Source organism: Haliotis asinina, chromosome 2, assembly GCF_037392515.1.
Source record: "Haliotis asinina isolate JCU_RB_2024 chromosome 2, JCU_Hal_asi_v2, whole genome shotgun sequence".
NCBI lineage: Eukaryota > Metazoa > Mollusca > Gastropoda > Lepetellida > Haliotidae > Haliotis > Haliotis asinina.
This window is the reverse complement of record NC_090281.1, coordinates 65,096,713-65,236,239: the sequence shown is the minus strand read 5'-3', so window position 1 is coordinate 65,236,239 and position 139,527 is coordinate 65,096,713. Positions and strand designations below refer to the sequence as shown.

General features: G+C 40.2%; 6 protein-coding genes and 1 long non-coding RNA gene across 15 annotated transcripts; 3 read left to right on the top strand and 4 right to left on the bottom strand.

Moving 5' to 3' along the window:
* Positions 1-6,896: 6,896 nt before the first annotated feature.
* On the bottom strand, positions 6,897-8,989 carry LOC137274146 (scavenger receptor class F member 1-like). 4 transcript variants are annotated; one of them, XM_067807167.1, is made up of 3 exons: positions 8,911-8,989; positions 8,464-8,549; positions 6,897-8,363 (listed from the first exon to the last, which is right to left on the bottom strand). In XM_067807167.1, exons 2-3 carry the CDS (start codon positions 8,528-8,530, stop codon positions 7,225-7,227), a joined length of 1,206 nt encoding a protein of 401 aa, XP_067663268.1. In that variant the 5' UTR covers positions 8,531-8,549; positions 8,911-8,989; the 3' UTR covers positions 6,897-7,224. The 4 variants fall into 4 exon arrangements, with proteins under 4 accessions (XP_067663268.1, XP_067663269.1, XP_067663265.1 ...); XM_067807168.1 differs by having other exon boundaries at positions 8,476-8,549; XM_067807164.1 differs by having other exon boundaries at positions 8,464-8,973.
* A 13,745-nt stretch (positions 8,990-22,734) lies between these two features.
* On the bottom strand, positions 22,735-25,933 carry LOC137274143 (multiple epidermal growth factor-like domains protein 11). Its single transcript, XM_067807160.1, has 3 exons — positions 25,652-25,933; positions 23,420-24,811; positions 22,735-23,192 (listed from the first exon to the last, which is right to left on the bottom strand). Exons 1-3 carry the CDS (start codon positions 25,719-25,721, stop codon positions 23,125-23,127), a joined length of 1,530 nt encoding a protein of 509 aa, XP_067663261.1. The 5' UTR covers positions 25,722-25,933; the 3' UTR covers positions 22,735-23,124.
* A 5,444-nt stretch (positions 25,934-31,377) lies between these two features.
* On the bottom strand, positions 31,378-33,968 carry LOC137274144 (scavenger receptor class F member 2-like). The gene is made up of 3 exons (XM_067807161.1): positions 33,785-33,968; positions 32,252-33,445; positions 31,378-32,033 (listed from the first exon to the last, which is right to left on the bottom strand). Exons 1-3 carry the CDS (start codon positions 33,834-33,836, stop codon positions 31,969-31,971), a joined length of 1,311 nt encoding a protein of 436 aa, XP_067663262.1. The 5' UTR covers positions 33,837-33,968; the 3' UTR covers positions 31,378-31,968.
* An 8,087-nt stretch (positions 33,969-42,055) lies between these two features.
* LOC137272801 (cell death abnormality protein 1-like) lies at positions 42,056-49,084 on the top strand. Of its 4 annotated transcripts, none has more exons than XM_067805203.1 (8): positions 42,056-42,079; positions 43,195-43,256; positions 44,647-45,549; positions 46,139-46,219; positions 46,612-46,686; positions 47,085-47,159; positions 47,571-47,721; positions 47,937-49,084. In XM_067805203.1, exons 2-8 carry the CDS (start codon positions 43,199-43,201, stop codon positions 48,259-48,261), a joined length of 1,668 nt encoding a protein of 555 aa, XP_067661304.1. In that variant the 5' UTR covers positions 42,056-42,079; positions 43,195-43,198; the 3' UTR covers positions 48,262-49,084. The 4 variants fall into 4 exon arrangements, with proteins under 4 accessions (XP_067661304.1, XP_067661303.1, XP_067661302.1 ...); XM_067805202.1 differs by having other exon boundaries at positions 47,085-47,165; XM_067805201.1 differs by having other exon boundaries at positions 46,612-46,692.
* Positions 49,085-52,910: 3,826 nt separating this feature from the next.
* On the top strand, positions 52,911-59,185 carry LOC137274142 (multiple epidermal growth factor-like domains protein 6). The gene is made up of 5 exons (XM_067807159.1): positions 52,911-52,948; positions 54,979-55,053; positions 55,956-56,846; positions 57,077-57,305; positions 57,573-59,185. Exons 2-5 carry the CDS (start codon positions 55,002-55,004, stop codon positions 57,904-57,906), a joined length of 1,506 nt encoding a protein of 501 aa, XP_067663260.1. The 5' UTR covers positions 52,911-52,948; positions 54,979-55,001; the 3' UTR covers positions 57,907-59,185.
* A 5,549-nt stretch (positions 59,186-64,734) lies between these two features.
* On the top strand, positions 64,735-85,396 carry LOC137274178 (uncharacterized). The gene is made up of 3 exons (XR_010956172.1): positions 64,735-64,831; positions 80,804-80,855; positions 82,864-85,396. It is a non-coding gene; the product is annotated as an uncharacterized lncRNA (long non-coding RNA).
* Positions 85,397-97,723: 12,327 nt separating this feature from the next.
* LOC137274141 (glycine receptor subunit alpha-2-like) lies at positions 97,724-139,269 on the bottom strand. 3 transcript variants are annotated; one of them, XM_067807155.1, is made up of 9 exons: positions 139,103-139,269; positions 108,911-109,017; positions 108,574-108,644; positions 107,519-107,586; positions 106,336-106,562; positions 103,825-103,907; positions 101,506-101,637; positions 99,221-99,606; positions 97,724-98,225 (listed from the first exon to the last, which is right to left on the bottom strand). In XM_067807155.1, exons 2-9 carry the CDS (start codon positions 109,006-109,008, stop codon positions 98,082-98,084), a joined length of 1,209 nt encoding a protein of 402 aa, XP_067663256.1. In that variant the 5' UTR covers positions 109,009-109,017; positions 139,103-139,269; the 3' UTR covers positions 97,724-98,081. The 3 variants fall into 3 exon arrangements, with proteins under 3 accessions (XP_067663256.1, XP_067663258.1, XP_067663257.1); XM_067807157.1 differs by having other exon boundaries at positions 99,221-99,486; XM_067807156.1 differs by lacking the exon at positions 139,103-139,269 and adding an exon at positions 116,361-116,446.
* Between the last annotated feature and the right edge of the window lie 258 nt (positions 139,270-139,527).

Genomic DNA, 139,527 nt, shown 5'->3' with positions numbered 1-139,527 from the left:
ACTCTGTTACAGTAAACACAATGCACAGGATATGAGTCATAAGTGACCACACTGTCTGAATGGTTTTCCAGGTATGGGTAGCTGAACGCACAATCTCGGGAAATTTCAGTACCTATGAAAATATAACATTTCAGAATGACATGGTGGTGTCCTTTTTTTGCCCTGTAAATATCCAGTTGCAATCATGACTTAATACCATCTTGATTACCGCGTGTTGTGATGAAGTACTGTGATATGTGTAGCATTTTAATGGAGGGTGAGTAAGTAAACCCGTTCTATTTTTGGATCTCCCAGCCCACGTAACAGAAAAGCCCACTCTGGAGATCTTTCACCATGCACACCCTAGTTTTAGCTTTGTCATTAAAGTAAAACTATGTTTATGTATAACATAACATATATGCAGCTAACTGATAAATATCACCAAGAATATCATTAGGTAACGGTAATCTGGCCGTGTTTTCGGATGTTGTACCTTGTACCCGACATTACACGTTACTTACATAACTGTACGTATTGACGCCTATTTATCTAACAGAAGATATTTCACGTGTCTCGTGAAATAAACATGTGTCATTGAGTGAACTGAATCATGTGGTATGTTCATGATACATGATACATGATACATGATAACAGATGCATCGTATTTCGATAGACACACGAAATATTCTATTTATGATGTACTTCCATTTTTTGTTTCATAAAAGTTAAACATTATAATTCCGAAAATAAATTTTCACAACTGTGAGCCGGAGACTGTTAACTTCAGGCATACGGAAAACACTTAGCTCGATGTTCGTTTCTAAGCGTTTCCTGTCCAATATCTTGAACAACACAAGAAATAGCAACGCAAACATATATATTTTACCAACTGCTTTGTTCAGTAAAGGTCGATTCATTGAGTACATCAGCAGTGAGCGAGTGAGTGTTGTTTCGAGTCTACGAAAACAGAACATTTTCTCAATCTTCTTACTTATTTTTAGACTTATAATAACCAAACTCTTACTCTTACCTCACTCACTCACTCACTCACTCACTCTTGAGTCGCCATGGCTTACACATGATATGACCGTCATATTGCTGTCAAATTACACGCTGTTGTTTGATACTGATTAGTCTACGATATCACCTAAAATGATACAAATGCAACAGTTGTTATGCTATATTTTACGTATTACATATTATCTGTCAGCCGCAAGCATATTGCTTTTGCCATGTTCCAGCCTCACGATCAACATTTTGTGTGACTTTGTATCTTTGCGTGATGCTCCCAGAAAAAACCCGTAAAATCTGGAATAAAATGCATCATAAACTTCAGGAAACAAAATATGCAAGAATCAGCTGTGTACGCTGGAGATTGGTAGTCCTCTAGAATCAAAGTTGGATATTAAACTGCACAAAAAAGCAACATGAAACTGTATTAGTTAATACAATCTCTTGTCCAAGTGATTCCCCCTTCGTGTTCACTTGTTTTGGAGACACTACCCACCTCCTTTCAGTTGACGTCATCATAAGGCCATAACTTATTCTAATGTTTTCACTTATTCATACATGTTACCAAGGCTTCAAACTAAATACTGAATGGTGACACAAGTGTCACGTGTCACCTCTCGATATATTGGATATCTGGACACAATGTTTCTGAAAAAAATCAAATGAGGGTATCCTTATAAGCAATCTCCGTCGAAATATAAATCAAGCAATCCAAATCTTTGAATGTTGGTGATGACGGGACGTCATCTTATACTTTGCTGAACATATTTAACGTGATATTGCCTGAGTCCATACCATTATCCAAGAGGTAGCCCAATAGTGCACTGGTAAGGCGCCTGCCTATCACGATGAAGGCCCCGGTTCCAGGAGGCACTAGGCTCGGGTCCAGAGCTGAGGACATTTGCGTAGTATCTTTTGACAAGATTCTTAGATCTGAACATTGTCTCAGTTCACCCAGCTGTAAAACTGGTACCTGTGAGGATGTGCTGGCAATGTGAGTGTTTAGTTCATTGCGCCTAGGCAGCATGACTGTATGTTCTAATGGGAGATGGAACGGTATCAGAAAGTGCGAATATATTCTATGAACGGGGATAGTAATGTAGGTAGAGCCATGAGCAGACAATTTGCCTGAGTGCCATATTGGCAGACTATTACTATTACTAGGTATCACTTCTGCACATTTGTAAGAAACATTATGTCCCAATGTTGTGATGACTAATATTTCGTTAACCACATTACCCATATGAAATTTTGGATATGATTTTGTGAATCACTCCGTCAAAATAAGATGGAATCTTTTCTAACATTTGACATCGATAATATTGTATAGGCTGACTACTTTTTCAACGCCCCTCGTAACATACTTGCAAGAACAGCGGACGTCTGAAGAAACATGCATTTTGATCTCTTAATACTTCTGAGCTATTTAAATGTAAAAATGCAAAGGAATAAAGTAAATAGTCTGAAATGAATAGCCAAGGAAAAGGTTTAATCTAATTTAAATGACCATTTGTCCCCTCAGTCTGCTCAATCAGCTGGTTACTACTTCATCGGCACTCATTCCCCTTCTTGTCACTAATGATTCTGGGATTTACAGATTTGTTTAAAGCTTAAACATTCAATGCATATTTTGTATCTGTACAAATGATGGAGGCAAGACTTTGCCACCTGTTAGCCATATATATCTGTGTATATAACAAATGGCATTGTAACCGAAAAGGAATTGATATGATTTAGACGTCGACTTGCCAGCAAATAAATCTAGTGGACTTGACCACGAGATTGTTACAACGATTTTGTATATCTATAGGTGAACTTCTTATTTTTTGTGCAACAAATCACTTAGAGACTGGATTTCCTAGCATGTGGAAACGGGGCACAACTGTTGCCATTTGAAGCAATTCCAGTCGGGTTTCAAAGTTGGTCATTCTATTGTATCACAACACAGACGTTTATCATACTGGATGCTCAGTTCTAGATAATAACAACCCTTACTGTATCCTATTTTGTGTTATTTCAAAAGCTTTTTACAGGATTCGGCACCAAGGTTTATTGCACAATTGAGAAAATTATGGTGTTCGTGGAAACGTACTTTGTTGTTTAATTAACCATTTATCTGATCGACGACAGTGTATCTCTGTTAATGGAACATTATCGGAACTACAGGGAGTTCCTTAAGAGTCCCTATTTGGGGAATTCGTGTTCCTTGTCAGTGATTTACCATACAAACTATCACAATAATGCTGGCAGATGACATATCAATCGGCATTGCTGGAAAATCTGTAGAATCCATAGAAGCAACTCTCAAATATGAATTAGAACATTTGAATAAATGGGCGGGAAAATGGTTAGTTAAGTTTAATCCTAATGATACCAAAATGTATGCTTTTCAACCATGGACATTGGCCATAAGTTACAGACTTGATCTCCAGTAATAAACATTTGGAGTGTGTACACCTACAGAAACACTTCAGTGTTAACGTATCGGACAATACAAAGTGGTCTCATCCTGTTACTGCTGAACTGGAAAAGGCCACTATAATAGCTTCCTCATTACGGGCGCTAAAGTACGTGCTACCTAGAAATATTCTCTCAAACATATATGAAATGTGCGCTGGACCTGTCTTAGAATATGCCTCTAATGTGTGAGATAATAAATTATTATCCCTCAGATATTTGTGATATACTTCAAATTGTTCAGCTTGAAGCAGCAAACATTCTACCCGGTCTGCCATTATTTGCCTCAAGAGTTAGTCTGTACAGTAAAACTGTTTGGTTACCTTTATAGATTAGACTTTTGACAAAAATGTTACCACGCAAACTTCTGATTATCTTATTTCCTGTTTGGAGAAATGAAGATGAATACTCTATACACCAGGTTAAGACAGTCATGTAGTTCCTTAACTGCTGGTCAGTTGGTCGAGTCAGTTGATCTGAAAGAAAAGCTTACCATAGTGGTGCTCCGCTGGAAGATGTCAATCATTCCTTTGTTAAATGTCCAAGGTATGTCAGCTGCCAGTTTGGTTTGATACAAGGCTTTAGAATCCTAAAAGTTAGCTGAGATATAAACACCATTCTGTACAGCAGCCTTAATCTTCCCCAAACTCCATTGTACGTAGTAAGCGTTTCAATTTATGTGTAACATGTCTTCACATATTCTCCATGTTATGGACGGAAGTTAGGGTTTTGTATGGTTTCTTTCAAATTACATACTTATGATGCTGTCGAACTTCTTACTGCAGAGGTTTGTGATCCAAATGAAAACGTTTAGAACTTTACCCCTTGCAGAAAAATGCACTCTCCCCTAAAATGAAAAGAAATAACAAAACCAAAACAAAGGCATGTCGAAACATTATTTTATAATACTACTTTCCTAAACAACATTATCTGATAATACTCAGGTCCTAAACTAAAATAGAAAACTACATTTGCCCTAATTTACGCTCCTAGAGCGATACATGTCCTAAATTAAACTTATAAGCCGAAAGATACACATGCCCTAAAATGCAGGCACAAAACAACACATGACCTACACTACACGTCCCTAACTATACGTGCCCTTAACTATAGGTCCTAAACTACACATGCCCCAAACTAAAGGCACAATACTACACATGACCTGCAATACAGGCACAAAACTACACATGACCTACACTATAAGCACAAAACTACACATGACCTACACTATAAGCACAAAAGTACACATGACCTACACTATAGGTACAAAACTACACATGACCTACACTACAGGCACAAAACTACACATGACCTACACTATAAGCACAAAACTACACATGACCTACACTACAGGCACAAAACTACACATGACCTACACTATAAGCACAAAACTACACATGACCTACACTATAAGCACAAAACTACACATGACCTACACTGTAGGCACAAAACTACACATGACCTACACTGTAGGCACAAAACTACACATGACCTACACTGTAGGCACAAAACTACACATGACCTACACTACAGGCACAAAACTACACATGACCTACACTATAAGCACAAAACTACACATGACCTACACTATAAGCACAAAACTACACATGACCTACACTGTAGGCACAAAACTACACATGACCTACACTGTAGGCACAAAACTACACATGACCTACACTATAAGCACATGACCTACACTGTAGGCACAAAACTACACATGACCTACACTATAAGCACAAAAGTACACATGACCTACACTATAAGCACAAAACTACACATGACCTACACTGTAGGCACAAAACTACACATGACCTACACTACAGGCACAAAACTACACATGACCTACACTATAAGCACAAAACTACACATGACCTACACTATAAGCACAAAACTACACATGACCTACACTGTAGGCACAAAACTACACATGACCTACACTGTAGGCACAAAACTACACATGACCTACACTATAAGCACATGACCTACACTGTAGGCACAAAACTACACATGACCTACACTATAAGCACAAAACTACACATGACCTACACTATAAGCACAAAACTACACATGACCTACACTGTAGGCACAAAACTACATATGACCTACACTACAGGCACAAAATTACAGATGACCTACACTATAGGCACAAAACTACACATGACCTACACTGTAGGCACAAAACTACATATGACCTACACTACAGGCACAAAACTACACATGACCTACACTACAGGCACAAAACTACACATGACCTACACTATAAGCACAAAACTACACATGACCTACACTATAAGCACAAAACTACACATGACCTACACTGTAGGCACAAAACTACACATGACCTACACTGTAGGCACAAAACTACACATGACCTACACTATAAGCACATGACCTACACTGTAGGCACAAAACTACACATGACCTACACTATAAGCACAAAAGTACACATGACCTACACTATAAGCACAAAACTACACATGACCTACACTGTAGGCACAAAACTACACATGACCTACACTACAGGCACAAAACTACACATGACCTACACTATAAGCACAAAACTACACATGACCTACACTATAAGCACAAAACTACACATGACCTACACTGTAGGCACAAAACTACACATGACCTACACTGTAGGCACAAAACTACACATGACCTACACTATAAGCACATGACCTACACTGTAGGCACAAAACTACACATGACCTACACTATAAGCACAAAACTACACATGACCTACACTATAAGCACAAAACTACACATGACCTACACTGTAGGCACAAAACTACATATGACCTACACTACAGGCACAAAACTACAGATGACCTACACTATAAGCACAAAACTACACATGACCTACACTGTAGGCACAAAACTACATATATACCACAGACTACACGTCCAAAACTATACTTGTCCTAAACTACTCAACAAGCTAACACTCAAGTCATGGAGCCACTATCATATATTCTTGCATGTATTCTATTTTACTTCAGTCGTTTTCATTTCATTGAAACATCAAACAAGTGTAGTGTGTGTAAAATTCTAATGCATTTCGTGTTTCTGTACGTTCGGTCCTTTTTGTATGCGTGCGTGCGTTTGTAGTAGGGACAAATGCCCACCCAGTGAGGCATCAAGTCGCAGTTAAACGTGGACTCCGCATTCAGACACGCAGAGCTCTGAGCATGCACCTCTAAAGCCGAGGGTCATGCACGGAATGCGCACCAAGGAAAGCCATTCGTAATATTTAGAATGAGTATTTCGGACCTGTTCCTTTCGCAGAGCACACTCCAGTTACTAGACCATGGAACTAGTCTTCACTGTAAAGTGAAGTGGGTTCAGTTTTACGCCGCACTCAAAACTATTCAAGCCATATGGCGTGTATCTGTAAATATTCGAGCCTAGACCGGGCAATCCGGTGATCAACAACAAGAGCATCAATGTAAAGAAGACATGAAAGGAGAAGGTTATCTCCTGCCATTTTATTCCAAATTTACCATAAAAATATAGTCATATCACAACTATATAAATGAATAGCTGTAAATAATGACAATGTTCAGTTCAGATACAACACAATATCATCAGCCCTCAGATAAACGAGTTTCAATCATGAATGTATTTAATTTAGGTACAACAGAATATCAACAGACATGAGATGGAACATTGTACAACTGAGACCCTACCAGCTTGAAATCTAGAGACACCCTTTGAAAGTGCCTCACAAACAAGAGGTAGGGTCGCGGCCATAGAATGCTTCATCATTAGTCGGTCCTAAACCTGTGTGACAATTATGTATAGAACAACACCAAGGGCAAGTACTGTCTCAGAATAAAGGGAGGCAGCAGAACTACCAGGTCCTGCATCCAATGCAGATACACAGTTTCCATCAAGATCACATGTGTCACACCCCTTAGGACAAGGCTGATCACATCTGTGTCTATAAAAGCCATCTTGGCACTTACCACAGCGACCAAGTCTATCACATGTGTCACAGCCTAACGGACATGGCTGGTCACAGTTGTCTCCATAGAGGCCAACTGGACACTGCCTACAGCGGCCATGGTCGTCGCAGTCATTGTCTTTACACATTAAACATTTATTGTGGCAACGTTTGCCGTAATGTCCCTTTACACAGCCGCCGACACAGGAACCGTCGATACTCAGACACTGAGACCTGCAATGGGGACTACACTTTGTCTTACAGTGAGACCCGTGCCATCCGGTCTTACAGCCTTGGGAACATCTGCCAGTGTCTCTGTCACAGTTTTTGTCACCGCTCTGACCTACATAACAATTGTCGGGGCACCTCTTTGTACAGTGATGCCCGTGGTACCCAGGCTGACACTGTTCACAGATGCCAGTCTGTCTGTCACAGCCAGAAGTCCAGCAATTAGGGCAAGTTCGTTCACACATCTGGCCATAGAAACCTGATAAGCAGCCATCTAGACAGTAGCCGTTGGTGCTGCATCTTCCCCTCAGACAATTTGTGCAGGAGATGTTACAGAAATCTCCTTTCCAACCCCAGTGGCACCCCGCCAGACATTTTGCTGTAACCTTATCGCATGTTTTATCCTTGCAATTGGGAGGACAACGCCCATCACAGGTCTTGTCCGTGGAGTCTCCCTTACAGGTTTTACGGCACACACCAGTGTCTTGATCGCAGTATGACAAAGAGTTCAGATGACTGACAGAGCAACCCTGCGAACAAGGAATATCACAATGTGTACCATAAAACCCTGGTTTACACAGGAAACATTGTCCAGTGTTTCTGTCACATCCGTCTTTGTGACAGTTGTCCCAGCATTGAGCACTGCAGTTTCGTCCCCAACAACCAATCTCACAAGATTGGCACTTTAAATGGCCGTTACCATGGACACACCCGTTTGTTGCACATAAACGCCCGGATTCGACTGCAACACAAATGTGATGACAATCAGCGATGAACAGGAAGAGCTATACAAAATGTAAGAATCTGTCATCAAAAAGAATTTACTAAATACGAATCCTGACCTGCATACTTACCAAAGTACGTCGATACAAGCAGCGAAACAGTCACAGTCAGCAGTCGGAACCACATGTCGTTCTTGATGCTTGTCCTACAGTAAAATAATGCTTTTGTGAAAGAAAACATCAATGGATAAAGAAAAAAATGTTCATATTCATTGCAGGTCTGTATGAGTTTGGGTTTACGCCACTCTTAGCAATATTCAAGCAACACCGAAAATGTGCTTCACACACTGTGGCCATGTAGGAATTAGAACCCAGGTCTTCGACGTGGCGAGCCAACGCTTCTACCACTAGGCTAACCCATCGAACCTTATTGGAGATCGCTGTTCTTTGTATAATTTAAGTTCATTTATCACTTGGGCTTGTATCCTTAAGACATTGGTCTTGTCTAACTGACAAAATATCACTAGACACAGTTATGATATCGTGTACATGTAGAAACAGACTTACCTTTACCTATAGAAGACACAACATAACTACGCGTCACGTCGTGAGCCCTGTGCAGTGGCTGTTAACGTCAGTTCTGGGGGTACATCTGAACACAGTGCGCTTGTAGGTTTGATTTATTACGAGATAGGGCGCCACCCAGTGCAATCTGCGCATGTTCAGAAACGTGAACATGTCGTGTTACCTATGAACTGATAAAGAACACAATAACATTACTGTTTACGTCACTTCAACATGAGTGAACTTTGTGGACCGTCACAATGGTCCAATAGCACACCATTTGAATAGATTTTTGAAAATTCACATGTGAGATCTGATCTGCAGCCGCACATTCGCTACCAGAGGCAAGTTTTGTTAGATTATTCTCTGTAACAATGAACACAATGAACAGGATATGACTCATAACGACACTGTCTGAAAGGCTTTCCTGGTATAGGTAGATTAAAACACAATCTCAGGAAAAGCCAGTACCTGTGAAAATGGAACTCTTCAGAATGCCGTTTTGGGGCTGACACGGGTTGGATCCGGGTACCCGTCTCAATACCCGGACTCGTTATGACCATTTGACTAATAGATTAATCAATGACATGTAATACATTATTCTTTCATGATTAAAAGGTTGCAACGGCTTTGAAGACTTAGACATAATTTGCAGTCACTTCCGTTATATATTATAGGGGTAAGATACTGAAAAGCGCGAGATTTTAACCTCCGAGATGAAGAATATATCACATATTTCTTACAAATTTGATGTCAGGAATTAACATAACGGGTATCAGGGTAAGGTAGGGTAATAATTGGTTGGGTACCCTGGTAGAAAATTTAGACCCGTCCCAGTCCTAGTCGTTGTGCTATCCTTTCTTTATCCATTAAATCTCACAAATGCATTTACTCTCACAACTTAATACCGTCATAACTACTGAGTATCGTAGATTACGTATTATAGCATTTAATAGTAAGAGGTTGATTGAGTTTACCCGTTCTATTTTGGGAGCTGCCAACTCACGTAATGGAAAAGCCCACGCTGGAGGTCATTCAGGGTACATCTCCCTACTTTCGTTTCGCTGTGAAGTGAGCATTGTCCATTTGTGTTTGTTTGTAATAAAGAATAATATGTATTCAACTAACTGACTAATTTAAACAAATATCACCAAATATATCATGTGATAATGGTAATCTGGTTCTGGTTATAGGGTTTTACTCGCCATTACACGTTGCCTGACTCATGTACAGTAGTGGTATGGTTAATTCAATTAATGAAAACCAATTCTCTCAGGTGTGAACCAAGGACTTGAAGTCCGATAAGTGCTTTGTAAACGGTACTCACTCACTTACTCAACCACCCGCCCACCTACTTACTCACCCACCCACTCACTCACTCACTCACTCACTCACTAACGCCGTGACCCATGATAATCATGGAAGTCAGCGTCAACTCGCTGTTGCCTTCAAGAACCCGTCCATTTACAATCAAGGGAGACAACTTCTGCTCAACTACCCGTTGTCGGTATAGCGAATGTTTTGTAACACGCTTGAAACAGCCTTATCTGAATTCTGTGTAGTTATAACGCATTACGGCTCACAATGGCAGTGATTTACCCACAACAGTGCACGGAAAGAGCGATGGGTTTTCCCTCCATGCTCACCTGCTTCATCAGGAGTCTGGCCGCGTTCAGGGACTGGCAAAATCGAAACGGGTTAATGTGACAAAGAGCAACTTTGGTTGGAGATATATAGAGAATCTCACACAAGTGTCTACTGGGTGAGTGAGTGAGTGAGTTTAGTTTTACGCCGCTCTCAGCAATATTCCAGCTATATGGCGGTCTGTAAATAATCGAATCTGGACTAGACAATCCCGTGATCAACAACGTGAGCATCGATCTGCGCAATTGGGAACCGATGACACGTTTTAACCAAGTCAGCGAACCTGACCACCCGATCCCGTTAGTCGCCTCTTAAGACAAGCATAGAGGCCTTTTATGGCAAGCATGGATTGCTGAAGGCCCATTCTACCCCGCGAAAAAACACGGGTCAGTGTATATTGATATCAAATATATCAACACGATTTGATCAAGTAACAAATATCCGAAGCTTGCCGAAGATATGTTTACCTTTATCTACGAGTTTAACTATATATTTGATATCAGTTAACACGATGGTGAGATTCCATTTATTGTCCAGAATTATTCTTCATTAGTTTTCAATGAAAAATGTACATCTCTGAACACAGAACTGCCATTATATTTTCAGTGCAGCAATGTCATAGCATTGTGACGTCATCAAGTTCATGACGTCATAGCATTGTCAGGAGATCTAGGAGATATATAGAGGATACTAAACGGCCTTCCGTGTAATAACATTTTTATTAAACGAGTTAATGATATTGTATCAAACGAGCGAAAGCGAGTTTGATACTAAATCTTTAGCGAGTTTAATCAAAATGATACTTCACGGAAGCGAGTTTAGTATTCTGTTTATTACTTGCCAACATGAATTGACAGAAACTGCAGCGAAACTCCCTACAGTGTGAGGACTCTCAGCTTTCCACGAGTCAATCAAGGTCTAGTAAAATTGCGACATAGGCATCAGCATTGTGACGTCACAACTGTGAACCATTTTGACGTCATACGTCAAGCGGTATTACACTTGTGCAATATTGCCGTAAAAATATTACACTGCAATATCTTCAACGGGCGAGTAATAACGTTTTATCTCACACAAGCGATCTCTACTGTGGAACACAGTTTTGGGTGATAAATCGATAGTCTGATATCGATAAATGATGGTCAAGCCAATAACATTCCATTGATCTATAAATGAAAGAGACCAGTGACAATGTGATTTAGATCTGTACATTAACGGTTCAGAGAGTCAAACACAATCTACAAACACGATGACAAGGGAAACACTATCATGTAGCAAGATGTCATCTGCTCCGTATGTTAACAATTTGGATGTACACTCACACATGGTATGTGGTCGTTGTTTGATACTGGTCAGAGTTCAATACATTAATAAAGATTTCAAAATGTATTACACGAGATTTAGACACATGATCGACATTAATAAAATTTGCGCCCCATTGCCCCTAATGGTGTCAGACTGAAATCCCTTTCCCCCCGACTCAACAAAACGCGCATTTTAAGTAACTGACACAGGCCCTCGGATCTTTGAGAAAAGTAAAGATTTAAAGATTTCTACTCAAAGAATGAGTAACTCGAAATGCTTCACAGCGCAATAAATAATGATTTACTGCACTGCGAGGAATTTCAAGTCGGGGTTATCTCAAAGTTTCAAATTAATAACCCTCGCAAAAACACGAGTGCCCATGATTTATTGCACTGTGAAGTATGTCTAGTCCGGAATCATTGTTTGTTTTGTTTGTTTGTCTCGTTGTTGTTTAGCACTATACCCAGCATTGTTAGAGCCCTGTAGTGGCGACAAAAGGAACAAAAGATCCACAAGTCACCACGTACACCGGGTACTGGATAGGGAGCTTGGCTAACACCGAAAACAAGTTAAAACGTTCACTACTCTACCTCTGACAGAAAGATACACCCTGCCCTAATTGTAACGGTATAAAAATAAATTAAAAAACAAATAAACAACAATGGCATGTCAAAGCATTATTTCCTCATAACCTACTGGTCTACTTAAATAATTTCCGCTTATATCTGATTCCATGTGTATTGGAGACGCAGTGACAACATGTCAGGTACAGTATGTGATGTGACTTATTATACTCTCGTCTGTGTATCGAAGATTTTCCTAATCTGCAGCACGTATATTCTTTGAAATGTTCATTTAAATACAAATTAAGAAACAGTATGAGCAAACGTTTTCCTTTTGCATATATGCGCATAACGTCACTGTGGTGCGTTTACGTTACCATTTAATTTAATGACATGATATAACCTAAGGCTTTCTATATGTAGATGTGTGTATGCGTACATGTGTGTGTGTATGAGAGAGAGAGAGAGAGAGAGAGAGAGAGAGAGGGTGAAAGAGAGAGAAGGGAGAGAGGATAGTGGGAGTGAGTGAGAGAGAGCGAGTGGGTAGGAGAGAGAAGGGCAGGAGAGAGAGTGAGAGTGAGACACAGGTGAGTGAGAGGGTGAGAGGAAGCGATAGGGTGGGAGAAAGGAGGGAGTGGGGGGGAGAGAGGGGGGAGAGAGTCAGAGGGAAGGGGTGGGTGGGAGAGAGAGGGGAGGGAGAGAGGGGAGGGAGAGATATTGTAGGGAAAGAGAGGAGAGCTAGTGAGAGTCAGAGGGAGGAAGTGGGTGGGAGAGAGAGGGAGGGAGAGAGGGAGTGAGAGATATTGTAGGGAAAGAGAGGAGAGAAAGTGAGAGCTTCAGAGGGAGTGAGGTGGGAGAGAGAGGGGGAGAGGGAGTGAGTGAGTAGGTGGGTTGGAGAGAGAGAGAGAGAGAGAGACAGAGAGAGAGAGAGAGAGAGAGAGAGGAGGGAGGGCTGGAGGAAGAGGGTGAGGGCGTGTGTAGAGGTGTTGACAGATAGTAGTTTGGAACAATGGGAATTACGGAATAACGACGTTAATATGCAGTAATACACTCAGGCCAAACGTCCGTGAGACGTGTTGTTACGCAGCAACTGTGGATCGGACGAAAGTACAGATAGTTACAGATATTGTAAATATTTCCTGATGTTGAAATATTTCCTCATCTTTAAAACTCAGAGCCCATCCATCCCTGAAGATTACTGCGCTGTAACTGTTGCAAATAATACCACGTATATACAGATGTACACGCCGACATATCCTCAGATTCAGTGTGAAGACTCGTTGTCCACTGTGTACAATCAGTGGGTTCAAGTAACCCACAGATACACACTTTGTGAAAAGCGAATCACAACAATATGCACACATTTTTTCTGTAATAATGTAATAACTGTATCCTGGCGTTTCCTATTTTCGCGGTGAATACGAATATCAGCTGAAAAAATATTACAAACAGTTGTTATCATGTGATTGTTTGCTGTTTTTAAATGAAGAGACTCCCCCGCTAACATCTGTAACTATCAACTGCTTGATCCATCAGCTGTATTACCACTCTGGAGGTCAGTGAAAAACAAGGTCACCCGCCATTGACTAATCGAGGCGTCTCCCATTCTCGCGGCATATCGAGGTAGTAACGTTATGAAGTGTAAGGAAGAGGAATCCTGTCGGAAAGGGCGGGAAAAGGTTCTGATTTGTTCAAGTTGGTAACAACTCACCAGTATCCGTTACATTGCAAAATTTTGGTAATTTACAATTCACTTGGGCCACTTCCTAGTTACCGGTCAGTGATGTAAATAACCGGTAAGTATAACACATCGGTGATCTCGGCAGAAAATGTGTTTACCGCGAGAGTAGGAAACCCGCGAGAATATGAGACTTTTTATGAGACTTTTAATTTTCCATTCACATTTAGTCGACAGTGAAGGACAAAAACCATCAAACTTACAATGTTAAATCGTTTATTTTCAGCCAATTTACCAACCTGCCAATTTAGCGTTACGGGTGACTGTCCACAATCGTTGACCACGATGTACAGGGCTCTGCTTGTGTACATAGGACTGTGTGTTGTAGCTACAATTGTCCTGGGGGTGTGGGTCATCAGGTAAAGTATATATTGTATCTATTAAACATTGATGAAACCGGGTATACATTGTGTCAGACTGTATCGTGAAATGACCTCAAAATACACAGATATACGACACACACCAACGTAGCAATTCTGGTTGGAATTGATCCTCAGTAACACAGCTCGTCGTAAGATGCGACTGACGGGATCGGGTGGTGAGACTCGTTGACTTGGTTCACACGTGTCATTATATCCCTATTGCGTAGATCGAGGCTCATGATGTTGATCACTGGAGTTTCTGGTCCAGACTCGATTATTTACAGACCGCTGATATATTGCTGACTTCGGCGTAAAATTAAAATCACTCACTCACTCAAACGCCCATGCATGTCATTGTGTTGTAGAGCTGTGTTCCAGTATTGATGTGTCTTTCTTATCGAGTATGGCGTTGCCTCATGTGTCTCAGTATAGTGTAAACATGCAACACCGGAGACAGTAGAAACTGAATGATATAGGAGATAGATAACAGCTGCAACCATTTTGTTTCGCCAGGTTAAAATTGGAGAGCCCACGCATAATTACCCGTTTGTGAACATCCCATGATACGTTAGAACTGCATTTTCAGAGACACCAGTTTAGCCAAGAGAATTCCATTCCTCTATCGGAAAACCGTTTGTGGAGACACTGGGTTGGAATTAAAGGACGGAGGTCGCTGTATCATTGAGAACAATGCGCCAGAGACGAGGTTGGTTGTCTCGAATGTTGCAGTAATCGAAGGTGGAAGTTCGAGCGATACAAAGTACTGATAATCATAGTTGAAAAATTGATTAGACCCCTGGGTATGCTATTCAGTTCTAGTGCCAGATTTTTCAACAACGAAAATATCTGGTTTTAGGCAGAACCTTTAGTGTTAAAAGATATGGTATTTTTAACTGTCTGAGATGTAGACGTCCTTTAATCCAATTAAACCAGTGTGTAATACGACTTGAAGGAAATAAAACGCTTCAAAGAAAGTTAAAGTTGTGTTGTTATGAAGTTGCCCCTTAAGTTTTGTCAATGTTGATTGTTGTGTTGGGTTTTCCTCATTAATTACACGAGGATGTGCTGTGTGAGATGTGTATTATGGTGCAAAAGAACCAGGCACACGATACTGTATTCGAAGACATTTATAGAGGGTAAACAGTCATGCACATCGGGGAAGTATTTTTTGTGTATGGAAAACGAAACTTCAAATAGCTGCGTCATGTTCGATGAAAAGTGTTAACATAAAGCTGTTACAGGTAAAGCAGAAAATTAATAGTTATACTCTTGCTAACTCAAGGTTCATTCGTTTTCCAGACATATAGCGTGACCTCTTCTCCTTGTGTCGACTAGAATCAGGGCCTGTCGCAATTAGCATGTATTCAGTTCAATTTTTACGTATCAAAATTCAACATTCAACGCACAGGGAAACTATTCAAATGAGAAAACACGTGTATTCACTCTAGAGCATCACGTGCATTCACCATACCGCAACACGTACATTCAGTGTACCGCATCGAGACATTCACCACACCGCAACAAGTACGTTCAGTGCACCGCATCGAGACATTCACCATACCGCAACAAGTACGTTCAATGCACCGCATCGAGACATTCACCATACTGCAACAAGTACATTCAATGCCCCGCATCGAGACATTCACCACACCGCAAAACGTGCATTCACTGCACCGCATCGAGACATTCACCATACAGCAACAAGTCCGTTCAATGCCCCGCATCGAGACATTCACCATACTGCAACAAGTACGTTCAATGCACCACATCGAGACATTCACCACACCGCAAAACGTGCATTCACTGCACCGTATCGAGCCATTCACCATACCGCAACAAGTACGTTCAATGCACTGCATCGAGACATTCACCATAGTGCAACGAGTACATTCAATGCACAGCATCGAGACATTCACCATACTGCAACACGTGCATTCAATGCACCACATCGAGACATTCACCATACCGTAACACGTGCATTTAATGCACCTTCAATGCACCGCATCGAGACATTCACCATAGTGCAACGAGTACATTCAATGCACTGCATCGAGACATTCACCATACCGCAACAACTCCGTTCAATGCACCACATCGAGACATTCACCACACCGTAACACGTGCATTTAATGCACCTTCAATGCACCGCATCGAGACATTCACCACACCGCAACAAGTCCGTTCAATGCACTGCATCGAGACATTCACCACACCGCAACAAATACATTCAATGCACAGCATCGAGACATTCACCACACCGTAATACGTGCATTTAATGCACCTTCAATGCACCGCATCGAGACATTCACCACACCGCAACAAGTACGTTCAATGCACCGCATCGAGACATTCACCATAGTGCAACGAGTACATTCAATGCACAGCATCGAGACATTCACCATACCGCAACAACTCCGTTCAATGCACCACATCGAGACATTCACCACACCGTAACACGTGCATTTAATGCACCTTCAATGCACCGCATCGAGACATTCACCACACCGCAACAAGTCCGTTCAATGCACTGCATCGAGACATTCACCACACCGCAACAAATACATTCAATGCACAGCATCGAGACATTCACCACACCGTAATACGTGCATTTAATGCACCTTCAATGCACCGCATCGAGACATTCACCACACCGCAACAAGTACGTTCAATGCACCGCATCGAGACATTCACCATAGTGCAACGAGTACATTCAATGCACAGCATCGAGACATTCACCATACCGCAACAAGTCCGTTCAATGCACCACATCGAGACATTCACCACACCGTAACACGTGCATTTAATGCACCTTCAATGCACCGCATCGAGACATTCACCACACCGCAACAAGTCCGTTCAATGCACTGCATCGAGACATTCACCACACCGCAACAAGTACGTTCAATGCACCGAATCGAGTCATTCACAACACCGCAACAAATACGTTCAATGCACAGCATCGAGACATTCACCACACCGTAATACGTGCATTTAATGCACCTTCAATGCACCGCATCGAGACATTCACCACACCGCAACAAGTCTGTTCAATGCACCGCATCGAGACATTCACCATACTGCAACAAGTACATTCAATGCACCGCATCGAGACATTCGCCATACTGCAACAAGTCCGTTCAATGCACAGCATCGAGACATTCACCATACTGCAACAAGTACGTTCAATGCACTGCATCGAGACATTCACCATACTGCAACAAGTACATTCAATGCACCGCATCGAGACATTCACCACACCGCAACAAGTCCGTTCAATGCACCGCATCGAGACATTCACCATACTGCAACAAGTACATTCAATGCACCGCATCGAGACATTCGCCATACTGCAACAAGTCCGTTCAATGCACAGCATCGAGACATTCACCATACTGCAACAAGTACGTTCAATGCACTGCATCGAGACATTCACCATACTGCAACAAGTACATTCAATGCACCGCATCGAGACATTCGCCATACTGCAACAAGTCCGTTCAATGCACAGCATCGAGACATTCACCATACTGCAACAAGTACGTTCAATGCACTGCATCGAGACATTCACCATACTGCAACAAGTACGTTCAATGCACTGCATCGAGACATTCACCATACTGCAACAAGTGCATTCAATGCACCGCATCGAGACATTCACCATACTGCAACAAGTCCGTTCAATGCACCGCATCGAGACATTCACCATACCGCAACAAGTACATTGAATGCCTCGCATCGAGACATTCACCATAGTGCAACGAGTACATTCAATGCACCGCATCGAGACATTCACCATACTGCAACATGTCCGTTCAATGCACCGCATCGAGACATTCACCATACCGCAACAAGTACATTCAATGCACCGCATCGAGACATTCACCACACCGCAACACATTCGCTGTATTGTGTATCCAATATATAGTAACACGACCGTTCGTATAAAAACGTGTGTTTACCCTATAGAGTTAGTTACGTGTATTCACTCAAGAGCATAAAGTGGATTTAGCATACAGCATCACGTGCATTCATTATACAGCTAGCACGTGCATTCCGTATATACAGTGGAAGCTGTCTAATTCGGACTCAACTGGGACCGACTTTTGTGTCCGAATTACGAAGAGTCCGAATTGGACCAGTGAGAGTGAAGCGTTAGCTCCCTAGACCAGGAGATAAGCATGCGCGGTACTTTTACCATGGTGTAACGTGTTTTCAGGGGTAATAGCCCAAAAGATTATCATGGACATTATTGCATATCAGTAGATTATCAAAACTGTAATTCTGTCAATAAATACCACCTCATCTTTTATGAATAATTTATTGTTAGAATGATCTGTCGTCCGGTGGTTTCCAATGCAACACACATTTCATGTCTTGTCCGTAAGCACGAGAGCTAGAAGTGACGTACCATGTTTTCGTGTTACTCGCTATTTCGTGTAGCAACACGTGTCTTCGGTGTACACCAACATGAACATTCACTCTATTGCATCACATTAACTCTACAATATCACGTGCATTCACGTGCATTTAATATTGTGCATTTACTCTTCAGCATAATGTGCGTTTAGTGTTGCACAACATATGCCTTCTATGTGTTTCAGTAATATTCAGCAAAACGAATGGTCCGTCAACACATGCATTTACTTTGTTGCATCACGATCATTCCATTGCAGCATCACGTGTACCACAACATGTGCATCCACTATACAACCACACGAGCATTCAGTCTAAAGTATCGCACGCAGTCATCATATAAAAACACATGCATTCACACTACAGTAACTCATGCTTGCACTCCACAACATCTCTCGCATTTAGTGTGCCTCTGTGCGTGCATTCGGTATATTCAACATGTAGCGACACCTGCATTCACTCAACAGCCACACGTGCAACAGCACGTGCATTCAGCAACATTTGCTTTCTCGCTCTTGCCTCATGTGCGGTCACAATACAAAAACACGCACATTTTGTAAATAGTATTACGTGCATTCAGTTTACAGCAAGTACAAACATTCAGTATACAAGAACACAAGCATTTAGAATATAATTTAATTCAACCCCTAAGTTTAGAAGAAACAAAATTCCTCAATATATACTAATTGTGTCCGCAAATAAAGCCTTTATAACGGAGTTACAGCATTACCTACTGGTTACATAAATCGCTCGACACCGGATTGGATTCCCATGTACCAATTACATAAGGCAAGCTTTTCTTCTGGTGCCCCTAGCCCTACTGCGGGAATGTTGTTAGATGCGCCGTAAAACATACTCGTTCACCTAGTACGAGCTGTCTATTGAGGAATGAAGAATAAATAAGTTATTGTACAAAGTTACTGTACAAAGTTATTGTTAGAGATCCTCGGAATAAACTGCAATACTTTGCAATACAATTTAGTTGTGTACTAACTGAGGTATCAGCATTGCATGCACGCAAGTGTTTATCTTACAGATGTGATGCGTGTCTTTCATCATTACTGAAGCGGCATGCATATGATGAAACATGTCGCCAGCAAAGTTCTGCCGGATTGTGTCCGGTGAACTCTATTAGTTACTATTCAAGGACAAAAAGTGAACACTTTTATGGTCGGTTAACATTCAAACAGTATATGAAACTTAATTTTTTGTACTGCGATGGTATAGGATGTACTTTGCAGATATACTTGCATCTGTCTCTACAGGAAATGTTTATAGGTCAAATACTGCCCCTTTTCTCTTGCACGATATGCCTCACAGGACTTCATGCAGACGTTGATATGTTATTTTCTTTAGAAAACTATGGATTTATATGTCTCTTATAGCTCCCTGCAATGTTCAAGTGATTACTGCTGCATCTGCACGGCTGCGTTTATGATTTTGTTTATTAAAAACATACTGCTTTCACGCTTTTCTTGTCTGACATGTTTCATGGATACACAGACTTTACTCTCAAACTATGGGTGTCCATGCACTAGTGATGCACGTTATTCAGACACGCTGACCTGGGTATCTAGTAACACGAAGACAAACCCTTGAGTATCACAAGGAACATGAAACCGAGTGAAGGCCATGTCCCAGTTCGTGTTTATAATAGATTTATTTCTGCAACTTTGTTTGGTAGTGTATAACATGTTTATACTCTCATTGCAGCACCCGTGTATGTAGTTTTTCACATCTGTCCTTTTGCACGTAGAGGTTGCATGCTATCATTTGCACTCGATAATATCACTGGTGTCCGTCAACTCGGTGGCCTACTTGTACTTACTCTCTGTGCACACAAATATTTCCTTATGGTATGGAAAGGGGGTACGTCTAGCTATTTGTGTTAAATTTGAAGTTGTCCCTCACCATGCTCTGGTTCACACTACAGATGACCGTCAGTTTCAACTAAATGACAACTTTAGATTCTTGTTACTGGTTATGTAACTGCTCTGTACAATGAACAACATATTGTATTTCCAGCCAAACTATTACACTACATACCAACTTTAAACATGATGTTCTTGCATAATATGAATCTTGAATCAACACACGCACACACACACACACACACACACACACACACACACACACACACACACACATTATTTCTTTCAAAATAATTTATCAGTAGGAAGGTAAAGTAAGTGTAATATATATATATATATTATGCATTGCATAAATGTGTGTACTCTTCTGAGATGGTAGCGTGTATAGCGTGCAAGTAGTGGTTCCTTTGAACAGACAGCGATCACAGACCTATATATATATGCCACAGTTGACATGAAAGGCTCAATGTAGTCTCGAGAAACATTGTAAATCCTTCTGCTCGTAAAACTTTGTTCTTTGGTTTGCTAAATATAAGCGTGTTTGAAGACTTGGGTGCGTGCCATCTATTCCTTACTGCAACCTTTGACCATTACATAATACATTACTGATAACTGCACTCTGTCAATATGAAATCATGAGTGAGCGTAGATAATACCCCACTTAAACTACATTTGACAAGCACTGACGTCATGTCTGTACTAGGTGTCTCAACTCCGATAACTCAATTTCAAATATCTTGGTTATGGTCCGGTACGTCATGCATATTCTGTATGGTGGATATTTTGGCTTTACAGGCAGAAGTGTATGTATACAGATATCACTTCCGACGCACACGCGTGCGGACACTCACATGCAGACGCAGACAATGACTCATAGTTCTCTAAGCAAAAAAGCTTAGTGTATTGATAATGGAGTTCAACTGTGGACGTGCCTAAACCGAATGCCTGCTTCTCAGTACTTTCTAATCTCTGTATGTGGTGGTCCTTACCGGTTGGTATATACCCATAGTGCAATGTGTACATATAAGGTAGCTAAAAATTACGTTATCAAAGTTAACATTTGTGGGAAATATATGGTACATTCAATTTGTTATGTCTTCATGAATGCATCATGACTTCATTATGACTGCATAATGAGTGAGTGAGTGAGTGAGTGAAGTAGTTCTATGACGAAGTATAGTTCAAGAATACAATAAGTCGATATCCTAAAAACACATATACTAAAACTCAAAAAGCTCAGTGGTATGATTGAGTGATTCAAGTGTTGGATACATTGGGAAGGTGATTCAGAGTCTCCTTATTGTGCTCCTTTATTCAGTGGTCGAGGTTCGAATCTCTGATTTCGGTCTACAAGAGGCATGTTTGCACCGTAACTGTGCTCATGGAATTCCTGCATGAAGTCAATACGTCGTGATGACATTCTAGATCTGGTCCACACCGACTTAACGGTTGTTACCAAACTATGGTGCAAATCTCAGCGAGCACCTCGTTTCGGGACTGGAATACTTCCTTCACTCTTGAAAATGATAATATCAGTGTATAACATATCACACAATCGCCAGATTCTGTCACTGAATTGATCATCATACTAGCAATTACAGAATGTGAAATACATCGTGGTAACTCTTCATCTGACCTATGAGAATAATGGTAACAAGTATTCCAGTGGCGATGTTACATGTTGTGATACTGGTCCGTTGATACTGTGGTACCGTTCTGCCCTGCCATGCCTTATTTGTCCACTCTGACTTGTTCGCGTTGAAGTAAGGACCAAACAAGTCAATGGAAGATAGCATGAGCAGTGATATTGCTGAGAGGATGACAAAACTTCGCCATTATCCCATGGTCTTACAAACAAGTCCCTAAGTATTCTCATTACCTTGCATACACTCTGGACCCGATTCCCAGATGAAAATATACCGAAAAACGGGTTTTAATAAACGAAATTTATTGTTCTCTTTTTAAATTCAGGAAGGTACAATGGCACTTTGGGCGTCACTTTATGAAATTATACTTTCCTACATTGTTATTTACATTGATTATGTATATGAAACTATACTAATACAAATGTACTAAATTTGAGGAGATATACATTTTTCTGACATTTACATTAACACACCTGTACACAGTCGAAGAAAATAAACAAAAAATATACACGTTACACATTCATTGTATGCATAGTTTTGATGAGTTCTTTGCCGTGTGCGGATGGCGTCTTCAGAGCGGATAGCAGTAACGTCTGTACATGTACGTTGGGTCAGCACATCAGCTGTCAGTGGTCTGTCCAGGACTCTTCTAACTACCCCCGACGTGATTGCAGTTCAGATGTCCTGGCAGACCAATAGATGGCTGTGATATACCCAAACCATGACGACAGTCATCCAAAGACCTGGAACGTGAATGTTCATTTGAAATGGTGGAACGTTCACTAGTTGTCAATAAATATCATAACTTAAATAATTAGTGGAATGATATGATGAAAAACATATCTTTAATTTATTATATACTGTTCATACCTGTATATCAGAAGTCACACTGAACAGTGTACTTCACAGATTCATATTTTGGTTTTTAGTTACCAGTATAAATATATGTATGTTTATTTGAAACTCTTACCTGACATGGGCGATAGATGAGGGGACTCACTACTTGTTAAAGGCTCAAATACAGGAATCCTGTAAATTTTACAAGTGGGACATTTTTCCTCACAGCATCTTCCCTTGAACCCATCCTTGCATCCCTGCTTACACCTTCCATCCTGGAGGCAGTCGTCACGGAAACAGTTGGCAGGACACGTGACATTGCAGTGGGTTCCACTCCATCCTTGGATACAGCCATTAATACAGGCACCATCTGTACTACAGATCCGGGGACTACAATTCTTGCTGCATTGCTGGCTGCATGTTGGTCCATACCAGCCGTCCTTACATCCCTCTAGGCATTTTCCGGTTTCCCGGTGACAGATACCCTTATTGTATCGTCCTGCGTAACAGTTGTTGCACTTCTGATTGCAACCGTTGCCATATCTGCCCGGGAAGCATTCCTCACACCTTCCCGATGTTCTGTCACATCCCGCACTATCACAGTGTGGACATTGACGATCACAGTGTAGACCATAGAAACCTGGTTCACATCCATATGTGCATCTTCCATCTGTGTAACAGGCACCATTTCGACAAAGTTTCGAGCACTTTTGGTCACAGAAAGACCCTTTCAGTCCGTGCCTACAGCCATGAACACAAGACCCGTCTTTTGAATAGCATGCGGTGTTCTTGCAGTTGATGCTGCACTCTTTTCCACAGTGAGATCCGTGTCTTCCGGTTATACATCCCTGTAAACACCTTCCGTCTTCTCGCGCACAGTGCCTGTACCCATCCCGTTCTGTGTAACAGTAGTTACTGCATGTCATGTTACAGTTGTTGCCATGGAAACCTGGTAAGCATTGATCACATCTGCCGGAAAACCTGTCACATCCTGTAGTGTAACAGTTAGAACACTTCTGGTCACAGTACTGCCCATAGTAACCAGCTTCGCATCCCTCTTTGCACTTGCCGTCGGTGTGGCATACGCCTCTCAGACATTTGCCAGGGCACTTCGCGTGACAGAAGGGTTCCGTCCACCCATGCTCACAGCCAGCAAGACAATACCCATTGGTTTTGGCACAAGCTGAATGTTTGCAGTGTTGTGGACAACGGTCCTGGCATGTGTCCCCGTAATGTCCCTTGGGACAGGTCTCCATGCAGCTCCCCGTGGTTCTGTTACAGTAGACATGATCATTGCTATCTGCAGGACAGTCAACTGGACATAGAGTGCTGCAGTCCTTACCATAGTAGCCTGGTTTACATCTGTAACACCTGCCTGTGTTTCTGTCACACCCACCATTGTCACAGTGGCTGCAATGGCTGGTACACCTGTCTCCATAGCAACCGTGTTTGCAGGCTTGACAAGTTAATCCCCCATACGGAGCTGTGCAACCATCTTTACATTTGCCATGGACACCGGAGATTCCTATGAAATAACATCAATAGTGCAAGACAGGTCATAGTGGAATGCTTCATTTTTCAAAATATAATAGTAACTAAATGCCTAAGCTTCAAAACTGGTGTCTTTGTATTATACTGAAGTGAGTGAGTTAAATTGTATGCCACACTTAAGATACTGGAAGGGGAAGACGAGTGGGTTGACTGGGGTTTGACGCAGTAACGCATGATGCTAACAAGTCCAGAAAGACATCGGAGAATACCTGCATTCATACACACGATCATTGGATTTCGACTTGGCCAAGGAGTTTTGTTGAGTGGTTTGTTGTTTAACGCCGCTGTCTGCGATATTTCAGCTATATGGCGGCGGTCTGTAAATAACAGTGTCTGGACTTGGCATTAAAGTGGTCAACAGCATGAGCATCGATCTTTGCAGTTGGGATAACCAAATTAGCGAGCCTGACCATCCGACCCCGTTAGTCGCCCTTTTACAAGCATGGGTTGCTGAAGAACAATGCTAACCTGGACCTTCACGGGTACTGAAAGAAGAAGTGATACTATGCTGGTGAATGGTGATATTTCACATGATTCATATTCATCAGCATATGTCGAGTTCTTCGTGCTGACGAGGGCGGTGGTTAAACCGTTTTCTCGCCATGTGAATACCCGGATTCGATTCTTCACGCGGGTGCAGTGTGTGAAGCCTGTCTCTCTTGCCTCACACCGTAATAATGCTTGAATATTGCAAAAAGCTGTGTAATGCTCAACCCACTCCACACTGCCGCAATATATAGCTTGAATATTGTTACTTTCTGCATTAAACAATATATAAACAACCAAACAAACACTTCAAACTGAAGCGCCTTACCGTGAACACCGTGAACACATGAGCATGTGAAAGCGATGATAATCACAATGCGACTGAGAAATCTTTCCATTTTTCAAAGCTGAAACGTCAACACGCTTGTTGTGTTTTAAATGTAAAGTATCGGAGAAAACACATCACCATATCCCAGTGTTTATGTGGGGCGTCCGCGGGACGGGAACATTATCGCCCGGTAGATGTGCAGCTTACGTGTGTCCCAGACCCTAGACACCTAGACAAGTGTACCCTTTGATACAATAGATACGCTATATATAACTCTGACTTGTCATTTTTAACAAAGATTTTAAAGACCTGACTCTAAGTCTGGCGGGTTGCCAAAAGCACGAAGCATGACTACACCTGTCTTTCTGCTGTGTTATCTCCTTAGCAATTTAATACAGTGCCTCTTATGTGCAAAGCTTTAATACTTGTATTTCTTTGGTGTTCTTGATAACACGTCACAATTTAATTCTGGACTCACAAAAGTCCAGAAACTCCCCGCATTGTGGCCACTATCTCACAAGGGGTTTGGCAAAAAATAATCATGCAGCTGTTATGTATATGTGCTAAGGATGAAAAATTGAAAAAGAAAAATTTCGAAAACTCAAAAGTTAAATCAGATCATTGTTTTAAAAAATCTTAAACAGTTTGTATGGGGTTAATAACGATGGACGTTTTAGAAGATGGATGGTATGATCTCTCCCTGAATAAATGGAAGTCCGATTTCCTTCCATTTACGGACAAACTATGTGAACAATAAGTACTTTAATATTTTATCCCCATTCTACTACACCAGGGTAGCGCCAATATAAAGCTCAGCTGCTCAAAGGCGCTTTGTTTTTTTCCTCGTTCATTGATCTCATGCTCAACGGCACATCGTGTTTTCGGTCGCAACTCCCGTGAAGGTCCGCGTAAAAAAGGCCTTCAGCAACCCTTGCTTGCCATAACAGGCAACTATGCTCGTCGTAAGAGGTGACTAACGGGATCGGGTGGTCAGGTTCGCTGGCTTGGTTGACACATGTCAGCAGTTCCAAATCGATTCATGCTGTTGATCACTGTCCGGTTGTCCGGTCAAGACTCAATTATTTACAGACCGCCGCGATATAGCTGGATTGTTGTTGAGTGCGGCGTAAAACTACACTCACCCTTTTCGGATCATACGACTTTTATGTTGTCAGCTAACTTAGTGTAAACAACCAAACATGGTGTTCTGTTGTCAAATACGTCATTTTGTCCCCCTGATAGGTGGATGCGTTTGTGTTATTGATAGGAGTGAACCGGGGTCGATACGTGTTATCGTTGCACAGCAATATTTGAATGCCTAAATGGTGCACATTGTACTATGATCTACTTAAGTGTACAGGGTTATCATGCTGTGTGCTGCGCACGTCTGTCTAGCCGACACGCCACTCTATCATACCTGTATTTTGTATTTTAACTAGTCCTATAGCATGTACTTGACCCACTTAACCCGAATGATGACGTACTAGAGTTCAATAGGAAAGTGTAAACTTCTCAATAGGGTAACACGAAATACCTTACTGTCTTGTTGTCATTGTAGATCGTCCTTGTTCATCACATCAATCACCGGTTCTTTCCAGATTTTTATTTTCAGGTCCTAGAAATTGAACACATGCAATGTGAATACTGCTGTGAAACATAGCACCACCTCCCGAAATAACGAAACATGTAGGCATAGTAGAACCCGATTACGAAAGCCTGATGCTGCCACTTTTGTAGCACAAAATATTTTTTTCAAAGACAGTTTTCGTTACTTCAATTATTTACTCGTTGCTTCGAGTATTTTTTCGTTATTTCAATAATTTTCTCGTAACTTCGAGTATTTTCTCGTTATTTCAATATTTTTTCATTGCTTCGATTAATTTTTCGTTACTTCGAGAATTTTCAGTCAAAAACTTGAAATTTCGAGTATTTTCTCGTTGCTTCAAGTTTCAGCCAAAAACGTGAAATTTCGAATATTTTCTCGTTGCTTCAAGTTTCTTTCAAAAACTTGAAATTTCGAATATTTTCTCGTTGCTTCAAGTTTCAGTCAAAAACGTGAAATTTCGAATATTTTCTCGTTGCTTCGATTTTATTTTTCTTAATTTCTAAGTTTGATGAAGCAAGCACGTATATTTTAGGAGATCTGCTCCGATCAAGATGACATCCTCATAGTCACACAAACCCTACAAGCTACACCCTACACCACCCGAGTTTCAGTGGTCATAAAACAAACTTTCAGTTCAATAGGGGGGATGCGCACCCTTGCAACCGCGGTATCTTCCCATAAAGCAGACCTCACAAAAGACAGACGGCTTAAAACAACACACTTTAGGGTTGTTTGCATAAGGCTTAATTAAGCTGATAATAATAACATGTGCCCAGATATGGAAACTATATTTTGTTTTAATTCATGTAACGAATTATGATTTTTATATTAAGACTTTTTATATTAAAAGTGCTTGAGAACATTCTCAACTTCTCAAGCAACTCAGTTCTCGACTACTTTTCACTCTAATTACAAGTAAACTAAGAAAGATGGAAATGTGTTGTTACTATACTCTGTAGTGACTGGTAGAAGGACAAACAGAATTTTCATTCTTTTCTCAAAAACACAAAAGGTGAAACATAGAACATACCTGTACATGTGAATATAATTAATATATTTACATGATATATTTGAAAAGACACAGTGTGTCATATATTTGGATAATTTGAAAGTGAGTGGTTGATAGTCACATTTCATGAGAAAAATACATGTACAGGTAGAGGGATTCACACAGGAATATTTTGTTGAAAATGACATTCGTTGTTGTTCGACAAGTGGTGGGCATATTAGTAAAACATGGAATTCGTCACATATGGCTTGTTTACAAAGATTACAAAGTCGGCTTTCTTTCAAACCATTCAGACAGCGCCCTGTTTCCATTGGTAACCTATGATTTGTTGTCCTAAATTTTCTCAGTGAAATTCTACTTTGTAAGGTTAATTTAAGATAAGGTTCTGGAATAAGTTCAATATCATACATTGTGAAATGAAATCCTTTTGATGATTGAGTATTGCTTGAATTCCAAGATTGAACAGACTGTATACTATGTACTGACTCCAAGTGAACTCATTAATGGAATAGGGGTGGAGAGCATGGCTGAGCTAACTAGTGTAGTCACTGAATTTATCTTACAGGAGGTCTGTCATTTTGGAGTGAACCGCAAATAAGACTTAACTGTGAAATGAAAGCATATATTCGATAACTTTGAGGATTTGACTGAAGTCAATTTGCTCAAAAAGCATACCATTTTGGTATGAATATCAGTACGAATTGGTTTGCTTCCAGTCTCCACATACAACATGTGGCGAAGCAGTTTTCTTGAAAATATTAAATGAACAATTTCAATAACACTGAAAGTTTCATATGGCCAGAGGTCGTATAACCATTTCTAAACCTAATGTTGTCTTTTTTATCAGGACACATACCACAATTTTCAACGACACAGCTTAATTAAGCCTTCTGCAACCAACCATAAAATGTGTTGTTTTAAGTGGTTTGTCTTTTGGGGGGTCGATACCGTCCCAAGCATATTTCCTAAACTATTCATGATAAATTCATCAGACTAGGAACACGTATCAAGCATGATAGATAGGTTTGCCATTTGGGGTTTAAACCCAGATATGAACCTTTTGCGGTTTCCTCCCAAATGTGACTTAGGCTGTGGATATGAGGGTGTCATGTTGTTTGGAGAAGATTTCCTTAAACTATACACGCTAGCTTCATGAAATTTGCCACACGTACCAAGCATGATCCATAGATGTGCCATTTGATGGTTATACTCAGATATGAATTTTATTTTTTTGCTGTATCCATGGACATGTGACTTAGGCTGTGACTATGAGGATGTCATCTTGCTCGGAGCAGATCTCCTAAAATATACATGCTACCTCCATTAAACTTAGAAATTAAGAAAAAGGAATCGAAGCAACGAGAAAATATTCGAAATTTCAAGTTTTTGACTGAAACTTGAAGCAACGAGAAAATATTCGAAATTTCAAGTTTTTGAAAGAAACTTGAAGTAACGAGAAAATATTCGAAATTTCATGTTTTTGAAAGAAACTTGAAGCAACGAGAAAATACTCGAAATTTCAAGTTTGTGACTGAAACTTGAAGTAACGAGAAAATTCTCGAAGTAACGAGAAATTAATCGAAGCAACGAAAAAATATTTGAAATAACGAGAAAATACTCGAAGCAACTAGTAAATAATTGAAGTAACGAGAATTGTCTTTGAAAAAAATATCTTATGCTACAAAAGTGGCAGCATTAGGCTTTCGTACCCGATCACAAATACTTCTAAACATTTACACTGCGTGCAATATGCTATGGACAAAAATGCTTACAACAACGCCATCGAACCATTATGATATGACCTCGATATTAACCCCCATTGAACTGGGACTACCTTGGACGCCAATTGCAAGTAGCTAGAGATAGAGATCCTACTAGAGATCCTACTATCCCAGGTCTGCAGGAACGGAGGAATACTCCATGAGGAATGGTAGAAGATGCATATTATGCGACACTTCATTGCCAGGCGCGTAGCAAGTAAACCCGATAGGTTGCAAAGTTGTATGAAGTTATAAAGTTATAAATAGACAGTATAGTGTGTTTTCAATACCTTTTCAGAAACAATCATGTGCAATCCCGGTTTTTTTCTAATGGTAGCTACTCCCTTGATTGCTAGTGAAAAAAGGAGACTGACCGATGCTAACAGTCCCAGGGGTTCTACACCACGTACTGATGTTCGTCTATTTGACTAAATGCGTCAGAATTTGTTGGCATGGTCATACTTTTCGTTATTTTATTCCTCTTAGATTGCAAGTAAATTGTTACCGAATTTTAAATTAGGATTTCTTTTTGAGAACAGTTGCTATTTTGAAACTCGGTTTTCAAAACACTTCGTACGGCGTGTTGTGTTTTCGTACTTATTTACAGTAGCGATTAATGGGGACATGCTATATGTTTGTAAATCCAGTATACTGAGAGGAATTACGTTGCAGTGGACTGTTTCAAAACAATTACGTACTGAATTGTAATTTGAAAAAAATATCATGATATTTGTATATGCAGCAGAGATGCACAAATAGGCGTTTATCTCCTCCACCACTGGATGTCAATCTCAAACGGCTCAACATATTATCAAACTCAACTCCCTTGGGAACATAATCTTGCAGCCATTAGGAGCACCAAGTTAGTGTGGTTTTCCCATCCTTACCAGGAATCTCTTCACAGCTGGGTTTACTTTACGTGGTTTTACAGGCAACTAGGTGTTTGTGCGTATTCATGTGGCTACCATCTGGTCAAAATGCCAAGTATTCGTGGGTTCTTTAAGTGCACATGGTTGTGCACTGTACGTTAGGGATGGTGGCAACACGGACAGTCTGAAGACAAAGTTGATTCCAAGGTTCACTTAAGTGATACATATTGTTTTGATTTTACATCTGATTGCAGGGTGTTTTCTTAACTCCAACGTACTACCTACACACCCCTCCTTACATATCAGTATTAATTTACTGTATCATTAGTGTCAGGTGTAAACCGTCGTAAGAAACTATCATTAAAAAGAGACACTCCCCAAAAAAAACCACAAAAAACCCCGCAACAACTGGTAATAGGAGTGAAACGCATATCGAGTCAAAACGCAACGACTAGCACCCAAAACACTGAGGAAGAGACTGAGATATTTCACATGAGTTTATTGTTTGCCGTCCATGTGAATAATCCGGTGTAAAGTACAATTATAACATTTACAAGTATTAACATCACAGTTCTATATACACAAACATAAATTTCACGAATTTGTGAACGGACATCAAAATACATAAACCATATTTGGAACGATAGACCAACGTAGACCAAGGCTCTGGCGACTACTGATGACAAAGATGATACAACTAAACTGAGGTACAAAAGAAAGTACACAGCTGGCATCTGGTCCTATTTACAGTTGCTTTCTACATACACACTGCCAAGCAGTGGGTGTGTATATCTTATCAGGATGTACCAGTAATTACTGCATCAAAGCATCAGAATGTGATGCTAGGACCGAATCTTGTCATGGTGATCACTGATAATAAGGGTGAAATGGAAAAAACTGAGTATTAATTCGACGTAATGGATAATGATGGGTTGTGACTGTCAAACAGTATTCTCAAGAACATCGTCTAACCACACCCTTCCAAGTGCAGTTTAGATGTCTCGATACAACCGTGTGACTACTAGGGTACCCTCCAGCAAGATGACGCGGTGAGGATGTCGGGCACCATGCCGCTAGGTTAGTAGATTCCACAACATCACAGGTAACAGTGCCATAGTCGCTTTCTTCTGATGAGCCGCTGCAATATAAAGCACAATCAACAATCAGTCATTTCACTAGTACCATAAATGTTTAATGTAGATGCCAAGATGAGAATCAACATCTCGTTACATCGTGAAGGTTAATTACGTTTGGAAAAAAAAATCACCAAATTTATGAAACAGAAAGCAAATTCTTTAAAGCTTTCTTTTGTTGGTTCCACAAAAAAGAGAATTCAAAGTCAATGTGGCAGCCAACCTGACTGATGCAGTTGTTCTGAGCAATGTATTTCGCCCTTGTCCACCTCCAAACTTCTTTGTCTTTTGCAGCTTGTGTTACAGTGGTCCCCGTGCCATCCAGTCAGACATCCGTGCGTACAGCTACCAGTGACTTTGTGGCAACGTTTCAGATTATCCGGCCCTGCTTTGCAGTTGGTGCTGCATGGCAATTCACACGTTTCGCCGTAGAAACCATTATCACACTCATCCTGGTTGATCTTGTAACACTCTGAAGAGGAACACCTTTCCTTATCACAGGTGTCACCATGGAAACCGAGTTTGCAGCCACGTGTACATCTTCCATCCCTATTGCAGGTACCGTTCAGACAGTTTACAGAACACATTCTCTCGTCACAGGATGACCCTTTCCAACCATTTTTGCAGCCTTCGAAACAGGTGCCGTCACGAAAGCACAATTCAGTTTTACATTCTGGGTTGCATTTGCGATTACAATGTGTTCCATACCAACCATCCTTACATCCACTTAAACATTTTCCTGTATCGCGGTGACAGTTGGTGGAGCCATCCCGTTCAGTGTAACACCCACTGTTGCAGGTTTGGTCACACATGTCCCCCCATGTCCCTGGACGACACTGGTCACATCTTCCCGACAATCTGTCGCACCCAGAAGAGTAACAGTTTGAACATGTCTCGTTACACGTCAGTCCATAGAAACCAGGCCTACAGCCATCCTTGCAGGTGCCATCACTGTTACACTTCTTTCTCAGACACGTCTTTGGGCATAAATCATTACACCGGGAGCCTGTCCAGTCACGTTGACAACCTCGGAGACAATGTCCAGTTTGCTTGTCACAGATAGAATGTAGACAGTAGCTGGGGCATCGCTGTTCACACGACTCGCCGTAGTATCCCTCTGTGCACGTTTGTAAACATTTACCTGTATGTCGGTCACAGAAAGCATGATGTTTCGATGTAGATTCCCAGCAATGTCTAGGGCAGCTGGTATCACACGCTTCACCGTAGTAGCCCGGCTTACATCTATAGCATCTACCGGTATGTCTGTGACACTCATCCCTGTCGCAGTTACTGCAGTGTTGAGTACACCTTTCTCCATAACACCCGCCAATACACGCTTGACAGGTCAGCCAGCCGTATCGTTCCTGACATCCATCGGAACAGCGAGTGATGACTGAATCACCTGTTGAAGCGGCACCTGTGGAGATGATGTATGTATTGTGATAGGACCATAATAGGATTGAGTTCTTCTGAATGACTCTAGATGTTGTAACTATGTACATTTAGCTGTCCTAAACACATGGCTATACATGGAATGTGTGGTGTGACTCATAAAACGTATGATGAACGGTTTATACGAACATGGATATGTCAAATGTGAACAGTTGCTTTAAGATTGTCGGATCACTGAAAAAATATTTCCAAACGCATGGTATCTACAGGACAAATGTGATATAGTCACCCCGGACACAGACTCATACAAATGTCGTCCTATTATTTCAATACTTATTTAAGACTAAAGGTGATGATTCCTTACCGTACAAAGCCAGGTGAATGATGGTGAGCCAGTGGAACATGTCGAATATCATATCCTATTTCTTTTAGGATACAGCCATGGAAGAATCATTGCATGTTAAAATACCCTCTACTCGGCAACATGCACCACCGCGCACATGTACCTGCGGATAGCTGTGTAGCTTGAGTCTGTGCAAAGTCTGAGTATATTTATAGTTATGACCTGTCACGTATACATGTAAGAGGACATATCGGTATATGATTACATGTTTGGCTTTCTGTCAATGCTTCTGCGTATATTGCGACAATAGCTACTGCACCTCGTCTCTATCGGTCAATCTCTGAGCTAATTGTCTTGTATGTAACTTTTTAAAAGTAAGCTTGTGCTTTGTTCATTATATATCTGGAATCAATTAAAATGCAAACGTATGTTTCCATCTTTTAAACAGGACAAGACGAGATAAGGATACTCAGTGATGAAGATGAAAGAAACTACGTACGTTTATGTGCAACGGCGTGTGTTTATGACATTGGTCACTGGTCTGATGATCTTCCAGTTCTTTTAACGCAGATTGTCAGGGTACATTTTACCATCCAACCCCGATCAAGAGGTCCCTGTCAGAGATTGGGAAACATAATTTTGTACAGACTGACTGTTTGTGGAGCATTGAGTGAGTGAGTTTAGGGTTACGCTACACTCACGTTATTCCAGGTATTTGGTGGCAGTCTGCAAATAATCAAGTGTAGACCAGACAATCCAGTGATCAAAGCATAAGCATTGATCTAGGCAAATAGGATGAGATGACATGAGTCAATGTAGTCAGCGAACCTTACCACCCGATTCCGTCAGTCGCCACTTACGACAAGCATGGGCTACTGAAGATCAATATTCGAAGTCTGATATTCATCGGTTCAGAAGACTAACGTTAAGGTGACGTACAGTGATCAACATTGAGTTAAAAACGTTCCCTCCCCACGTGGAAGACCTGTGTTTTATTCCTAAGATGGGTAAAATGTGTGATCCATGTCTGTGTCTCAGTCGACATATTTTTAGAATATTGCTTAAAACCATACTCAATCACTGCCAGCTTCATGTTGAAATCACACCACAATCCATATCAGCATACATGACGACAGAGGTAGCAATAGGTCAGTCCCGCATAAACACCTGCTGTATTCTTGACACACAGACCATACCAATCCGGCACAGATATACAAAGTTGCTCCACTCCAAAGTTTGAAGGTTTTACTGGCATCACCTCCTCCAGCGTCTGTCTTCACGGCTGACATCAACCTCGGTCCATGAGAGAATCTTTCTGGGTACATTTAGATTTAAGCTGCTAAAGATAGGGAATGACATTGAGGTGGACAACATCTGATCAATGTCTGCCTCACCCTAGCAGAAGGGAAAAGACTTGACAGAACTCATGATATAATCACATAAATCATATATAAAACAATTGATTTGTGCAACCTGTACATGTTGACAGTATGTTGGCCATAAGAAAACCAACATGGGAGAACATTATTGTCAAAATGGTAATATTTTTGTCAAGTATTGCATGAATGGGCTGAGAAAAGGGATCAATTAATTTGGTGAGATCAATTACCGATGAGTCAGTAGTGTCAGCTTGAATTGTCACTGTCAGCATTAAATAGCTAGCCACACTGTAGATCATTACCGATGCTAAATGGAAACTCCGTCACCAAAAAGACAAGAAGAGATCTGACACTTGAAAAGAAGATTCAGCTCATGGAAGTTTCTAAAGCCTGTCCTCCACCTACCAAGAAGCAGCTTGTCGAGAAATACGACATTGTCCGAACAACTGTACGTCATATCGTCAGGAGAGAAAATGAATATGTCAAGCTGTACGAGTCAAACATTAGCTGTGATAAGAAACGTTCTCACATAGGACATACGTGTGAGAAATTAAACATAAATCTTCACGACTGGTTCAAAATGGCTAGGTCTAAAAACCTCCAGGTATCAGGACCCATTTTTTTTTTAAAAAAAAAGAGCTATCAGATTTGCCGAGAGGTTTGTAATCACTGATCTGATGGTTGGTTAGCATGATAGAAACTTAGGTTTAATGTTGATCAGCTTAAAGTTAGTGGTGAGAGTGCTGCTGTAGACATTGAATGTGTTGTTGAGTTTACTTCACGGCAACCACTGATGACAGAAGATTCATCATTTTGATGAAACTGGCTTGTATTTCAGTGCTTATCCTGATAAGACAGTAAGTCACAATAGTGAATCTGCGAAGTGTGATAGGATTAGTAAAGAGTGGCTGACAGTTCTCTTGTGTTGTAGTGCTACTGGTGAGAAAATGAATCCCCTGACATACAAACATATACATACAGAATTTGTTTCATTTACCTTTGCGTGTCGGATTGTACAGTGTCCACTGTACTATATGCACAACACTGCATGTGTAGGATTACATACACAGTATTACTTTCACAGTACTACACGCTGTAGCAAGGCCCCACAAGGGACTTCTAACATATTGGGTTACTTTACCAATCGATTTTTTACTGATCTAGTAACTAACCTTCTCACAATTACAAATTATGGGAAACACGGAGACTGGATTTGAAGAACACTAGTGTATATTAAGTAGGGCTGTCACGATACATCGAACTGCCGATGGATTGCTGTTGTTGAGTCTTAGATGGCAATTAACCGATGGTTGAAGTGAAACATTATCGATAGTATGTTTTAAAGTACTGGTTTTAAAGGGCCGCTATGGTGACGCTGTGTAATGAGCACGTTGCATATTAACTAGTATGTTGTGTGGAACCCATAGCACTCATGTGTGGAATCGAACCCGGGTCTTCGGCGTGACGAGCAAATGCTTTAACCACTAGGCTACCCACTGCCCCGATATAGTTGCACGTGTTGTGACTAAGTATGGCCATAGTATTACTAAAACACTTATGTGTCGCTGTGTTCTGAGGTAGACGTCTGAGGTTCCCCCAAGCATGAAGCTGACACGATAGGGCATAGCCTGAACCACAGCTCAATGCAGAGTCGCCCGTGCGCATTTATTATACAGAAAATGTTCTTATCTGAATAGATCACCAGCCAGTTAAGGAAGGTGCACATCGAGTCATGCAGTACTCTTCAGAAACTCAAATCATTTCCCGAGAACTGACACACAAGACCCTGCGGGGTGAACAAATGACCCAATAACGTCACGTGATCTACACTGAGTGTTACTCTACTGGTTGCGCGGTGTGTATGCATGATAAAGACAATCAACAGTCAACAATTATTTACACTTTGCATTAAATGCATGTGCAGTAATAGATTACATGATTGCATTGTGATATATAATTCATGCATCATTAGAGAAGATTGTAAAATGTGTTTTGTTAGTGAAATGCATACATACTGAGATTCGAATTCAACAGACTATTTGTACCGTATTGAAACAAAGGGGAAGCGGCGGGGCTGACTTTCGCTTCTAGGAGTGTCGTGTACGTATGAAGATAAGTCCCGGGGATGACACACTGCTCACAGTCATTTCACCGTTGCTTCAACCTCCATGGAGAAAATCTGTCATGGGCAATTCTGTGTGTCACAAGTGAGTGAGTGAGTTTAGCTTTACGTCGCACTCAGCAACATCTCAGCTTTAGGGCGGCGCTTTGTAAAAATATGCAAAAAATATCCAGTGATAAACATTAGGAACACTGATCTACGCAAATGAGATGCAGTGATATGTGTCAGGCTGATCCCGTTAGTCGCCTCTTACGACAAACATGGGTTACTAAATATGAATACTAACCCGAATCACGGGTCCAGCGTGTCAGACAACTGGTAGACTTGTACATGTGCAAGACAACAACAACAACAACAAATAAACCAAAAAAAAACCCAAAAAAAACCCCAACAACAAACAAAAAAAACAAACAAAACAACCCCCCCCAAAAAAAAAACAACAAACCCCCCAAACCCCCCAAACCCCCCAAAAACATCAGCTTATAATTGATCTGAGTGAGCTGATGTTTAAAACCAAAAGAAGCGACCACTTGCTCAATGTCTCCAAGTAGCTATGCCTGGTCGCAGCCCAGTAGTCAAAGTTTAACGATTAGCATGCAGTCAACAAAATGTATGTTGGGTCCGTTCAAAGAGTCCTATAATATAATTATTGAAAGGGGTTCTTCTTTCACGTTTAAGAAAATTTACACGTCCGAAATGTGTACTCACAGTTCCCGAACCAAAAATTCCTTTTAAACAGTGTACATATACATGAGTGATTGAGTTTAGTTTTACACCGCATTTAGCAATATTTCAGCAATGTCACTGCGGGGGACACTTGACATGGGCTGCACACGTTATACCCACGTGTGAAATCAAACACGGGTCTTCGGCGTGACGAGCTAACGCTGTAACCACTGGGCTACCACACCAGTCCCTGGATATATACTTAGGGAAACAAATAACCGAACACGCGACAGTAAAGGCGTCCTTTAATTTTTTTCAGGGTTCCTCATAAGCTTTGTATCGCACTGTGTGTCATGAAATCTCGGAAAAATAAAGGGACATTTGTGCCTTTATGTATCCCCCTGTTTGTATCCCTAAGTATACACAGGGTGACTCATGTACATATATATATGTGACGGGGATCCCTTAACAGGGGTCCATCATAATAGTAACATCTTAAAGCGTATAAATAAAGAAATACTGTCGTGACACCATGATTACTATACCTAACCTCAATAACATCGCTATTTCCATTAACCTTTGATGGATGAGTGTGTTAGTCGGTATTTAGAGCTTGTGTCAAGTCACAGTGGCAACGTTCCATCTGTTGTGAGGATTTCGATGGATCAAGTCATGAAGTGAGGACAGAGGATACTTCTTGTTTTAGCTGAGCGAGGAACTAAACATCCACTGTGGTTGCAACTTTACAGTATGTAATCTATAGCGTCACATTAATTGTATGATCATAAACAGCTATGAAGACCCTCATAATGGCGACAAACGAGTTTCCTCATCCCGGAAGTCACCGAGCCGCACTGTTTACCGTGTATAGGTACATATAGTATATAAGTGTTTAAGCGATCAAGCAAGCAAACACATTTAAACTGTCGCTCATGCAAAGTGGTGCATGCGCAAGGAGGCAAAGGGTAAAGGTAGAGTTAATGCTTGAAAATAGTAATATATGGGTACATTCAAACGACTATTCAGGTGTCGATATCTCGATTTTCAAGTGTTAAAATAACTGCTTTGACAGGTCTACCCAAGCTTTCAAAACAATAACGTGCTCTATACCTAATCAGTAAAGCAATCTTTTGTAAAGAATATAAAGGTTATTCGTTTTTGCAGATAGATTAAGTATCATATTTCAAGCCGAAGCTGATTTGAAGAGTTGAGTGCCTTCACCGATACTAGTATAGTGTGTTCCCATCGCGAAATTTAAACTGTAAGTGAACTCTGGTCCCTCTATAAGTGCTTTGAAATAAGTGATAAATGTCTGCGACCTACTGAACGTCTAATTAAACATAACATAATTAATAAAATGTGTTGCAACAAACTGTGTGCGAATAGTTTATTTTGACACGACTTAGAAATCTTAGAATGTTAGATTCGGTAAAGCTTCCTGACAGATCACATGAAGTACACTTGGTGTGTCATTTAGACATGCTTGACACACCAAGTGTACTTCGTGTAATCTATATGGAAGCTTTAGCGAGTGTAACATTTTATTATTTCTAAGCTATCCTGCGTTATTAAATGGTGACGGCACAGTATTTATTGCAGACTCTAAGTATTGAAATATACGGAGGAAAACGATAAGGGATCATACGAAAGCAGATATACCCCAGAGCTTGTAAAGAAACACGGAAATAAATAAAGGAACACTTGTCCTTTCATGTGACCCCTTATTTTTGTCCCTCAGTATATTATCCAAAATATGTTCAGGTGATCTTCGTGCACAACATTGCTCATGCAGCTAGTGTTGTGTCAACACTGGAAACATTTTCCACCATATCAAAATATCTGAAAAGATGATAATTTTCATATGATATTTTGCTTCTCGTTCCACACCGCAGTACGCGTTATTCTAAATAAGTCCCTTCAACCTGTAAGTGCACGAACATTGACCAGTCACGCCTGTGGTTGATATAATGAGCACCGCCCAACTCCGCACTGAGCAATGATGACAGGATACATGCACCAAGTCATCGAACGACTCCTCCATCCCCTTAGTCGCTTCATACGACATGTATAGCGGAGGGGTAGGCCAGCATTTAAAGCGTTCGTTCGTCAGTTCGAAAATCCGGGTTCAAATCCCCAGATGGGTAGAATGTGTGATGGTGGTCCCTGCCATGATATTGTAGTGTATTGCTAAATGAGGCGTAAAATCCAACACGCTAACTCAAACGACATGCTCTTGTGGATTCCAAGCATACCGTGATTACACACCAGGTCACCGACATCTCACAAAACACTCATGTAAATTATTTCCAATTAACTGAAATGTTTAATAACGTTCTGTATCTTACACCACATCATCTTGCCTAAATTGCCCTGCATCTCGCTCACAAATATTTTAACTAAGACAAACCGAGACATATAATCTTGAGATTAACTGCATGAATGATATCACTGTCTTGGACATGTATTGGGAACAGCCTGGCGTGGTAATAGCATTGTAGAAAATTTGAAAGTGATAACCATGGTTTTTTATTATGGAGACTCATGATCTGATATCGCTCAATAATGATCAAGTAAATACCCTTCCACTGATCTAGAAATAAAAGAAAGCAGTGACACTGTCCGATCTATTGCATGTTTGGTAATAGGCTTACTGACTTAGTGGTTAAAGCGTTCGCTCGTCACGCCGAAGATACGGGATCAAATCTCCACGTGGGTGCATTTTGTAGAGCCCATTTATGGTGTACCCTGTCGTGATATTGCGTAAAACCCAACCCCACTAGTATGATCCTACAATTTCCTTTTCCAAATGTATTAAATTATGGGACATTGTCAAAATGTATTTCGCAATTATCGTTCCATTTATTCCAGATGGCATCATATGAAATGGGATGTAACGTCTCTGGCGTGCATGCACTTGTGTGAGTGTTGGTGGATCCTAGCGTGGTGTCTGCTTGAACCAGGATGCATGGCAATCTTACAGCGTTACCCCAAAGGTCCTGTGATACCATCCTGCTACTAACGTGGATCACTCGCCAAGACTTCCAATCGAACACATCTTAAGCTTGCTGCATACCCTTGGTGACGTCAGCCAGGCAGGGGAACGACAAGTACCATCCTATACTACGTAACCAGGGCATCGAACCCCCGGACAGACGCCCCGGTCATTAAATGAGGAGGTGGTCACATCTACAACAGATTTGCTCATGGAAACGAATAAGGGAACACATGAAAGTACAAGTATTCATTGTTTTGTTTCCAGAATTTCACTCACAGAGCATACCTGGACATGAATAAAGGAGCACTTGTACTTTCATGTGTTCCCTTATTCGTTTTCATGAGCCTATTTCATTAATGTGAAAGGTTTGTATTTTATGGTCAACGTGTGGTAACTGAATTAACGATGTGCAGTACAGTCTTCACTGGAGTGAGTGGGTGAATATAGTCTTACGCTGCTCTCAGCAATATTCCAGCTTTAAGGCGGCAGTCTGTAAATAATCGAGTCTGGATCAGACAGTCCCGTGATCAACAGCAGGAGCATCGATCTGCGCATTTGGGAACCGATGACATGTGTCAACCAAGTCAGCGAGCCTGAACACCCGATCCCGTTAGTCGCCTCTGACGACAAGCATAGTCGTCCTTTACTGGTCCTGACTGGAATATAGCAGACACTGGACTATCTGCCTGGAAAATAGCAGAGCATCCGACTATAAAGGTACCGTAAGTCTAGGTGCAATAATGCAAAACTTATGATTACGAATTGTGTGCGTATGGGAAAAACGAGTCTCTCTCTCTCTCTCTCTCTCTCGCCCTTTCTCTCTCTCTGCGCACTATATAGCAACATGGATATACAATTGCTAACTATACGCTGATCAAAACCTTGCATGCATATTATTAAGATGTGCAATAAATATTTATATTTGTATTATGTTGATTTTAAAGCTTAAAGTTATTTTTTGTCAAAGAAGAATATATATGCATAATACATATGATTACAGAGGCCTGGGAATTTAAGAGATTTACTGTTCGCTGCACTGATCATGTGATTTGTTCATCTTAACACGTATAGGCTTCCTTTCGAAGGTTAATCTCCTTTCTATTTCCTCAGATCCAGGGGCAAATCTTACCAGTGTCTTGGGGGCTTTGATAGAGGTAAGACGTGATTTTCGTTTTTCTTACTTATCTCATCATCGGAGTTGAGTCTCACATATATCCAAAATGAGGCAACAGATACTGGTAGAGTTCTATCATGGATAGATCAGTTGAAGTAACCATTGAATAACAACAACGCGTCCGTCTCATTTATACACGATGTAAATTTTTCGGCATTTGCTTCAAATAATAGTCACGCTAAGGCTATTTACTGCTGCCTTTTTTCGAACAGTTCGTGCACACGTTCTTAAAGTAGAAGACTCGTAGTATTTTCTCGTGCACACATGGAATCTGATACTTCCTCCAAAGCGTGAATTTTAACTCCAGATTGAAACGTAGTTTATGCAATATCACAACTTTTTCTGATAAGATATTTAACGGGAAATCATTTACTTGTGCTCTCCGAATGTAGGAGCAAATATTCTTGATGTATGCCACTTATTAGTCCTGGAGCAAATGCTAGAAAAGTCCCTATCTTTCAGGACCTCTCTGCAGCAGTAAACGTGTTAATTATCAGTATGACACCTCCCACCCTCCAAAAAATCTATCTGGTTCCTAAAAACAAACGGGCTTCGGTTCACTGTTGACCAAGTGTCCTTATGTTCATGGACCACCTGCATGAGGATTGACACATGCAGAGGTGTTCAACATGGTCAATTGCAAGATATGCAATATGGGTGATAAGGCCGGGTGTATCATGCTACCTGATTTTGATGCTGTCTCTACATTTGGCCGCGGAGTATTATGGCGTTTGTTGTATTATTACAAGAGATGTATATTATAAGTATACATCTTACCTTCGTTTCATGTATCGACCAATTACTTCAGCACAGAGTTTATAGGTTTCTGTGTAAACCTCGAGGGTTCAAGGTTTTACTAACATAATTTTTAATTTTAATGATATATTAGTAATGCATAGAATGTTGCAAAAAGCAGCGTACGACCTTGAAACATGACCCCATGTATGGAACAATGAAATATGTCCACATTCAAATAGCATTGATCACCCGCGTCCATAGAAAATGTTATCCCATATATATCAGAAACATCAATCGATTCAGCAATTGAACACAATCTAAATGTTAGTTTTTTTCAAGTTTTCCATTTGGTTTCAGCGCCATGATGTTTGTTTACTTGGCATGTGTATTCTGCGCCCTCACTGCAACTGTGCAAGCAGGTAATTACACCGTTCAGTTTCCATTTCCATGTAGCTGAAAAAGATCACACACTCCTTGAGCATTCATTTTGCGTGTACTTCTCGGCAGTGCGTGATTACAAAGGAACAAGATAAAAACCATAGTGTGTTTTAGATGTTTCCGTGAGTGAGTTTGTCTTGCGATTGCTTTGTCCTCGTCCCCTAAATCTCAGACACCAATGTCAAAACCATCGATTTCCTTTTTTTAAAAACTTGGGAATATATAGAATGCGTGTTGCGTTGTTAGTTAAACGTAAAATACTTATGACTTGAGATCGGAAACACAGAACCGGGAATTTGACTTTCAGAACACGATGTTCAATGGCATATGTATATATCATATCAGATGTCTTCATACCAACCACTTTATCTAGGGCGACATATCGTTTCCAGTTGGCCTGTATGTTTAAACATTGCACACAGATACCAAACAATTACTGAGGGAGTTTTATATCAGTTTGTATATTTTGGGAAATATCACGGGTCAGAATGTATAGTCGTTCAACTGCCATTGACATGTAATGAAGTAACAGAAATACACTGGAAAGCAAACTATTTACTCAATCTTCTTTAGTCGTTTAGCTGTAAATTGAAATTCTTCACAAGGGTTTCTCGTAGATTGTAATATACTACCGACAGAAAATAAGGGAACCAAGAAATTGAATGTAGATGACTTTGACTGTGACAGGGTCCGTTATCGTGGCGTGGTAGACCAAAATCAACGACACCACGACAGGATCGTCTCAGTACGTTAATTGCTCTACGCGATAGGTTTAAATCGGCCTCTGCCATCAATAGAGAATTCCGCACACTCACTGGAGGACGCATTTCAACTTCAACCGTTAAAAACCGACTCTATCAAGCTCGTCTGAAAGCAAGACGGCCTTTTAAGGGAGCCACCCTTTCAGCTCACCATAAGCGCCAAAGATTGGCATGGGCTAGGCAGCATCAGGGACGGGCTATGCGCCACTGGCGTTACACCATGTTCTCTGATGAGTCAAGGTTTTGCCTACGATTCACAGATGGCAGAAAACGTTGTTGGCGTCGGAGCGGGGAGCAATATGCCAGAGCAGCAATTCTTGACAGCATGCCATCAAGGCGTCGTGAATGTGCTGCCCAACATGGTGGACACACCAGATATTGAACTTGACGCCTAAAATTGATTTAGTGGATATTTAAAGCATTTTCATATTCGCTATTATTTCATTAGTTCCCTTATTTCTTGTCGGTAGTATATATAATGTCTTTCGATATGGGACATTGTGTATGGATATTGTTTATGAGGAGTTTACTAAGAGGTGAATTATGTTACTAAATATATTTAGATATATTCGAGTTATGTGAAAACAATCAATTCCGTTTTATGTTTCAGAATGTAAAATTGGGTACACGGGGCCTTGGTGTGAAACTAAATGCAGTGACGGGTGTGTAGGTGGTGTGTGTTCACTACACAAACACGGCGGTATAGTGTGCTCTCGTGGATGTAAGGATGGTTGGGCAGGGGAATCCTGTCGCACCCCTTGCGCAGAACATTGCAAACGCTGCAACAGAACTCAGAGCAAAGACTGTGAAGAATGCAAGCATTTCTATTTCGGTCAAACATGCAGTCAAAAATGCATGACATGCGGACCAGCGGGTTGCGACAAAGATGGGATGTGTAGAAACAGGCCTGCTAATTGTGACGGCGGAGTAATATGTGGCAAAACCTGTATCAAGAAATGCCGTTTTTGCAATACAGACGCAACTGCCGCTGCTACCTGTAGTGTATGTCAAAGGAACTATGCAGGGGACAATTGCAAGATACCTTGCGACAACTGCCGTGGGACGTGTACACAGAGCGGCTGTAGCGATGGCTGCCTGTGTGGGTACTACGGACTGTTCTGTCGGGACAGATGTAGCAGCACCTGCTTGGAGTCCTGTAACAGCAACTCATGGTCAAGCAATGACATGTGCGCCAGGAGTAACGGGAGTTGTCTGAACGGTTGCAAAGATGGACATTTCGGACAACGTTGCCAGCATAGGTGTAATGCCAACTGCAAGACCTGCGAACAGACAAGTGGACACTGCACCGGTGCATGCAAAGACGGCCACTACGGCGAGAGCTGTGAACACGACTGTTTCCACTGTAAACACGGCAAATGTAAAAAGGATGGCCTTTGCTACAAATGCCGAGATGGTTATCATGGCGCGAACTGCAAGACACCATGTGACCCAATATGCACCTCCTGTGGGAGGTACAATGGGCTTTGCGAGACAGAAAACCAGATCAGCGACGGTAAGAGATGATTACTGAACTTCACTAAATAACAGGGCGACAGGCTAGCCTAGCGGTTAAAGCATTCGCTCATCAGCAAGACCTGGGTTTGAGTACCAACATGGGGATATTGTTGGAAGTCCATTTCTGGTGTTCCTCGCCGTGATATTGCTGTAATATAGCTACAGGCGGCATCAAACCCAACTCACTCACTCACTCATCAAATAACTCCCCACAGTGACACCTGATGTTGTGATGACGGTGTTGAAGTCCATGATGAAGTCTGTAGGCCATTACCCACTGTTGTCCAGAACTTGATTCAGGAAGCGTTCCGAGATTCGGTTCCTTTAAGTACGGATATCTTGTGTATGAACATGTCGACAGTATTTTAGGGTTGGTGGAGTAGCCTCGTGGTTGGAGCGTTCGCTCCACACGCTGAAACCTGGTTCGATTTCCCAGACGGTAACAATGTGTGATGCCCATTTCGAGGGTCCCCTGCCCTGATATTGCTGGAATATTGCTAAAAGCGGTATAAACCCCAGGTTACTTACTCACTGACTATTTTGGAAACATGTGGTTTTGAATCTTAAACGTATATTGATACTTTCAGATGGCGGGTCTGCACCCTTGATTCAACTGCCATTCGCCATAGTCCCGACCCAGAGCCAAAGGGCAGCAACGAATGGTTTGGGTAATATATATATATGATTTACATAGTCGATTATTGTACATTATTAAAGTATTATATTTTGTCACTTAAATGCATGTGCAAGGTGATTAATACATGACGTGAATGGCATCAACTTACTTCACAGACCTCGGAAATTAGGAACTTGAAATTAGAAGTACATGAATATGAGTATATGAACATGTTACCATTAGATATATACTCGTATGACTAACAATGTTATAAAACCGAAATATTTTCCCAGACTGTAACAATGTGTGATGCCCATTTCGAGGGTCCCCTGCCCTGATATTGCTGGAATATTGCTAAAAGCGGTATATACCCCAGGTTACTTACTCACTGACTATTTTGGAAACATGTGGTTTTGAATCCTAAACGTATATTGATACTTTCAGATGGCGGGTCTGCACCCTTGATTCAACTGCCATTCACCATAGTCCCGACCCAGAGCCAAAGGGCAGCAACGAATGGTTTGGGTAACTTATATATATGATTTACATAGTCGATTATTGTACATTATTAAAGTATTATATTTTGTCACTTAAATGCATGTGCAAGGTGATTAATACATGACGTGAATGGCATCAACTTACTTCACAGACCTCGGAAATTAGGAACTTGAAATTAGAAGTACATGAATATGAGTATATGAACATGTTACCTTTAGATATATACTCGTATGACTAACAATGTTATAAAACCGAAATATTTTCCCAGACTGTAACAATGTGTGATGCCCATTTCGAGGGTCCCCTGCCCTGATATTGCTGGAATATTGCTAAAAGCGGTATATACCCCAGGTTACTTACTCACTGACTATTTTGGAAACATGTGGTTTTGAATCCTAAACGTATATTGATACTTTCAGATGGCGGGTCTGCACCCTTGATTCAACTGCCATTCACCATAGTCCCGACCCAGAGCCAAAGGGCAGCAACGAATGGTTTGGGTAACTTATATATATGATTTACATAGTCGATTATTGTACATTATTAAAGTATTATATTTTGTCACTTAAATGCATGTGCAAGGTGATTAATACATGACGTGAATGGCATCAACTTACTTCACAGACCTCGGAAATTAGGAACTTGAAATTAGAAGTACATGAATATCTGTATATGAACATGTTACCTTTAAATATATACTCGTAAGACTAACAATGTTATAAAACCGAAATATTTTTCCGTGTAAAATCAGCAGCAGTTTTATAGTTGATTTAATCAGTACTTATGGTGCATTTCGAACAAATATATTCACCCACCCATTACTGCTGTAAGTTATGCTGCATTGATCTGATCTTTAAAAGAATAAATCTGATGGCTTTCTGCTGAGTGTTCCGTGAATGCTGCAGGTCCTGAAATCAAGTCAGCAGACACGAAATCGGAAGACTCGAGGGGTCTACCATCCTTCGTGATCTGGTTGTGCGTCGCCTTTGGTGTTCTGACAGTCATCTCCCTGGCCACCATCGCCATCTGCTGCCACAGAGCCAGGAACAAGCGAAGGCATAGCACGCATTTCCGTTTTTTTGACACCATGAAATCCTAACCTGTATCAAACCGACATATCCATTTCGACTGAGCCCTCCAAATAATTGAAATCCGAAAAAGAACATTTTCTTTGAGAAGCAGTAATGACAACTGTCAATGATCCGACATTTTTCAGTAGATGTGAAGGTATCGTCTCATGGTAACTAGGCTTTAATGTTCTGTTTCCTCAGGAAGAATAACACCGCTCTCCTGACCCGTAGTATAAGTCACAGGAATAACTACATCCCGGAACTGCCTTCTCCAGTAAGAACCAATGTCCCCGGTTATGACTATGATGAAATACCCGAATTGTCTGATGAAACCGCTGGCAGGAGCCAAGGTTATGGCGATGAAAGTCAGAATGTTGTGAGAGTTGGAGTGGCCCACTCTGCTGTGGACACTGACAACTTAGGCGGGGCATGGATGAGGGACAGGGTGAGAAAAGGGAAGGACGTTAAATACCTGTCTGTTACCGATGTCGTATCCAGTGAGGGATACATTGACGTCATAGGGTGATTGATAGACAAGTGCATATACTTCAGTTGTACTGTGTAGACATGATTTTGTTTGTGTTTCCTTGCAGTATTCCGCTCTCGTTATTTGTTATTTACGTTATAGTTAGATTTTACATTTCAAGTTCTCAACAATAGTCCAGCTGTACAACGATAGTATACAAATCCGGATCAGACAAAACCAGTGATTGACCTCATGAACATCGACTCATGTAATTAGGATACGATGCAATCAATCAACTACCATGTGTGATCCCAGGTAGCTAGCTCCTGATATGTCTTCCAAGAATAACCCTGTCTATTAAGGCTATGTTGATTTCCTTGAATTCAGTTGATTCTGAGATATAAATGCAGTCCCTATTTGTTTGAATGAAGTACTAATGTAAATATTTTCAATTGAAAATATGTATTTTCTTATGTCTAAAAATAAGAGACATTAAATACAGAGAGGGTGTTATGATGCACACGAATAGGGTGTTGTACAGATGCAATGCGATACCGTTTATAGATATGATACTTTGTATTAACTGATGCACGGTAATGCCCATGTGTAACTGGTTCAGTATGCAGGTGTATATAACGCCGTATTGTGTGATCTGGACACAAGTAACACATTTTCCAATCATTGGTTTGCCCATGACTTGTACCTAATCTTCAACATTGTTTTGTACATAATTGTGTACATATATAATATATTGATAACAACGCTGTTTTATTGATTTAAACTGTAATTTTCGCATACACAGTTGAAAATGTTTAAGATGTGCTTATGTGCTTTAATTTTATTTTGATATTTAGTAATAAACAGAATATTTTGTAATGTCAAATATTGTTGTCTATTTTGTATCTGACAACATGACAAATATACATCACATGCACAACATGAAAAGAGTACTAGGTTTATAGGGCGACTGTATGTATACTGTTATCGATTTTGTACACAATCTCCGGCGGATGGATCATCAATTTTGTACCTGACAAGCGGGAGGGGTGCTCCGTACATTAATTTTAGGGAGGGGAGAGGGTGGGGTGGGCATGAGCAATGAAATTGTACATGTAACTCCATAAAAATCATCATCGCCCCTAGTCATAAATTATGAACGGTCCCTTAAGCCACTGCAAGCTCGGTGCGCCTAGAGGCTGCCGCAATTGCATACTCCTAAAGAGATTGAGACCGCTGAGACTGACTACCAGTGATCGAAAAGAAATAATAGCGCCACGAGCGAGCACTAGTTGTGTGGACATGTGCATATTATAAATATCCTATAATACAATAATTTGACAATAAAATACAAATGAAAATGGAAAAAAATTCAGAAAACAACGAGAAACCCATAAATTGTCCACTTTCAAGAACTCAGTATTGTGGCATACACTGCTGAACTGTATGGCTTTCCGAAACTATTAAATAAATAGTAGCGCTTGGCAAATTTAGTGATTCTTCCAAAATGGACATAACAGGTTAATCAGATATTCCCCCTATGTATTCTCTAGAAAAATCAAAATTGATTTGTCCAGAGGTTTGGCAACTTGATGTTTAGGGCAGCACCTCCAGCCAAGCTAGCATTCCCAAGAATCGGTTGATTGCCGTACATGGTGCGACAACACGTAAACATTCTACTGAGTGATATCTGTACAGCCCGGTCGCAATGTAAATTTCCCCAACTCATTTAATATGTCGGCATATACAGTGTCCCGGGTACAACAGATACATTCACAATAAGGAACATTTAGACATTGATGAATACTGCCACTTATATAAGGATGCAAAAGAATGTGAGGCTAAGTTCTTTATGTGTCGTAGTCACAGGAAAAAAACAGTGTCATATTCATGTAAACTAACCCATCGAACACACGTAATTGTAAAGCTGCTTGTAGCAATGCCAACCAGTCATGCCAGATTATATATATATATATATTTGAGCCCAAGTCATTGACTTTTATTTATATATTAGGTCTGTGTATTGGCCCGCGTCGCCCTGAAATTATAAAACAAACCTAGACTAGTTCACAGTTGCAGAAGTATAATTAATTATCTTGACGTATACTCGCGATCGCAAGATGCTATCAGATTTTGAGTATTTGTGACAGTTTATAAAAAGTGGCATGATTATGAAAGGGCATTAATTGAATGCTGTCGTGAAACTGTTCATGTATATGTAGATGAGATTAAACATCTTTTCAACTCTCGAGCTGACATAACTCAAAGCCTATTCAACGATGTTAGCAAATGTCGACTTTCGATTATAGGCTGAAATTTAAATCACAGCTTTTCATAAAATACAGATTCTCCGGAAAATGTTTCACAATCGAGCCACACTGAAGAGTAGCAACGATTGTCTATCTGAGAAGAGCGAGAGAAAAGAGAAGGAAGATTTAGTTTAATTTCATTATGTGAAAACAAATACTTCCCAAAGTCACTCATCGGTATACATACAGGTTACCCTTGAGTCACATATATTGCCAATGTCTTTATACGATATAAGGATATTAGATTATTTATTTTGTCAATAAAGACAATGAATAAGCCATCAAATGGAAAACATACCTTTAGCGCGGCATTGCAGTATCCACCACGAGACGGTCAAACCTTGTAAAATATGTAACAGAATGTATGTTTTCCACACATGTTGAAGTCGCGGTGGCTGAGCGGGTTAGGCTTCTGACTTTGTGTGCTGGTGATTAGGTCCCTGACTCTGAGGGCACGGGCTCGAATCCCGTATGGGACTCAACCAAACAACTGTACGAGAATGTACTTTACTAAGAAAGTGAATTTCCCCAATATAACATGTTACATTTAACCACTTTCTAAATGTCATTGTGCAATTATCTACATTTCACGTGTCAAGGAAGTCCTAGTAAGTTAGTTGATATGTATTATTCTCTTTAACTAGGATTAAAACATAAGCTGTGTAGTGCCAGTGTAAAATCAACAATGACAAAGGTAAATTTGAACTAGTTTCAACAGTCACAGGATGGTCGGGTTCCATGTTAGTGGAAGCAGAAACCGCCAAGGTCAACGGAAAGTAATAGAGGTGAACAGATGTTAAAACGAAACACATTGTTTACGTCCCAATTAATTGCGTCCTATGGAACGGCCGTACTCTGTGTCAAGTCACGTAGGGTACGGGTACATGTGTACAGCATTGTAAGTGTATGTAGGTGCGTGTGTATTGTTTAAAACCAGAGTTAGTGATCTGCTTATTGATATGTCTCATGCAAACATACTTGAACACATGAGTATGCAAAGACTAACAGTGTATTAGAACACTAATAAAATCTAAGAAAACTACCATATATCTATTAAGACGATCGAGCAGTAGGTGAGGATGTTCCTTGATGCAGTTGATGTGGAGACAGATGTGTAAAAGTGGACACTGTTGCATACCCACATTTATGTAAAGTGAAATACATTGTTTACATTTTCTAACACGAATTAAAAAAAAATAAGCGTTCCGTTAGGTCAGTCAGAAGTTTCAGACGCTTTCTCCCCCTATGATTGAAAAAGGTGGTTTGACGTTCGTGGAAAGTAGTACTTCAAGTACACGATAAGTTTGAAATATTGATATTATTCATGCATAATTACTCAGTGCGAACTGTCGGTTGGTTCTCCAGTTAAAGGATATTATTGACTGTGAACTTTTCAGGACAACAGTGAACATCAAATGCATTTCCTTTTTCATGCGATTACGTAATTTCGAGTGCTGCCCCTAATACGCACGTGCGATGTAGACGTGAATCAATGTTTTCTATATACATTTTACAATTGCAACAACGTTGTATCTCTCTATTTCGATTCCATATGGAATTTAGATACACCTGCACGTATCCAAGGGTTAGTTGGTTTGTTGTTTCCACGCTGCACTCAGCAATATTCCAGCTATAAGGTGGCCATGATGCTTGTCATAAGATTCGACTAACGGGATCAGGTGGTCAGGATCGCTGACTTGGTTGACACATGTGTAGATCAATGCTCATGATGTTGATCACTAGATTGTCTGACTCAGACGCGATTGTTTACAGACCGTCGTCACACAGCTGGAATATTTCTGAGAGCGACGTAAAACTAAACTCACACACTCATTTGCTATGTTGGTGGTAACAAGGCCACATGAGTGAGTGAGTGAGTGAGTGAGTGAGTATAGTTTTACGCTGTATTCGGAGTAGTACTAGACAAGTAATATCACGACGGGGAACACCAGAAATGGGCTTCACCTATTATATCCATATGGGAAATCAAACACGGGTCTTGGACGTGACGAGCGGACGCCTTAAACTGTAGACTACCCCACTACTCCAAGGTCACTTGCCGCTATTAAAATTCAACTGTATTGAGTTGTATAAAATATACATAACGACTAGCACTTACAAAGGAGAACATGTGAAGCTGGCATTTTCTATCACTAGATTGTCTGATTCAGACTCGATTATTTACAGACACCGGGCGGTGTAAAGTTAATCTCACTCACTCACTCTGCACAACAATGGCTCAAACGAGTAGATGTGAAACCATTTCAAAATGCCGCAGTCACGTCAAAAGGTCGCCAGAGGGCAAAGGATGCTACAACAAGTTATCATTATCATGACAAAGGTAAGTAGACATTGTTTCCTTGATTGGGTCAAGGCTTGTATGTTTCTATTTCCTTCGACAAGCCTTGTTTGCTATCATTGTGTATGGGGCTTCAAGAGTGGTAAGTCACATGCGCCGTTTCTGTTGCCTAGCAATGTTTATCTGTATTTTGTCTTCGAGCTTGCTAACAGAGGGAGAGTGCAACCATAGAAATTATTTTTATATGCCTCTCGTCTCTGTTTAGATTTTAGATTTGACATATGGTTCGTTTTTTTAAAAAAAAAAAACAACAAAAAGCAAAAACAAAAGAAAATATTCTTTTGAGACGATCACTTATGCTGATGTACTGTGTACCTTGAACGTTTTCAACGATATATTGCAATTGTTGAAGTTCAGCGTTAATTTAGATGAGTACCAGTGGAAAATTGTGAGCATGTTTTAGCCTATGCATTTGCACTGTAGTCAGTTAATAATCGATTTTCTTTGTAGGTGCGAGTCTTTGTGTATATTTCGTTCACGTCAATACAGCTATATGTGCATAGCGGCAAGTGTTAATGTCGCGTGGCCTTGGGGTGGTGGGGTAGCCTAGAGGTTAAAGCTTTCACTCGTCACGCCCAAGACCTGAGTGCGATCATCCATATGGGTTTAATGTGTGAAACCCATTTCTGGTGTTCCCCGTCGTGATATTACTGGACTACTCCTAATATGGCGTAAAACTATACTCACTCACGTGGCCTTGTTACTACCAACATAGCAAGTGAGTGAGTTTAGGTTTATGTCGCACTCAGTAAAATTCCAGCTGCATGATGGTGGTCTGTAAATAATCGAATCTGGACCAAACAATCCAGTGATCAACAGCATAAGCATCGATCTGCACAGTTGGGAACCTTCGTCGTGTGTCAACAAATCGACCCTGACCACCCGATCTTATTAGTCGCCTCTTACGACAAGTTTAGTCGAGTATTGTGGCAAGCACGTTCAGGGGCTACCATACATAGAAAGATTGACTTAACTGTCTTAACATGACTGAGTTTCTTACTATAATATTCTTTCACGACGCACATGACGGTACTAAGGAGACCTCGTAACACTGATTCATTAACGGAAGGCTTGCAGCAAAAACTGTTTATGAATTCGAAAGACTAAGAGAAATGGTAACGTGGAAACGTTTATCTTCAGTGGCTCCTTACACCAACTTTAGACCAGTTATACGATTCCATTTATTCAGACACTTAGCTTCGACGCAAATTATGTTCTACAGGTTACGACAGACACCCTTTTCAAACTTTGATTGTACGAACTTGACTCTAACACTTTTAGGTCTCCTGCCTATGGTTGAAACATTGTCAGTCAGACAACTGTTCGTATGTTTTCCCATGCTGCAAACAGTACTGTGATCATTTTACAAAGGTTACGTACATATCGCATGTGTAAGGTCACTTAGATGCTATTCTATACAGTCAGCGGCAGTTTTTATACATTCTAATATATACTTTAGAAATAGCGAATCTTAAATGTTTTTCGTATTTGTGGTATTTGATGGGAGTAAAAGGTTAATTTGGTTTGGGATACTGGTAGAAATATAGTAGAAATATATTATGTTTCTTTCTTCTACAAACAAAGGATATTCAACAAACATAAAAATCCTTCTCCTGTAAGTTTAAACAATTCAGCACTTGCACATATCATCATATTTTGATTTTCTAAACAGTTGTATATGTGAATTAAATATAGCACCCCGAACATTGTTGGGGATCTTCGTAGCTGCGAAGATGTTAGGGAGCAACAATATCATTAAGTGTACTTTATGCGTACTACACTTCAGCTGTTTGAGACGACCCTAATAGCAAATGGCTTTGCAACGTTGCTTGAAATAGTTTCCGGTCTCCAACAACTAGAAAATACATGTGTAGGAGAATCCGAAGTGATCTACAACTTTCTATGTGCATAATATATGCAGGAGTTCATTTATACATCTAAAGCAACGCAATGAACCCGCAATCGTCCTGTTGCCCACTACAGTGTACGCTAATACTACTATAGGGAAATATCTAACTTCTGTGAAAGTTTGAAATGGTTTATATAATTAGGAACGCTTATTTCCACATTTGACAGTAATGATTGACAACATATTGAACATTTTGGTTTCAGGTTGTCTCTGTATTATCTGCACAATGTCGTTGTATTTCGCCGTAGTTGGTGTCCTTGTGGCCACTGTCTATGGAGGTAACTATTACTTTCAGTTTCAACATCCCATGTAATCTAGCTGGGGTAGACATCCCATAGCTGGGGTGAAAGTCGTCATCATGCACAACATCCCATCACTAGGAATCTGCACATGAGATGTGAAACAAGATTCATTGGTCACAATAGTGGTTTTATATGTCGATTTGTCCTTGAAACGAAGCAACTGAACATTTTTAACGCGGAAGTACATTATCCCATGACATGATGCTTTATTTGGTCACATTAGTTTCAATCTTATGGCAGTAGTGTTCCGAGTTAGTTTGAGTATTCAGTCACAAATGTACATATCGACGCTTTTGAAATTATTTGCTGATTATTACATCGGGCTGTGGCTATTAGATTCTAGGCCTGAGCTAGTAGTAACTAGACAGAGTGATAGTCGTGCGATGCTAGGCAATGTTGCGACGCGGAAGATGGAACAAGAACTAAGTTCCCGGAACTCTATAACAATAGTAAAGTTGCTTCATGTCACAGATAAAATATATTCGGTGTCAGTGGTAAGGTCATCACTTCCCAAAGTACTGATTATGACTCGCGTGAGACAACTTCTGTATACCGTTTATACACGTTGCCCTTCTGTCCTGACTAATTTGTCGAGACTACGCATGACCCAATTTCTCTTCAAGTATGATATTATGGAAATCACCGTTGATCTCGCCTTCAATATGCCACATCAAGTCAGAATCCATTAAACTGTAGCGCTAGAATTCCCAGCACGGATAAAATTCCCAGCACGGATAATAAGGTAATTTGTTAATGTGATACCACTTTCATTGCTAAAACAAACATCTGCTTCCTTTACAGTGTATGATATGACATGTTGTACCTACATGTGGGCGAATTATTGGAAATAGGCTACATGAGAGGTTGTTTGGTTTCAGGATGTCCTCCTGGATTCACGGGATATAAATGCGACACCCAGTGTGCTCCAGGGTGTCTCAACGGAGCCTGTACTCTACAGGACCATGGAGGAATAGCATGTGTGGATGGTTGCTATGACGGCTTTTCTGGCGAATCCTGTCGTACCACATGCTTCGGCCAATGCAAACGTTGTGACAGATATGATGGTGGACATTGCCTGGAGTGCAACCCTGGCTATTATGGAGACTTTTGTCAACTCAGTTGCCAAACATGTGGAACAGCCGGGTGTGACAGGGAAGGAATGTGTAAAGAACGTCCCCGGAATTGTGACGGAGGAGTTATTTGTGGGGAGACGTGTATCCAGAAATGCCGTCGGTGCAGCCATGATGGAACTTGCAGTAAATGCCAGCCAAACTATGTGGGGGATAGTTGCCAAAAGCTGTGTACGAACTGCCTTGGAACATGCAACCAGGATGGCTGTTCCGGTGGTTGCAGCTGTGGATATTATGGAGACCTTTGCCAGAAACAGTGCAGCAGCAATTGCCTTGTGTCCTGTAACAACGACAGAAGTTTGTTGATGTGCAACAGAGTTAACGGAACTTGTCTGAAGGGTTGCAAAAATGGACATTTCGGAGAACGTTGCCAGCATAGATGTAACAAGAACTGCAAAGATAACATCTGTTATCAGAAAGGAGGTAGATGCCATGGCTGTAACAATGGGTACTATGGTGAAAGCTGTGAAAACTCCTGCACCAACTGTAAGCAGGACATTTGTGCAAGAGCTGGACGTTGCTATGAATGTAAAAATGGATATTTCGGCCCGAACTGTGACCTAAGATGTGATAAACTATGCACATATGCTTGTGAGAGGTACTCTGGTGTCTGCGTTGCCCAAAATACTACCGTCGATGGTAAGGCATGCTTAACGACTTGTATCTAATGCATCTTTTACAAATTCCGAGATTCCACTGTTAATATAGAGTGAAACATTCGTCAAAGTATGTAGCACCTGATCGATCTGCTGATTATCACATCGTACTTAAAATGAAATGTTTTAACGTTTGGATTTTAATATATTGTTTGAATTACGATCCCATCTATTTCTATTTAACATCCTAATACTAAACCGTTGTTGTTTCAGTCACTAAAATAACCCATGGCGCTACTGGAGTTGGCCAGCTACCCGTCAGTTCCTCCACCCAAAACAGCTCCTCACCCAATCTGGGAGAAGCGAAATCTAAACCGAATCATCGTCGGCCCAGTATCGTGTTCTGGTCATGCATTGCCGCCGGCATCGCTGTAGCTACTGTCGTCGTACTCACGTGCACTGGCGTGTGCCACCAAAGATTCAAGAATCGACGTTTCCGAAGGCATAATAATAGTCCTTACCTTCTTGGCATCATATAAGTGTAAAATGCATGAACATCTTGTTTTCTAAAGGAACACGTCTATGTGTTAATACGTTATGGGATCCAAATCATGTCTGTAGTTCGAGAGGTAGAGTTGAATCCGTAGAGGCATGGACATGTTTGTTTTCCAAATGAGTAACTGTCAGTTGACTATGGCTGTATATGACAACGAATGAAACAGTCTTCATCCTGTCATGGCAATTACAGCTTCATGTTCTGTTTCCCCAGGAAGGAGAAGATGATGCCTGTGCCACGTAAAATAAGCCAAGAAGACCCTGTCCCGGAAGTGCCTTCTACGGTTAATTCATTTGCTTGCCAAAATGACTACGAGGAAATACCTGAAATGTCTGATGAAGTCACTGGTTTGACACATTTTACTATCGACGAGAGCCAGGCCGTTGTGAGAGGAGATGTCCATACTGCAAGAGAAAACAAGATGCCTAGAAAGGTTTATCTGAGAGACACTACGAGAAATTATAGATCCAAGGATGTCCATGTGAATAAGTACCTGTCCGTTATGGACACTACTTCCACTGATGGATACCTCGACATTATTGGCTGACTCCATGCGTATAAACCAGTGGGTCTCGCCGAGCATGCTTTAATAGTGAACACATTCTGTTACTGACTGAAGACGTATATACGAGTGGGGCACTCTGAGGATACCTTAATAGTGGGCACATTTCGTTACGGACTGAAGACGTATATACGAGTGGGGCACTCTGAGGATACCTTAATAGTGGGCACATTTCGTTACGGACTCTAGACGTATATATCAAAATGAACATGCTTTAACAGTGGACACGTTTCGTTATGGACTCCAGACGTACATATCAAAATGAACATACTTTAATAGTGGACATATTTCGTTATTGACTCAAAAGGTATATATCAGAATGAAAGGTGGAAACATTTCGTTATGGACTCTACAAGTAAATATCTGTAGCATCCGATGGGCACAAGCTAATAGTGGACACATGTCGTTACGGACTCTGGACGTATATACCAGCATGGCCCTATGAGTGTACTTTAATAAGGGACATATTGGACTTACTTTCCTTACTGACCCCAAATGTATCGACCAGTGCGGCCCGCTGAACACACTTCTATGGTGGACATATTTTGTGTACTGACTTTCATATACCACTGGGGCCCGATCAGTGTACTATGATAGTGGACACATTAGACATATTGTCCCCAAATGCATGTGCCGGTGCGGCCCGCTGAGCATACTTCAATGTACATACTACAAATGGAAATACTCCAAAAGTGAACATATTTCGCCTTAACTGTGGATAGATTGAGTTACTGACTTTACCACACACAGTGTGTATTGTTCCACATTTTATGTCAGGGTAATCAGCATTGCCTATTGTTTTAACAGGATTTGTACATAGCAGAAATATTTGTTTGATTTGTTGGAAAGTTGAAACGCTCGATATGTTGGCATCACAGACTGAGTTGACAAACATGAAAATTAGAGTCAACTTGGAGTCGAATTCATGGGGATTGATTTTTTTCTTGAAGCCGTGAAATGACTGATGTCTTACTACAAGGTTCTCCAAGCACGAATGACCGGTTGTATTAATGGAGCGGAAGTGGCCAGTAACGAGAGTTCTGTATATAACACTATGTAAATATCTTCCTACATTTATACCAAATGTTTATTCTTCTCATTAAAAAAAAGTCTTTTTGCTAATTCTTGTTTAGCTTTGATATCCCGAATATTCGGGTGTTATTACGCAGTTTGTACGTTTTGCGAATGCATTTTATTGCAATGACGGTATACCTTAATACAGTTTGATGTCGTCGCTTTTTGAAATAAAATAGACCAAATTACATTGATTCTCTGTGTTGTTTGTAGACGTGTGAGCCTGGTGTTTCTGCCGCTTTGAACTGTATTCAGTTATATAATGATTGTTTGGAAATACCACTTTCCCAAGCACTATACTTAATATCACGGGATAAACAGATATAAATACATTTGTATGTCACTCACTCACACAAAGATTTACACAGTCACACTCACACAAAAAACACGAACACATGCACACACATACTTACTCACATACACTCTCATACACTCACACACTCACCATACACATGCGTGAAAGTTGGAAATGACATCAATACAGTCCGTTCATTTGATATTTGGAGATATTTTAAGTCACCATTTGAACGATTTCCTTCGGTGAAAAATGACGCTTTACTACTTTCGGAATCTGTCAACTCCAGGGATATGATAAAAACAGGTAGAGATACTTTGATGTTAAAATTCGACTTCATTTTCAGTACATACTGGCTTCAGAAAAAATGGATTTTGTTTAGGAGGTCGGCTCACGAGGTGTACATATTACTCATGGCGTAAAGTGATTGTAAACACCTGTGACAGCTTACTGCAATTATTTACAGTCCGTCGATGACAGGATTCTATGTTCAGACCACATGTGTTCCTCATATGTGTATAACCTTTTTAGCCACGATATGGCTGAAGTACTACAGATGGTAACTCTCTTTCGATAATCATGGCCCTTTAGATTCAACTTTGCCATATCCTACCGACAGTCAAATATTTACAATGTTGCTGCTTACAAAGAACAGCTGAGCTCAATTTTCCCAAAGCTGATTCGATTAGCTATGTGCAAATTCAGTCAATATAACAGTTGCTTAAACAATTATGACGTTAGTTTTGATTGTTATATATGATACTGTATCATATATGATACATTTTGTAAATTCTTGAATGGTACAGATATGTTCGAAAACGTGGTAGATGTGTTCAGATATGACTGGGAGAGATATGTTAACAGAGGTTTAGAATTTTCCATGAATATTTCTTACAGTGGGTACAAGAGGGCTATGGAAAAATATTGGTGTGGTGCAACCTACATGGGACACAGGTTGTCGAAGGGAGAGTACTCTGCATTAGACCTGATACCTCCTTTGCGTGTCAGGTTCTGCAGCGAGGTTACTGGCGATGAACCGTGCAGTGTTTAACACTAACACGCATTGCGTCAGTGACTATTCTGCTATTACTCTGTTGTATAAACCATAAATCAGAGGCTCAAGGGAGCATAAAACCTTTTGAAATTTTAATAGCTCTAGCTTCAGATATACATCAATTAACATATCACTTGTAATCTCACACCCCCGGATATGACACATGAGAAATAATTATAATGAAACTTAAGGGCATTGCGTGACCCGGCTTAAAAGAAGAGATTGCTCCGGGATCCAGTACACCAAATTAGGATCACATACTCCTTGAGCGGCATCATTTGTAAACAACTGACGAGACAACTGACACACTTGTGACAGGTGTGATTGGATGAAATAGTTTGACGTGTTTATGCCTTTTAAAAGCACATGCATCCAGTAAATAAAACTTACCAGAATTTTAAGTAATTAGTGCTGTCATTTTTATCACAATGATTTATCCTTATGTGTGTAAAAATAATTTGAAGTGGGTGACGTTTGGTAGGAAACTGGGTTTGATGTGTTCCGCTGCCTGTGCTTGGAAAATGTACCCGACGAGCTGTCCAAAATTGTGTTTTATTATAGTTTGAAGGTCTTATTGTACTCATGTGTACATAGAATGGCTGTTGATAGCCTAGATGATTTTGAACAAAATATAAGGTTACTGTGGAAGTCCATGGGAAAACATTTGGCGTTGTGTAACTTCCTGTGTGTAGAGGGAGACAACCCTTGATAGTCTATTCTCCATTCTAATAGAAATATCAACTCTCACGATTCTATTCTGAAGACATATCCTGGTGTTGTCATCAACCTGCGGTATTTGAAGCAGTATTATAATTAGTATGGAAGATGTTATAATGTCAGTAGTAAATACTGCATGATTATTTTGTTCAAAGCGTTCGGTGTATATTTCCAGATACACTTACCAGCAAGTGCTTACACTCACAACATTCACTATATGTTATGCATGTATATATGGTTATATGGACGATGAATTTTCTCTACAGACTTGGGGGAACCAACTGCAAATCTTATGCAGATGAACTGCTCGAAGACCATGCGTCGAATTTCTGAAAAACATGAGCAAATATTGTGGATATGTGAACAACTGCATTTTGGTGTGGAGTTTTGTTAAGAATTCGCTACTTTTCACTGACTTTGATAATTTATTGACCTCATGACCATAATCTTTTCAATGTTTCGAATTTGTACAATAGTTTATATGTAAAGCATACCTTTAAACAACAAAGAATGTTTTGCAAAATTCAGTTTAGGACAGTTCCTGAGGTAAGTGGCTATATCTACACCAGTGAGTCTAAACGTTTGATGGGAAGTATATAAATACATACATATATGTTACGATGTTGCTATCAGAGATGATACCGCAATATAGCTGTAATATAGCTTAGTCAGCGTTAAACAACTCACTAAGCGATGGAGAGAGATAGAATTGATCTAAAGCCTCTCTTTAAGAGGCGGCTTGAGGGCTTGAGTGGTCAGACCCACTGATGTGGCTGATACGTACATAGATTGATCATCAGTGATGTCTTTCACGGAATGGTACAGCCTCCATCGTCAACCTGGTAGATTGCTTAGTGGGGCGTTAAACACCAAACAAATTACATAATACCATATTTTACGTGGTATTGTTATATGTAAATATATTATTTTATTTTATTTAATTAAAATATTCATCTTCCGATCAGTACACCAGTTAAGTGTCCTGATACTCAGACTATCCAGTTGGAAGGTTCCGAAATAGATCACTCTCCATTTTAACCCCAGATTGATAGGCACGCACATAAGAGTGCTTCCATTGTGTCATCCTCTTTTCAACCTCCTTAGGAATGTACATATCAGTGTGCCACCCTATACAGCCTCTCTCTATATATACTGTATTTAGGGTCTCTCAAAGGATATTCTACCCTTTGATTAATGTAACGTGCTACCCTCTGGTCGCTGTGTACACATGGAAAGGTCCCAACGTTTCTTTGTTCCAGTATAAAAATCTTATCGTCAGACATATTGCATTCTCTTCTCGCTTAGCCACCCCCAAAGGCAACGAACTGCTTTGAGGCCACTCTTTCACCTTTTTAGACCTCTTGACATCACATTTAAAGACTAGTTTGCGTCCCGTATCATTCTATAAGGTCAGCACTTGCTTTACATTGTTTGGTTGCCTGGTGAATTAATGAGTCGGCTGTCTGTATCTTGTGTAACACATTGCGTCGGTGTAACAAATGCTTGGATGGTTAATGTGTAAACATGTGGCTTTGCGCTGGCGACAGTGTTTGCCATAATGATTTCATTCCATCATAGCAGTCACCGTTTAAAGGAATGTCGTTTTCATTCTTTGTAACCAGCTTCTCCCTGCTCCGTTTATCAGCTGAATGATGAGTCATCTTTGCACAAGGATGCACATGGATGATAAGGAATCTGATGTGATTAGCAGGAGTAAACGAAATACTAACATGCAGTTATTGGATTTTGTGTAATAACAATCAACTGGCGGTATTAGTGAGTGAGTTTAGTTTTTCATCGCACACAGGAATGTTCCAGCTATATGGTGGCAGTCCGTAAGTAATCGCGTCTGGACCAGATAATCCAGTGATCAACAGCATGCCCATCAATATGTGCAATTGGGAGCCGATGACATGTATCAGCCAAGTCAACTTGCCTGACCATCCGACCCATTTACTCGCTCGTGCGACAAGCGTAGCCTCCTTTTGTTGGCAAGCATATTTTGCTGAAGGTCAGTTCCAGCCCGGATCTTCACGGGTAACTGGCGACAATAACACCAGTATGACAAGAACGATAAGACCAGGATTGGAAGATGATTTGGCGAACTTGGATTTTATTAGTTTTTCGAAGGTTTCTTCTTTCGTCTGTGGCTGATCATAATGTTCGTATTTACAGTCTTGGCTTGGAGTCAGGAAATATGTTTTGAGATTTTAGGACGTGATGATGTTTCAGCAGGGGTCATGTGTTATTATGGCGACTCTAGCGCGTCTACAAACTGTCGTAAGGTTTCGGGGGAAGACGAATTTAAAAGGGAGCGTTTTTTATGGGTTTCTTCTCATTGAAGGCATTCCCCGCCCACATCTTTAGGCTGTCCATCGAGTGAGTGAAGTTGGTTTTACACCTCTTTTAGCAATATTAGCATACCACGGTGGAGGAGAGAGATAGAGACTTCACACATTGTACCTGTGGGGAATATGTGCATGATGAACGGACATTGCAGCTGGTACCGGAGGTTTGCAAAAATCCTGTGGGTAAACCAGAGCAGAATAGTTGCATATCAGACCGAGTGAGTGAGTTTATGTTTATGCCACACTCAGCAATATTCCAGTTATATGGCGTCGGTTTGTAAACAATCGTGTCTGGACCAGACAATCCAGCGATCAACAACATGAGCATCAATCTACGCAAATCGGATATAATGACGTGTCAGCCGAGTCAGCGAGCCTTTACCGTTAGTCGCCTCTTACGTTAAGCATGAGTTCCTGAAAATCAAACATAACCCGGATCTTGATGTATGCGCTGCACATCAGAAGTTACAATAATATTCACTTAAGATGATCGCATATGATTTTGTCGTGACGTGTCAATTGTTGCAGTTAAGAAATGTTATAAGTAAGACACGTGTCTGTATTACAGTGTCTGATGCAATAGCCAAGCGATATCTGGCTAGTCTAAAAATTCATCAAATCTGATTGTGAATATTGTTTTACGCCTCAGCTGCAATACCCAAGCGCTATCTGACCAGTCCGTTGTTAATGAAGTCTGGTTCAGGTACATCGTGTATCCAATGGTTAATAACAAGGGTAAAGATACTTGTTGGCGGGAGTAAGGACACATAATAAGGAGGGACACACGCTGAAAACACTGGAGAATCAACAAATATATGCCATATAAACTACGAATGACTTTCATAAAACATGAATCCTTTAATGAACACTTGCTGAACTCTTCTACACACTGGAATAATTCATGCATTGCAAGATTACACGACAGCGGACAGGCGTGTAATGACAATGTATGTCACTGATCTCATTATTTAAATGCAGTTTTGTTTTGTACAGTTCCGTGTCTACATTCACATTATTTTAGTGGGGATTTCATGAATCAGTTGTGCCATGTCACGGTCGTGTTCACCTGGTGAGATTTCTTCTAGATAGTAGCAGTGTCACCCTACCACACATAACATTATGCAGCCTCTTATTTAAGTGAAAACAAAAATTAAACCTGATTCAGTTGGGTAAATGAAGGATAATAATTATCATAAGCTAAAAATATAAACAAAAAATCCCCAACAATGTTATTGTCCAGTGAATATGAACACGTGCTTGTGAATGAACCAGGAAGTGTATCTAACCTACATAACTAGCCCGAATTTGATTGGCTATGCCGTGGGAACTGCACTTCTACCCTGTCAGATGAGCTGTGCAGTTTTATGGATTGCGATTGACGAAACGGTCACGAACAGAAACCGGTTCGGCGAATCGTGTTTGGTAAGTGATGATATTTCCCGGATGAAATCACATTGTCCTTATAAATAGTGACTGTATACGGATCAAACATTTTATCGTCTTCTTAAATACACATTCCTCCGAACGTGTTTTAATGTGTATGGTTACATGATTGTTTGAAACTAAGGTTTCATGATTGTTTCCTAATTTTCGAATTAACATTATATCAAACTAACTGCTAGCCATTTTTCCCCATGAACGTTTAGAAAGGAGAGATAAATAACAGGACGATGAATACTGACTGAATGACGTTTTATCAACATGCACTAACATGCTTGACATTTCTATATGTAGTAGCTATATTCGCTTTGTATAAAACATCGCAAATGTGCATGTGGAAAGCGGGTCCGTGTCCGTACATCATTGTTTTCAGTCTGCCCGGACGTGGACAAAACAGTGATTACACATAGACGTTTGGTTGTCCTGAGCTTGAAAAAGCAGATAAGCTAGGGTTACACACACGTGGGACATGTGATGGCATCTATGTTATTGCGAGTGTACGTGTACGGAGGGATATTGTACTGTGTTTCTGTGTGTTAAGGTGTTAAGTAGCATTGAGGTGTCACTTTATTTTGTACTTACATTCTCTATACGTTCCAAGTTGTGGATGTTTCATTTGAGCTTTTCGTATTTTTAAGTTAATACAATCCTGTTGTATACGCGTTTCAGCCAGCACTCATGCACTGATGTAATGTACTACCTATTCTTACGAATACACTCCCCAAAACCCTGTATTAATTTTCACACAAAGCTTCGTTATTTTTTAAGATATGTATTCAAGTACACATATGGATGGCATAATCGTACATGTAATGTTGTTTACATTCCCAAGCCAATTGTTTCGTCTCATCGGTTTTCTCTTCATTGCGTTATACGACGTGACTGAAACCCTGTGATCATCACCCGGTGGAACATGTAACCTTCTTGTACAAACGTTTGAGCACATAGAATTAGCAAATACTCAGAATTTCTCCATTTCTCCTAACAGGATCATGACATCGTTCCAGGACATACTTGGCGGTGCCAACATTCTTTATCAGTATTTGGTGACACTATTGGAATCCGTAGTTATTAATGTTTTAGGCATTTAGCTGTACTGTATTGCATTGGAAAAACAAATACTACTTGCTTATCAGTGGCTTCCCGTGTAAGTCCTGGTGGCTGTAACGGTTACCTGGGCAGATTCCTCAACACTTTAAGCATAATGCTTTATTTCATAATGACTGCAGTATCAGCAATGCACCGTTAAGTCTTAAAACAATTACTTTTTCCCCTTTAGCTTCTCTAGTGTTCCAGTGTTCACGCGGCTGTAATGTAATGTTTCAAAGAGTTTGATCTGTCCAGATGGAATCCACGCTTTTGACATGTAGCTCTAATTGTGTTCAGTTGTGATCCCTTGGATCGGTGGATCTGTCCAGATGGAATCCATGCTTTTGACATGTAGCTCTAATTGTGTTCAGTTGTGATCCCTTGGATCAGTGGCTCTGTCCATTTGAAATGAATTATTCCTGATATTCTAATTGTGTTCAGCTTTGATTCAATATGTCCATCAAATGAGCCACTTCTTGTTCCTAATGGTTTGACTTTCATTTGGGTCGATTCCCCCCAAAAACCGATGTGGCTCCGGCCGTTAGTGGATATAAATTGTGTGCAGCCGATTCGTTCCATAGGGATTACCTCTAACAAGAATAAGAATTTGCATAATTCGTTAAAAAAAATAAGAAGAAGAAAAATGAAAAAAAGCTGACGTAAGGTCAGTGGAAACAGAGATCGTTTATGCTCGATCCTAATTCAGACCAAATGCAGCGGGGCCATCCAGGAAATAACTGTGTACCTGTGTACTTGACAATGTGTACTTGAACTGTGACACATCTCACAAATAGTATTGTCAGTTGTCCACGATACCAGTTACGGAGTTATACAGACACCGTCATGTGATCAGAAAACTATTCAGCTGAATGCACGGGGTTTGGGCATTCCTGATACTCTTAACATTTAATGTGGTTATAGAGGCTGTGTGTCTAGCGGAGTAATGTCACATACTTATATTGTTAGTTGCCGTTTCCAGTATTTAGGGGATATTGTAATAATTCATTTTATTACTGATACGCTAATGAACAAGTCATTAAGGAACACCGCGCGTTTAAAATGGTTTGGATTGCAGACGTTCGCACAACCACGTTGACTCCTACCATCAGACATGTAGGTGACATGGCACGAAATCTGTGGCCTCATTCCACAAGACGTTAATATGGTGCTTTTTGTTACCCTGTCTTGCGCTCAATTTGTCGGCTGGTTGGCTGTTTAACGCTGCACTACAGCAGTATTCCAGATGTATGGCTGCGGTCTGTAAATGATCCAGTCTGGACCAGGCATTCCAGGGATCAACAGCATGAGTATCGATCCATGTAATTAGGATATGACAAACCTGACCACCTATACCCCACATGGCATTTTACGACAAACATAGTGTGCTGCAGACCATATCCAACCTTGATCTTCACGCGTTCCTTGTGCTAGGCATAACGGGAACAGGAACTTTGTGGCTCGTTAGAATATTTTGTTGGAGTGGGGTACTGTGGACTACTGGAGTCAGTCCGAGCTAGTACAACCTGTCACAGACGCAGGTACACACAGCAATAATCTTTTTGAACATAATGTTCAACTCCATTTCTCCTGGCCATTTATGAAAAAACGTGTAGTTCATGTTTCATATGATTACAATTCCATGTGTACGGTTGTCAGGCGTTTAGAGGATACCCTAAGGGTATCTTCGTGACAGAATGCTAAGACTGTAGCGTTGAACAAGCGTCGCTGAGCAAAGACAGGCTACCTGTAGAATTGATTAGGTAATACGTATTGTCTCAAGCCATATCGATTATGAGCATGAATATGTCAGTTACTTTTATGCCTTCTAGCACTAACTCCGTTTATCGTTCACTTGAGAGAGACCTGTGCTGGATGAAAGCTGGGACATCGAGGCCATGTCAGAGATCAACATTTTCGGACATTTGTAAAGTGGCTTTATTACGGATGGCTTGTATCGACTTGTATCAACTGAAGTCCAAGTGTAAATGATCGTAATGTTTATTGCCGTGCCAAATCTATGTGGCCTTTATCATCGTTCTCATAAATCTGTTTCAACATATTTATTCTTGCTGTGAAACGCGAAAACTGAGACATTATGGAGACAATTTTGACTGTGTCTTTTTGCATGTATCCTTTTATCACTGTCGCCCGTCAGATTGCGCTTTTTCAAGATGTCACCATTCGGCCATCTTCTTACTGGTGCATTGTGCATGTCTGTATTGCCAGTCAGCCACTTGGCTGTGAAAACTGGGACAAAAGAGAAGTGACGGCAATCGTATTTATCTGAAATGCTCTCATAGAACTTTACCAGGTGATAAAAACACCACAGATTGGCAGAATAAGGACCTTACGTTACCGAATTGTCATGTTTAAAAGGAGGTCATTGCTTGAAGGCTGGTTAATTGTGTGTGCTTGCACATAAAATACAGCCACTTTTTATTGCATATTTATTTAAAGGTTTACTTCCCTCGGGATTAGACAGTGACCGTATAACCACTTTGGCCTTTATTGAACATATTTGTAAAGTGTAAACGGTGCACCCAATGTTGATAGTGTTTTCACTTCTGTTAGTTTAATGCTGATCCGCCTAGGCGTAGTTTATTTTGAAAACGAAATTGCCATGGTTGGTCGGATCAAGTCCAACAGATGGTTTACCTTTAGAACTTTAAAAGATCAACAATACAACTTTGCAAATATTAATGCTTGAGCAAATCCTAATCATCGTCCCCTTTACCCAACGATCCGAGCCTCATTCTCGACGTTAGAGTCAATTGCATAGCGCAAATTTTACGATCGGGCCGACGCAAAGTCTACCCCTCCCTCCTGTAATGCGATGTGTTGATCGCATTACAGAAAATCTTTGATCCTCTTCTCTTCACCATTTTACGATTAAGATAGGGATTAATCCCCGTTCAGCACACTTTATATGGAATAGGATGGCCCGGAAAGCAGCTTAGTATCCCTAACGAGAATGTCCGTCATTAAACATGAATACGGATTGTTGATTGCTATTCTGATTATTTACAATGTCAAGAATAAGTCTGTTTGAATGTCGACAATATTCATATGTTTGCGGGAATACAAATCGAACACAAACAAAATCGAACAACAAATCATTTCTGTACATGTGGCTTTACCAAGACATTATCTTGATGTAATCTGTCATTACAATGTAAAGTGCTTATAATATGTTATGAACTATTTTTATATAAACGGAATCACTGTAAGTTCCAATTTTCGCAATGCCAGATACACTGGTTTGGTTCATCCTCCAGGTGTGTAATCATGAAAGGCTTCTTCAAAGAAAGTAATTGCACGTATGTCACCAATGTGATCACTCGGCATAGGGGTAACAGGACAGTTTGACATAAAATTAATATAATCATTTTTACTGCAGCATTGGAGTAATACAAATCATATTTCTTCGTGAAATATTAAATATGTTGATATTGTCAAGTAAATAATTTTCTTGAAGGAATACGCCCTTGATGAGTTTTAGGTTGAACGGTGTCAACATCCCTAAACGTATTAGCATACATTACACGACGTCATTCGTGAGCCTAAAGCGTTCTTTGAAACACGAACTGGAAGAATGGAGATGAACGGACTTCCTTTCAAGATGAGTTTAGTTTTGCATGAAATGATCACATTTGAAGTTTGAAACCGAATGCGAAATAGGCACTATCAACTTCATATAAAGGTCAGCGAGTTTTATCGCACAGTCCGTTTATATCATGAGCAGCTGATCGGGGCCGTCAACATTGGGGTCATTTGACATTTTCTTCAGGGTTGACAACGTTATCATTGAAATCAACTAACAGTTTAACAACAGGTTTAAATTTAAACTCCATACTATGATGACCCTGTATGGGTACAGAGGGGTATTGTGACATGTCTCCTATTTGACTATTTATCTTTGTGAGTGCCATTCCCTTGCGTGTTTATTCTCCGAATACATCAAACTGTGAAACGATTGAATACAAGTGAAACACTGTTTAATCCAACTCAGGTCCATATTGGTTTATGTAATGCTGTATCATCCTGGCAATCTGTTAGCCATACCATGTGGTCCTTGACGAATAAACGCTTAAAATGAATGCGCCGGGCCATGTTAATAAGTTTTTAAAGTGCATAAAGACAACATTGAATAGATCTGTAGATGACGGTCAATGTAAATATTTGGATCCACCGGGTAAGAAATGTATTAATGTTCCCTTCGGAAAGAAGACACACAGATGAAGACGGGGACGCAAGTCACCCAGAGCCCTGTGCACATGACGTGCATATGCATTCTGACATATATTTAATATCAATGAATATTCACTATAATTTTCACTGTAAGTAATCATTATAGCACATTTTATATCGAATGTAGTTAAAATGGTATACAACAGATGAACGCCCCCATCACAAGTTCCACTAGGCATTTCACGACACCTAGTACTTCCTGTAAAAACCATGTATCATACCTTTTCGAATGGTCATTTGACAGTAAAGAAACCGAAAGTCCTTGCAGGGATAACGCATTTCCGACCTAATCACCCAAAAATTAACTATTACGCCTGTCAACAGTTGTGACAGCTAAGAATGGCTGTACACTTGGTCCGATTTTGTACAGTCATTTTTGACGGTCGTGCAATATGGAACCAGAATTGGTTCTTGAATACACGCTTGTCATCAGAAATCTGGTCCCGGAAGTAAGCTTGGCCCGTCTTGGCACGCCCAAAGGTAGCAGGGAACCAGCTTAGTACCGGAAGTAGCACCTCACAAGACTTACAGTCCCTGTTGTGCAACATCCGCTTAAAGTATAAACGCATTGAACATAGTATAGCTGAAGACGTCAGTTTGTATACAAGTTTACTATGTGGTAGATTAAAACGTTCCTGGCAGTGATAGGTCTGATATGGGTGGATATGCCATCTGAGAGGGGAATGTTGCTTTGTTCAAGTCGGCGTCGTAGCAAATAGGCCAGACGCCTTCATTAGATTTATTCTAAATGGACTTAATCCTTGAGCATATGTAGGCGGTACGTGTTGAATAATAGGATAAAACACTGCGTAAGGAACTGAAATCTCAGCTCACTCATTCATTCAAATTCTTTCAGTGTTAAAGGTATTTTGGACATTAATATGCTGAAAGCAGGTCATTCTCACGCGTGAAAGGATACTTTTGGGCGATTTTGTGAAAAAGCACAACTCAATTTTTATACACATTCATATACCCTCTTTGTAAACATTCATTTTCAGATGTCAATATTTGTCAGCAGAAAATGGGCACCGAGTTGGGTGTGATCGAAAATGAACGAAAACCCGCATGCTTATATTGTAGTAAAAACTCACAGTTATTATCCTGTTCACAAGTATTACCAATTTATTTGAGGCGTTAACTCACGGCCCTCAATTTTTACCAGCTTGACAGTCTTCTGTGCACATAAATAGGCGAAATACACCCACGTTCTTGTCTGTTGCCCGTGACAACTGTGTGCAGTGACGGTAATTAATAACCGGGAGGGGAGAAAAGGGGTATTCCCCAAAAGTGGCCCCAAAATACGTGTCGAATGCCATGATTATACGGCCGCCACGTGTCATCTGACTGTAGTTGTAGAAACGTGATATCATTGAAACGAACAAATAACCGGTTGATAGTAAACATAATACCTGAGCTTACTGCTTCTCTACAGCTCAACCCATGATGACGCAAACCAGCAAACTGTGTAAGGCATATCTGTGTTGAAGTGTGTGTTTGTTCGCAACACTCGACAATATCCAAGCTGAACGACGACGGTCTGTAAAGGTCGTGTCTAGACCTTACAATATAGTGGTTGACATCATGAGCATCGGTCTACTCAGGGTTAGACTGAACATTGAATGTTAATGACATGGAAGGTGGGACGTGTCACAGTGGTTGGTGTGCGTTTTACTGAATTAAATGTGAGTGAGTGAACATGGTTTTACGTTACTCCTATCGATGAAATTGATATGTAATGATTTATTGATGGACATTGTCATATGCATCGACGCGTAGACTGTCAACGGATCGATATCTATGCTCATCATTTTGAGTGAACGTGCATATTAATTATCGACTTGATTTCGCAATGCCATTTAGAAATTTGGTCAAATGTAACCAAGTACAAATGTTATGTTTAGGATTACATTTTCGTAGTAAAGTACAAATTCTAGTGCGTTTTGCCGTTGAGTACCATCAGGGATTTGAACCCGCACCCACAGTGTCAGGCACCTAATCGCCAGCACACAAAGTCAGTCGAGTAACCTGCTCAGTCACCACAGTCTAGACTACATGCTGTCCGACTGCCATTACTGTGGATGTCGCAGTGGCAAGCAGGTCAGGCGTCTGAGTTTGTGTGCTGGCGACCAGATTACATTTATCGACATTTATCAACTGCATTAGATACCTGCTATCATTACGGTCTGACCGATCGGAATGAAGCATTCTTCAGGGAGATGGAAGAATACTCGTTAACCTCTTCTCAGACTAGAGTCTTCCCCACCATGAAAGGGCGTCTGCATCACGAATCATGTCACGGGTCAACGTTGTTAATGACGATTTTAATGTAAATGAATTTATAGTGAATTCTAAACTTGTTTAATCACGATATGGCTTAAATATTGCTGATGTGACTTAAAATTTCAACTCACTCACTAATGGCAATTTTGATTACGTTCCCAACCGCTGATCTTGATAATTTCCAGTTTTTGGACAGAGTTCATAAAAAAAATATAGAACATGGCCTGCCAAAAATACAGTGTATGTTTATGCAAATGTGTAGGCATTGCTGATCCGAACCGAACGCGTAGTGGGTAAATTTCGGTTGGAACCGAACGCGTAGCGTGAGGTTTCAGTTGGAATAGTTAGTTGCCATCAATTCAGTACAGCATGTCTCTGATGTTCAAACACAGTAGGTTTATCTCCTAAATACATTCCAAGCAATTCATTCACTTCTAAACCTAAGTGTAGCATCCCTGTTGCAGTTTCATCTCCGGGGGATGGTGTAATCTAGGGGTCAAAGACGTGGTTGACACGTTATCGTAACCCGATAATGTTGACCACAGAATTGTATGGGACAAGGCTGTTTTCTTTTCGGGCAATCAAATGCTGGCTTAAGTTTTGGCAATTTCTGACTTAAAACTTAAAACTGGGTCGGGGTAAACTTAGCAAGAAGGCGTTTGACTTAAGTCGGAAAACAATATGGCTGCCATAGCGACGAGGCGTTTTTCGTTTCATCAAGAATGGCAAAGTCTCGTTAAATACAGTGATGAAGAACTAATTCGGCGATACCATCTATCTGGGAATGGCATTAGATTCGTCGCCAGGCTAATAGCGCCAGACGTAGAGCCAACAACCACCCGTAACCACGCACTGGATGTAACACAAAAGAAGTTCATGACACTGAGGTATTTTGCCACCGGAAAATTTCAGTTGTGCATTGCGGGCGATCAAGGTGTCAGCCAGTCTACCATTTCCATAGTTGTGAATGACTGCATACGGATTTTGTCATCTGACAGGACTGTCAAACAGTTCACTCGATCCCCACTACAACTTTGTTGACATCGGGCGTCACCAGTCTAACTTTTATCGTACTGCAAGCTTTCCCGGACTTGTAGGAGTGATCGACGGAATGCACGTTCACATTCAAGCCCCAACAGAAACCGAAGATAAGTTTGTAAACCGACATCACTACCACAGCATCAATACATAGATCGCTTTCGATAGCGAAGACACGATAATCGACCTTGTCGATCGTCGGCCTGGATCGACAAACAATTCACGCGTATTGACTAACGGCGGTCTCTACCAGTTGTTCGATCGGAATGTTGTCCCCCATCTGATGTCACCTTCGCAGTGACAGTGGGTACCCCTGTAGGAAGTGGCTACTAACCTTTTCCTTAAATCTTTGTTTCTTTATGAATACAGCCCCAGAACCTAGATTTTCGAAGTTCTCTTAGCGTTATGATAGTCGTAAGTGCCATGCATTAACATTAACTTTGACTATCCTAGCACTAAGAGAGCATCGAAAATCTAGGCCCAGACACTTACGTTCTCAGCGATATGAGAGCTTGGAAAATCTAGGCCCAGACACTTACGTTCTCAGCGATATGAGAGCTTGGAAAATCTAGGCCCAGACACTTACGTTCTCAGCGATATGAGAGCTTGGAAAATCTAGGCCCAGACACTTACGTTCTCAGCGATATGAGAGCTTGGAAAATCTAGGCCCAGACACTTACGTTCTCAGCGATATGAGAGCTTGGAAAATCTAGGCCCCGGCTCTTAGAAGTGTTAGACCGTTTTTGCAATACTTTTATGTGACTGTGAGCAGCAATCATTTCTTGGACATTTATCATCAAATAAGCGGACCCAGTTAGAAATGCTATACTATACAACTAAATGTATTCTCCTAAATTTTTGACCTTCCCGCTGTGACGATGGGTTGAGGTGAAATGGGGCATGATGATACTATTGTAGTGACATAGCAAGGGTACACGCGTGACTGCATGCGCTAGCTCTGTGTGATGTCTATTATTTCACTGTTTACTGGATTCCATGCAGTAGTGTACGGAGGTGGATAACATGCTGAGGCACGTACACCCGAATCCACAGCGTTACCTCCACGTAATATCAGAAGTATGAACCGTTTTGGTAAGTAGTCACTGAAGACTCCATTAATATGCATAATACTCACCAGGGCCTGATACAAATCCATGGCCTGTCGAAGTCTATAAGCAAGTTTCTCCAATGACTAAACCTTGTGATTACAAAAGACCGGTAACGCATTGAATGATCACATAGAATGCAAGAAAAGGTTGACAGTCAAGTTGTTTTTTTAGGTGCTCCCTTTTGAGTGAGGGTTGTATATGATACAAAATACTTGCGCCCTTCGCTATGCACCGGTTTACCGCAGGCTTTGGTTTGTGTGAGATAATACATAAACAACCCCTTTCTGGGAATACCCGTCGATTTCGCACAATCTGTCTGCCTTTGCAATAACAAAACAGACGCTAGTATTTTTAGCACATGTCCTTGAATAGCTGTTTAGTCCTTTCTTCGTTATACCAATGCACTTCAGTATCATGCAATTTGAGACGTATTATGGTATCTCCAACTGCACTGTAGTCGTGTGCAAAAATATCCGCATGTGAACACCTTACTGTTCAAATGAACTACTATACTAGTATATATTAGTGGAATCGAATGAATAATGTTTCTTGTCAGCACTAATATCTAATATATATATTTATTCATTATTTCAGTTATTACTAGAGTTCATCAAACATCGATATGAACACGTGTGAGAATATATGAGGTTTGACATGTGGCTATAAGGGTTAATGTACCTGGCAGCTAATGAGGCAATGTGTACATATGGAAAAAAGTATAGCAACATCACATCGCTGTTCTATGTATCTGATTTCACCATTAACCACAAAAGAGGAACTCACCCGAGACTCGATATATCGTACCCTACACGTGTCCTGAAGGAATAATTGCATGGTAAATCTAAATTCAAAAGAAAGAAAGAGGAGCATAAATGCTAAAAACATTGACTCTGTAGAGCTAGTCGCATGACGTTAACAAGAACGGTCATTCTGAAGATGGTGACATACAATCCTGACGTACAAGTGCAATACGTGTTCCAATACATCACGATTTTGTACTGGAGGATCTCTGTGACTCAAATTGTCCCAATATTGTCTGCTGTACATGTGCTCAGCCATCAGTCATGACGTCAAATTCCAATGACTTCGAGCTTGACACCAAGCTATAAGTGCTGATTTTTGAACTTCTCTGAGAGGCATTTACAAGTTGGAGTAGTAAGGAAGGATGACAATATATGGATGAACAACTTCTTTATTGCTATGAGACCGACGTTTAGGTGTAGGTTCTAACACCGTTATCAAGCAACTGATAAACAGTATGAGGAAGGGGGGCATATATACAGTTAGTGGATATGTTTGTAAGGCTTGACTGGGGTAGAAAGTCAGACGCAATAACAACACCCACCAACATCCGGGCCAACAACGATGAGTTCATCACCAACATTGAGTAATGTCTGCAGCAACTGGCACACCTGTATCAGCTCCTGGCGAGACAACATATACCAGCAAACCCACGACTTCCCCATGGGTTCCGCACTATCGTTCTTAATCACAGAGATCCTGAACCCCCTGGAAGAGAAAGCCCTGGAAACATCCCTCATAACACCTTCTGCTGGTTTGAAAAGTGGACGATACCTTTGTCACCCTTAAGCCTTACAGTGACCCCAAAGCTCTACTAGACCACATCAACTCCCAAAAACCACGTATCCAGTTCACCATAGAAGAAAGGTCCAATCGTGCCTTGCCGTGCCTTGATGTACTGGTTCTCAAGGACACTAGCAACAAACTAACCACTGCATTATACCGGACACCAGCCCACACAGAGCAAGGCCTTCACTTCGCTTCCAACCATCCACCCCAAGTTAAGAATCACCTCCCCCCTAGTACGACGTGCCCACAATATCTGTTCCACTAAGCAGCGAACTCGAATACCTAAAACAGGTCTTCATACAGTACAACACCTTCCCCGATCAGCTTGAGCAACAAACTGTACAGAAATTCAACAATAAAACAGAGGAAACCACCCGTCAGTAGACTACACCCTATGTCATCAGCCTCCCTTTCTGCGGGAGTGTCAGCCGTAAAGGCGTTAGACACCGCCCGATCCAGCCCATGTGCTGTTATTGTGTCTGGCTTCCTACCCCAATCAAGCTGTACAAACATTTCCACCACTTGTATATGTGCTCTCCTTCCTCATACTGTTCATCAGTTGCCTGATAACGGTAGTAGGACTTACACCGAAACGTCGCTCTCATAGCAGTAAAGAAGTTGTACACAGTACAACACAGTATCTGGTGATGAATAATGTTATCGAACCGTTCTGTTAGACAAACGACGAAGTGAAACCGTGTTGCAGCACGCCAGTTGACACGAAGTCATGAAACCTTGTGATTCCGTAAACGACTGTATCATCCCATGGCGTTGTCATCCCTGGCCCACTTGAACGCTTGACTTCGGTTAACGTCATTCGTTTGCTGTTGATTTGTGGCCAACCATCTGACAGCCGATAGATGACAACCAACACATCTGGCATTACCGATCAATGACAGACCATCATTTTGTACACCACTAATTTGCCGTTAGTCAGGTTCACAGGCTCACTATCTAATTATCAACCTACTAGTTTTACAATGTATGCAACATCAACATATTTTGCTCATACTATAGTTCGAATGAATTTATTGTGTTTTTAAATATACACATGGACGGTCTTTCAAATGAAATGCGTGTACAACCCATTTAGCTTGCCCCCACTAAAACTGTATTGAAACCAATCTTCCGTTAAACCAGTTATGAGTGGCCTAATACCAATTAAATCCCCGGTACTATATTACAATATATTCAGCATATCACATCAATGCCCTGCTTTTGTAACTGCGCCGATATATCGCCGTAACTGTGATAGAGAAGGTGTACAAAACTCTAAATGCAGCCTTATACATTCAAGCATGCACACACACATTCGCACGCATGCACAGAGAAAGGGAGAGACTTAATGAGAGACATGCACCCATCCATCCATCCATCCATCATGCATTCATACGTACGTACGTACGTACATACGTACGTACGTACGTACATACGTACATACATACATACATACATACATACATACATTACAGGAGGGAGTAAATTTGGAGTACATGTAACTCATCCACCTTTAGATATGGGAAGCTCACCCTTTACATGAACAACCTACTTAAACCCTTTACTGAAGACAGATAAGGCTGATAAAGGCCTTGCCCGTGTAACGTTACAACCTCTCATTTCCCTTTCCTTTTGATATTCTCCGCGAATACTCTATCGTTATCCGAGAAAGAAAATCAAAAACCGAAAAAAACAACTATACCTCTCTGTAGGGTTGTCGTTGTTGAACTATGACATGGTATTTCAAATCTCCGGTTCAAAGTGACCCGTTTGAGGGAGAGGGCCAGGAATACTGATTGTGGCTGTGGGCGATGGCAGACGCCACGCTCTTGCAGATGCAATGTGTCTCCATTTGAACACGGAATTCTATTTCCATTAGGTAAGTGGACATAACATGCAATATAATAGTAAGTCCTGTGAAGTGACTTTGTGCATTTGGAGTGGCCTTTGTTGTACTCGATCCGCGAGGTCCCGTCCGCGAGTGATTTTGGAGAACACCGAGCTTTAATTGACAAGTAGCGCTCATGACGAAATGTCCGAACGTGTTAGTCGGTACTTGTATCGTTCTGTTATTGACATTGGTAATGAAGCACAATGTATTATGTATGTGTGATGGTCGATATTTGTATCGTTCTGTTATCGACACTGATAATGAAGCACAATGTATTATGTATGTGTGATGGTCGATATTTGTATCGTTCTGTTATCGACACTGATAATGAAGCACAATGTATATGTATGTGTGATGGTCGATATTTGTATCGTTCTGTTGTCGACACTGATAATGAAGCACCAAGTATGTGCATGTGTGGTGGTCGGTTCTTGTATCGTTCTTTTATTGACATTGATAATGACTGTGAGTGACTTTATGTGGAAATTGCATGTGGTTGAGTTTCAACTGACTAACTGTCCATACGTGTGTGCTGTTGTGTATCAATTCAGTCAATGTCCGTGGTAAATGTTATTGAGTATCAGTTCAGTCACTGTCCGTGGTGAATGTGGTTGAGTATCACTTTAGTAAGTGTCCGAAAGTTTATGTGGTTGAGTATCAGTTCAGTAACTGAGCTCGCGTGAATGTGGTTGAGTATCGGTTCAGAAACTGTCCTCACGCGTACGTGGTTGAGTATCACCTCATTAACTCTCCGAAAGTTTATGTGGTTGACTTCACTTCAGTGACACTCTTTACCTGCATATGGTTTAGTATCAGTTCAGTAAGATATCTGTCAACATTACGTCCCGTCCTTCAGATGGATGAAGGTTATTTTTTCGTTCGCTCCATTGAATGTTTGAATATCAATTCAGTGACAGGATATGCGTGTGATATCGTGTTCTCGGCCGAAGACGTTAAACGGATATGTATGGCTACCAACGATGGTATTTTTACATGCAAATGTACAGTGAAAACAAACCACAGTCCTGTAACACTGGTAAATCCAAATACTCTATCTGACGGACTTGATCAAGGGAGCATTCATATTTTGAATAAATGAGTTTAGTTTTACTCCGCAAGCAGCGATATTCCAGCTGTATGGTGGTGGTCTGTAAATAGTCGAATCTGGACAAGACAATCCAATGATCAACATAATGAGCATTGATCTGCGCAAATGGGAACCGCTGACACGTGTTAACCAAGTCAGCGAGCCTGACCACCCGATCCCGTTAGTCGGCTATTACGACAAGCATAGTCTCCTTTTATAACTACCATTGTAAACCAAAAGTCACTGTGTTCTGTAATCTGATTGGTTGAAAAACATGATCAAATGGTATTAGATTCCCGGAAACTGAAAGACTATTCACTGCGTATTTACACGTAAACAATTGTTTTGTTGTGTCATCAACAGTGGTGACGTCATTCAAATCATATTGTGACGTAAAGTTAGAATGACGTCACAAATGAGCAACTCCAGATGCTACCATGGGAACCAGCTGAAACGGCCAGCTGATGACACTTTACTGCTGTACCCATACTCGATGTAAACGAGTGCAGACAGTAAAACCCCTTTGGTTTAATTTTTTGTTTACAATGTCGATAAACATCATGTGTTGGCCAATTTCCGGGTGTTATTGAGTATTTGAAGCACGGGAATATTTCATTTGAAACCTCCGGCTGACGCCGTCGGTTCCAAATGCATTCCCGTGCTTCAAATACTCAATAACACCCGGAAATTGGCCAACACATGATGTTTATCTCCTAATGAGTTGCTGAAGACCGATTCTACCCCGGATCTTCACGGGCATTTTACATTTTGAAACATGATTCAGTATCTCGCGTTATGAGACAACCGAAATGCATTGGTAATGATTACAACTTCTCGTCAATATAGTCAGTAACTATTGGAAACAAATTCCACAACAAACATTCCTTTTGAAGAGCGAACTCAGCCTTTGATCAAATCTCTGTATTTTCAGTATCTTGATAAAAAGAATATATACGTTTGAATCAGCATCGTATTTCAGAAAATTGAGACCATGAAGAGGTACGATCTAGTGTTGTGTTGTCCTTGTCCGGTTATGTCCAGACAAACGTACGACTTTCGAAACCGATATTTATCAACCTTCCTGCAGCACCAGGGCAAATCAGGTGAATGCATATTTTATCATGTTGATTCCCTTGTTGAAACGCGAACCTTAATAAATATCCACGTGCAAAGCTGTGAAGTCCGCACTTGAATACACTCATGTAAAGGCGGAATTCCATAATTTATACAATTCTACACTGCAACGCAGTGGGTCAAGTAGGTCACATGTCGCATGGCAGGAACGATTCAACTGCGCTAATGGTAAAGAGAGATCCTGGTGTCATCACTGATATTAGTGAAACGATCACACACTTTCCGCCACTGTTCTATTATGAAGCATGAAGTATATGTCTTTTACTTCCATTGGAATATGCCTTGACTGTTAGTCGAGACTGGTTATTCTCTGGCATTGACGTGCTGTATATATGTATTATGAATAGCAAAATTTAAATATACGCAAAATTCGAAAAAATGAAATCTCATAAAAGTGAGCTTTCATGTTTATGTCATCTATTTGAAAACTTGACAAAAACAGAGTTGCGTTTCTTTTACTGTTCAATATTTGTTCAATTGGTGTGTTTCAGGAGCCTGTTGAAAACTACAATTGGATCGTAATCAACACTAATGACGCTTTTGGTTGGTATCTGTTTTAATGCTTCTAGATTTCCTTGCTGATAACATTTACTATTCCCAAAGGTTACTGTTAAGATAAAAGTTACATTCCGTATGAATTAGCATAGATAACTTTAGAACGGAAGCTTGTAAGATTCTTATAAATGGAACCTTTTGATTGGAACGATTTATGGTTCTTCTCAAATGGACTTGAAAGTTAATCAGAAACATCACGACAGTACATCCATACGAATGTTTAACTGGAGAGTGGAAGTCTTTTACAGAAGTTTCATTTGATAAAATTCCACAACCTTAAGCAGTAAGTTTATTCAAGCGTAATCGACAATCAGTAAAATAGCAATGGGCCGAAGATACCCGATTAATATAGGGAAAGTACGACTGAGTTATACTGAGGCAACTTTTAACTGATGAACAAGAAATAATTATTCAGCGGCTCCTTAAAACCAAACAAATGCGGTCCTATTCAACTAATAAGAAAACCATTGCCTTTCAATATTATACTTCTTACAAGAAGGGAGCGAGTGTAAGGACTGTTACCGAAATAGTAGTAAGCCCTTATGACCTTTTTACTTCTTATGCTCTAATGGAAAGATGTTCTAAGACTTTGGCGATGAGTTTCTGAACAGGATTTACCTTTGGAGTATCTGAGCGGATTACTACACAAGGATCAATTCCTGGAGAAGTAGACGTATAACATATTTGGAAGCATGTTTAAACACATCAAAGAGAGGTAGCGGTTAATTAAAGAGGGAATAAACACAAGACGGAAGAAGCCTTTGTATCATCAACGCTTAGTGGGTTAAAACCGACGTGCATGTCGTCACTTCATGTGTCAGGCAGGTATGCTATGGGCATAGGAATTGCATGATAAGTTTCTGAATCAATGTTTTGTTTACAAAACAATCTTTGATGATTAAATACTAGCGGAAAAAGTTATTGTGCATCAGTGACTATCAATGAAAACAACGCTTAAACAAAAACGAAATGCCGATTTTGTAACGGAACAATGTGTTCATGTCAAAGATTCAACATATGTACACTTTATCTCTGGCTTGGAGTTAAGTGGTGAACCACCATAGCTCGACAACGTATATGGCAGCAATCTGTAAATAATCAAGTGTGGTCAACATCGTGCGCATGCATCTATGCAAATGGGTTACGATGACGTGTAAACCTGCATGCCTGATTACCGCCCGATCTCGTTCACCGTCGCTTAGCGTTCCTGAAGTCCAAGTCTAATGAACCCTGAATGTGTGGCACACATATAAAAGCGGTTCATCATGGCAATCTGGAATGTTCTTCATGGTTAACCCTGACAAAGTGCTTGTTGGTGTGAAGGTTTACGTTACACACAATTTATTTCCGCTAGTATCTTTATGCGCATAGTTGATACGTTTACCTGTGATATTTGATTAACAATGTTTACTGTTGTAAGAAAGGTTAGTACTGATATTTGCATAATATGTGCATAGAATCATGTACTCGGTTCTCACAAAAACATAGAAACCAGACGTATCGAACAGTACAGAGACATTGTAACGGCACTGGGCGGATTGATGATTAAACTTGTACACCCCTATTATTGCAGAAGTTTCAGTACGTACGAAGTTAATATCATGGCAATATTCTCATTTACTTCATATATGTATGACTTGCAATGTTTGGACATATTTGCTAGTCAGTTATTGTTTAACCTACACATATATTAAAAAGCATGCGACAATGGCTACATTGGGTAAGTGACAAGTTTTTCCTTTGTGGATTTACTTGGTTAATATTCAGTTAGCAATGTCTGGATCACATGGGCTGCTATATACTCATGGAAACAAATAAGGGAACACATGAAAGTACAAGTGTTCCGTTATTCTTTTCCAGATTTCTTCAGAAGGTATGTGGTGAAATCATGGAAATAAATAAAGTAACAGTATGTGTACTCATCAATCGCCAACTCTTAATACATGAAACTGTACTGTTATGTACATGTCTTGGTACTATGTTTTGTCTTTAACAGGTGTTGATACTCCTTGGATGTGTTGCAGTCACGAGGCTTGCTGAGAAAACTACATCGATCAAATGTGTATCATCAACGATACACAATGACATCAACACGTGTAGCACGAATTGTACATGGCCACAGAAAAGAAACTTACGAAGAGAACTTCTCAGATTCAAGAGAAATCCCGCTTTCAAGGACGCACTTCTCTACAATGTACCCCGAAAGATGAGGGAGTTTAGAAAAACAATTGAAAGAGACTTTGGAGTGCTTCCGACCAGGCAGCATAGGACGGCATTTATGTTTGATGGTCAGAAGAAAAGGTGCACGGGGTATTGGCACGAAGACTATTCTAACATATGTCGTAAAACGGATGTTTTGACATACAGTAAGTGGCGATATCCACGACGCATACATGAATACAAATGTTGTCCAGCGTCGAAAGACCTGGGAGGATATTGCAGGCCCGTCACTATTCCTGTACACGTCCTAAAGATCATCATTAGACAGTGTCCATGCGTTGTATGGGATTTCCATTACAAAACTGTTGGATGTTCGTTTGAACCTGACAATTCAAAAAGTTTCCGTAACAAGGTTTAGTGTTGCGATGAAGACGTTTTGCCTCGTTGTGAGTGGTCTGTGCGGTAGCAGGCCTAAAATACTGTTTGGATGTAACTATAGGGAGCAAACAGCTGACAGACTATAATGAATCGGCAGGTACGAGTTTCCAAATGTTTCCTTGTGACGTTGGTCAGGATACGTACAACTCAAACTGCAGTCTACTATGTGAACTGTCTGTAAGAGGTCCGTCTCGTGACTTAAATCATGTCTTACAACTGAGATAGCGATACAACTCTGTATCTACCTATAGTACATTCCAGCACACTGTCGTCTGTACCTAACCGACTCTACAATTACAGTCTGCAACAGTTGCATACCCTATAACACTGCCTCATGACAACTAATATTCCACATGTCGTGAATACCCCCAACGTATCATATTCTGTCTGTCGAGTCCTGGCAGTCTGAGCCTGGGCAGTCCTTCTTACGTGCCCTCAATACATTTTCGACAGCTTCGACAGACATCAAGGACAAAACCATACGGTTGCTGCTCCTTTATGAAGATGATGTGGCGAAATCGGCGTTGATCGATGAATGATCGAGAATTATCGTGCATACAAACGAATGTCGGTATGAGATTTTGAGTTTGCTGACGGACATCACTGGTTTATTATTAATTACACTGGCGGGCATAGTATGTTACCCGTGAATGTCCGAATTAGAATATTGGCCTTTAGTAAACCCTTGTTTGTCGTAAGAGGCGGTTAGCGGGATTGGTGGTCAGGCTCGCTGACTTGGTTGACGCACGTCATCGGTTGCCAGCTCGGCGGATCGACGCTCATGCTGCTGATCACTGGGTTGTCTGGTTCAGACTTGATTCTTTACAGACCCCATCCATATAGATGGAATATTGCTGAGCGCCGTAAAACTGAACTTACTCACTAACATAACATGCATCATATGAAAGAAAGTTGACGGTTCTTCATTATCGCGTCATGTAATGTATAAATGTGCTGGTTCCTGATAGCCAGGGTACACACAAGATAACCAAAGGTTATAACTGACGCTCAGTGTAATCCGCAGAATCTGACGTTATGTCAAGATGTTCCAAAGTCAATGTGCAGCTACATTCATGTACATAATCAGGATGTCCCTACATCAATGTGTGTGTAGCTGAAAACATGCAAAAAGTCAAGATAACCCTTCAAAACTGTGTAGCTACACACATGTACATATATGTCAAGATGACCCTACTTCAATGTGCTGCTGCACAGGTGTACATATACGTCAAGATATCCCTACACCAATGTGCGCCTGACACATGTACATATATGTCAGGATGTCCCTACATCAGTGTACTGCTGCCCCCATACACACGTATGCCAAATGACCTTACCTCAATATGCTGCTACATTCATGAACATTTACGTCAAGATGTTCTTACATCAATGTGCTGCTGCACACATGTAAATATTAGTCGATATGTGGATACATCAATGTGAAGCTGCATGCATGCACCTCTTCACCTGCGCAGTGACTCTGACACATGGCTTTACACACCAGTAAACGACATATTCACCAACCAAACCTGATATGCACTCACAAATTATGATTTTGAATCAATCTATCTCACCACTGCAGTCTTACGTGTTCAAATATTTGCGAAGCAAGTTAAACACAGTAAATCCGGGTCAGTTATTCATTCACTTTTACACGCATAGAAAATGTCGGTTTCACAAACTTCAGGTATGTAAACAGACTTTACGTTTGCGTTCATTTAAATGTTCAGTTTATGTGTATTAATACATTCATTTGTAATTTTACTGTAATAGATAAGGCCGCTCATTTACAGGCTGTTGCTCTCAAAATAGCTGTTCCATGTTTATAATGTTTTCTGCCCAGTGTGTATTCCATGAAAAGGTGAATAATTTGACGAATAACTGTCTCATTTCATGTTACTCTTTCTAATAAAGATATGTTAACAATCAAAGTGCCCGTTATGTGTACTTTAAGAAGGGACGTTCTCCCTGAAACGACGTATATTCAATGTTTTGCCTTCACACTGTGAAAATAATTCTTCTATGACCTCCATGGCGGTAAATCCCAGTTTTTGGAATTGTTTACATTAACAAGGATAGGCCGCTGCGACAATAGTGTTTCATGATTTTAAGACTTAAAGGATTCGAACATGAAACGGAACATTTGTGTATTTACTCGTGCTTGGAATGCCCAAAGATATAGTCTCGTAAAACAATGCGCAGCTAAATTTGTCATTCATGGGCCTATGAACATGAGCGTCCGACCTGTATGACCGATCTCTCTAATGGAAACGCAGTTGTTCATGCAAACGTTTCATTTTAAAACTAAGCAATAACAAAACATCTAAATGAAAACTAGTTAAGAATAACTGGCTGTATCGGATTTGACTATCATATTCCACCTCAATTAATGTCGACGCAGAAGTATGTATGGTTCCTTTGTGTTATTTCAGCTTGGTTACATTGCTTGTTATGCCACATATTCTCATTTCCGTTGCTCTTCAGTGTGAAAAATTATTTAAATGTTTGCACGAACATTTGGTGTACTACACGTCGTATTCTTAAATTGTCCCATTGTAAAAGCACATTTCAAAATACAATCAGACATAAACGCAAAGCTGTAGTAAGCATTTATCTGTAGTTGTATTCATGAGAATATATTATCACTTCATAGTCATGAACCTCGATAAAACATGTATGTTTTGTATATTGAACATTTGAAGTATTACAAACAACACGATATATCAGTAATGTTATAAGTGGTACAACTTGCATGTCCTTCACGGTGACAAAAGGTTGTAAATCACACACTCATTTATCACTCTTGCTCACTCATTCATGTTTCGTGTTTCAGATTCGAATGCTGGTCATCCTTTATTTCAATTTGGTGTGGATTAACAGTCTCACAAATGGAAAGACCTACGTCGTGAATAAACGCCGATGTAAAAGGCCAACTAAAAGACATTTGCAAAAAACACTGATACAGTTTACGAAACGTATACCCTATCTACTGCAGTACACTATCCCTGAAGTGAGGAAGCGAGCAAAATGGTACAAACAGAAAGATCGTTTTCCCGAAACGATACCCAAAATTTATGATTTGGTAGAGAACATCAAGAGGGACTCGGAGCCGTGTGTGAAATCTATTCTGTTAGAAGTCAATTATCTCAGATATCCTTCAAAACAAACTTTTATTCAGTGCAAGAAACGCAAAAAAGACCTTGAAGGTTCATGCAACCCGGTGAAAATGCCGGTTGCAGTTCTGAGGATCATGTATCCTTGGGATGAAGATAGGCAGTGCGTGTATGTTCCGTACGTTGAGATGAGGTCTGTCGGATGTTCTTGGCAACCATCTCGTGCTAAGCCAGTAAATAATAATGCAAAGACACCAGAAGGATGATGCAATTGAATCAAACAATGTGAGGTGTAGAATGAGACTTCCATGTTTGTGATAGAAATCATTACCAGCAGGTTCTATATTTTGGCGGAATCACTTCAATACCGATGCTGCCAGAACAACCAGCCATGTTGAAGGCTGGCACACAAGATGAGTAAAAAGATGACATCAAAATTTGTTCAAATTCATAAACATTTTGCAAATGAGTAAAGTAGCACAATGGTTGTTGTTACTCGCATCACATCAGGTGGCCGTTTGTCTCCTTGCAAGAGGAAGTATCGTGCTTTTGACGATCGGCACCCACCTGTAAAAGCAGGAACTGCTCTCCTGCTCCAGAATATGCTCTGTGTCACATCGGACTGGACTGTAATGTGAACGTGAATAAGCGTGTGTTATGAAATGTATGTGTGAAACTTGTTCATATGCTAACATGATTTTGGGTTACACGTTCTCAGTAAAGTACACATTCTAGTAATCTTGGAGTCGAGTCCCATATGCTTTGTTAAAAGAATTCGTTCGTCGTGTCCGATTAATATTATCTTAGATTGATCGTGTTCCTTTTCATATTTCATGTCAGTGGACTTGCAGTTTACATACACACACGTACCTAGCCAAAAGATGTCAACCACATTAGATGAAACAGTCTACTTCAAGAAAGTCGTTGAGCTGTAGCACCTATAAATAATCCATAATCAAAACATTCAGGTTGGTGGCCAACCGAAACCAATATTTCCAGATGAATCGTTTCCTGGCGCTTCCGGACAAACACCAGTCCATTACTCTTTGCCCAATGACCATGTTAGGTAAATAGCATATCTACACTATTGTTCATGTTCAAACTATTATTTTTGAATCCGTCCTTTGAAGTGAATCCGTCGGTAAATCCAAAGAACGGCAGATTGTATTGATACACCCAGAGGACTATTATGAATTTTATTGTATTCTTCTATATTTCAACTTGTTCTTCGACCATGGAGTTGAAGCGACCTTGGCCAAAAAATTAGTTGAAGCCGACTAAAACGTAGCTAAAGTTGAAACGTCCTGGAGACAAAGTGAAGTTGAAACCAACGAAGATAATCTGCTCGATAATCAAAGCAAGTCTCTTAGATGCTATCTCAGACCTGGATCCTAACTCAGAATGGATCCTACAAATATGGCATTATTTGGTAATGTAGGGTTCGACGAAAGCAATGAAGAACGGCAAGCTTTCGGAATACATCGACAGACTGTTTAGATGACGAGGGTCTGATACGCCGATAAACAGCAAATACGTCATCGTCCAAGAGACGATGACTACAACGAGCTGACTGCACAGTCCGAGATAGCCAGTATACGCCGTCTGAAGATCATGCCCATTCGTTGCTTGAGCTGACCATCTGTTCACGTTATTCGCATCTTTCTCCGTGCCTATTACCTTTAGGAGAGTCATACATGCAACAAAACACGCCAGAGATCTCAATAGTACCACAGCAAGACTCACGTTTTGCACCGACTTCATGTGACTGCCTGGAACAAATGCTGAGATTTTGATGTCCTCGAGCAAGTTGATACTGGGGCGGGAAGTTTTTTTCGGGGTCGTTTCCACTAATCGTTCAAAGAGCAATGGAAATTACAAAACCTGAGATCGGTGAGAGAACGTGAATAATGAGAGAAGCATTAATAATGTAAGAAACGTCAAATCACCACCTTAAGGATACAAACCATAAGCGTTTATATGATATGTATCAGTCAGACTTGCAAGAACCAGGTATCATTCTCGTTGTGTTCAATTGTTTGCGGTTCAAACCAAACGCAAACGAATGTATAGACGCCTACTACACCATCATTCCGACGTCTACAAATGCACCGTGGTTATTAAGAAAACTGAGATTGCACACAGGCGAACGTGACACATTTCGGCAAAGAGAGGCTGATTTGATAGAACGACTGCGTAGTCCCTATACATTTTGCCTAAGTGGCCCATTTACTTAAAGAGACATTAAGAAAGACGTTATAGAACGGGAATCCTATAACATATTCTTTCTCGGTAAACCTCTGTTGACATCTGCTTTGAAAACAGTTTTATTACATGTCATGAAATATAAGATATCACTAACACATCTCGGGTCATGTTCTTTCTGATTAGGGGTACATCTTGTTGTGATTTTGCCGCCCGCTTTCGTAAGATTTGATCTTTCTCTTCATCATTACCTGGGTATTGTATCTCGATGAGATGGTTGATAAGGCACATATCGTTGCATGTAGTAGTTGAGTTGTCAGGTCCCGGCTCAGTGAAATACAGGCCTCCATGACAGCCCGTGACAATTCCTGATTGAAGTGAACCACTAAGATAGCCTATACATGCAAAAGCAACAGTGCAGACATGAATAGACACACAATTGCTAAGTGTAGTAAATTCTCCTGTAATATTTTCTATTGCATCATTGTTGAACAAACCTATGCCACATCATAGCGATCTGAAAGGATATGTGTGTCAAAGAAACGCTTCTTTCTATTCACACAGTCATTGTGTGTCGTCAATATCTCTAGTGTCGAATGGTTTTGACGCGGATTATCTAGACCCTGTGACTGTCGTGGTATGTCCCTCTATGATATTGTGCCATTCACACCGATTAGAAGCAAATATTTTGTACTTGTTGGAACATGTGTTCATACCTGAGCGGCGTAACCAGGATTATTTATTGGTTTTCCAGCCTCTCCCAACCTGTGGAATGCCATACCGCTTCTACGCGTGGGCTTTCAAAATAACTCCTTTTCATGAACGTTGTATCCGATCATCTGTAGACCTGACCAGCTACTTTAACTCTTGCGTCTTTACCTTTGGTCCGGTCTGAAATCAGTAAAAACACGGTTTCTTATGGTTGTATTATGTGTATAAAACCTTCCACTTTGATGAGACCATGGCCAACAATTGGTTAATAGTACAATGATTATGATACTAATGATGATTATAATCGTTATCGTTATGTTGATGTTCGTATACCACAATTAAAAGGAGTGTGTTTGGTCTTCTGCTAGTGGACCTTTTTGCTTTCAGTTAAATATTTCTAGTTGACCTGCAACAGGACCCAATTTAGCATTTAGATCGCTCACACATTTCGCACTCGGGTTTTCCATACGTGGATGTATTTTTACATGGCCTATGCAGATATGGATTGCGTTGTAGCTGTGGACAGTATCTGAGGCTTGGTGTAAAAGGATACAAAGCTAATGAACAACTGGCTGCAAGTAGGTACTCACTTGTTAATGTAACTGTGAATAAGTTTTCAGATTAGAATACTTTTTTCGTTATTTTGTACTTCTACCATGTCTTAATGGACATTTAAATGTTCTGTTATTTGATACTATTAACATCATTACTTTATGGTTCTTGGACACTTTTTGTCTCTTTAACAGGTGAACAACCGAACCGGTATGTGTGTTTTATTCAGTGAAACTATGTGTACAAGGGGTAATATGATAGGAATAAATATCAGGACACCAGACTGAAAACAGACTGACTAAGGAGGTGTTATAACAAAGGGTAGGCTACAATAACGACGTGGTATTGGTTCGTGGATGCACGGGCCATGTCTCTGAATTATTAATAATACTTTCTTGATGTTGAGTTATGATGTCATGATATTGTGGTGAATGCTTGTGGTTATTTTTGCTAATGTAGTTTTGATGTTATGGCTAATGTTGACATAGCTGTGTTATGACCAAGGTTTCGGCTGCTGTGACTAATGTTTCGGATGTTATGGCAAATTGTAGGATGTTATGGTAAATCTTTGGGATATTATGTCTAGTTTGAGGATGTTATGGCTAATGTTTGGGATGTTATGACTCATGTTGGATATGTTATGACTCATGTTGGAGATGTTATGACTGATGTTGGAGATGTTGTAGCTGAGGATTGTAATGGTATGACTGATAACAGAGGCTTCTTGACAGATGATATACGCTCGGCGCGCTGATATAGGAATGGAGGACGTCATGACCTATTAATCCACATGTCTCGTGTTCCTTGATTCAAGTGGTATTATCCCTATAATTGAGTATACACTACCTTGCACCATGTATATATAGGGGGAGGTGGAAACTGTATTGATGTCCACAATGTCTGTGACCTAATTGATCGTCCGTGTATATACACATATGTTTCTCTTCAGATGACCCTTACGGCTACACTTCTAGTCGGAACAGTGTTTGACGATACTGTCACAGGAAGATACACGTTCAAGAATGAATGCCTATGTAGCCCACGCACGGAAACATATTTGTACAAAAAAATTGCAAACTATACGAAAACACAGCCGTCCATTCTTGTATTCACTATACCCACAGTGAAGAAACGTTTTCATCATTTATGGAAAGACGCATTGAAGGATGTACCTAAAACAAATCCCTGGATTAGTGCACTTTCTTGGAGTAGGAAGACCAGGATCCTTAAGAACGAGAGATATCCTTGTGCGACGTCAATAATGATGAGCGTAGATAATTTGAGATTTCCTGGAACTATAGACTTTGTTCAATGTCGTAAAACCAGGTTAGGAAGTGCTGGTACATGTATGGATGTGAGTGAACCAGTTGTTGTTCTGAGAATTAAGAACCCACGCCAGAAGAGAAAAAAGTGCAGATACGTTCCTATCATTGAATGGAGAGTAGTGGGCTGCACCTGGGTTCCAGATAAATTCCGAAAAGGAAATTCTTATAAACATCCGAAATGAATGAACGCATTTTGCAGTTAAAGGAGAAGTGAGATAATTACAAAATTATTCACGAAATCAACGCTATCAAGTGTGTGTTTGAATTCAACAGGAGTGTGTTTGTGGTAACACTGATTTAATGTTTCAGAATCATAAAACTACGTTTGACAGTACGATAGCGCTGAAAACATTTTCAACTATCAACATCATTAACGGGGTGGAAATTTCATGGCATAGAATAACGTCATCCCTGGACAGTCCACGGCGAGTTTGAAAGCTGTGATGACATATCAACACAGTGACCTCTGGAAACGATTTAACAAGCTTTAACGGCGACTAGCTGACAGGTTCCAATTAGATCACGCAAAATAACGTATGTGAAACATAAGTACAGTATTTGTGTACGGTCAATGTGCCCATGTCTGCAACATGACTGCAATATTAGTGTACACGCCCTTTCACGGTATCAACTAGGGGATTCTCTTCATTCTTCCCAACATGCGCTATGACGTTGTCCTATTAATAGCAGTGAAAACCCAGTTTAATATGTACAGAAACAGATCAGGTCATGATCACGATTAGGCACGATCGGAATGTGTTTGTCTGGTCACGGCTGGTGTTGCCAAAGAACGATTTTGTTGTTTTCTTTTACTGTATCTGACTTTCTGCCATCAATGTTTCCAAACTAGTTGACACGTTACGAAACAGCAATCACAACAGTGAAGCCACGAAAGAATGATTGTCAGCTTGACTGCCGTTCTCTGATATATTGTTGGCATTTTATCTCATAGCATAAGTGTTCTGTTACCCACATGCGTGGGAATTTGTTCATAATACACGGCCTCTTGTTTGCATTATGTTGTCCCCACCACGTACTGTTCCCAGGAGTTATTCAATGTAAGGTGTTGCATTAGAGCTAACACAGGATGTGCAGTGATGCGGTTAATGTAAACAGAATATCATTCCCTTATCATTCCCAAACTTACACGTTTGTAAACGGTGTGTTCTGTTCAAAACTTCAAAATCAATGTTTTTCACAGTAATCGCTTATCCGTCGTGACTTTTGATTTTTTCTATGCTATAAGAGGAGCGGTGGGGGTAGCCTAGTGGTTGAAGCGTCCGCTATTCAGCCTGAGGACCCGGGTTCCCTTCTCTACGTGGGTTCAATATGTGAAGCCCATTTTCGGTGTCCCCCCGCTGTGATATTGCTGGAATATTAGTGAAAGTGGCACAAAATCAAATCCATTCACTCATTTTGTTACGGCATGTTAAGAAAATGTTGCTACATTTACTGGTGTTATATGTAATTCACTAATCATATACAGTGGTCATTGTTACAGCACGTAATTCGTCACTGTTGCATCATTATGACTGATGTAACAAGTTATTTGCTGATGTTGTAACACCCTGTCGTGATTGCATGTATTTTACTGACGTTGCTTGAACGTTTACACCATTCACTGGTCTTTGCACTGCCGTTACACGTGCGCCATCGCTGTTACGGGAAATGTCGTCGTTACATGTATTGTACTGCTTTTTGTTAGGTATGCCAATTGGTATATTGGCAACGCTTGTAAATTGCATTTGACTGTTGTTACTTGTGCATATTCCATATTGTAGATTAAGTTCTTTATAAAAAAAACACACACACATCCAAGTCAAAATTCATGATTTTAATTACACAAACATATTTTAATTCATATATAACATAAATATAAATAAATGTGGCATTGTCACTTATCAGTTATTTCACTAACCTATAACTGTCGTCACAAGTGTTAACTTGCTACAATGTAGTTAGTTGTAAGTCATTGCTGTTTGTTGTATGTAATCATTTGGCTTGTAAATAATTGCCAGAAGAAGTAAATGTAGAAATAGTGAAATAGTAGAAATAGTGTAAATGTTAGTGAAATAGGACTGACACATTTATCTACTACGTTCGAAATACCATGGGACTTACACTGTACTTGGGTGACTTTCCAAGGTGTACCTTCAGAACAAAGAAACATTATACTTTAGAATTGAGCAGATGCCTGAAATAGACGAAACTTGCAGAATGCATTCTGTTGAAAGGCATTGTTCATATCCTGAAGGGCGGCTGGTTAGTCAAGTGGTTAAAACGTTCGCTTGTCAAGCTGAAAACCTAGGTTCGATTCCCCGCATGGTTACATTGTGTGAACCCCATTTCTAGTGTCCCCAGCCGTGATAATGCTAGAATATCGCTAAAAGCGGCAGAAAACCATACTCATTCACTCGTAACTTCATCATACAGCCATGGCATCCAAATCAGATTCTCAGCGTTAGAATGTCAAAGAAGATCATGTTTGTGAACAATGCAAGTATGAAAACAAACACGTGTTTACTTGAGGAAAATGTTTAAAGAGATAAAGATAACCAAAACCAGAAAATATGTTGTAATCAATGTATATGTAAACTCTTAGATCATCATGCTGCATATTAGAAACATTTCCCCGATCACTCCCTGCATTCTTGATTTGACATTATAGTGAAAGGGTGTCAAATCTTCCGGCGACATTAAAACCCCGACTGTGCAACGGTATGACAGCCGTAGGGCCTTAAATGTCACACGTGTCTGTGAATTTGGAACATTTGTATGCAATATAAATATGTTCATGGTCATCGTCGCATATGGCACCGCTAGATGAGTTTCAAGAAACTGAACATTCATTTCACTTGCTATACGCCACCTTAATTGAAATTACACACCAGAGGTTGAGATGTCGGCTGCCTACAGCTAAGGCACACGATCTGCAACCATTTCCATTCCTATTAAGGCACATATACTATTTTTTATAGATCCAGTAAGATCTTACAGATGGTAACACACATTAATTGCGACATGTTATGGAGGTTCGGAAAGATGCTACGTGTTTTACCTAAACGCATTCCTTCGGAGTTTGATGTTGTAACTGAAAAACTGTTTATTTTTTTGACGTCAGAGAACGTCAACGAAATGTAAGATAGTAGATGCAGTTTTAGGACTGAAATGATTATTGACGGAATGTCTGCCAAGACAACAATGCGTATAGTCCATATATGTTGACGTGACACTGCAGTCGAGACACCATGCTGGCACCAGACGCCCTGTCACTGACGCATCATTCTGATTCACGTTTTGTGTTGCCCTGTGCACTTGTCATAACTGACTATCTTCAGCAAATGAATGCGGCGAGTTTATCATTGATCTTGACTTATCCGTTGGGACATGACGTGTACAGTGACGTCGAAAGATAGCTTCTGTGTTAGCCAAACTGGAACTGGCGATCAAATTTAGAACACTGAATGACTCAGGAAAGTTTCCAAAAGGTTCTTTGGTAGAAGTAAGTGAACGCATGATGTCCGATGCAGTTCCATATTTCAGCATGTACAATGCGTTCCCGCTTTTGCTTATGGGATCAGATGACACACGTTTGCATATGCTCATGAGGTGCCTCCGCGGACACCTATTTGATAGGGATTCAAAAACACATGCTTTGTATTGTATCGCGCTGTGTCAATCACTGGACCATATGATCCAGATTCCACTGTGTACAGACCGTGTCGCACAGCTGTTAGCCTGCTATATGCAGCGTCAAACAAATACCGATGGATGTTTTAGTCAGTATTGTTCAAGCGACTCTACTTTCATCAGAGGATTCTTATGGATGTGGAACGGGTTTGTCGTTTCTGTTGACATACACAATGGGAGGCGTGTGTATATCGGTCATCTCCAAGGACATCTGTGGTGAGATCACATGGACATATTTGTGTAGTGTTTGTACACAGTAATATCGATAGCAGTTATCGTCACTGTGTGCACATGGTATAGTTTTCATGTGTATCCGGTTCTGAATTTCACTCTATGAACATGACACCTGTGCTCCTGTCTCAGGTGGGATTTACTATCGCCTGTCTTTTCACAACGGACATACAAGTTGCACTCAAAAGAAATTCTATTCACACTGTGTTCATATAAGTTCTGTATTTAGAAGAAGATGCGTTTAATTACATGAATTGCTCGTGTGCGTAAATCGAATAAACATGGAACCGCTGATCATTCAAATTCTGGGTATATTTGGTGAAGTGTAATACTCCCGTTATCATGTCTTGATGTAGCTGAAACACAGCTACAGAAGAAACCTGTGGCATACACAGACACAGATATACACAGAGACATGACGTTATATCCCAGGACAATTACAGGTTCGTAACATATCGAGAAGATTAATAAGGTAATAATAATAATAATAATAATAATACCTCTTTTAAGAGATAACAAAGTGTCGACTATACCACTCCGCTTCATCTCTTGCAACACCACTGCATTGGTCCATGTCAGGAACCCAGTGGGTCACCGGGAGCTACGTGTATCTGTGCTGCAATAAAACAGTCAAAAACCGTTTTATCGAACGTTGCAACTGGTGTTTTGAACGTGCGGTTGTCTCAAAGTAACAACTTGTGTCTGCGTTTTCCTCATATAGGTGTCATTTTGCTCTTGTATCGAACCTCTGATGACTCGAAGTATTTGCACAGGTCCGTTAACGTTCCCCACAACCGTGTTTAACTGAACATGCAAGCTGACTAAGCTCCAATGTTCGTGATAGTGAACCAATACGAACCATGTTTTATAACCAACCAAACGTCTTTTCATTCCATACAGATGTCTATCAGCACCACGTTGAGATATCAAACAGTCAGCTCATAATTGCTTGTTTGTCATTTGCTCATGCGTTATTCCATCATAATAGGTTTAGTACGAACATGTATATGCCTCCCCCCCAAAAAAAAAAAACAAAACAAAAAAAAAAAAAAAACACCTCACAAAGCAAAGTTCTACAGTTCACTTTCACACGCCAAACAATATAATAACCATTTACAATACTCCCCATACAAGTCGCCTTTCATACAACACCCCTGACATATCTGTCAAGGAACAACACGTGTTCGAGGTCAGGAGATTTTATTTCAGACAGAAGGGATATCATGAAAAACGGATCGTTCTTTTATATGTAACATGAACCGTGTTTGTACACAACTGGAATGGGTGCAATGTAAACTGAAGGTGCTATAGAACGTTATTCATCTGTGGATTTAACATGTCAAGTTGACATATGTAGCTCCATACTAGAGTATATTTAACAAACACACGAGTACACATTATTTCTTAAAACATTATTTCTTTCTTTAAACATCATTCTTAAAAGTTTGACGATACGATCACAAACAGAAAGTGGTCGTTTTTGGAATGCATGAATGCATGAATGCATGAGTACATATTTCAGGTGACATGGGGTAATGTACGGATGTTGTTCAAAATGTTTAAATAACACTTTTAACATGTCGATTTATGTCTCCAGCACGATTAACACTGGAATTTGAGATGACTTCTTCAAGAGAGTGAAAAACTGGCCATAAACAGAGAATGTCACCAAAGTGCCTACTGATATCAACTATATCAACACGAGTTGATAAATTAACAAATATCCGAGGCTTGCCGAGGAGGACTGATATAGTTGATATAAGTAGACACGGGGGTGAGGCTCTATTTAACATCCAAAATCATTCTTCATTGGTTTTCAATGAAAAATGTACATCTCTGAACACAGAACTGTCGTTATGTACAGTGAAGCTATGTCTGAGCATTGTGACATCAACAAGTTCATGACGTCATAGCATTGTCAGGGCATAGTGCAAAATCTGCCGTCAAAACGATATCTCCTACGAGATATCGCGTGATCTCACACTAGCGATATCGCCTATGGAACACAGTTTTGGATGATAAACATTAATGTCACCACATTGTATTATCATCGAAACATACACCACTTGTCGTCATTGATAGGCACTTGGAATTTGTATAGATGTATAACACGTTTGTTGGGTTAGGTAAAGGGACACAACTGAAAAACGCCTTCTATAATTGTGTAAAACTTTGTGAAGTGCCAACACTCGCCTTCATCGCCTTTAGAATAGTCGCATTATATTCTTCTTAAATATAACAAACGAAACTTGCTAATAAATAACGTATGTCAAGAACTACAGACATAAATAAATAAATAAATAAATAAATAAATAAATAAATAAATAAATAAATAAATAAATAAATAAATAAATAAAAATGTGTTCTTAACGTTACTATTGAATATCAAGCAATAATAGAAGAATAATAAAGATTAATAGATGTTACAATGTGTTATGATGTACAATTGTTTTATTCTAAAAATACCACCCTAAAAGCTAAAGTATCTACAAAATGAAACCACGGGGATTTAAAGCTTCTATGAGTTTAAATATAGCCAATGTTAAAGTTGCATCAGATGTATATGATGGTGATAATCGATATTCATATCAATATTAATTGCATATATGCAACAGACACCCATAACGCGAACGTTTAATATACAGATACGTATAAAAATAATATCTTAAAAATGTATTTCATAAAATGTCAGGAAATGACTATATTCAGTCACCAATCCTAGTGTGCATACACTGTATGTCAGTCAAAACAGAAAACAGTCCAATGTAAACTCAAGACACATATAACGTTTTTCAGTCAACGTGCAGGTATACACACCAATATAATATATTGAAGAGGATGAACATAAGGGGGAAGATCCATCTCGAAAATTTGTCCAGTTGACGTGCTGCTATATATGACTTCCTTACCATGGTAACTGTCTCCCTGTCATTTTCCTAGGAAGAGAAGAAACATTTCGTGCAATTAATTAGTGGAATTAAGAGCATAGACAGTATGGACAATTTTATGATGAGTATATATCTTGTGTACGCACGAATGAATGATTGACAGCAGAACGTGTATCTATAGATGTAACTGATTTGTATTTTTGACAAAATGCATGTCTTCTTTGGTTTCGCGAAGAACGAGAAGGAGAGGTTACAGGAGAGGAACAAAAGGTCTCGGTTTCGATACCAAAACTTCCATAAGACGTTAAATATGTAAAAGCAGCTGACGTCCGGACTAGTACAAACAGCCACACATACACACGCATGCATGTCGTCTTGTGAGAGAAATATTAAAAAATGTAATTGTGAGCTCAAATGACTTACTTGCAACGGACTGTTGACCTAACTCAGTTAGATCATGGAACAAGATTTATGACGCCACTGTGGAGCGTCATTTGACTATAGAACTGTTAATGGTCCGTCGTTAACCCCCTGACCTCATATCACTCTCTATGCCGACTTTAAGGAATCAGCGGGCCATTATCATTTGGAGAGGCCCACTCAGTTCCCATAAGTAGAGGGATGTTTCATAATAAATTGATAATTCCATCCATTTTAATTACCTACAACACTATGATTTATAAATCATTGTCAGATTTAGTCCGTGTGCACATAAAAAAACATGTTGCAGTTTGAAAAGAACACAGTGCTAGTTAAAGGAGTGATATGATTAACCTTTGAACTAGAGGAACCTGGTTTAATAATAAATTTCTTTCACTTAAAACAGCGTAAAACGAGTTGAAATGGAATAGGGATAACAGTACTGTGTTTGACGAATTGGGATCACATACCGGTGGTACGCGTCGCCGATATTACTAAATTTGCTGCTATATAGGTGTCAAACTACAGGTGTACGTTGTAAATTCGTCAAACACAGAAAAGTTATCTCCTAATTGATGTTTATTAGACTGCAATATCTGAACGATTCTGTTGATAATACTCACTGGTGGCTGTGATTTGCTGGTATCAGCTGACTTGGTTATATTTCTATATCTTTCTGGGTGGTTGTGAGCCCGTCGTGTTTGTACATTCACATACGCATACTCCAGTAGAGCAGTAAAGACGAAGAACAAACATATGGACATCCAGACATCGATGGCCTTGACATAGGATACACGTGGAAGTGACGACTGTGCACCGGAACTCTGGGTTGTCATGGTGAGCACGGTGAGGACACCCAATGAAATTCGAGCAGGGACAGCTCCAATGTCTATCCAGAAAGATATCCATGACAGGATTACTATTAGAACACTAGGCACGTAAACTTGTAGAATGAAATAACCCATGTCCCGTTTTAGTTTGAAGTTTGCCATGATGCAGGCGAATCTTTCTGCAAAGATAATGTGGTCAGCATTGTTATATATTTTCACTATAATATTTCATGCATAAATGTTCATAGATAACTATAGTATTTCATGAGATGAAGTGAAAGACAATATGCCTCACTGGTAGAGTAGTCTGATGTGTAGCTTTAACAGAATTGCGTCCCCTTTGCGAAACAGAACCTTATTATCGTGGGTTTGAATGACTGTGCTTCAGGGCCCATATTTTCGAAGCTCACTTAGCGCTAAGGTAGTCGAAAGGTCATATTTATGCATCTCACATACGACTATCTCAGTGCTAAGAAAGCTTCGAAAATATAGGCCCAGGATTCCACGACACCAAAACCCTTGCTCGTGTTTTTCACCCAAACCCTAAAGGTCAGATTATCTCTCTCTTAGAGATTCCACCCTCAGATAACAGAAGATCCGCGAACATCCGGGTTAGAATTGGTCTTCAGCAACCCATGTTTGCCACAAGGGGCGACTGACAGGATTAGCTGGTCAGACTCGCTGACTTGGTTGACACAGTCATGTCACCCGTTCCAAACCATGTGGAGCGATTTTCATGCTGATGACCACTGGATTGTCTGGTCCAGAGTTGACAATATATATCGTCTTTAGCAATATATACTTGTAAGAGGAGAACTTAGATGGTCTGGTTCGGTGACTTGGTGGATACACGATTCCAGTTACCTTCTTCGCTGCTCAAGATATCAAATACTATATTGGTTCGACCACACCTGGATTATGGGAAGACGCCCATTATAATTGGATATTACTAAAATGTAATATAGTCGTCATTTCCCGTTCAAAAAGCGTTTTCTCTGCTAGGTTATCATGACCTGCTTTACGCAGAAGTACTTTTGGAAGAAAGCGGGCTTTGAACCTTTGCAAAACCCAGACTAAATACAAGGCGTTAAGCAAGTCGCACTTAACCTGAGAGCATTGTAACAATGGGTGTGACTTTCACTGGGTACACGTGACATGATACTTGCGTATTAAGACGACGGTTGGCACAGTAAGCGGGAGGGACAAGTACAAGCAAGCACATGGTGATTATGTTACATGATACATCTGAACGTTCCGAGACAAACAAAATGTATACATATTGCGTCAATATTGCATATGTCTGGCATATTATAAAAGCATAAATCAACCTTGAGTGAGGGTGTTATGAATTACAGTCACACTGGCAATATTTCAGCCATATCGTGACAGAAACAAGTTTACCATAAATACGTGTAAATATTAAAACCTGTCAACGAAGGACGATACAACCAAAAAGAATATCACAGTATCAAGATAAAACTAGCATTTCTCTATACCACTGGATTTCAAATTAGGAAAATACAGTATACAAATGGGCTATAGACTGAACTGAAGGTGAATCATCATGCTGGGCACCATGGAGATTTACAGTGCGTTGCTAAGGATACAGTTGGACCGTAGTTGAACTAACACCATCCTTTCTGATGTTAGCACCTGTAGACAAATCTAGCCACACTTTGAAATAGCATATATCCTCCGATTAAATAATGTGGTTGGTTTAAATTTTCCTTGAATGTTTTGGGACTTACGTATCTCAGGAGGACAATAATTAAGTCCATTAGGAAGAGAGCAACTCAACAATTTAGTAGTAAATGGGTTAACTTGCATGATAACGTATGGTGACTGTGACAACATGATTTTGTTGTTGTAAGTAGTATATAGAATGGGGGCACGGGGTGCATGGCACCTAGTAGCATCCAAACAGCCCAACTCTACATATTACGTTATACATTATCATGCAAAAATGTAACGTGAAACTAAACCTTTCGAAACTGTACAACAAAATTCAACTTGAAATGTTCCCAGTGTTGCCGGAATAGTCATCCACTATACAACAGTACTAAGACAATAGTACTTACTTTCATATATGTCCTGACACTCCACGATCTCGTACTTCTGAAAGTTAAACTGTGGCAGTTCCATGTTGGTGTTGGTCGTTATAGGGTTGAAGGGAGACCACGAGAACACTACGTTGTCTGTTGTGTATGTATCTGGAAGCACAAGAGGTACACTGTGCGGTGCCTGTACTGGCGGTCCATAACGCCAGCCCGAGCATGCTGTCAAATAACTAGTAATAACTAATGAAATAATATGTGTTGAGATAAGTCTGAATAGTACACACATCGGGTCTAAAAATATCATGATGGGGAAGGTAATGTTATGAATCGGATGTTTCATGAAAGTCAGCATTATCTATACACCTGGAAATTAATCAAGCAACACCCCAATTTTTTCTATTGGAGCAACTTTGAAGTGTTCTGACAATCAAAATATGCCGGGTTGATATAGTTTGACACTTTTTTATTCAACAGACGATCTCTGACAAACAACTTAAAGGGAAAAAGTATCAAGACTTTGCTTTATTGCAACGAAATCCAAATTCTTAAAACTGTCTTAAATTCATGAAAAAATGGACACAATTTACTATTCATCCACAGACGTTGTTGTCAGGTGTATTAACACAAATGTCACATGGAAAGAAAGAACAGTCATCTGAGAGTCTGCACACCGACTTTCATCAATATCTAGTGTGTCCTCCCTGCGCACGCACCACCGATTCCAGACGCCTCCTCATTCCTTGGATGAGTCTCCGGATCTGATTCTGGGGGATCCTGTTCCACTCCTCATGCAGGGCAGCCGTCAATTCGTTGAGATTATGGACTGGTGGGTCTCTCTGCCTCACACGACGGCCAATAAAGTCCCACAAATGTTCAATGGGGTTGAGGTCAGGGCTCATGGCAGGCCATGGAATTCTGTCAATTGCATTTTGCCGCAAAAAATCATTTACAGCATGCGCCCTGTGAGGTCTAGCATTGTCGTCCATAAATATGGGTCTCGTTGCCAGAGGATGGTTCTCAAAATGAGGTACCACAGCCCTGTCAAGAACCTCCTGTTGGTAACGAACACCGTTAAGGTTGCCACGGATGGTAATGATATCCAACTTGCAGTTCATGGAAATGCACCCCCATACCATAACGGAACCTCCCCCAAAGGCCACAGTCTCCTGGATGTTCCGTGGAGCCATTGCTGTGTTCCTCTGCCTCCAGACCCGAGTACGACCGTCCACCATGTGCAGCAAGAACCGGCTCTCATCTGAGAAATGGACCTTCCTCCAAGAGGCAATGTTCCAGTGCAAACGGTCATTACACCAGGCCAGTCGGGCTGCCTTATGGGCTGGAGACAGTCTGGGTCGCTTGATTGGCCTCCTTGCCCGGTATCCTGCAGCTTTCAGACGATTCCGAACAGTCCTGTTCGAGATGGGTCTCCCTGGAAGCCACTCCTGTCTCAACCGAGAGCTCGAGTCGAAGGACCTGCGCCGTACAAGTCTCAGTAAAGCTCTGTCCTCCCGGACTGTGGTCTTCCTGGGTCTTCCTGGTCTAGGCAGGTCTTTAACTTCATTAGTGGCCCGGTATTTTTTCAAAAGTTTTGAAATTATGGAATGATGTCGTCCGATTTGAGTCCCGATTTGTCTTAGAGACATACCAGCATTCCTCATGCCGATTATTTGCCAACGAGTGGCCTCTGATAATTTCCTACGTGCCATGACATTGAAATGAATGAAAAACCGAATGCAATCGACAACCTGCGCTTGTAAACACCCCAGGGAAAAAGTGCATTTTTCGAAAGTTGAGGTTAAAGCAATGCACGTGCGCTGTGCAAGCTTCACGCGCGTCATATCAACCCATGAAAAGCTCATGCTGTATGTCAATACATCAAAATTGAATAATCAATCATCAAAATTACTTCGTTAAACTTTGTTAAGTTTTTATGTGTCTTTGAATTTGGTGTTGCTTAATTAATTTCCATATGTATAGAAGTGTTCGCTAAATCCCATGCAACCAAGTTTGTGAGTTGTGCAAATGTTTGTGATTGACAACAATCTTGATAAATTCTGTCACCAAAGATGTGGACAAGTGTCGGTTACTCTTTGTGAAATCAAAACATGTTACAAGTACAATCTTGAATTTACGACAATGCTAGTCAATAGATATTTTAGTTTTATATTTTAATAGCCATTAAAAGTATAAATCTGTACTTAAAATTGATGTTGACTGACCTTTAACGCAGACGAGTGACATTTGCCGGTATATAAATTCTGTTTGATTTAACTATGGAAATTCTTACGTTAGCTAGATATAAAATAGATATGTTGTCTGGGAAAGGTGATAGTTACTCACAACTTTGGATGATGATAGGACAACTCTGAGAATCCATGGGATAACGGTCTAGGAACATGTGACAACTCAGCGTCATGGACAGCCTGGATCACAAGAAAATATGATGTCAACAGAGAATCTACATGGCGATATATCAGTTATTCTAATTAACCACACACAATTCGCACTTGCTCTCCACTAATCATAGTTATAATACGAGTGTGGTTGATGTTTGCCTTAAAGCTATCGTTATCGCGAAAAGCCGCACAGGCTGTTCTTGCTCTCACGCAGACGGCCCAGTGATGTGCTTAAGATCGACGCTTGACCTTGTTTTTCAGATTTATGGTTACTTGTTAAATATTATCAAATAAAAAATGATTTAATATTTTGTGAGATATTTACCTCCCCGAAGGCCAGGCAATCGAGAAATTTACAACCAATAACCCTTTATTGTGGCTCCAGTGGTACACAAGTCGTCGCGGGGTGTACGAGTAGTCTCCCTTGGATCATGGCGCCTATAATGGTGCAGTTTACTCCTTCAAGTATGTGTATGGATTGTGTAAATGTTGTTATCTGTTTATGAATATGTTTCCAGGTTACTTTGCTCGTGAATTTCTGCAGCACCTCACACCTACTCTCCTTATATCATCAAACTGGCACGTCGAGATTTATTCGAAAAAACACCGTTTTGAGCTATGTAAATCATCCCTCACTCAATCTGAGGTATGTATCCGTACAAATAAACCTTTACAAGCATGTGACAGGTTTGACGCAGTTGCCTCGAGGCAAACCGTGCCTCAGATGGCAACTTACTGCATATACTGAACAACAAAAGTAACGCAACTTTCCTCAAGTTGTTAAATAGGAGACATAAACATTCACGATTTCATTATTTCGAAACTTGCCTTTCGTTTGCTAAATAGTAATCACGCTAGGTTTATAAGTGCACCGAACACCAACAGAGAGGTCAGTCATCTATGTTAATAGATATTTGGTTCACACTATATTTGCCTTAGCTCCCCGATGTCTTCCCATTTTAATGTAGTTGAAACCACCCACTGTTCATTCTGTTATTACCCAGGAATCAAGTTTATGGCCTCGAAATTCAAGAAATAGTTTTAATAAGTATTATAAATAATATCAGTTGTTGGGGGGCCAATTTAATGAGGAACAAGTAGTGGCAATTTCAAGATAGGTATGTTGTCGACACTAATACAAGTCGATTGACGCAAAACCAAAAATAATTATAGGTACAGGAAATAAAAGACTTCAACAAATAATAATAATAATCATAGGTACATTTACTGGATTCTTTTTTTCCGAGGCACGTTTTGTTGAGGTCGGAACTTGCGTCAGTGCAATTAAGAATACATGAACTAATTAACTTATCTTGATCCTGCCTGTGCCTAGAGTCTTTGTACTGGGAGCAATCCAGGTAGCGACCGGTAAAGTATTGTCACAGTCAAACTAGAATACCGGTTCACGACATAAAGAACCCAACATACTTCAGTTTACACAGCTGCATCACGGAGTTTGCTATTGAAGCACCTTCAAGCATCTCTTATGCCTACACACCACAGTGATATGCTTGCAGTGCATCGGAAGCAAGGTAGTTCATACTATACTCCCATGTTACTCAGGTATAAATGGGAAGATCAGTCTGCCTTTTACTGATTACTTTTATTAGATACAGATAACATCTAAATTACACATTCACTGCCAACTACTATGACTAAACCTGTACTAGCAATGTAGAACAGGTTTTGGAGTTTTTTTTCCAATCCATCGCTTGATTTAACACCGGCTGTCAAAACACATGCTGTCAGCTTAGAAAAAGGTTCCTTTGATTTCGCCCCTGTTATATCCGCCATTATAGCGGCGTCGTCATTTTCATGTTGTCAGAGATACTAGTGATTCAGGGATCTACACTTCTACAATCCTCCGCCAAGAGTTGCTTCCCCTGTGCTGACAGGAGTACTTTGACTTTGGCACCGTCCCCGTATATGCCCACACTAACCACTGCGAGACGGCGCTATGCTCCGATACTTTCACGAAGAATTTAACTCTATTGGTGTGACATGTTATTTAACGCCGCACTCGGCAATATTTCAGCTACATGGCGGCGGTGTGTAAATAGTCTAGACTAGACAATCCAGTGATCAACAGCATAAACATCGATCTACACAACTTCGATGCGATGTCAAGCGAGTCAGCGAGCCTGACCACCTGCTCCCGTTAGTCGCCTTTACGACATCACGGGTTGCTTGTAGAAACATGGTGTGACGTAGATCATGTAATGTTCACAAAAGCACCGAACCCATCTACTGAATTCAAGGTCGTCTCTTCAGCACTTGATACGTACATCTAATTTCTAAAATCTAATCTGTTGAAGTTATGAAAAACGTGAATACTATAAATCAGTACATCTTAAAACGCCCCTTTGCTAATTAAGTAAATGTGTGGCTCGTGCAACCCTGTGCCTCGCCTCTTGGGGAATCAAAGCAGCCGAGTTAGCGCTACTACCATACTTACCTTAGACTGTAATTAACTGTGCCGTTCCTGTATAGATGTATGAGTCTATTGGGGACCGTAACGTTATGGAAAGAAGCCTTCTTTTCATTCTGGAAATATACATCAGGGACCCACACATGATCTAACATCCGTGTATCCAGTTCGAGCCAATCCGATTTCGTATAGTTCATGAAAGCCAGGCGACTGTCAGTCCATTTCTCACGTAGATATATGTTGATGGAGTAATCCTGGGCGTAGAACAAACGTTGAAAGAATAGTGAACAAACAGATAGTGTGTTAATGTTATAATTGTAATATTTGTACCAGTCAACTCAAATTCAAAGCGCCGACGTCACTAACCACTACTATGTAAGACGCTCCAATCATCAGTCAACATTTCACCACCACCTACATCACCATTCAGCATCCCTCTGCATAGAACGCTCCTCAACATCCTTCCATTACTTACATTACCACTCGACATCCTACCATCACTTACATCACCACTCGACATCCCACCACCACTTACATCACCACTCAACATCCCACAACCTTTTACATCACTTCACAATATCATACCGCCACTTACATCACCATTCAACATCCCATTGACATCACTACTCAGCATACAGCTGCGTACATCATCCCTCAACATTTCACATACAACCCACCCCCCCCCCCAAAAAAAAAAAAAAAAAACCCCAAAAAAAAACCAAAACAAAAAAACCCAAAAAAAACCAAACAAACAACCTGCTCCAATTCTAAGGCCGTCTTACATGTACATGTACGCGTTTGGTCACTAATATCAAGATTTCAAACCAAACTGTTGAAACAAACCCATACATTCCAACTAATCATTATTCCACTTTCATTTATTCCCATAGCTCCACTTGTTACGAGGCGGGCTCCCTTAAAGAGCCACTAATTAATATTTTTAAGAATTCCCGATAGAATAATTACTAGACTGACATATGAAGTCTGACTCCAGACAATTATCTGTGTCGCACTATGGCATATTCAATGATTGGTAATTGAAAAGCATTGCCTTGTCTGCTGAAAGAACATTCGGAGTTTACGAAACCGAACAACCCGACAATCTGAAGAATAGAGACAGTCAGGTTTGGCCATTAAAACTGAGAAAACGAGACAGATCGATTGTAAAATAGATTGAATGATTTATATCGACAACAAATTATACGCTAACCATCGACCCCTCGTTGATAGAATCGAAGCTCAGTACGTGGATCTGGAGGGTAACATTCGTGGGCTCGTCTGAAATGCAAGAAAGTTCAAGTTAACCTCATTGAAACGAAAGGCAGTGGGACTAGAAGATCGTAATCAATCTTGGAGAATGTTCTGCCATTCAAGGCAAAATGCACTGAACTGAGTGGTGTGAAGCAGTGTTTTAAGTTGTTTCGCAATATAAATTGGATTCATTAAGGTGCATCAATCAGCTACATTTAGACTGATGCTGGACTTAGACAGAGACCTGGAAAGTACGACAATGGGCTTAGTCTTGAATCACACGTCTTAGTATAAAATATTCCAGCGTCTTTTTGTTTTAGCTGTATAAAAGGAGCTAGTTAATGCCTCTCATCTTACACTGAGTGTGATGGTCATTAAACCCTGGGGCTTAGAGTTGAACATGATCATCAACGTTGATGTGTATTGTTATAATCACTCTTTTCTATTGGATTACCTTGAGGTGTACAGCCATTCATTTGTGTAATAAGATATCAATATCTTTGTACTGAATTGTCAATTTAGTTTTAGAATACAGTTATTGATAATTATATCCCATAACTGTGTTGATGTCACATCTGATTCGTTTACAGAAGTTACAACTTGAGAATCAAGGCGTAACAAGAGGATGTCAAATTAAGCACCTATCATAAAGTGCGGCTTCACACCGAGCTTAACATTATGATATTTGAGGGCGAACCGGTTTCTGAAAAGTTCAAGGTATTCGTAGCTTCAAATTTAGTTATGTCCTTACGAACAATTATAATCCTCAGGCACTGTGGCTTTAATTTCTATTCAGGATAATAAATAGAAATAACGATTATGTGATCCGATATCAACTCGATGGATGGAATCCTGGGATAGAATTACGAGCACGCCGCCAACGTTCTCTTCTCCACCTCACAGTGAGTGAGTCACATCGGCAATACTTCAGCCATATCTTGCTTAATGTCTGTTTATGTTAATGTTAAGTACCTGTTTTACTATAGTCAGTATAGTAGTGTTTATCATACTTACCTCTTTCGTAATCAGGAGGAATTCTGGGATCATATGATGATTTCTTTAATATCTGGTCAAGCAGTTCACGTCTATAACGAAGAAGTACATACGAGCTCATGAAGGTCAGATTAAACGTTTGTCGATGAATGTACCCTCTGAAATTAAAACTACCTGTAACGTAAAAGGCAATAGAAGTCCCATATATGAGCTAATGTACACCTCCATATCAGGTGATACAAACCAAATAGTATTTCCCTATTGAAATTGTTTTAGACCTGAGCGCACTTAGTATTGAACACAATAAGTAATGTATAGCATTTGTTCCTGTCGGTTTAAGTGGCGGAAGTCAACTCACCTGCTCAGGCCATTGTGGACTTGTGATGTGACTTGAGGCAAATACAGAGTTGTCAGGACAGTTGGGAAAATCGCCACCAATGCCCGCCACAGCATCATTCCACTGCCCTGTAAGGAAATAAGTGAGTGGGTGAAATTATTTTGAAGTAATTTCAGATATGTGTCAGCTTGATGTGGGATGAAATTTCGAGGTGTGTATTTGCGTCAGCAAAACACACTTAGCATGATGCTAGCACATTTGCAAACATAACTCTGGAATTGAAGCATATGTTGGCATTAATGGACACGGGTAGGTGTCTATGAGCTTCAGGCAAACGTCATACACCTGTCTCACACCCATAGATCGTAACAAAGCGCATACTGTTTGTGTGTATCACACGCTTGGGTCACCTCTTCCTTCTCATTATCAGCGTATATCTGCCACAACGTCAGTAGCAGTTTTTAGCGTTGATATTACCCATCAGCTGAGAAATTTACGACGATAATTATTTGTTTGTGAAAGAAATTGCATAAGTGTTATACGTCCCTTGTTTAAACATCTCTTCGTAAACATATCGAATAAGGTAACAGGTTTTACATGATGTAGAGTGAGTGTAGGTTTACGCCGCACTCAGCAATATTCGATCTAAATTGCGGCGGTCTGTAAATAATCGAGTCTGGTTCAGACAACCCAGGGATCAACAGCATGTGCATCGATCAACGCAACTGGCATACGGTGACATGTGTCATCAAATCCGACCACCCGAACCAAATCCGACCGCCCGATCCCGGCTTACTGAAGATCAATTCTGATCTTCACGGGTAGACATAGTGTAGACATGTAATGCATAGCAAGCAAGTTTTTCCCAGATCTACATCAGAACCCCGAATCTACAACGAAAAGTAAAAATACCGCATGATATCATACTTGCCATGCATCTTCGAGACACATAGAGTGAGAGTAACAGGGACTTGTGTGCAGAACATTTGATGGATTGAAAGTCACCAACAAAAAAACAGTATAAGAACAGTTCACTCACAGACCAATGGTTATTGAGTGTCTGCGGGACAGTTGGGGTGTCAGTAGCCGAAGGCTAGTGGTCAGAACCACACGTCAGTCCTACTCATCTGTAACTAACATGAAGACACAGTTGAAATGCCTGTGTGATGACCTTGCATCTGTCAGACACCTTACTTGTTAGGCAGTCCCAGTCATGTTGAACTAAACCAGTGAATGGTGCCTTTGAATTAAATGAATATTGTTTTCACCCATTTGACAGGTTACCAGGTTTGTCATCACCATAAAATGCTATTCACATGTTAAATGTCTGCACCAATAATTCAGATTACGTCAACCACTTAAAACTGATATAGTCTCTAAAATCATAAAATTCATACACGTGTCAATTCAAACGAACAAGTCATAATAATATGAAACCATGGACACATAAATGGTTTAACACACAATGATATAAGCACACACGCAGATCATTAATAACACTTGAGTGAGTGTAGCAACGGCATCAACGACGACATCATCGTCTCTTTCCCTCGCTTGTTATACCCCAGACTTGCCAGTTCTGTTGTCTGGCAGATCAAGTAGAAATGAATAATGCTGATGTCCGAAGGGTCATTTACAAGCAGCCGTTAAAGAATCCGACGCGACATCAAGATGGACCTTCCCAATTGACTTCATTCTTCATTCAGTACACTCTATTACGATCCAAAACGTGTTGTATGAGACGGCAAGCGTAGAATATGGGATGTTCGTTGTCCTCAGTGATTGATCAGTTCCTTCATGTGGCAGAGCGATGTTCCATGTTGCACTCGACCACTTTGCACTGCTTCGGTCATCGATCACACATATATATGCATTTAATCACGCGTGAAGGCAGTTCTAACTGTTAGGTGTGTTTTCATATTTACGTTGCAAAACCAACGTGATCTTTTTCCAGAAAGTTGGTAGGAAAAACTAACATTATATGTGAGTTGATGCATCAAATATGCGTTATACACTTGAATATTGAATTCCCTGAAGGATACTACGTATAATGTACATATGCGATATTATTCATCTGTAGGAAAGCAATACCTTGCCCTTTTCAGTGACAAATATCTCGATATTCCTGTATACGATAGAATAATGAGAAGCATATGTATGTCTAAGATACTACTGAAATCATATGAAAGGTGCATGCACAAACAGTGCATTTCCCTCGAAACGGTGCACGTTGGTAATCCGCATGGCTTGAAGCCAAGAAGGAGCTGAATCAATATTTATTGTTGGTACATAACAATTTCTGTGAACAGACACACTGCAGTTCATTCTATAATTCTGGTTTCTGTAGTTAATATGAGTGTGTGGCTTTCAAGTATTCCTTATGAAAACATTGCCAATGCAAGGTGTTTAAAAATGTCTACTTCAGTGGAAATCCAACAGCATCGATCTATGAATGATACATGGTGCCCATCGTTTGGAGAAACTATAAGCTGATTTCAATATTTGACAATCACAATCGACTTAATGACACAATATGCCTTGTTGTCTGGTTCAGAAAGTTGCAATTATGTGAACAAATTTGTTTATGCGACATGTGACCCATTGTCACAAAAAGCACTGAATGACAAATTGCCGCCAGCGCGTACAATAATGGTGGTACTAATAATTATTATAGCGCTGACATTTATACACAGACTGTTCGACGTTAATTACGTATCAACAGGCGTACATAAAGCAAGACGGTTCTGCTTAGTGAGGAATCATTTCTGGATTTCGTCGTCATTACACGTGAAAACTGAGATCATGGATCTGACAGTTACCAACTTCATAGCATCCTGAAGCATCCACAGAGCTATATCCGTGTTCATCTGTCCTCATGACTTCACTCATCATGTGCTTATGCATGATGTTCTCGGAATATCGCTAGGGACCACTGATTGAATTGTCATGGGATTACTTTACAGGCCATTACTGCCGGAAAGTATCGACTACATCGGCAAGTAACAAGGTTACCTGTTTACGTCAAGCAATGAATACGTTTAATCATAATTATTTAAAGGGGTACTCTTTTAACGAAGCTCACACATCTTCTCCAGATGTAGCGATTGATTTTTAATCTTCGTTTTTATTTCCGGAAGAATGAAGTGAATTTTTTTCTTTAAAGGAAACAACGGCTGATGTCCCAGACATATCGTTACACGGCCATTGCACTTACCCATTGCCCTTTGTGTAAGCGTTAGCTTTTGTTAGCCATCTTATAGGGATGTTCTCTAGAGTGACCATATGGGTAATGCCATGGTACCCCCGCCGCCCTAATAATTAGAGACTCTGCTGACAATGAGACTGAAACATATACACTATATCTATTTATTGAATGATAATTATTTTGATATGTATAGCGCCTGGTTTCCAGATTGGACATGACTACTCAAAGGCGCCTTTTGAAGAGAGCGACAAAAAGATATGTCTACAGATGGGTTAGAAAACTATCTTTTGTTAGACAGTTTCTGATTCCCATTGGCAGAGCATTCCACGGTTTTGGAGCTGCAAAACATAGACCTATTTCATCCACCTTTGTTTTTGTTTTAGGAACTTGAACTAGTTCATCATCAGCTGATCTTAAAGTTCTTGTGGGCTCGTAGTGATGTAACATGTATTTAATATAGGTTGGGGAGTTTTCTCCATTTAGTGCTGAATATGTGATAAAAAGACTCTTGAAAATTATGCGGTGCTCTACGGGAGGCCAGTGGAGTGCTGTCAGGACAGATGGGATATGGTCAGTTCTTTTGGTACCAGTCAGTGTCCTTTGAACACTGTTCCCGTTGCACTAGTTTGTTGTTAGTGGCAGTAGTCCCATTGAGTAGGGCATTTCCATAGTCAAGACGTCATGTGACTGTCCTCAAACTGTCATTGTTCAGGAGCTTCTTGCTCTTACTGATCTTAAGTACCTGGAAGAATGCCAGATCGGCATGTTGACTTGACATGATTTTTCATTGTGTTGTTTCTGTCGAACTTCACTCCCAGATTGGTTGGCGTGATATGACTGTAACTAACCTCAAGAGCGACATGTGGGACTTGGACTGTAATTTTCCAGAGCTAATACTTACCAGGCAGTCTTGAATTAGGTCATTTTTATTTTGCATAACTTATGTATCTTATCTCCAACCACAATGAGCAAGAAAGGGAGCGCAAAAACAGATATAGATATAGATATTCCTAGAAATTCAAGATAACATGGTAATTGTCTTAAATTCAATTATGACAAAGATTCAGAAACATTCTTCATTATATTCACATTAAGAATGATTTGATCTGTTTTTCGTATGGGTGCAAGGTGAAATTATGGCATTATGGAAGGGCTAACCAGGCTATTTATTCTCCAGCCTTTCCGGCTCCAAATGATGGATGAAGCAAACAGTAGCAGTGCCGACTCTATGCAGGCTGTATGTGGGACCGAATGCGCAGGTAAGCACTGAACATGAGGTTAACTTTTATAATAGGTACTCTTACTCCTACATTTGCACAGCGGCGAGGAAATAGAGATAAGAAAACTCGCATATTTTATTTCACCCCGGAAACATAATTAGGGGCGGGTCGGAGATAGTAAACTGAACAAAATACGGACAGCTTCAGACCCAGTGTGTACTATGCAGAAATGTTATCATATAATAGTGGTAGAGAGTGTGTGTGGACATGCAATAGGTGTGGGCTATTGCTTTTGATAACAAGTGGTCGTGGCGGGGAAAATGTTGAAAATCCACCTGGTTATTTAATGATAATATTTTGCTAGTGTATGTCACGTACATGTTACGAAAATGTGTTTTTCCAAATAATTAAGTTTGTCTCAATGATGAGTACTTTAAATTGTTTTAAAGGATGTGTGTACGTGTTGGGCTTGTTTTAGGAAAGTATACAGTTCATCGTATTGATGTTAAAGGTATGAAAGACGCTAGACTGAAATGAATTCTTTCCCTTACAACAGACATGTTTAAGATATTATGATATATCACGAAAGCAAGCAAAACATGCAGGTAACGTCTGCTACCGCCTCTCGTATTATATATATCAAAGCAACTTCATTCACAAGAAGATTAATCCGTTACGTCAGAAGCTCAACCGGCAAGCTGGTGTAAATGATAAAATAGTAGATTGTTATGAGAAGGCCCATTACAAAACTCCATCTAGAATGAAAGAGATCTCGCATCAGTCTGAGATCAAATTATTTCTGACTGTCTAATAAACATTGCATTAACCTACGTTTTTCTGAGCAAGTATCACTGACTAGTTATCGAAGAAAAAAACCATCGTTCTCTTAACTAGCATTGCTCCACTACGATCCAATGAATTTATTATTGCACCTAGATCCATCAAAATGAAATTGAAACAAATTTATACACACTTTGTAATTCATCTATTGTCGACATGCCATGTAGAATTCAATTTTAAAATGACAAGTCCATTCAAGTCCATTCTCGACTTGGGAACTTAAGTCCTTCCATCTTGAGGCTTGGTATGGTAACCAACTGGTTAATGCGTTCACTCGTAACGCCGGGTGCCAGGGTTCGATTCACCACACGTGTACAGTGTGCGAAGCTCCATTTCTGTTGACATTCCGTGATATTCCTGGAATATTACTAAAAGCGGCATAAAACCATACTTACTCTCCCCTTCCACCTTGAAAGTGCAAACACACAAGCTACAGTTATGTGACATAGTTGTGTGCATGCACAAACACAGACAATAGTGTGTTATTGGTGAACAGATGTAGGTCATCACTGCTAATCTCAAAACAAGTAACGTGTATAAATAGGATGCATACTTTTCATGAGAGAAGAATACTTCAAACTGAGATGACAATATATACATTGATATAATATATTGGATTATAAAAACCTAACAATATGCATCTCTTGTTAATAAGTCTCAAGCACCGATTCCGTTCACTTTTTAATATATCCTGCTGCATAGGCGCAATCCAGGAAATGGTTTGTACAAGCATAACAAATTAGTCACTTAGTGTCTGGACCTAAATTTGTTTTTTCGACACATTCGGCTACATGTTTCTATGTACACCATAGGTCTACAAATTGGCATATTGACGCTTATGTTCATTTAACTATTCCATATTTTCGGTCAAATTAATTTATTAATTATTCAGACAAATATGTTATACTAATCCTCCACTCATTGTGTAGCAAGTCTGTATGTTAGTCTCTTTCACATAACATATCGCTGTATACACCACGACTTGTATACCTGACTGGTGTTGGGTCTAATCTGGTATCAACAGGGCGATGGAACTACGTAGATGAACACAAATAACTGACTCGAGACGAAATCGTTTCTACACGAAACTAGATCTGTCCAACAAGAACTGTCACTACTGATAGTCTTGAAACACTCATGATCATGAAAATCTCCCGGTGTATTTCAAGAGAGTGTGTGATTATATATAGTAAAAGAAGGTATTGATTTTTTGGGAGTCAGCTAAGGTTCTATGGTGAAAAGGGTCATTATCTACATTTGAGTGGAACCACGTCTTCATTGTTATTTGTCATTTCTATTCATGTCGTAAAATGCAAATGTCAGCAACTGTTTTCATTTTCTTTGATAGAACATCCACCAGTGACTTTGATAGGATGTGCTGGTGTTAGTAATCGATAGTTACTAGTCGAATTAAAACATGTGTTCTTTTCAAAAGAATACTTTCATAACGTGATATTGATCACCGTGGTGGTAGACGTCATGGTAAGCAACCAATAATAAGCTAACATCCCCTTCTGTAGGATACTAGTCTGGAGTTGTGGAAATAGAATTACCGCATAATCACATTAAGCATTCTAATTTGAGAAACTGGATTTTGAATATGCCATGGTTTGAAATGTTATAGCACTCTGTTGCATCAGACACAACTAACCAGACGCAGTTCCCAATTCGGTTCATCTCGTAAGAGATTCACAGATACTCGTGACCAGGGGATAATTTTACAAAGCAATGTTATTGCTACGATCATCTTTGCACTCGGCCCGACCCGGTTATGTCTCGGTATGTCTACAAAGGAAAAGTACTAGGACAATACCTGAATATCTTCATCTTTATCTTAAATGTCTATAATCGCATGCCATCATTTATTCAGTCTGTATACTGTCTTCCGTTAATTTTGATACAACATTATTACATAAGAAATATTCAACATGGAATATTCAACATGAATTAAACAAATGTATTATATTTGATGAAACTGTCTGACAGAAAACAGATATCGGTTACAGATATAAGTGAATAGTTATATAATAATCGTGAAAACGTTTGCTATTATTTTACAAGAAGACATGGGTAAAACTGTGTAGATTAATCTATTATTGCGACTCTCACGTCAATCTAAAACAGTGGTCAGTCCCAAATGTCCCCCAATAATATTACCAAGAGACAGGTAATAGCTATGAAATAGTTAATTCAAGCGACAAATTACCTTTAGCTCCAAGGTCTTCAGTTCGACTAGATGAAACACGTGAATCAGTTAGTAGTCAAGAGCCATCAAGGTGCATAGTGTACAAGTTGTGCACAGTACTGTTCCATATGGAGCCTGCCTAATCCAATAAGTCGCACATCAGTGAGTGAATCCTGCTTTCAAATGTGCGCAAATAGAGCCACTTAAGGCAAATTGCCATATATGGACCTCTGTGACTCTCCTGGGATTTGTAATGCACTTTACTGGGAACCCTGACAAACACGAAACACATTAGACACACAAAGGTAGCATTTGCAGTGTTGTTATATTTAAAGGCACCATTGTATATGAAATCAGTCAGTGACTGAAGAATTGATGTACATAAGAGCTGGCATTGTCTTATATCATACCAAATTTTGGCAAATACTACGAACATGGAACATTCTGGATTTCATCTTCTTTTTATTCCTTGAATACAACGTTTCAGGGCTTGGTCTGGCTCCACCATCGACTAAAACTGAACAGTATCGCTTAACTCTGCACGTAACATCAAGGGCCAAGTAAACAGTTACTGTTCAGTTTTACCCGAAAATACAAATAAGATGAAAACCAGCAAAATTCTCTAAATCAATCAAACAGCATCTTCTACAATATCAGTGAAGCATTTGACAAATACTATATGCGCAACGACTGATTTGTTCCAAATTGCAACAGAAATTAGACCTTTACCGACACATTTACGCCCATAAAATCAGGAACTAGATGTTCCCTGATACAAGGGGTGTAGGAAAAGATGATAACTATCGAATGCATCACGCAAAGGAGGCCCAGTTGTTCATTCTCTCCTGAACTGTTCGTCAGTATAAAATGTGCATACTGATAAACAATTTCTATTTTTTTGCAAAAGAACTGTTATATGGTATCAGTCCTCTTTTATGGTCAATTGTCAACGGGCCTGTCAGTTGATCACTTTGGGAGTTGAAATTAGATATGAAATGCGTCAGGTTCTGATATGAATGTTGTGCACGTATGGCATTTGAGGTGACTTTATGAGCAGTTGTGCAGACAGGGTTTTAACTGTATTGTCTCGATTCTGTCGTGCATAATTTACACGGCATATGCTATACTGGTATTTCCACTAAAAATCCATTGTAACATGACAGTATTTTAGTGAGAATGTTAAAAGCAATGCGCGTAGGTCGGATCTTAACTTAATACGTTTCAAATCTCTGTCATGAAGTATTCAGCTATACGTCCCACGTTGCATAAAACACGAACGTTATACAAGAGCGAGCAGTCGTTACGTGTTTACATCAACAAACTGTTTGCATGTTCAGAATTGTTCTTCTCGTGTTTGTGTCAATCTCTAACTATTGCAAATATAAGCTTGGCATCTATGTCGTGTCAGACATGCTTCCTATTAAACAGCAGATGTGTCATTTGTTTGTTGTAAAAACACTCATGACCAGGAATGTTCCAGCGCTACCGCGGTAGTATGTAAATAATCGACTGACATCATGAACATCCGTCTAAGCAGCTTAGACACGCTGACATACATCAACCAATTCAGAGAACCTGACTACTCCTGACCACTCCCGTCGCCTCGTACAAAGAGCCAGGTATCATCACCAGTCAACAAGTAATGCACGAAGGGTGAATTTAATATAACAGTATTCTTCGTTTGTCTATTTTAGCGTAAATTAAACAAGATGGAAAATCTTGAAACTACAGCTCATGACCTGGATGGGTGAATGTCACTATTCTCGTTCAGACAGTCACTGGTTTATCTGGCCAGGACGTGATAGATACATACCACTATGATAAGCTAATACACAACTACCCCGTAAAATAGTATTCATTCATTGTAATGGTTGATCAAATAGTACACACACATGCTTACAATGACCGTGTACATAAAGCTTCTCAGCATGTCCAAATGTATTACGTAGCATATGTTCCATTTAAAGAAAATGAATAACATAGACTGAACAGGACACAATTATTCAAACCGGCACGCATCTTAACAGTTTATCCGATATTCAATAACTAGTGTTATTAAATCTGCTTGACACTGATACCGATTTATCAATTTCTGCAGAGACATTAAAACGTCTCTATGTCCTGTTTCACATTCCAGTTTCTCCACGGGTACATATTTAATGACGAGTGAAGGATATAACGTCTGACCCCGAGATGTTCCAGGGGTTCTTACACTGGTGATCAATACGTCCTACTATGACCGGCCTACGTCTGTGCTTTACTTTCGCCCGAAAATTAGATAGAAATTGCTTTGATATGTCAGCTATCTTACAAGGCAGAAAATGTAATCAATATCGAGTTGTGGAATATCCCAGATACAAATTGCAAAGAAATTTATTAACGTCGGTTGTGGTGTGAACCAACAATCTACATTAGCACGTCAGAGGTAATCATCCGGTGATAGTACTTTTCACAGTAAAAACTTACATTTCATTTTCTGATTCACAAATGTGTTGGCTTTAAATTATCAACGTATCCAACGCAGGAAAGCCTTAGGCTTTCTACCAGTTACAGTGCGTTTGTTTTCATTTGAGGCTGATAAATTGCCCACTGACACAAAATTTAATAAACGGAAGAAAATTAAATTTCACACACTTACATGGAACCTACATACCGACAACTCTGATGATTTGTCTCATAACTTTTGACCCCCGAATATTTAGGCTGTTTAACAAATGATCATAATTTGCTGTCACGTTTCGTTATTTTTCAAAGAGGGGTTGGGGATACGGTGGGGGCACTTCTGGAAGAGCAGCTAGGTAAACAGCAAGAAATGAAATTTCAGTTTCACACGAGCCAGGTGTGCCATCCTTAGATTTTGTGTCAGTGATCAATTCACCGGTCTCAAATGAAATCAAACGGACTACAGGGATATGTATGTGAGGTTTCAGGAATAGAGATAAGAAAATACAATGCCAACAGCGGTTCATGGTGAACGCGGTGCATCATGCCTGAAGTCATGAATCAACCAGCGGTGGAGCTGACATTTAATTAATGTTTTTATTCCTGTCCGTAATGTTTTTTATTTCCTGTATTCTGTTCAGATTGCGTGAGGCTTAACATTATGAAGAGAGATATTGCTTCATGGGTGAAACTGACGTCGACAAGATTCAACTTGTATGTTATTAGGCTTTGTTATGAAATATAATGGGTTTTCTTACCATTAATACTGGATGCGCTATCAGTTCAGGAGGTGAACGCAGACAGAATGCATACATTAATGGTGGTAATTTCAGCATATCTGTCACTGTCAAATGCATGCAGGATAATTGAAAAACGTTCATTAATGTTCCGTTGAATAACGTTTCACGACTTCCCTGGAACAGGAAACTGCATATTTCAATACAGAATGCCATAATGCATTTAGTTACGAGTGCTCTAATACAACATAAGTTATATTTAGAACCACATTGTCCCAGTGAAGAAATGCAACTACATATTCTGGTTTTTTTATGCGTAGAATGCCATGTGGGATTCGAACCCATACTCTCAGTGTGATGCATCTAATCACCAGCATATAAAGTCAGCGATGGCTGTTAGTTAAATCACTGACTTTATGCTTGTTTATTTATACGAACACGTTGTCGAGTATAGACAGTGATGTACGTCGCATGTACTGACTGGTGTCAAGTGACAAGTCCAAGGTTGAAACAATAAGCTGGCTGCAAAACAGATACAGAAACAGGTGAAACCAACAAACCATAAAACAAGAAATATTACATAATTAAGAACAGTCATGAGAGTAAGTTTAAGAATCAATACCGCTCGCATTACAATGACGATATATGGCAGTTCAAGAACAATGGTAACATGATACATCATTATATCATTATATAAACAGTGTCATTAGTCACTAAGACAGAAATGACAATTGACCTCGCTGATACAGTGGTTTAGCTTTGGATGGTTTTGCATCAAGTGATCTTCACTTTTAGTCTGTTGCTCGTCTGATACTGTTTGAAATGACAGGTGTCCCTCTGTGTCAAAAAGGCTTCCAGAACTCACTGGGTCAGACTACTCTAGAATATTCCGAATAGAAAAAACCCCAGAGCAGTGTTATCTTTCCGTTTAAATATAGTAACCAGCAGGCTAAGGCCTTCAACTGAATCTTGAGAAATAAGGTAATACAAACGCAACATTGCCTGGCAGTGAATACCACTGCGGCCATATTACAACAGCAAAGGTAAAGGGAGTTACAAAATGGTAAGGTCGATCTGACTTAGACTGACTTGTATTGTGTGGATTCGCTACATAAAAGGCCTATGTTGCAGCTGTTTCTCTGGCAGCTCGAGCCCACTATGTAAACATTAGCGATGAAAGGATCCAGGTGAAGGATAGTCACTAATCATCTGAGCCTGCCATTCACCTGTTTTGTGAGTCGTATTGAAGGATGCAGTGTGTAGATTATGCACGGCTTGGCAAGGATTGACCAAGATTGACAATGTCCGGTAAACGTCGGATAGATTCACTTTTGGGAGTATTTGTATTTCACAGAAACGTATTGAACATATACATGTCAGACACTATATGGAGATGCAAGATCATCACAAGAGAAACATTATAGTGAACACATGAACAAAAGTGGACGTAAATTCCAATAACTGCGTGTGCTCTTCAAAATAACCACAACGACGTCCTGTGTGTGTAACGGCTCCTCCTCATAATGTCTCTTCAGTCTGATTTGTTCTCATTTACGTCTAATATGATGATCGATCCCCACCGAGTGTAAAAACCTTGGACCTAACATTACTTGCAGGCTATTTCAGTGTTGTCACAACACCTAGTGTGAAGTACACAACCCTGTGCACTTAAAAGAAACCTCTCATCCGATAGTATGTGACCAGATGGTGGACACACGAACACGTGCAGACACCTAGTTGAGAGGATATTAACGTGCAGTATTATCGAACAATATACTGTGACTATGTGTCTCAGTTCACTCAGCTGCACGTGTATGGACGGCGTCCTCATATTTGAATGAACCACATCGTTTCCAATTACATTCTTCCTCTTTACATCCAGTTGTGGAGAGTCACACAATAGTTTGTAATGTTCGACATGATACACATCCTGACATCTTTCAATTGTCCCCGCTGCGTGTACCTCTTGCAAATTAAGTCAAAGACATGATACGATCTCAAAGGTCTGGCCTGTAAGTGTTACGAGGCTACTGACAAACAAGTCAACATGGGAACACAAATACCACGAAACGATCGTTTTCCATCACAATTTCTTCGCGTGAAATGGTTTACAGCAGAGGTGGTCGGCTATGGTAGTGTGTGCATTGGCACATTGTCATTCCCCAATCTCTGAGTTCCGACGGTCTTTGCACAAGTCGGTCTTTTTAACGTTTAGAACTCCTCTGATGTCACGTCTAGTTAGTATTCATTATCGCAGACGTCAATTCAGCTTGAACCAGGTTTATTGTTGTACGTGCTGTTTTGATTAGAGAAACGTTTAAAAGCAGAGAGACCTTGAACGTCATATGTAGAGGATGAACCTAAAAACTAATCCTCGACTTTAAATGAAGCTAAACATGTAGTCCCAAAGTGACCGTGATCTCAGGTGAAATTAGAACATAACAGATAAATGGCGTTAGTCTTTGGTTCTCGATTCTCAATCACACGTATCCACATGGTACTGGCACTGATTCGAACGTTTGTAGAACACGTCCAAAAGGGCCCCTCGTGAAATCAGACTTCATGAGAGAAAGCTCGTAGCAAACTGTCACCATTGACTTCATCATTGCAGACTTTTAGCTCGTCACATACATATACATAATTTGTAGTCATAGAACGTAATTTATTTACATTCCATCGCATTCTGTTTAATGCAAAACACCACATGTTCACAAAGAATGTTCTGGATTACATGCATCCTTTTAGTCTTTGATACAACGTTTCGGGCTATTCAGGCTCCATCATCAGTTTTACCTGATGTTCATCATTCTAAAAATGCCAATCGAGCATCTTGCAATATGTGCTTGGTCTTTGTGTGTGTGTGTGCGTGGTCTTTGTGTGTGTGTGTGTGTGTGTGTGTGTGTGCGTGTGCGTGTGCGTGTGCGTGTGCGTGTGCGTGTGCGTGCGTCTGTGTGTATGTAAGAGGACATGTTGCATTTAAGACCCGTGAAGATCTTCAGGTCATGCTTGTCGTCAGAGGCGACGAACGGGATCCTGTGGTCAGACTCGCTGATTTGATTGACACAGTATCCCAGCTGAATAGAATGAGGCTTCGGCTGCTGATCATTGGATTGTCTGGTCGAGATTCGATTATTTACGGTCCGCTGCTATATACTTGGGATAATGATGAGCCCGGCGCAAAACTAAATTCACTCACTGACTGTTGCATCAAATGCCGTATTTATCACAATCATATTGCTAAGTACAACCACCAGGTGTCATATGCGTCACAACCACGATCACATTTCCGTAACAGACAAGGTAACAAAATCAATTACGTCCAGTTATACTCTATAGTCAAGGTGCAATATTCTTCCCGAAACTGCGCCATAGTTCAAACACAGAGCATAAAACACCATTGTAAGGCAATCGATACTAATACATGGGTAATCGATAACAATGCTTTTTGTCCACAGAAGAAAGTTCATGTTCAATACCCAAGGGAAATCAGCCGTTATATAATCGTCCAGGATCATACGGAACAGCACATCCTTGCAGCTACAGCTGAAATGTTTTTGCAGATCAGACATTAAATATTAATTTGTAATCCCTATGGACAGAGACAGAAAGCATAATTACAAGAGAAAACCATCTCTTGAATAGTTTCATCCCTATCTTGTCAAGAGAAGGGCGTTTCTTTATTCAGAAGATTGTTACCACCACTATGTCGTGTAATATCTGCAATTATACCTTTAATGACAATGTAACAACGAAAGGTAATTATTATTTAGCAGCATGACATTCAGGTTCTTGACGGCACGACGCATTGCATCTCCATGAGGTTCTGCTGTTGTTCCAAACATAGGGTTTGTTACGTGTCGCTACATGGCATCCATTAAGCATATAGTATTTATTGTATTGATGTCACGTTACTTGTAGTTTCATAACATATATACTGTATGCACGGCATTGTATATATTTCTTGTAAGTTGGACCCGTGAAGGTCCCGGGTAAGAATAGGACTTCAGCAACCCATGCTTGCCATAAAATTCCACTATGCTTGTCGTAAGAGCTGACTAACGGATCGGGTGGTCAGGTCCGCTGACTTGGTTGGCACATGTCATCGATTCCCAATTGCGCAGATCGATGCTCATGTTGTTGATCATTGGATTGTCTGGTCCAGACTCGACTATTTACAGACTGCCGCCATACAGCTGGAATACCGGCGTAAAACTAAACTTACTCACTTTTTGTAAGTTGACTGGACTGTATGCACTAGAGGGTGGGCGTGGACATCGTATGTATGACAATACTGCGATTGAATTATAATTGTAGGAGTATAATATTTATGGTGTATATTATCGTAAATGTCGGTTGTTCTACAAACACAAAGTCTTGATGTGACTGAATTTAACAGTAGCACGTGTATTTACTTCTGATACTAATATTGGTTATTCTGACTTGTACTCGCGCAATGTATGTTAAATACCTGTGTGCTTATTTTGTACTAAGTATAGCACATGCGTGTTGAATAACCGTGTGCAGTCCGAGCCTGCTTGCGTGCTCATCCGTACATTGAATAATAACCACTATACGATTGTGCCATTACGTCTGGAGACATATGGGGGCCCTTATTGTGAAACCTGGTTCAATGTCTGTAATGTTATGGGACCTGTTGCCATGGCAACAAATACATGAAGTGGGCACTATCGAATTTGATTATCACTGAACCCGTGCACACGGTGTCCAGTGCACAGTGTACAGTAACGTTTAAGAGGACAGGAATGCATAATCATAGTACAGTCTACTTTCAAAATACCTAAATCTACTTTATGGTATTGCATGAAACACTGAAAGTATAGCAGTATTCTACGTGTACAAAACACCTGCTATTACATTCACACATTAATACATAAACATCACCACCTCATAGTAAACTTGTTTCGTAGATCACAATATGTTGGAGTGAGAGACTGAATGAGGCGGCTGATAGCTAGCGTAAGCTCGTTAAATGGGGTCGACAACATGACAACTAAGGTTATATCTCAGTATGTCTTAACTAGTCAAACGCTCATGATGAATCCATATATGGATTATTGCAATACTTGGATACAGCTTGGGTACGTGTTAAATACGTGTTAAAGCTGTTTTTAAACGATGTTAGTTACCTTGGACCGCATGTACATCAGAAATTTTATTTTTCGTAATGCTCTTAAGAATGTATAAACTATGTATGTTGTGATCGGTGAGCAGACAAAGATCAGTTTTGCAAAACTGAGCGCAAGGGATGGAACTGCTGCAGAAATTACACACCCTAAACCTTGCAAGTGGGTAGGGGGTGCATTCTTGACTTTGACTCTTGATAAAGCCTTCGCTGGTAGTATCGTAGACTGCCACCATCACAGAAACTATAAAGTCTATGTCTTCGTCTTAATTCAATATTTGTAAATAGATTCGAAATCTGTCATTCACATTATGGCGTCTGGAATTCAAAGAGAGATAACCCATATGTCTCAGTCTGTGACTGTGGTACAAGTTTCTGCACACGCAAAATGACAATAACCGGAAGATCAAGGACGACCTCCGTCATAAACACAAGTCCAGGATCGGTTAATCAGAAAACAGGCTTTAGGCAATGGAACGCCAACAGACAACCAAGACTCAGTTCTCTTCCACACGGTCATCGGACTACCACCTACTGATCAGAAGGTTAGAAATCACTTGCTTGAAGCTGTTCTGCATGTTCAACGTCCACGTGTTGTGCCACCGTTAACAAACTGATAAATTCCATCCAGTTGTGTTTGGGGATAAGGACACGGGATGAACGTTCTTGGTCGGTACGAGGTATATCCAACGCGTGCTGACGAACGATATGTACTTTGCAGTCAGACTGTGTAAACAGTGAGAAATGACTGAAATCTCTAGTCATTCCATGAAATGACTGAAAACTGACCTTGGTAGGTACACTAGCTGCCTGAAATGGTTCGTTGGTCATACTGCTTCTCGACGTATATAGTTTATTTTTGAGTTTTGTATTGTTATGCAGCCATCCTAATTAGCTTAATCTTACAATGAGTTCACAGTGAGTGTACTCTGTAGCAACATAGCTACCACAACATCCTTATCTGCTGTCATTTAATTGGCTTCTCAGGGATTAATTCTTTCTTGGCCAGCTTTGACTCTAGTGCACAGTAAGCCTAGACATCCCCAGGGCCAGGGTTCAGTAGAAAGGGCCAATGGCGACATAAGGACATGCTTGTTGCCGGATGGCAGACAATAAATCTGAAGATTGGCCTGTGGGTATTAGATTTGGGCAGTTCTCCGAAAATTCGGCTCATCATTCGATTATTCAGCAAAGTCCATATGCCGCAATGTTTGGAACCAATGCTCGACTCAGACTAACTTCAAATAGCATCCCACAAGATATCATCGAAGGTCTGCAAACAGAACAAGACCACCAAGTCGTCTTCAATCCTGAATCTGCATCAGCCGAATCATCTTCTGAACCTACCGAAGAACCAACCACCGAAATCTTATCCAACTGCAGCAAATTCAGCATTCCAGCTTCAAGAACGAGAAGAGCATATCCTCAACCAGAGAACTACAGGCAGAGCGTATGGTGAAGAGAAGCCCAGTCGACGTACGTGCAGGGGAACCTGGTGATAATGTAGCTGTGCCAATTCCTATGGTAGATCGTGGTAGAGGAGATCCGCGCAACATATTCGGCGTGATAACTGACAGAAACGAGAATGACATGTACACAAATGCTACCAAGAGTGGTATTTTCAAAGCGCCCTACTTCCGTAATCAGTTTGACATTTGCCCCGAGAGTCTTTTAACAATCATAGATGAAAACAAAGACACATAGGTTTCCTTGCGAGAAGCATTTTCGATGTCATCCATGGCAGGGATTTGTCAATTGCGGCTGTTCAAGACTAAAAAGGTGCCAGGCAAATAGGTGCAAGTGCTCTTGGGGCCAAACTGAGGTGTAACAGTCGTTGCCATTACAGCTTAAACTGTTGTAACAGGTAATAATTGTATGTGCCAAGACCTGCCCTTCTATATATGGGCTATGAATAGTGATTGTTATATGATTACATTTATATGAAATGATAAATGTAATTATATGACGTATATTTTGTTTTGTCTTTATTGAAGTATCACAAACAACCGTTTCAGTCAGATAGAGTAACTCCCAGGGCCAAATTTCAGTCATTTCACGATGTGGCTCGAAGTCTGATTGTAACATGTACACCTTATAAAGAAACTTGTCAGATTTGGACCTGTGTCTGTAATGATATGTGATTGTGACATATAATCAAACTGTGCCGTCTGCCACTCTCGTCCACGTTTTGTCTCCCAAGACGATAACGAGTTGTGGTCCATAACTGTGGAATATATGTTTTATGAAAAAAAACTAACTAAGCATGGTATTGCTATCTAGCTTTTTTCTATTCCCGCATCAAATCAGTTCGAGATTATCAATTCTTTTCCTTCTAATGGTACAGGAGTGAGATGCAGTGTGCTATATTAGACATCCTGCAAGATTGATAACGGCTTTAGTATCAACATGGAAACGTAAAGTTTATGGCGGTGGTGGTGATATAGCTTTAGGGCGACTTGGACCCGAACTAAGGTCTATTTACAGAACACACATTAATTGAAGTTGAACTGTATACACTATCTAAATATTGTGATGAAATGTCTGTATCTTCTGCTAAATACTATGTATTAGACACCAAACAACCAAATTTTGTTTTGAAAAAAAAAAAAAAAAAAAAATACATACCAAACTGTCATCTCCGTTCAATAAAAAACAGAAAATCAAAACTGAAAAATAAATGTTAAAACGATTTAAAATCAATAAATGTATTTGGTTTAATGTTCCTACTGGACGACATATCCTTAGATTGTCTCATATTTCCTGACGCAGCAAGGTATTCTAATATAACCTTTTGGATTGAACCATATAGAATGTTGGATCCCAATGTTGCAGCAAGGGAGAATGTATCGCGTTTCTTTTCTTTTCTCACGCACGGCACTTCTAAGACTTTGTCTGACGTTGATTTAACAGGGATGTACAACAGGTCGTGCTGAACTGTTCAGGCGTCTTACCCCTACACTAGTTTCAAGGAGGTGATACTTGAGGTTCTTTATCAACAATACTTCTATAGGCATCAAGTGTGCAATGGCCAAGACGGACTCTAGTTAAAACAACTTCATGACGCCTCTCATGACGGCGAATTTTGTCCTGAAGGACAGAGTCAGTACATATGTCTTCCATTAGATCCATCATCCCACAGGTTTTGAATGGATACCGACTTCCTAATCGCACATTCGAAATCTCTTTGGCATAGCATTTATTGCAATAACAAAGTTGTCTGTCCATGAAGCGTGTTATAGACACAGTCTTAGTTTATTTTTATCTTAATATACTCGTATTCTATTGATTATTGATAAACGTATTTTATTGATTGTCAAGATGCGTGTTTGATTCTCGAATGCTCATTTATATTCTTTGTCAGTTTTGAGAAATACAGTAGAATCTACCGCCTTTAAAGTTAGAGTTGCACATGTATTGGCAATAAAGTCGTAGATGTTTGGTTTTGAAAAGGTGTACCTGAAGTAAATGTCCATGGACAACTGCGACAAACCTCTTTGAACGTATGCACACAAGTACGCATATATGTTCCAAATTCAGTGTTACAAGAATGGGATCGAAATGAAACGTTTTGATATATGTCGACAGCAGTAATCAGCACTGTTCCTTGTGATCAATAACAGCACCATGAATGGGTACTACACGGGAGTATAGTCAGCAGTGCTACAAACATCAAAGTTTATCCTTTAAAGAGAAATAGAAAATGATTTTTCAAAAAGCTATAAATAATAGTTTTTTATGTTTGAGAGCGTATAGAAATGCATTAATACTAGCTAGGTTTTCCTATTAGAAAATACTTTATATCATACCAAACCAGACATGATATACACAGAACAGATTAATAGTTTTAGAATTGCTACATGTTGAACAAATGTGCATTTTCTAAGTTTAATTGTAATGGTTATATCTATCTAAGCAATAAAGGCAGTCATGTTGTCAATTTCAGTGGCACTAAGCATAAAGCACTGATGGAGAATTCCTATAAACGTCATGTAAAATTGTTTGATTTTGTCTTTTATTTCACTAATATTGATGACTGAAGTTTGCAGATAGCTCAAAGTCTATTTGAAATGTTTGCTATACGCACAATTCCTTAATAATCGAAATTTATAGACAGTTAACTGATCTGGAAGTATCCGTCCACTCGGCTGAAGGGTCTCGAATGAGTTTTACACATTAGGATGCATATATGCATGTACCCTGACCTCCCCAAGTTGATGGCAATGCCGTGCTTTAGTTAAGTAGAAGATGATAATACCAATGGTCAAATTGCTCAAATTGCTTTATGTAGATGACGATACTGACGGTTGTTTCATGGTTATTCCACTGTCTTACAATGTATGAATATGGTAGTATCCCTGTCTCATACAATTCACAATAACACTGTGCCATGTGCACTAGCTGACACAACTTCTGTAAGTAGTAGATAGTTGTTATACAGATATGGAGCCGTTATTTAAGAAACCCATTTCCGACTGCCTTGCAGCAGCCTAAAAGTAAAATTTTGTTAAATAAGTAAAATCAAACATCTGTGGCCATTGTCAACATTCTCGTTGACGTAGAATACTATATCGCTACTCAAAGTGTCTATGTTAATAATGTTACTTTGTGAAAAAAAACGTGTTCAAAATGCCTGTATTGCGGTTTTTTTCCATATTCATTAATTGCTACCATGGATCAGCTAATGAAAGTAAACTACACAAAGGCCCTAGTAAGAGACAGCTGTTCAACTTGTAGACAATATGTAAACACGGACAACAAATACCCAGCAACTCAATTCAATAAGAGTTTGATCACTCCTTGGCGTAATTTCTTTTTGACGTCATGTCTTTTGTCGGAGATAGTACTTACTGCGTTATATCCATTATTGGTGTGAGATAACCTATAATTCTAGTATAATATTCTCATATCAGCCTTCATCACAAAAAAGATATGAATCACTTCCAGAGCAATGAATTCAACTACAATGGAAAGATTGACTCCCGAAGGACGTGAACAGCTGGTCCTTGGCGACATCTGAAGCCATCTTATTGGAAGGAGACAGAGAAACCGCTATGTGATGCTGTAAGACGCTTGCATTGTATTCATTCATCCTGTGCACGTCCTGGCACAGAGAGCCATCATACCTCCTTTAATGCTCGTCTCAAGGGATCATAAATATTGACGAGGCGAATGAAATCAATTTTTGACATTTCGCATGATCGGATCCTTGTGGAATACCATGGCGCTTTGAACTAGTTCTCAAACACTACAATTCATAATTATCTGCTTTGAGGATGTTTTTCTTATAAGTTGTAAATTGTATGCAGTGAGTTATGTCGCTTGTACTAAAAAATAAATAACTGTTAATACAATAGTGTAGCTTATTCGACAGTTTATGGACTACTCCATAAAGAAACATGTACAGCTACTTGTGCAGTAGATTATACAACAGAAAATCTAACATTGTTTTAACTGTTAACTCATATATGCACACAAACGTTTATGTTTTCATTTACTATTCTTGCAACAATCTGGACAATATAATACGTATCAGTTTTTACGATAGTTTTTACAACAGTTCGTACAAGCGTTATACACACATAGTTTGGGTTTTTCATAACATTATCTACATGGTCAATACATTCCATGTACCATAGAAGTGAGCAGTAAAATCATAATAGATATTTCACCATTTTTTTCAACATCCAATATACATACCTCACATTGTCTTCAACAGTTTCATTAAACATCAGCTGGTAACGCGTCAGCTGTTCAAGCTTACCATATGTGTAATGAAATTGATCGGTTATGTTCTCATTTTAAAACCTTTGCATCACATAGTTATGCTTGTTCTCTTGTGTCACGTTGTTCTCCATTTGAATGTGCATACAACGTGTATTCAACATTATGTATGCACGGTGCAATAGTTTCTACAACAGTTCGTACAGCCATTATCCACGGTGCATTTAATAGTTCCTACAACAGTTCGTGCAACCATTATCCACGGTGCAATAGTTTCTACAACTTGATTACATTCAACGTATATAAATCTGGAGGTTATTGTGACATTGCATCCTTTAGAAACTGTCCAAAAGGAGATACTTCTATTTTCAAATGCTAGCCTTTGTAATAAGTAACTAGGATTTCGGCCCATCTGGTTACAGTTCTCTTGACTTCAGTGCACCCGTTCACAACCTTCATTCACCTCGTATCTCGGTGTGTCAGGGAGAGGCTGATCAGTATAAGAGAGCACGCCTGAATACTCAAATGTGTAAATGCAGAGAGAAACCAATTTCCAGGTTAAACAAGTCATTAACACATTAGTGATATCGATTTCACGCGTCACTGATTATGCAAAATAGCTGTACATCCACGTGCAGTCATGCATACAAATGAGAGCTCATTACAATATCGTTGTTTCAGGGTAAGTGCAAAACTGCACATACACATAGTTTAAACGAACTCGAATTGCACTGCATTTCATGAATATCATGTTCAAAGGTATGGTACGTGACAAATGTATTCCTGAATATTATCACGTGTTTCCTCATGAAATGTGAGATATAAAGTGAAAGCCGTTGAAAAGAGGAATGTTAAGTGCCAAACATTGCACCCAAATGACCAGTGCTGCCATTACTACTATCACGACTACTACTGTCACGATTACCAAAATGATCACTCGGTGTACAATCAGGATAGACACAACTCCCGATCGTGATCCTGCAGATTGGGACGAGACCATTTTATCGATGCAGTCTTGCATCTGCTCCTGGTTCCACATTTTATAAAAATATACATAGAGTGCGTGCACAAAGGCGTTATGGTTGGACTTGAAGGGTAGCGGTTGATTGTAATTCGATCGAAAATAGGGTCAGTATTTACCATCACTTTACCATACTCGGTCTGAATAATGACACGACACGGGGGTCACTAAGTAACTGAATTGTATTGTGCTGTGATGGCCTATGTTGAAGACGATGCTGAAACCCAATCTAAATTAATCATACAGTATCATACTTGTGATCACCAACTGATCATTTAGGGTCATATGCTTGAGCAATCAGGATAGATATTACTTTTGTTATGTGACTGCCAACTGCGAAACAGTAATCGTGGCGGAAATTGGGACAAAAGTGGCAGACGTGTTCATTTTCTCAAAGGGGCCATTGATGGAAAACCTCCGCGTATATTATCTTTGGTCAAAGAAGTGCAAACTCCTACCGTGGGACCATTACGATAAACTCCGCTTTGAGAATATATATTGCGAATGCCGTTTTCGGTTACAGCAATCATCTCTTGCACTGAGTAGGGAATAAATCCCCGTGGCATACCAAAGCCGCTTTTGTCTGAACATGTGTAAAGTTTAATCAATAAAATTTCAAAATCTCCCAGGAAACTCAGTTGTCCGTCACTGGTAATCCATAGATGTCATTCTGTTACGCTCGTATTCCTGTGTTGCATTACGACTTTCACAGCATATCAAGACCTCGTCTGGACAAGAGTGGAACAAACACCACATTGGGCAATGCATGAGCTGTATGCCTGAATATCGCCGAACCTTGACCAGGCAATCCAGTGACAGATATTATGATCAAGGGTCCAAGCCGTTGACATACGATGAAACGCAATGAACAGTACATGGCCACCAAATCCATCAAGACGCCATCACGAATCCGTGACTATGTTACCTTGGACACAGAGTCCAAAGGAAATACTGTTAAGACCAAATTAGTAATACCGAAATCCCTGAGGCTACCAAGTAGAATACTGGTTACTGTTATACATAAGTAATAAGACGGTTATGATCAGTGACAAGAACATACCGACGTGTGTCTCCCATTGTAAGATAGTCACTTCATCCTGTAATTAACTAGACTGAAAATATTCACAAAGCCCAGGGGATTGAGCTGGTCTGAATCTAATGGTAATTGGTGTTGGCAGAGTACTGCATCGCCAATCTGGTTTTGAAGGAATGGTGAAAACAACAAAGAGACGGCGCTAACTTTCGAGGCAATCATGGCAGCTAAGGCAAAAAGTGGTTGGCTTCATCACTTCCATGACCAACCACTTGTCTGACGTGGCAACAGCGGGTTGACGGAGCTTTGCGTGACTGGTTCTGATGATTAAATATGAATATCATGAATAATCCTTAAATATATGACCTACATTACAAGCAATATGTAGTACTTCAGTATCGGATTTGCAAGCACTAGATTTGTCTGAACATGACCCCATTCTGTGTCCATGACAGGAAACAGACATTGCCTCTTCTAAAACCACAAAAGGATCAGAATTTTATTGACGTGATCACCTAATTTGGTAAGAGCTATACAATTAATGTACCTTTGAATACAGCACCAACGGTAAACAATTCCGCTAATAGCCTGCAGAGCTGTCTAACATTCTACGGTGAAGATCGAGATGTGTTATCTGTTGTAGAAACAGTTGTCAAGAGTGAGTGAGTTTAGGTTTACACCACCCTCAGCAATATTCCAGCTATATGGCGGTGGTCTGTAAGTAATCTGGACCGCACAATGCAGCAATGAGCATCGATCTGCGCAACTAGAAACCAATGACATGTGTCAAACAAGCCAGCACGCCTGACCATCCGATCGCCTCTTACGACAAGCATGGGTTACTGAAAATCAATTTTAAACTAGACCTTCACGGATCCAGTTGTAAAATGTGTACAGATCGTAATTTATATAAATGTAGTTCTAAAGGTTTTCTAGTTTGGAAATGTAGCGAGAAATGGTTACAGGCTACTTTTCTAACGGTTACAGACCTCCGACTTCATATGTCAAGACGTCTTACTTGATGTTGTACTTACACCGATGATGCTCCGACAATACCTCGTCGCGAATAACGGCGAAATGCAATATTCATTCAGTCACTGATTGCTCAGATAACACGGTATGTGTTTAAACTTGAGGATTAATTAATTCTGGAGAGTATTCACAAGGAAGCGCCGACCCGTGGAATTGTTCTGGATGAATATGGGAACATGTTAGTGTTGATAGTCTCAGTTGTAAGTGGGCTGATTGGTAATGGAGTAAATGTAAAAGCCTTTTATGGGTGACATATAGAGCAAAGCGATACATCAATTAAATTGGACATCACTGTCGTCAACAAACGGTTGTTGAATTCTACCATTTGAGTGAGTGGTGCGGAAAGCTGGTTATATCAGACATGACCTCATGATTTATTCTGACTGTAGACATTTGTTAAAACATCAGAAAAAATGATAATTGATGAGATGCATCGTGCTTGAAGGCTAATTTATTCCATGCCATTACAAGGGTCGCTGCTTGGTTGTCAGTCTATCATAATGACACCCTTGTGTCCTGGAACCTCTGCTGTGCAGCTGTTCCACGTGGTCCAGAATCTGGCTTGCCTTTCCATGTAAAATGCACAAAAGCTGTCAAAAGTATCTTGTGCCCTGTTCCGTTTGTGATTTCATTCCATCAATTATTAAGGGACCCCCGTGCATGTTTCACAGTTATCCACTGTTTTGTACACCTTTCCACTGAAAGGATGCAAGGGTAATATCTGTGGCCCAGTTTGGTTTTCTTTTATGACACTTCCACAGGCAGTTATGTTTTTAATGAGTCACTCCTGACGTTTGCCGACCCGTGACCCATTCCTTTCATACACAACTCATCCTCAAACTGTTTGTAAATTTCAATGTAAATTTTGAAGTAAATACAACATATCATTCCTTTACAAATTATTATTATCTTTTAATCAGCGAAATGCAACCACTGAGACAGATGGGTACTTCACACTGCACACCAACGACAATCTCAGGAGCGTTAGGACCAGAACTGTGACTGTTAAATGGTTCCACAATTACAAGTTCAATACAGAATCAACTGCGATGAATTACACGTTATTGCCCACGTAATAACAATAATAACACACACTATCGTGTTGTTATATATACAGCGTACATACGACCACTACTCTCTGAGTGTACGGAGAGACAATTCCCACAAAAGAGGCTAATTTCAGGATTAATCGACCTTATTAATTGTCACCCACAGGCAAATGACTCCTCCCGTTTTAAAAATAAACGCCTTTGTCTGCGAATATCCTGTTCAACATGTATTGGGATACTATATAAGAAGCAAGCAGCATGCACGAACATCAAGAAGAGCGAACAAAAAAAACAAATCTTTTTGACACCATCGATGTTATTGAGACAGGCGGACCTTATGTTTAGAAAATCTCGTAAAGACTGATAATAACTTTCCGGACAATTTCGTGTATATTTATGATGCTCTACTAGACGATATTCTGTCTGCAGGATGTGTTACTCTTAAGATGCGTGAAGAAGGTATTTCGATAAAAACAGGATAGCTAGAAACAGCTTGATCACTGGGCTGATATACGCATACCGTGGATAGACGCTGGATACAGCGGCGGTGATGCTGCCTAAGCGATGCCGACAGTGCTATAGATAGTTCGTGTATACTGGTGCATTGTCGTTCATCTTGTAGTTGAACTGTTACTATAGTAAGTATTTCCATATCACAATATCACATGGTAACTGTATGCATGTGGACAGGTGTTTCATTGTTCATGAAGAAACCCCTCATCATGCATCGAGTAGCAAATGGCAAAGGTACATAGCAAGTTCTACATCCAACGCGTGGAAAGTATGAGTGAGTGGATGATTGAGTTTAGTTTTACGTCGGACCCAGCAATATTCCTGGTGTATGGCAACAGTCTATAAATAATGGAGTCTGGATCAGACACTCCAATGATCAAGAGCATGAGCACCGCTGTACACAGCTTTGGTGCGATGAGATGTATCAGCAAAGTCACCAGACAAATTCAAAGGAGATTCGAAAAGAATGATAGGTTGAACAACGTTCAACAACGTAAAACAACGCCAAAGTGGATTGAGAATTGATCAGAACGTTCTGTGGAGCTTACCTCGATTTACTAACATAGAATTAGCAAAACCGAAAAGCACACGTATACACCAAACGTTTTGTGTTATATGTATTCGCCAAATCATCCCGCTGTGTTAACCTATATCTTTTCAACGCACCTGTTACAAACGCCAATGGTGGAGTGAACGTCGTGTCTGGAAGTAACATCTATACACTCTCTAGGCAATTATGACCTGTACCACTGAAGCTCAACCCGAGGTCTCGTTAGTAGAACAGCTGGGAGCTGACTGAAAGTGGTTTCATCATAACGAGAATACATGCCATGCTCCAGCTCTTGTAATTTTAATATTATGTAAAACCATTACCGATTCCTCGTTTGTAACCATTTCGTTGAACACATACATACAGATGACAGTCCGTTAGCTGGAAACTTCTATTGTCAGTCAGTGTACAGTGAAATGTGTCAAGAACTGAAGAATTATAGGTGTGAGTCCATCGACGGTTCTAATGTCTTTTCCGTTGGCAGCTTTTTGTGGGTTCAAAAGTAAGTTAGCGCCCTTTCTCATGTGTGGGGGTATTGCTTTCAAGTACGTGTTATCACCTTAACCACATCATGGCGTGTTAGCGTAATGATGGAGAGTATTAAGTAACACCACGACGCCCATATCTCCAACACTAGCGGCAATATATGACTAACATTAGTAACACCTGAATATAGAATATATGATTATGGTATATGATAATATTCAACTGTCAAAAAGTATTAAACAAACGGGGGAGTTAAAACTATGCAGTTGGTGAGTGAGTGAGTGAATTTAGTTTTACACCGCACTCAGCAATATTCCAGCTATATGGCCACAGTCTGTAAATAATCGAGTCTGGACTAGACAATTCACTGATCAACAACAGGAGCATCGATCTGCGCAATTGGGAACCGATGACATGTGTCAACCATGTCAGCGAGCCTGACCACTCTATCCCGTTAGTCGCCTCTTACGACAAGCACAGTCGGCTTTTATGGCAAGCATGGGTTGTTTCTTCTACCTCGGGACCTTCACGGGTTAGTTGGTACATTAGAAAATAATGCAATTGTGTAGTTGGAGGTAAGGGGTTACAACACCTGAAACTCTACTGACCTGTGTTTCGAGAGGCGATAAGTGTATAGCAAATGGACGTACAGACAGACAATAAAATCGTACAACACTGTCATCATTATATATCATATCAAACAATAAGGTTCTTCAAACAGTTGCCACGTCTTCATGTCGAACGATGCAAGGTATTGATGACATATGATTTCGCTCATAATATCTTATCTAAGTGGTTCATTACGGTTTATGTATGCTGTAAGTTGTAGAGGACACAGATCTGGCATGAAGAGGCATAACTGAAACGACGTAATCTTCGTTATACATAATTGACTGAGTGAGTTAGTTTAGTTTTCGCCGCACCCAGCAATATTCCAGCTACATGGCTATATAAATAATCGAGCCTGGACCATACAATCCAGTGATCAATAGTATGAACGTATATTTACGCATATTTACATGTGTCAGTCAAGTAAGCAAGCCTGGACTCCCGATCCCGTTAGTCGCCCCTTACGATAGGCATGGGTCACTGAAGAGTCTGTTATACATTTGTTCCTTGCTATACCGGTATGCAAGAGGTATAGGGAAACAGTCGTAGAGTGTCCGATGATAATGTTCTAAAGTCTGAAGGGCGCATGTGCCTGTTCAGTCGATATCCACCATTTCAAATGCTCTAGGTACATATTTCAATTCCATTAAAAAAAATATGTTCAGGCATCAAGTATATTTGTGAAATTACTAATAAATTTCATCATATCATTGCGCTTTGAAACATCGTGAATAGAGCACAATACGCATAATTATTAGATATTTCTCCATTTTGTTCCAACATCCAATATACACACGCTGTATTGTCCGCAACAATAACCACAGCAAAAGGCACCGGATACACCACTTTCATTAAACTTCAGCTGGTTACGCTTCAGATGTTGTGCTAAAAGCAAACACGATAAAAAATGCCCTAGGTTATGTACTCACTATTTTAACCTTTGCATCATTCGGCTGTAATTATTCTCTTGTGTCATGGTGTTCTATCCGAAGGAACAACCTGCCTGTATTCACCATTAGTGTGTTAACACTGTTTTGCAACACATGCGTCTTTTGCACTTCCATTCCGGTTGCAAAACTAATGTAATTTCTCGTGTGGATTAGATAATATACAGCAGGGTCTGGTCGCGTGAAAGGAAAGGCCAGGGGAAGTGAAAAGACGAAACCACTGAAAACGCCAACGTTCTAATTAACTTTGGCCAAAAGTTTTGCATACTTGAACAAAAATCCATTTTTGAGAGTGTTACCTGTGTGAATGATACTATACACTAGTAATCTCACCAATGTCAGTGGATACATCTGGATACTTCCGATACTTCTCCTCAGCACTGATGTATCACCTACTTTCCACACCCCAAACCTACTGCATTCAGAAAAACCTGAGTTTGCGAACGGTCTATCAACCTATATGTCGGGACCAAACTAATACAACTGTACAACTGTTGACTGTTATACCGTTATCGCTATCCCGGGAGTAGACCAGGGACATGAAGACCCTTGGAGTGATTATGAACACACGGTGCCTGAACAGAATATTGATGTACCCAGGACCCTTGGATCATGGTTTCCTTAAGACAAGGAGACGGGGAAAGTAAGGCAAACGTGATGATCAGATAGCAGCCGCAGTACAGCGTCAGTAAATGTTGCGTATATGTAGCACAGCAGGACTGTTTCACACAAATGTTGATTTGGACTTGAATCATGCATTTCTACACAGTAGGATACACATACAGAAAAGGTCACTCAGCTAAGCCGACAGTTACTGGGCTCTGCACGATGCATGTCACCGTAACATCAAGCAATGAAACGTGTTCAATACATGTACCAAGGATACGTCATTAGAGTGGGACTTACATGCACAATTGAAAACATCTGGCACAGGTATAGAATTTTCAGTCTCTATAGCCTGATACCGTTGTTAAATTGCTATTTATAGTTTGAACATGCTAAAAATTATTAGACTTACAATTGAAGAAAATCCGTTTAATGATCGATATTAGTGTGAGGCCATATGATTTTAATCCTGTCCTGTGGGAGCCTTGTATTTAACAGTCGTTTTTGTTTCATGATCAATATAGAAGCATGCAGAGTTGACTACAAAGCCTTCCCTTTTGCACATGAAGGAGCAATCTATCAATGGCAATATTTTACTCTCAGGTCATCATTAACCCAGTTAAACATAATGATTTCTTGAACATTATGCATATTTCTCTTTCACACGCGTGACGCAAACTCGGTAAAGCTACAGTCCACGAAGCGTTATGCGTTTGTATAAGAGGAGCTTCAGGAGACCGATACAACAACGATGCTTTGAACTAAACAGTTTCACTGCATAACCAGCGTGTGGCACATGTAAACACAGACTTCCCTCAAGGACAAGGAAGATTCTGTACACGTGGAAAAGGGGATGTGACAGATCTATACTTACCGATGTTTAGGGAAGTCCTCACATAGAATCTCCGAACACAATGATCTCCACTCAAGGTTGTGTCTCGAGAAGACGGTGAACACACACACACACGAAATCTTCTTGAATGTGGTGCTTGGATCGGACTAGCGTAGCATCTGCTATAATTGGCTCGCGGTATCTCCAGCACACCGACTTTCGTTCGCTGCCGCATTGATCGACGGGGAACTAAAGCATTGAGTCCGTAACGCCATCGGTCGCCTGATTCAGTTTTACGGTTTTCTCACCACTGGCATGAACTCGGTCCCGATCCATGTTTTTGCTTTCTCCTTAACAGAGAGGCTGGGAACCGCTCATAGAGGCAGAGGTTCTATTAAACACCAAATTGTTTAAATTAACATCAACCGTGAACAATACTTCATCGTGAAAATACCGACGATCGATAT

What these genes read in the sequence shown, in the direction of transcription:
- LOC137274142 (XM_067807159.1), top strand. Translation starts at nt 55,002, where the DNA reads ATGTCGTTGTATTTCGCCGTAGTTGGTGTCCTTGTGGCCACTGTCTAT. An exon ending in TGTGGCCACTGTCTATGGAG is followed by an intron (nt 55,054 to 55,955) that starts GTAACTATTACT and finishes GTTTGGTTTCAG; the next exon opens with GATGTCCTCCTGGATTCACG. An exon ending in AAGAATCGACGTTTCCGAAG is followed by an intron (nt 57,306 to 57,572) that starts GCATAATAATAG and finishes CTGTTTCCCCAG; the next exon opens with GAAGGAGAAGATGATGCCTG.
- LOC137274144 (XM_067807161.1), bottom strand. Translation starts at nt 33,836, where the DNA reads ATGATATTCGACATGTTCCACTGGCTCACCATCATTCACCTGGCTTTG. An exon ending in CATTCACCTGGCTTTGTACG is followed by an intron (nt 33,446 to 33,784) that starts GTAAGGAATCAT and finishes TCATCTCCACAG; the next exon opens with GTGCCGCTTCAACAGGTGAT. An exon ending in AGAACAACTGCATCAGTCAG is followed by an intron (nt 32,034 to 32,251) that starts GTTGGCTGCCAC and finishes TTTATATTGCAG; the next exon opens with CGGCTCATCAGAAGAAAGCG.
- LOC137274146 (XM_067807164.1), bottom strand. Translation starts at nt 8,584, where the DNA reads ATGTTTTCTTTCACAAAAGCATTATTTTACTGTAGGACAAGCATCAAG. An exon ending in GTACTTTGGTAAGTATGCAG is followed by an intron (nt 8,364 to 8,463) that starts GTCAGGATTCGT and finishes TTTGTGTTGCAG; the next exon opens with TCGAATCCGGGCGTTTATGT.
- LOC137272801 (XM_067805200.1), top strand. Translation starts at nt 43,199, where the DNA reads ATGATGTTTGTTTACTTGGCATGTGTATTCTGCGCCCTCACTGCAACT. An exon ending in CACTGCAACTGTGCAAGCAG is followed by an intron (nt 43,257 to 44,646) that starts GTAATTACACCG and finishes TTTATGTTTCAG; the next exon opens with AATGTAAAATTGGGTACACG. An exon ending in AGAAAACCAGATCAGCGACG is followed by an intron (nt 45,550 to 46,138) that starts GTAAGAGATGAT and finishes TGATACTTTCAG; the next exon opens with ATGGCGGGTCTGCACCCTTG.
- LOC137274141 (XM_067807155.1), bottom strand. Translation starts at nt 109,008, where the DNA reads ATGATGCTGTGGCGGGCATTGGTGGCGATTTTCCCAACTGTCCTGACA. An exon ending in GTCCACAATGGCCTGAGCAG is followed by an intron (nt 108,645 to 108,910) that starts GTGAGTTGACTT and finishes TCTTCGTTATAG; the next exon opens with ACGTGAACTGCTTGACCAGA. An exon ending in CCAGCAAATCACAGCCACCA is followed by an intron (nt 98,226 to 99,220) that starts GTGAGTATTATC and finishes TTCTCTTCCTAG; the next exon opens with GAAAATGACAGGGAGACAGT.
- LOC137274143 (XM_067807160.1), bottom strand. Translation starts at nt 25,721, where the DNA reads ATGGAAAGATTTCTCAGTCGCATTGTGATTATCATCGCTTTCACATGC. An exon ending in ATGTGTTCACGGTGTTCACG is followed by an intron (nt 24,812 to 25,651) that starts GTAAGGCGCTTC and finishes GTTATTTCATAG; the next exon opens with GAATCTCCGGTGTCCATGGC. An exon ending in TCATCTATCGCCCATGTCAG is followed by an intron (nt 23,193 to 23,419) that starts GTAAGAGTTTCA and finishes TTCACGTTCCAG; the next exon opens with GTCTTTGGATGACTGTCGTC.